This window comes from Vipera ursinii (genome assembly GCF_947247035.1).
Source record: "Vipera ursinii genome assembly, chromosome: 1".
Lineage (NCBI taxonomy): Eukaryota > Metazoa > Chordata > Lepidosauria > Squamata > Viperidae > Vipera > Vipera ursinii.
The window spans coordinates 305,487,133-305,611,895 of record NC_139512.1 but is presented as its reverse complement, the minus strand read 5'-3'; the positions used below and the strand labels follow the sequence as shown (position 1 = coordinate 305,611,895).

At 40.1% G+C, this 124,763-nt stretch overlaps 2 protein-coding genes across 4 annotated transcripts in view; one reads left to right on the top strand and one right to left on the bottom strand.

Moving 5' to 3' along the window:
* Positions 1-3,540: 3,540 nt before the first annotated feature.
* On the top strand, positions 3,541-74,237 carry DISP1 (dispatched RND transporter family member 1; the record flags this gene model as incomplete). Of its 3 annotated transcripts, none has more annotated exons than XM_083350717.1 (8): positions 3,541-3,940; positions 42,977-43,507; positions 59,858-59,887; positions 61,601-61,724; positions 63,642-63,769; positions 64,526-64,623; positions 65,338-65,435; positions 70,638-74,237. In XM_083350717.1, exons 2-8 carry the CDS (start codon positions 42,996-42,998, stop codon positions 74,235-74,237), a joined length of 4,590 nt encoding a protein of 1,529 aa, XP_083206843.1. In that variant the 5' UTR covers positions 3,541-3,940; positions 42,977-42,995. The 3 variants fall into 3 exon arrangements, with proteins under 3 accessions (XP_083206843.1, XP_083206844.1, XP_083206845.1); XM_083350718.1 differs by having other exon boundaries at positions 3,568-3,586; XM_083350719.1 differs by lacking the exons at positions 3,541-3,940; positions 42,977-43,507 and adding an exon at positions 46,297-46,343.
* Positions 74,238-114,193: 39,956 nt separating this feature from the next.
* The window catches only part of TLR5 (toll like receptor 5), a 24,603-nt gene continuing 14,033 nt past the window's right edge, over positions 114,194-124,763 (bottom strand). Inside the window, exon 2 of the mRNA XM_083355959.1 lies at positions 114,194-118,885. Within this exon, the coding sequence (XP_083212085.1) occupies positions 116,285-118,885 (2,601 nt within the window). The 3' untranslated portion in view covers positions 114,194-116,284. The remainder of the gene's footprint in view (positions 118,886-124,763) is intronic.

Genomic DNA, 124,763 nt, shown 5'->3' with positions numbered 1-124,763 from the left:
TAACATTCTAAAATATTTTCCAAAGAGCAAGCTCTCTTTTTGTGAGTTATTGCCCTTTACATGTATCAGAAAACATCCCTGCTAGGTTGAATAGGAGAAGCCAATGTGTTTTACAGATTCATTGCAAGTTCCAAGATAGACAGTCACATCAGACTGCCTTGGTCAAAAGTCAGTTCTATGTGCATAAAGAGGTAGGGACCAGGTGTGGCTTAGAAAGCTGCCTTATATTCAGGCACATAACCTGTCAATCTAGCCTTGTCTTTAATCTGCTTCAATTTAGTATCTTGTAAATGTAGTACACATCAGTAATGATCTTCTCTACTCAGGTTATTGTCAGCCTTTCGAGGTAGTCTAGACAAGAAGTATCAACCATGAGTATTAACACTACCTTTACTGTAAGGTTACAGTAAGAGAATTTTGTGAGTCTGAAAATACTGTCTCTTGCCTCCCTTAGTTTCACTTTCCTGAAAAGTATGGAAGGTCCCTTCTGAGATGCTTTTTCCACCCCAATCCCTCCTTTGGACTCAGATTTCATTTATCAGACTATTATCTAATCTGGGGCTCTTCATCTGTCCCCCCAAAGTCATTCCCACATACCATTGCAGATACCAACATGCACACTTGAATGTTAGTTTACAGGCTAATAATAGCATCACTGAAGTTTCATTCCACATTCCACAAAAATACAAAAGCCATACAGGCAATTATTAGGAAAGGATCTACCACTATTGCAATATCTTTAACTGAATTATTGCTGGTCATATTTAGAATACTGCATCAAGATTGGGTCATTGCATTTTAAAATAAATACAAGAGCTGGATAAGGTGCAGAAAAAAAGCTTTACAAAAAGGCAAATGAGCAACAGTTCCATGAAGGAAGCTTATGAAATTTGGGGCTGAAATATAAACAAGAAAAGACTTGCTAGCTATGTAAAATTATACCTGGCATTCAATAAGCAGCTACAAAGAATATTTTCCTGCAAAATACTGGAATGTAGGGTCAACTTAATAAAATCAGAGAGCTACAATATAACTATCATATAACCTTAACCAAAAATTTGTACACTTCTTTTAATTATTATGAACTTTTTTCATAAAACAAAAGACAAAGCAAAAGAAAGGAAACAAAAAGGAAATTAAAAGTGCAAGAAAAGGGGGGGGAATCCAAAACTATACTTAAGAAGTATATAAATGACTTCCAACTTTCTTTTCCACAGATAATTCAATTTTGTCCCTCCTCCCTCTTAAATGTAAAAGAACAATACACTTCTCTTTGCAGTGGTCATCATTTTTCACTGACAGGCAGCTTCTGGAGGAATGCACATGGAACAATGAGGGAGGAAGTCCCCCCATCTAGACAGACAGATGTCAGTCCTCCAAGGTAGAGGACTTTGGAAACCAAAGACACACAAGTCAATATTACTTTTATTAAATATTACTTTAGCCTCCACCCACTCCTTTCTACTGTCTTCATGAGAATTAAGGAGGGCTATGTTTGAAATGTTTCTCAAATTACATGTTCTGCTCTGAGCTCAGATTTCTTTTATCTTTTATCTGGCCATTGTCTTGGTCTTCCTCCTGTTATTTAAGGTAAGTCTTTTTGTCCATTACAAATATTTTATAATACAAATATTGTGAGAAACTCACTTTCCCCTACTGTATTTGCCATATTTATTGCTGAGGTGCTATTTGCACAAACTTACTCCTGTAACTCCCTCTGCTCCTAAATACTTCACTTGTGCTGATTTTACATGTTGAAATTCTACAAAGTTATTTCACACAGGGTTTGCAGTAATTCTGATGAATCTGTTAGAAATTGTTACTTAATTTGTGTCCTAGATTTTTGAGCAATACCGAAACCAAAATATAAGATGTAAGCTTATCCATAATTTATTTTACCTTTAAATGGCTAACACCTGCCCAGTAAGGCTTTTCCCCTCAAACATGGTTCCCCCCCCAGTTATTTTTATCTGATGAAGTCTTAACTCAAATTCTGCACTGTAGGTTTACAATACACATGGAAAACTCATGGTCTACCAGATGTTAGACAATAATCCCTATCACACCTGAACACAAACCATTTCAATTGATAGAAGAAATCTTAACTACAAAGAGTGAACAATTATTTTCTTGCTCCTGGAGAACACAATCCTTTACATCCATATTATTAACTTAGAATAATAAGCTGTTATTTAAAAATGAATATAAAGGCAAATAATTTTCAGGGTTATGTAGTTTTTGAATATGGTTAGGAAGAGATTGTTCTGACCTTGTGCGGGCAGATAACTTTGCTACTCTGCTACTCTTTGAAACTTCTTTTTTCAGGCTTCCATGCAAACCTGAAAAAATGCTACTGCATTTAGGAATCAACTAAAGTAGAATCACTGACTACTAAATAAGGGACATCTGAAAAAAATGTTTACATAGAAAGTAAGTTACTGTAGTGTAGTAGTTAGATAGTGTAACATAATTTGGTAAATACACACTTTCTTTTTCTAGCAAAAGAAATCTGAGAGCTCAGAGCAGAACATGTAATTTTCCCCACAGAAATGGTTGGATTGTAAATGTCATCATCCTTAGTATTGGTGGGATGGAGGCTAATGAGAGCTGGAATTCATTACTGTAACATCTGGAGAACAATATACTGTGTGCTATATTGCCCAGATTGTTATAATCTAGCATATAATATATTCTCAGAATTAACCACTGTGTTTGCTACAGTCCTTGAAGCATTTAACATACATGATCTGTGATTCCCATCTGAACCACAAATTACCATAAATTTAGTCTAGCATAGTTTAGTCTAGCAAAACCTGTGGGTCATCTTTGGTTCAGGGTGTTATGAAGACCTAGAAAGCCGGAATCATTGAGTGAAATCAATTGGTTAAATTCCGGTTAAATCAAGTATGAGACGTAGCTTTTTGATAACGCAGCCCATACTGTCTGCTTAACACTCAGTCCACAATACAGCCCGTTTTTAAAAGTTCTGTATGCCAAAGGAAGGATTATCTTGATCTGGGATGCAATCACCCGACGATCACTAAATGGTAACAGAAAAGTTCTCTGTATTTCTTTGCTACGGTCTTGGCAATCTTCCAGATGTCTGTAGCCCTACCTAAACTTGTCCCTTTCCTCAGTGCCTGGTAAACCACAGGCTTCCCCGTCCAGCCTCCCTCCGGCGCAACTACAGCTTCAATACTGCACACGATCGCCACCCAGAGGAATCCGACTGAAAGTGAAGCCCTTCCGCAAACATAAAACAGCATTCTAGGAGATGCCATTATCTCTGGAAGGGCGGGGGGGGGGAAGGAAAGAAAGACAATGAAGAGATCGGGAAAACAAAATGCATCTTCTTCAATGAACGGTAGGAAAACAGGGATAAAGATAACACTATGTTTCTTGGACGTGACTGGTTTATTTTTAAGAGACCTAGAAATAGCTGTGGAATACTGACCAGTCCGTGTCCCCCCTCTTATTTTCGGTTGGGCTAGTCGCTCAGTTTTGGAACGTTGATCCTTTACCCCGGAACGAGTCCCGAACCCGAGGCGCAAAGAGCTGCTTCGGAGGGCTTTATTTACCTAAAACGGTGGGCAGACTTTTTAGCTGTGGATGAGGCTTGCCTTTGGCACGTATTTTCCATTTCCAGGACATCGCCACCAATCGTTCCTTGGGACATAGCCCAGATACGGCGCTAACGGTGCCTTGAAAGCAGCTTCATCGCAGCCGTAGTTTTGTCCCACCACGCTATGCACAAGCCACAGCCTTACATCTGTGTCAGTATACAGCCCCCCTTGTTAAACTTTTAATATCGTCTTTTAAATACTTGCTGCCGCCTAGAAGCTGGTTAGCAACTTGGGACACGTTTTCGAGTTTTTAGCTTTATGATTTCGAAGAAGTACAGATTTCGACAGGGATAGAGTTGGAACTCTTAGCAGACAAGGTAAGTGGTGCAGGGGTTCAGAAAAATGCACTTTTAACTCTACTTTTAAATATTAAAATGCTCGCAAGTATTAGAGAGTGTGTTGATTTCGAAGCGTGTTGTTGCATCATGTGTGAGTCTTTGAATATTGAGATTTTCCTTGTGCCCAAATGTGGGATCCCATTTTCTTTTTAATGACATCATCTATCAATTGACTTTCTAAGTACCAGTAGTTGCTGGGATATTATTAATAACTTGTCATGTCTATTTGTCTTCTGATCTTACTGGCTAGATTTTCACAATGGATTAAGCCATGTAGTTTATTGAATGAATTACATTTTGATGTGTTTGCATAACATGCAAAATCAAAAGGCCTGCTTTGCAAACAACATAGCCCACAGTGACAAACCACATTGTGAATTAGTCTCCATAGTTTGCTTCTTTATACCAGTGTATATATAAACACAAATTATTTATTTAATAAATCTAGTTTAATCATAGTTTTCAATTATCCCTCTGTATCCATAATCCAGGATAGTATTTTGTGGTTCCAGTGAAACAGACATTAGTCTGTTGAAGCTTTTCTTATGAGAAATATTGCAACCCTTGTTTTTACTGAGTTTCCCCTTAATACATTTAGCATTTAAATATATCCATCCCTTCTTTTATTTCATGGACCCTATTATAGAATAGAATAAGGCCAGCCTTTATATTGGTCCATTGGAAATGGAGAAAAATAGGTAGCTCAAAATGAGGTCCAATTATAATTGTTACCTTTTAATCTATTAATAACATTCATATCCTTACTATCCTGTATAGAATTTTGCAAGTCTCTTGTTTAAAGTGCAGAAGTTGTGCAATCAGACAGGGAATGGAGACAAGCCTTGCTGTTAAGCTGTAGCTTGTATTTTGGTAGTTCATGTCACTTGGTAGTGGTCTGTTAATACTATATAGATGTGAGTAGAGGAAAAGGATTGATTGACTTTTGTATAATGTGAAAATGGCATTTGAATCTGAGCACTGTTTTCTAAAGCTCCATGCTGCAGTTGCTAAAGTAACTTCCCCACTTTTTGCACATTTTGGATTGTAATATCTATAAGAACATGAATGTTAGGGATGAAAAGAAGTGCAGTTCAACGACTGGAATTCTGGAAGGGGCTAGATTAGATAAGGCTGTCTGCAGGAAATTGACATCTGCTTGTTTTTTTCCCTATGGTTTCTTGATTTTCTGGCTTCCTCTGTTCTCTGGTTGTTTGGAGACTTAAAATATTTTAGTCTTGCTTTGATTTTAAGAAAAAAGTAGAATGTACATATTTTTTTTCTTTTAATGAACAATAAATGGGGTCATGATAAAGTTGAACACGAATTCCCATGTCAGGTGTGCTTACCTTGTCAACTACCAGAACAGCTCTGGAAATAATTGTGTGCATGTATGGGGGGTATATATATATATAAAGCATTGCTCAAAAAAGTTTGCAGTCAGTAATTTGATTATGAAATCACTATGTGAAGAAGAGAGCCAGTTTGGTATAGTACTTAAGGCATCAAGCTAGAATCTTGGAGAATGTGAATTCTGGTCACACCTTGGTTACAAAGCCAGCTGGGTGACCTTGGGCCAGTCCCTCTCTTTTGGCCCTAGGAAATTGTTGTTGTTGTTAGTTGCAAAGTCGTGTCCGACCCATCGCGACCCTATGGACAATGTTCCTCCAGGCCTTCCTGTCCTCTACCATCTTCTGGAGTCCATCTAAGCTCACGCCTACTGCTTCAGTGACTCCATCCAGCCACCTCATTCTCTGTCGTCCCCTTCTTCTATTGCCCTCCACCTTTCCCAGCATTAGGCTCTTCTCCAGTGAGTCCTTCCTTCTCATTAGGTGGCCAAAGTATTTGAGTTTCACCTTCAGGATCTGGCCTTCTAAAGAGCAGTCAGGGTTGATCTCCTCTAGGACTGACCAGTTTGATCGCCTTGCAGTCCAAGGAACTCGCAGGAGTCTTCTCCAGCACCATAGTTCAAAGGCCTCAATTCTTTGCCGCTCAGCCTTTCTTATGGTCCAACTTTCACTGCCATACATTGCAACTGGGAAGACCATAGCCTTGACTATACGCACTTTTGTTGACAGGGTGATGTCTCTGCTTTTTAGTGTGCTGTCTAGATTTGCCATGGCTAGGAAATAGGCAATTGTAAACTGTTTCTAATAAACCGTGCCAAGAAGAGACTTGTCCAGGCAGTTGCCTGGTGTCAAGACTGATTCAAAGGGAAAGAGAGAGAGAGAAGAAAGAATACTAGAGAAAAAAAGTTCTACAAAAAAATATACACAGCCTTTGAGTTAAGAGCACAATTGAACTTTAATTTCTGTTGCCAAGTGAAACAATTGTCCCATTTTATGACCTTTATTGCCACAATTCTTAAGTGAATCACTGAATTTGTTAAGTTAGTAACATGGTTGTAAAGTGAATCTGGTTTCCCCATTGACTTTGCTTGCCAGAAGGTTACAAAAGGTAATAACATGACCCCGGGATACTGCAATCCTCAATACAAATCTGTTGCCAAGCATCTGAATTTTGATCATGTGACCATGGGGATGCTGCAACACTGTGAAGTGAAAAACGTCCATGTCACTTTTTTCAGTGCCATGGTAACCGGATGGTCACTAAACGAACTGTTATTGTAAGTTGAGGACTACTATTACTTTAATACAAAGGCTTTCCACTGCATTGAAAATAACTGTAGACCTCTGTGCTCCCTTCCATAAAAGAACTGAGTTGATTTTTTGCTGCCTCAAATCCCTTAAACCCCCCCCCCCCCATTTCTTATATATTTTAATAGTTGCATCTTTGTAGGTCTTGTGATTAGTGTGCCTATGGAGATTCTCAGTCATCCAGGTCACAGTTATCCCAAAGATGCTTTTTCACAAGGCAGAGAGGTCTCCAAAGAAAAACAAGGAAGTCCAGTTGCCTCGTGAAAAAGCATCTTTGGGATTGTGATTAGTGTATTGCTCTTTTTGCAGGAACTCTTGTCCTCTCTCACTTTCCTGCTCCTGGGCTTCAGATTCCACTGAATTCCAGTTCCACTTCAAAATTACTGCTGGGATGGAGACACACACACACACACACACACACACACACACACACACACACATTGGTGCTTGTTTCCTACTAAATAATTTTTAAAATGTAACCTTTGCAGTTCTTGAAATGAGGCATTCATGAAGCAGACTGCTGCCTTCCCAAAACTTGTTCCTGCTTGCTTTCTAATGTGTTGTATTGGCTTCAGGCATGCCTGTGCATAATGAGTGCTTCTTCATCCAAAAGTGTTCTTAAAATATAGGTTTTCACATTGGCACACATTCATATCTGAATACTGTTTTGCCCCTAGAGCATTTATGGCTCCAAAGTTATCCCCCTCCGCCCCTTCCTTCAAGCACTACATAAAAATGTCTGTGATTTAGTACTGATACCCTTCTTGAGTATATGTTCTCAGAGTGGCTATCAAAGTGCAAAGAAAGCTGTTTCAGATCAGTTGGTTCTCTTTAAAGAAAGCTATTAAAAGGGGAACCTTAAGCAGAACTTGCTTTACTGGCAGATTTCTTTTTCATCATTTTTTTTTTGGGATAGTACAGTAATCATGTTTCCTAAAGCTAAATTGCCTACAGAAGAGCTTGTTTCTCTCCTCTCCCTCTGTGTACTCCCAAATCTCCTCAAGATCAGATTTGACGGAGCTAGGTGAAATTCACCTAATGTTGGATGCTGCCCTTAATCTTTTGGTTCAGATGACAGTTTCTCTATTTTTTTTGCACAATATTATTTCTCAGATATAATTTCCTGTGTCAAGGCTTTTAGCAGATTTCTAGAAGGCTGTTGGATAATTCAGTAAGTTTCATAGAATCTCCTTTTTTCATTTGTGATTCCATTGCTAGCTGTCCCAAAGATGCTTTTTCATGAGGCAACTTGGACTTTCTTGTTTTTCTTTGAAGACGTTTTCACATCTCATCCAAGAAGCTTCTTCTGAGCTGAGAGTCCAGTTGCCTCTTGAAAAAGCATCTTTGGGGCAATTATGACTTGGATGACTAAGAATCTCCGTAGAGATCCATTGCTAGCTATTCTTAAAGCTTTGAAAATGTTAATGTAGAGCAAAGATTAAAAATGGATGGTTTTCCAGTTTGTTGAATTCCCATAATTCTGAGACAGTGTAACCAGTGGTCGCAGTTAAAGAGTGATGTAATCTAATGGCGTGTAGTTCTGATGTTATTAAATCTGCAAGGATAATAATTGACTTAGAAACTGAATTAAATAAAGAAGAAGCCATTTTTTGGCCAACCGTTTGAAACAATTTGAGTTGATACCAATAGAGGAAAATATTTGTATTCAAGATTGAAATGGTTGTTTTCTTGCAGGTGTTTCATTACCCAAACATCATCAACACTGATGAGTACCAAGAACCCCTAATTTAAATTGAATCTGTTACCGTCCCTCGTTAATGGGGATTTTTTTCCCTTCAGGCCAAAGAATGGAGAAAGAGGTAATTTTCAATAATTTAGCTTCTCTCTGTATCTCCCATGTTCCCCAAATCAATTCCAAAAGACAAGAGTGATACACAGGGAGGAGATTTGGTACTTAGGCTTGAGTTTAGATGCCCAAAATTGAACATTTGAAATTGAATGATAGGTGGGTCACAAAGAGTCGAACACGACTTAGCGACTGAACAACAACAGCAGCAAAAACAACAACAGCAAAAAATTAGGAACCATATGCCAATCTTCCCCTAGGGCACAGGTCTGCAACCCGCAGCTCTGGAGCCGCATGTGGCACTTTCAGCCGTCTCCTGCGGCTCCCAGTCCTCTGCCATGTGCAGTCCAAAAAAAAAAGTGGGACTAAAAAAGTTCAACCAATCAATTCAAATACGCAGGGTAGGTGCATATCTCGCCTTGGCTCCACTCTTCAGTCAAACTCTGTTCTGCGCATGCGCGCATGTACGCGCATGTGCACACATTTTTTGCGGCTCCCAGTTTTTCCTTTTGTGAGGGAACCGGTTCCGAGTGGCTCTTTCACTGTTTCAGGTTGCTGACCTAGGGGGATATTGTTGCTACTGCTCTTCTGATTCCAGGGAAATTGATACAGTTCAACATGCCTTTTTTATTGTGGCCTTTCTAAAGAACTCTGAAAGGACATCGAATTCTTCTTTTACCCCATTTTTTTTATACAAGTAGTCCTCACTTAGCAACCATAATTGGTGTCTTGGTAACTAAGCATTGTGGTTGCTAACTGGAAAATTTTATGACCAGAGCAGGCTTATGACTAGTACAGAGTTACAAAACAGATGAATACTGATATAGGTATACAAATAGCTTTAAAGAAAAAAAAGGTTAGGAACAATGAGGTAAGTGTGTAGAATAAGAGTAAGTGATCAAGCATAGGAATTATAGAAACAAATATTTATAAGGATAAGCACAAGCTCAGTGGCATTTAGTTTTTTAAGAAAATGCCCATATCCACTCAATTGCTAATACTCATTGTGCATACATTGGGTCATCCCCAAAAGAATCTGTGTGTCTGAAAGATCATCTTCCATATGAATGTGCACTGATTTTAAATTATGGAAGAGGGGCACCTGCTTTCTAAGAAATGTCAAGAGGCAGCCAAGGAAAAGGGCTTTTCAGTCAGTTAGGACGCTGAGCTTGTCGATCAGAAGGTTGGCAGTTTGGCGGGTCGAATCCCGAGTGCCGCATAGCAGAGTGAGCGCCTGTTACTCATCCCAGCTTCTGCCAACCTAGCAGTTCGAAAGGGCGTAAAAATGCAAGTAGAAAAATAGGGACCACTATGGTGGGAAGGTAACAGCGTTCCATGCGCCTTTGGCATCTAGTCATGCTGGCCACATGACCATGGAGACGTCCTTGGACAAGCACTGGCTCTTCGGCTTTGAAACAGAGATGAGCACCGGCCCCTAGAGTCGGAAACGACTAGCACGCATGTGCGGGGGATCCTTTACCTTTACCTTTATTCAACAGAAAGGCAGGCTTTATTTTTTTTCTGTGCCACTTACCTATAGAATGAGATGCATTTGCTAATCTAAATTAAAATTTAGATTGAGAAATTACAGTAATGTTAAAGGATAAGGAACACTCAGAATATGATCTGTTTGAAAAAAAAATCATTACAGCATTTTTCTTTTTGCAATGCTCTTGGATTCTTCTATGCTCAATTGAAGCAAATCAAGTTCCCTGCAGATCAGATGACACTGTGATTTTGGACGCTTGCCATTTTTTGAAGTTCCCACCGTCCCCCATTGCAATCTTGGATTTTCCTTCAAATAGAAAAAAATCCAGTTCAGGCTTCTGCAGGTGGCAATGTTTCACTGCTTTATGGGAAGCCTGTGTGATTGGAGGGCTTCCTAACTTGTCCTACCTTTTAGCCCCATGGGATCCTGCTTTGATAGACTAATTAACAGTGCAAACACAGAAGTGCAGCCATGCCAGCATAAGGAAAATACATGGCTCCATAGCAATTCTAAAAACGCCAACAAATTTCTCTATTTTTTTAATGAAAGTTGATAAATGTTTTAGCAGAATGAGGATTTTTATTTTATTGGCTACTGGTAACCGAGTATAAATTCTGCCCAACTTGGCCTAAATCCTGACTGGCTATTGTTTTTCTGCAAGTTCTGTAGATTTGCAAACATCCAGATTTGTTTATTCTAATTGTCAGAATAGACAGCTCATCCCTGCTGAATGTTAATAGTGGAACCAGAGACTTGGGTGATGGAAACACTGATTGCCGGGAAGGACTTGACCACTCACATTAGGTGCTTATATTGGGTTATGGACCAAATTAAAGCTCTTTGGTTAACTGAGACATTCCATGGTACTTACGTTTTGCACTTCATTACTTTACTGCAAGATTGCTTTTCAGACTAAATGCATTTGATCACACTTCATCCAGCTTAAAGGATGGATTTAAGATGTCAGCAAAGGGACAGACAGAAAAAAATATAAACACTAAAAGACAAAAGGCATGTGTAATACTCATTTCAAGGCTCCCCATTTGGTCAGCCTCTAGTCTAGTTGCTAACTCCAGCTGAACACAGTTCTGTAGATTTTACTGTCCAATAAATTTCTCTCAGTATGGCATATTTGTTTGTATATCTGCCAGAACCCATGCTCCAAAAAAGAGAAGGGCCAGGTCAAAAAAAATGTCTTAGTGCAAGCCAAACTCCTCTCCTCAAAGCATTAAAGCCACTATGTGCTTGACAAAGCTCAGATGGCTGTTTCAGAGGCTGTACTCAGCCACTTTAGCTCAGCAGCAGCCCCTAATAACTGGGAATGGCCTTTGGGGTGGCTGAACAAGGCTTCCAAAAATGTATCTGCTTTAACACTTCCAAGGATTACCTTCCCTCTCTCAATTCACGAGGCTAACTATTTAGTTAGAAGGAGCAACTTCATTTTCCTCCATGCATGGTTTTTCCCCCCTTTATTCTAAAGGGGAGGCTTGTTCTTGTTATTTCTTCTTTTTTGTACTTAATAGAGTTTTCTGATGGTCCTTGCGATGGGTTGCTTGTATTTCTTGGGAACTGTTTAAAATTATTTAATTATTCAATTCATGTTTTAAATTTTCTTTTAAACATGAATTTCCCGTACTCAGATTTAATTGTTTATAGCAGCTGTCACTGTCTGTACAATTGAAACATTTTTAACACTGGTCAGAAACAGGTGGACCCATTCTGAAAGTTTTAAGCTATGGCGACAGAAATGGTAAAAGATACCACACATATCGTTGAGAATGTGGTTTTGCTATAGAACCAGTTCAGCTTGTATTTCTTTTTTTCCACCAGAAGAAATACAAGCTTTATGCAAACTTATTGGTGGTTAAATAATGATAAATTAAATTGAATTTATTTCTGAGCAGACCTATGTAAGATTTTAAATTGTTGTTTGGAAATGTTTTATTAATTTTACTTTGTTATTTAAATGACCCTCAGTTATAGGTAATAAACAACTGTGCTGAAAATAAAGAGCTGTCCTAATTTTTATATTATGCGGCTGAAGCAATTTCAATTAGGGTCTTAAATATTTCTCCCTGCAATAAATTTCAGCTGCAGTTAGTCATAACTCTAGATAGCGTAGTGCTGGCTATATATTCATCTGAGTAAATGGAAGTTTATTCAGACTTTTCTCTTTTAAGTGAAATCCCTTAAGCATTACACAAGCTAAAACAAATTCCACCATTTGGTTTTCATTAGCCCTGTAACTGAAACGAAAACATATTTAATCCTGGAGCATTTTGAAGTTAATACGCAACTTTGCAGGGGAGGTATTTAACAGTGATATCAGTTGCAAGCCAGTTACATGCCAGTGCCTCAAAACTGTCACTAAGCAAGATGTTTAATTACCTTTAATGTGCACAAGATTACATAGCATGGTAGAAGCAATGAAGAGATTTCAGTGAGGTGAGAGAGAGTTTTGATCACTGAAGTAAACACTTAAAAAAGCACTGTCAATGAAATGCAAGCTGATTTACTAAACTAGCCATCTCCGACCTGGTGGCCTTTGGAAATGTTGAGGTTCAGCTTCTAGAAGTTCTTACCAGCCTAACTAGTGAGAACATTTTTTTGCATTGTATTTTGATTTTTGATCAGTTCGCCAGCCTGATCTGTTTATCTTTTGTGGGAGGCTGTTGGAAACAGAAAATTTAAGTTCAAAAGCATGGTTTTGCGTCATTCCTTCACTCATTAGATTTATGTCCCATCTTTTACTTACATTATTAGACAATTTTCTTCTGTCTTTATCAACAGGCCATTCTCCAATTGACAGCAACAAGCATGCTTTCAAACTTCCAGCATTCTTACCAGCCCCAGTTGGTCATGTGATAATGAAGGAAAGGTCAAAAGACCCCCCCCCTTCCTCCAAAACTCTGGTCTATGTTGGGCGTTATTATTTGCAGTCATTTTTCAATCAGTCTGATGCATAAAGGGTCATGAAAACAGCTTAGTTAGTAAAACCGTCAGAAAATGCTTCCTCTAATGAAACCCAAATGTAGTCATGGGACAAGGCGACTGTGTGAAAAGGGAACCTGGGGCTCATAAGTGTTGGGAATAGATGTGTGTTGAAATATATATACGTATAAGATTTACAGGCATGTCAAAAGACAACAGCTTGGGAAAAGACGAACTTGGGGCAATGTACTAATTATGGTACAATGTACTAATTGTTACTGGAAATTAGGGGCACACTGTGCGCAACTAACTTTCTGGGACAACAACCCAAGCTAATTCAGAACATTTTAATCAGGCAAATAACAAATTTAAATTTGCACACTAAAGCTATGTTTTAAAAGTTGTTTATTTGTTTTAAAATGGGGATGACATCTTTGCACAGATAGCTTGTGTGAGAAATTTAAGAGGAGAGGCATGTCGGTCGATGGTTGTCAAAAATCAGAAGAACTCTGGTGGTACCTTTTCCAACTAGAAATTTTATTAAAAAGCATAAGTTATCATGATCTGCACTTGGCTTAACTAGATATATCAGTTGTTAGTTGGAAAAGGTGCTACCATACTCATGATTTCTTGTATAAGAAAATTAGAGAGTTTGGATCGGGGAGAATTTTCTAAAATAATACATGCAGATATCTATTTTTCACAAATAATGAAGAAATAAATTTCCTAAAGAGTTTAAAACTCTGCTGCCTGCTGAAGGGTATTACTTCAATTCCATTATTTGTAATGAATTGAACATTTCGACAAATCTGTGCGATAGTGCAGGCTTACAAATATTCATTTGCAGAAAGACCTATTGAAACATATGAGATGGATCAGAAATGAGATGAAAGGTTCTCAATATGAAAAGTGCAAGATCAATACCAGGAATTGGCAACTTATTGCTTCTGCTATGTTTGGATTATAGTTTTCCAAATCCCTCACTGTTGGCATGCTGTTTACAGCTTATGACTGTTTCAGGGCAGAGGTTCCCAACTGTTCTAGGTTGGCGGCTTGGAGGGAAAGGAAGGGGGAGGCATGGGGCCGTGTGCACGATAAAAATGGGGGCAGCTCGAGCGCGCCCGTGATGGTTGGGGCAGACCTAGTGCCTGCGCGACACTCAGGGCAGCGCTAGTGTGATTGGGGGAGGGGGAGTGCCCACACGTGTGTACTCTGGCCAGCCGTTCATGCGGCCCAGTGGCCAAGAGGCCACGGCCCGGTAGTGGGCAGTGGCCCACAGGCTGGGGACCCCTGTTTTAGGGCACTATCTGGCTTTTTGCTGATCTGGAAAATGAGGTTTTGATATGAGAACATAGGATTTTAGATTGGGACAAAGGGTTAAAAACAAACAGAGAGAAGGAGTAAAGAAAGTGTAAGGTAAATTGGACGAGTCTTATAAAATAAGCTGTTGTATTCTGGGCTTTGCTAGGAAGTCATTGTTATCTTACCTGTCACTGAAGTGACAAATACTATATTTAACTTCTGAGAGGGATTTCTTCTTTAACAAACATATGATTTTATAAATATATAAAGTGTATACTATTATGGGGAAAAATATTGGGTGGGTGGCCAGCTCTATTGTAGATACACCTTCTGAATAATTAATACTTGATACACTTGCTAAATTGAACTTTCTATCTTTTTTTGCTTTACTGCTGAGAAGCAAACATCTTCACTTATTTATCTTTAAGTCGCATTATAAGCTATTATAGAAGCTGAATGCAATTGGAGCTTAAACACTTCATGTAAGTTCTAAAAGCCAAATCTAAAGTATTTAATATTTCAATTATGTCTTTTTATTAGAGGCACATACGGTAAGTTATTTTGTGTTAAAAATGGAATTAGGGTAGTTTTTGCAGGATAAAATGAAGAAAAAAAGGAAGAATCATACAGAATTGCCTATAGATTTTGGGTCCAAATTATACCAAACATATTTGTTTACATTTCTAGTACAATTGGATTTTAAAAGTACAGATATTAATGTTCCAGTTTTGACACTAATTGGTAGGCTGAATAATTTGTTCTGTATGTTTTTTCATTATTTTCATACATGCTTGAACCATTTTTTTTTATTTTTATTTGCTTACTCTTGTTTCCTTTGTAACTATAATGTGCTTCATAATGTCTAGAAATGTGAGAGCTCTTAGAATCTAAATTTCAAGAGATGTACTCTTTAGGCAATAAATCAGAACTGACAGACTCCAAAAAATGTATTATTAATTTGAAGCTTTTAATTTTTTCCCCTTAAAGAAATCAAATTAAAGATTTCAAAGCCTGAAATAATCCAGTTTTCCTTTGAATGCAAGTTTGCCAACTAAAATAGGAAAATTCCAACTGTGCTTTCAAAGGCCACGGTAGGTGTGAGTAAAATTCCTAAGCCTTAGAGGCTGTGTAAAAATCTTCAACCTCACAAAGCCCCCAGGATAGGGCATTTTTTTCTCTTGAAGATTTGAGAGGGGTGGAGGAGGAGAGCTATTAAATTTTCTCTCACCCCACATACTTTTCTTATTCTTCTCGCCTTCCTAGCAATTTTGAAATTGAATACAGTTGCACAGGGCTTTCAGTGAGATGCAAATGGAAACGTGATTGTTAAAAGTAACATTAGTAATTTTCACTCCTCTCCACTCTCTTTTTTCCTAGCTTTCTTAAAATTTATTTGTTCTTATTGTAGTTCACTGCAATAATTTTTTGTTGCCCAGGCCCAGAATGGACTTCCGGAAGCGACATCTACAGAGAACCGGTTGTTCACATATTTGAATCCCGCCACTCTTTGTCCCATTTCTGCTTTCTGATAATTAGCTCAATGGGTGAGGCTGGCTACTGTAGTAATGTTTGACTAAATGCAATTAGTATTCTGCCACATTGGCAAACCTATGCAATGAGAGTTTGAATTTTATAAGGAGAACAGTATATTCATATTCAGCTGCTTGAGTTGGTTAATATGAGGAATGAAAACTGAGTTTGGTTTTTCTAGATGTGTCTGGTCAGATGGTGGCTTAATCTTTCTTTATGGAATACAAAAATAGTTGGGTCCATGCCACAGGCTAAGACTTAAACAAAGATTTATAAAACTACAATAATTTGGTGTATGTCACATGTTAAGCAAAGCAAGGCATGTGTATGTGTGCTCACAAATGCCCTTTCTACTTTGCCCTTTCTTCTTTTTTGATCTCTTTTCAGCTGCATTTTAAATCCAAAGTCAGACTGATGCGCAAGGAATTTTTTTTTTAATCCCATTTATATCCCGCCCTTCTCCGAAGACTCAGGGCGGCTTACAATCTAAAGCACAATGTGCTTAGCAATAGCCTTCATTCTATGTATATACCTGCTTATTGACTGTAAGCAGATTCTGGTATCTCAAGGCTTCCAGCAATTCTAGAATAAAAACATAATCTGTGAGATCTCTGTAATATGGATTGATTCCTCCCCAAACTAGCTATTACCATTAGATATGAGCTGGCTTTTTAAGGTGACTCGTTCCCTTTTGGAAAAAGAAAGAATAACAGAATTACAGAGTTGGAAGAGACCTTGGAGATCTTCTAATCCAGTGGTCCCCAACCTTTTGGGCACCAGGGACTGGTTCCGTGGAGTGAAGTTTTTCTGCAGGCTGGAGGGTGCGTGATGTTGTGTGCTGCCTGCATCTCGCGGATGGGGCTTTGCTTGTTTGTGCAGACCGCTGGCTGGGATGCCGCGGCCCAGTACTGGTCCACGGACTGGGGGTTGAGGACCCCTGTTCTAATCTAGTCCAAGCAGGAGATCCTATACCAGGGGTAGGCAACCTTGGCTCTTTTATGACTTGTGGACTTCAACTCCCAGAATTCCTGAGCCAGCACAACTCAGCATAGGGTTAGCATAGCTGACTCAGTAATTCTGGGAGTTGAAGTCCACAAGTTATAAAAGAGCCAAGGTTGCCTATCCCTGTCCTATACCATTCCAGACAAATAGTTGTCCAATCTCTTCTTAAGAACCTCCAGTCATGGAACACCCACAACTTCTGGAAGCAAGCTATTCCACTGATTAATTGTTCTCACTGTCAGGGAATTTTTCTTTAGTTCCAGGTTGCTTCTCTCCTTGATAGATTTCCAGTCTGTTATTTCTTGTCCTGCTTTCAGATACTTTGAAGAATAATCAGAAGGGCCACATTGTGCAAAATTTCAGACCATTTTGGCAGATAAAACTATTCAGATTTCAGAATGGGCTTCTTCCTGGAAACATGAAATGTGAACTGTAGAACCTCCAAAGTTTGCTTCTAAATGATGTTAAATAGGACCCCAAATTGTAGACATTTTTATATGCTGCAAATATATACAATCTGCTAATGTTTGTGTATTATTTGAATGCACTCCTGATAAAACATGTCAATATAAAAATAGTTTACATGTAGCAATTTTGTCTGAATGTAGCTGTAAAAATATACAAGGAAACAAATAGGTTGTGGGTGAGATGAATATCCTAGAAAAAGAATATATTATATACTTTTTAAGATTTGACTGGCATGCTGGATATCATACTCCAACAATGTGGTCACAGCCAGGAAAATAAAATTTATTTAAATCATTTAGGTTTAAAACTAAAACATAATTTTATTTAATAGTGCATTTAATTATTTCTCCCTTATGTCATTTTAAAAAGTGTATACCGGTAAATATATTTTATTGCTACTAATAATTTGTCCACAGCATTTTAATATTGTTTGCGGTTCTCCCACTTAAAATGTCTTTCTGTTAAAAGCTTAGGCAATTACTAAGTGTGTATTCAGCAGTTTTAGCCTGACAGTTATTAAAGTGGGTAGTCTGAAACTTGTTTTTCACAGGATTGATGTCACTGGTTAGGTTTCTAAAATGCTTTTAAAAGTTCTTTTGATATTCAATCCACTAAATATTTTAGAATTATATGTACATTGTATAATACTGTGTTTTGTAATATTGAAAGTAGGGATGCAGTTACCTAATTTCTCATTAACTCTGCTTTTGTATTTTTGAGTCTCCTTGTGTGGAGTTTTGATGAGCCCATACCTTTTTAAATCTGTAACCTTTCTACTCTACTCCCATTGAGCTGTACATATCCTAACCCTTGACTTGTATAACATCCCTGTCCTCGAATTTACTAAATAGTGAGGCTCACTGGACCAGTGGTGGGATTCAGATATGTGAACAACCAGTTCTCTGTGGATGCTGCTTCCAGAAGTCCATTCTGGGCCTGGGCAACAAAAAATTAGCTACCAGTTCTGCCGAAGTGGTGTGAACTGGCTGAATCCCACCACTTCACTGGACTCATATGCATGCAAGGTACATAACGTTTGTATATGTTCCGGGAGGGAGTGACGGAAGGAGGGAAAGAGGGTGAGAACGCTTTCAGTATCTCTGGGTATCCATTTTTAAACTGACCATTTTTCAAAATGAAGGTTAAATGGAGAATCCAAGTTATCTATAAACTAAAATGCTACAATTTTTTTAAGAGATTCTGTGTTCTCTAAAATTTATGCATTATCATTCCCTTGCTGAGGACCTGCAGAATTTGCAAGAGCATTTCACCATACAGGTGGTATCATTTCCCCAAGAATAGGAAGAAAAATTTTTTCAGTGGCATCTTTTGATATGGAGACTCCTCTCCACTGTTTTGGGAAAGCTTGGTGGATTCATTCATGGTAGGGTTACCAATTGACTGAAAATATCCAGATGACTGACCTAGCCCTTTGTGGCCATCTAAAGGTTGCCCAGTCTGGTAGTCTGAATTCATGGGCTTCCTAGGAGAGGTTGGAAGGAGGATTTTTACTATCCTGAATAGAATTTAAAGTGAGAGGTGCAGACAATGGGTCAGCAAGTCTATATAATCCTGAAAAGAGAAACAAAATCAAGAAAGTACAGGTGGTCCTTGACTTACAACAGTTCATTTAGTGACTGTTCAAAGTTACTGTCAACGCTGCTAACATCGAATGTTATTGCTTGACAAGAGATGAAGAAGTAGCCATTTCATATGTTAAACTTGTGTATTGCTTTAAAAGATTTAGTTTAAGGTTGGGAGGGGGAATGAGTAGGATTGCACCTTCAAGGCCATCTCTCTAACTAAAGAAGATAAGGCCTTGGCGGGTTTTCTAATGGAAGGGAAACTGATTCTTTAAATTAATTGGAGAATATGATTAATGACAAAATTAGCAAGGTGGAGAATTTTGTTTTAATATATTGTGCAAGGGGCGGAGATTTCAGATTCCAGCTTCCTTCGAGAAAAGCATTTGCCGGTGTATTAGGCTAATAAAGGACTTTTAAGGTAAACAATGCCTCAGAGTCACTTTAAAAGCCCATACCTCGGAAACTTGACAGTTACAACGGCATTGAAAAAAGGGACTTATGACCATTTTTCACACTTATAACCGTTGCAGATCCCCATAGTCAGGTGATCAAAATTTAGATGCTTTGGCAACTGATTCGTATTTCGGACGATTGCATCGTACCAGAGTCGTGATCCCCTTTTGCGACCTTCTGACCAGCAAAGTCAATGGGGAAGCCAGATTCACTTAGCAACGTTGTTACTAATTTAACAACTGCAGTGATTCACTGAACAAATGTGACAAGAAAAGTTGTGAAATGGGACAAAACTCAGTTAGCAACATACATTTTGGGTTCCAATGGGATTGTAAGTGAAGGACTACTTGTGGTCTTGTTGGGAAGGATAACTTTCCCTTTGAAAGGCACAGCAGAAGTGAGAAGGAAGAAAATATTCTATATTTCTTAACTGAAAAGTAAAAGTTCAGAATGAAATATAAGTGCTGTTTTAGCAATATTAGAGTATTTTCATAACCTATCTAAATGATTGGATTTTTATTCATTTAATATTTTTAAAGAAAACAGCTGAGCCAGCCAGTTTAAATCTAATACATTCAAGCATGATGATTTTAAGAGCGGAACAAGTTTAACATAATGTATTCTCTGTTCCTAAAATAATAGAGTACTGTAACTTGAGATAAGCAAATGTTGCTAAAATCAGTTTTTCCAAATCACTGTTCCACTTGACAGCCTCAAAGGTAACAGATTTTCCAGGTTTCACATTGTTTGAAAATTGCCTACTTCTGAGTTAAAAATAAATAAATAAAGATTTTTGTGAGCTAAGTTGAGGTTAGCATTTATCAGTCACAAAATAGCCAGAAAACAAGCCCCCTGTACAAAATAATGCAGCAAATGTGGGGATAAAGGAGAGTCGGTGTGTTTTGATATTTAGAAATTTCAATAATGGAAAAAATGCTGCTACCGGGATCAGAAATTTGCAGCATTGTCTGGCAATTTGCTTTTTCAACCAGGCTATAGTGGAGAACAGGTTGACAGGCAGATGCCTGTATGATATCCTGACTGGTACTAATCATAATTTGACATGGTCATCTTATTGTTTTTACAACAAATTCTCATTTCCATGCAATTGTATTAGAGAATTCTGTCATAAACTTGCTTTAATTTAAATACAGCTTGATTCTGATTGCAAGTATTATAAAATCACTACGTTCGGAGCAGTGTTAGCAATATTACTATCCCTGTTTTGTTTTGTTTTTTCCAGCAAAGGATTTAGAATTTCTAGAATTGTGGTGAAAGAAAGAGCTCTTTTTAACCCTCATGATTACTTTACCCTGGCATGTGAGCAAAGCGTCCCCTAAATCCAGTTTGTTCCTTGAAGGCGTGAGAATTTCTCTGCTGCATAAGGTCTGTGCAAATCATCTGCACTACAAAGGAATGCATCTCAGCCCATTTTAGTAATCTGGGAATCGCAAATATTTAGAAACAGCATGCAACAATGGCAAAAGGAGAAGTAATTTAAAGTTTGCTGGGTTCTTATCCTAAATTGTATTTGGCCTGAAGTTCAGGAAGGAAAAAAGATCAATTCTTTAAATTGAGGGGTAACGGAATAGCAACATTGCACATTTCAGAGAAAAGGAGAAAATAATTGGCTTTATTTTAAAATTTAAATTGAGTCTCTTACATAATCTGTTTGGCTAAGGTAAGAAATTCTTTATTCCTTTTAGGCATTGTGTTATCTAACTTTAATATTATTGTATATGTCTAAGAAATAATACAGCTGAATTTTTAAACAATAAATCTTGACCAAACAGAATTGTATTATCCATTCTTTCCATTGCACAGATAAAGACCCAGTTCCAGGTTGAGATGATACACATTTTGATAACTCAGTTTTTGGTATATGCTGTAAAAGTGTCTTTCCAAAAACATAATAATCTATGCTTTCCAATAATAGCAATCCAGGCAAAATGAGTTCAGAGTTTCTTGTAAATAGCTAAATTCTTTGTCATCTTGTATGCCAGTGAGTAAGTGGTATCTTATAACCTTGTTTTGGCTTAGAATAAAAAATAAATCTATTTTAGTTCTAATTTGAGCAATTTGTTACCTGATAATGTCTGTGCATTAGAGGGCAATAGAAGAAGGGGACGACAGAGAATGAGGTGGCTGGATGGAGTTACTGAAGCAGTAGGCGTGAGCTTAAATGGACTCCAGAAGATGGTAGAGGACAGGAAGGCCTGGAGGAACGTTGTCCATAGGGTCGCGATGGGTCGGACACGACTTCGCAACTAACAACAACAACAATGTGCATATTTGTTGTCCACTTAGTGCTTTTTTTCTGTCCTTGCAAAAGTTTGACAGTAAGGAGAGAGAACAAAGAGGCTATTCTATTCATTGCAGAAAATTCCTTGTATTGTGAGTTGTAGTATGCAGTAACCTGTTTCTGGAAAAGTCTAGGTTCAAAAGGATGGGACAATTTGGCAATCCGCGTTCACTGGTATGGGCAATATATGTCAGACCTTTGTGTTGTTTGTTCATGGGAAAATTACTGGTAGCAAATATACAAAAATGCTTTATAGGACTCAACTCTGAGATCAGACTGGATAATACATTTAGTAAGTATGTATTGTGTTGTAGAGAAAATTGATGGATCTTGCTATAGGAAAATTTAATGTTCATTGACACTTTTTGTACTTTTTAATAAAACACTATTGCTCTCCTGATTTACTTGGTATACACTTATAATGCTGGACTAGAAATTGGGAGATTATGAGTTCTAGACCTCCTTAGGCATAAAAGCCTGGTCTAGACGTTGGTTCAGTCATTCTTTCTCAGCTCAACTGATCTAACAGAATAATAATGCTGATAGTGCTATTATGGTTGCTTACACAGTCAGCCAGATGTTGAGATTGGATTTGACATTTTTATCCATCTACTGAGTCCTTCCCAGGTTGGGAATCTTATCAATGTTTTCCTGACCATTTCAAAACAGATATATTTCATGCAGAAGTATTTGGTCCAGGCTGATAAAGAAATGAAATTGATTGCTACACTTAGTTCATTATTTGTATTTCGTTCAGGAATCTTGGCCAGACTAGATTTAATTCTGGCAATTCCATGAACTTCAGCATGAATCTTCCAGTCATTTATTACAGAAAGAGGGAAGGTCAGATTTATAAGTGAAAAATAAAGTAGAACTAAGTCTCTTCCTTCTACTTTTTTACAACTGAAGTTGAGAAGGAACCTGGAGAAGAACTATAAAACAGGGTATTTTAATTCTCAGCTGAGTAACTTCTTTGTCTTTATATGTGGGCTATTTCCTGTCTCTTAATCTATTATCAAATTTAGTTTGTTCTTTAATACAGTAAACTATATTTAAGTCTGTTTGCTGATTAAATGGCACCCACCTGTAAAACCAATTCCCATTACCCACAGCTCTTCATATTTTGTTCTGGAGGTTGAGGGAATCTGTCAAGATGATAGGTTTGTGGAAAAGGGGCTTAGAGAAGACAATATAATAGGAAAATACCTTACATGAGAAGGTTGAGTAAAGCCTTCTCTTTCTCATTTTTAGTTCCCAAAATGACAGTTATTCTTTGTCAGCGATAGAGCACATGCATGGGGAATATTGATGAATCTTTAGTTTTGAGGTGACTGACGCTGAATCAGAGGAGAAAAAAGTAGCAATATGATGTCATGTATTTGAAATAGACCCATGTATAAATCAGATCAATCAATCAATAAAATTTGGAGCAGTTCTTTTCCTATTTACATCTGTTTCATCATTTGTCATTAGGCAAATTTATAATGACAGTTTCATATTTTAAGGAAGCTCTGGTGACCTCTAAAAAATAAGTCAGTGAACCTGTCACTAATAATTACATTATTTAGCTGATAGTGCAGTCTTTAATCCAGAAATTATGTGTTAGGCCCCCTTTCCCCAAGGGAATACGTTTTCTAAACACATTTATCCACAGTAAGGATGCTGTGCAGTATATTTAAACAGGGTTTAATAGATTTTCTACTCTGAATATAATTTAAGAACTAAGCTGTCAACAAGTTCTATCACTTGATTTAAATCAGGATTTATAATGATAATTTTTGTTTCTCAATATTGAAATCATAACCATGAATTTACAAATACCATGTGTGAAAGTGCTAACTGTTACTGTCACATTTTTAGCAATTTTTGCAAATATTCCTATGTCAGCAGGCTTTATTTTATGGCAGGGTGTATTTTTTTTTAAAATCCCATTTATATCCCGCCCTTCTCTGAAGACTCAGGGCGGCTTACAATTTTAAGCACAAACCAATGTGCTTAGCAATAGCCTTCATTCTATGTATATGCCTGCTTATTAGGGCTTTCGCCCCCCCCCCCCAGCGGCATTATTACAAAGTCAGCTTATTGCCCCCAACAATCTGGGTCCTCATTTTACCTACCTCGGAAGGATGGAAGGCTGAGTCAACCTTTAATATCTTTATGGGTGATTTAGAAATATTAGGGACTTAGGAGAAAGTAAAAAGATAACATTAGGTTAACCCAGTGTTCTTCAACCATATATTGTGGAATGTAACCTCCATTAGCTCTAACCATATCCTGGGTAGTTGATGTTGTTGTAACTCTACATATCTGACATTCTCAGAATAGAAAAGGTTGGATGGGGAATATAGAGGAGGATAGTTTGCATTTTATGTTATAAACTGGATGGGTCTACACATCATGTTAACTATGATTTGGCCTAATCACTTATTCACCAATAAGAACAAATGGTTCATGTAGAACTAAGCAAAAGTGTATCCATTGTTTGCATTAATCTGGTATGCAATGTAGATGTTAAAAATAGGGATGCTCATTTGTCTTCCATAGATAATAGACAACCTTTGCTTCAGGTCCATATCGACCTAGATATTTGTTCTTCATAAGTCTTTAATTCCCATATGTTGTTATTACAGTCCCAACCAATACTGTATGGCTAATGATCATGTGTATCAAAAAAGTCTGGAGATCTAAGTATGGGAAAATTTTAAAGGACTTTAAAAAAACACCTCCACACATCTGGACCAAGTATCTGAATTGCAGCAAATATAATTCCCAAACTGTTGCTTAGTTTGAATGAGATTTGTGAGAGATGTACTCAGTACTTCAGTAGTAGCTCTAAATGGGCTGTTATCTCAGAATTCAACAAACCTGATCTGTTTGTGATATCTGGTTAAAAACTAATTGAGAAAGTGAATGTGCAAATGTCAATTTTATGGGTGAAACCTTTTTAAAATGTTAGTTTGAGGGGAAATAGTTACATTTATATGCATTGAAGACCTGGCTATTTTCCCAGGTATATGAGTGAGGGTGGAGATGAGTCGTGCTAGTGTCGGGTTCACAGCTGAAGGTTCAGTTAAGCTGATTTATTGCTAAAAGCCTGTGCACCGGAGTCTTCTCAACTAATGGTTGGCATCTGGTTAGAGTTTGATAAGGGTCAACAGCCCTCAAGGGGTGTTAGACTTAGTTTGCTTGTGGCTGCTTAGGGATTCTAAGCTGATCCCTCTTTTCACTCCGTACCCATGTTCTGTCTTTCCTTCTCCTACAGCTACTATACGTGGTTAATAGTTAATTATTTATTCTTGGCACCAGAGGGCTAAGGTTTGGGGTGGGTGGGGTGCTGGTTGATCTGCTTTTAAATCTTGTAAGATGCCCAGAGCCACTTGATATGAGTGGCTATATAAATTATATAAATATGTTATTTTGAAAAATTAATGAAAGATTATTGCAAAAACATGCTTGCTAGGTAATAATTAAAATTAGCCATTTTCATTTCACATATGCAGGGGAAAATCAAAGTATCTTGGAGAAATTTAACACATACTTCTTAAAGTGTTGGAAGTTGAGTTCTGGCCCTTGATTTATCTCTAGCAATTGAAATTCCCAGGCTTGCTTCTCTTTGCCAAGAGACAGCCAGGCAAAGATTGTCTCTGCATTGGGTGAGTTGTATTTGGCCAGCTCAAAAAAAAAAGTCACACTTTGTCTTGTGTTGTCTGCTTAAATCTCAGATTATATGCATGTATGCATGTGTTTGTATGCACTTGTGTTTACAGTTTCAGAAAAAGATACTGTTTTTACTTTGTAGGATATAGAATAGTTTCTTCTGGAGAGTACTGGTTGTAAATAGGTACACAGTGACTTCTTTAAGTGACTGGCTAGCAGTGGAATCATTTTATGATGTCAAGATGATAGCATTTTTAATATATCGATCTCAGTCAATTTACAGTGTCCCACATGTGGCCATTATGAATGAAGCATTCATCATCTCCTTCCCTGGCTACTTGTAAAAACTGTCACAAAGTGCTTTGACAGCCCTGATTCTACTGGTATCAAAAACAGATATGAATATGCAAATGACTCAGTGGGTAAGCAAATTTGTCTCAGCAGGTAACTAATTGATGTATTCCAGTCTCCCGTAGACTTTTCTAAATAGATCTGGATCTAAATGAAAAGAATATAGATCTTTCTATCAATATTTTTTTCTATTTCAAGGTAACAAACTCAAACTGAAATCTCAGTAGAATTTCCAGAGCATTTCTTGAATCCTTCACATTTCTGGAAATGGACCATCTTAATTAGTTCAACGTATTAAAGGGGACCTGCTGCTATCACAAGCTGAGATTGCACAAAGATCATTAACGCTGTTAAATAGCATCCAGTTGAACTTTCTATCTTCTATGTGAAGGGGAAGCTAAAAATGTGAATTGGGGAATCCCTTTGAAGGCATGTTCATGTTCAAGAAGAAATAATGTAACTTTTGCACGCTACTGGTGTTAGTGTGTGTGGATAGTCATTAGATATACCACAGATATATTTCTTTCCATGAGCTGGAATATATTGGATATGCCTGTTTCTAGAATGTGTGTATTGAATACTCTTATTGGGTATGTCAGTCATCTTCTCAGCACTGCACATAATTGGCTAGGATGGGTGGTGTTTGCAAATTGCCTCTCAATGCTTCCCGCAGCTCAAGGGAATCTAGTACCAGTACTAGATAAGCCGCTAATTGGATCATGTTTCATCAAGCTGTAGATCAGAAGTAGAAAAAGAAGCAGATTGCTTCTTGATTTATTTATTTATTTCGAGACCAGAATTGTTGGACCTTCCATATCTATCTCAAGCTTGCAGTCCTGAACTATTTCTGTCTTGATTATCTTGATTGGAAGAGGATTGTAATTTTGAGAATTTATTTCATTCATTCTTTCATATTTTTTTCTTCCTCTCTATTCCATTTTTTGGTGCATGTGTCGCAATTTTAGGCTGTAGGTCAGAGAGAGGGACTGTTTTATTACTGATATTAATAAAGCAATGAAAGGCTTTTTTGTCTAAAGTGTCAGAATGAAAAAAAAGCTTTGAGTAATTAATAACCCTTACTGTAGAGAGATGTCTCAGTCAGGGGATGCAGCCTTATATGGAGATCTGATTTACCTGAAAGTCTCGGAATTGCAGTACCAAGATGCCAAACTGGAAATAGACTCTTCCAGACTCTTCCATAACTTCACAAAAGTTACTGAGGTGATGTGGGAGGGAGGAAAGATTTTAATTAGAATTACAATTAAGAGTGGATAATATTTACTGCCTTCATTTTCTACTTCTATCCAGTTTGTTGGAATTAATGAAACCTTTTGGTCTGTCCCAGCTATATAAATCAGACTTATTTCAGCACTGTATAAATTTGAAGCTGACAATATCTCTCCCAATATGTCCCAAAGGTGCTTTTATTCTAAAATCAACTGGACTTTGATTTTGCTTTAAGCCATTTCGCTTTTCATTCAAGGAGCGTCTCCAAGATCTCCTGATAGTTTTGGATTACAGTTCCCGTAATCCCCATCAGCTGCACCTCTGCTAGTTGGTACTGGAGAGAATTGTAGTCTCCAAACACCAGGAAGGTACCAGATCCCCCACTCTCTGTCTTTAACTGGTTCAAATACTAATTAAAATGTCTGAGAAATTTTAATAAAGCTGTCCGAAAGAATATAGCCAGTGATAAATTTAGATTAGTGTTTTCCAAACTTTGTACCTTTGAGAAGTCTGGACTTCCACTCCGAGCATTCTCCAACCAGAATTTTGAAAGTTGAAATCCACATATCTTAAAGTTGTCAAGTTTGAAAAACAGTGTTTTTATGTTCTATATTCTCTTCAAACAGTGCAGCTATAAGTTACAGCGAAACCTGACACTTTCCCCTTATAAATCGAGCAAAGCCACATTACAATCAAAACCTGCCTTCCCAAAGTCTCATGGAGATCCAATCTTCACCCCCAGCTGTTACCATTGAGTCTTTGCCCCTTGGAGTTAGGCAAGGAAGCAGTGGAAATTCCTGCCCCCAGAAAGTTTGATTTGAGGCAATTTGCATCTGTGTGTCATTCCAGCTCGTCTCTGCAGCATTGCAGGGCACCCCAACTTGCCTTTTGCCTGTTGTTTCTGCTGATGGGAGCTGTTAACCAATCGCATTTGCTCAACTGAAGCTGTTAATGGAGCTTCACATCAAGGCAAAGCTTTACAATTCATCAAGGAGGGGTTTGCTGAGCCTGAAAGATTTGTTTCCAGGCTTTCCAAAAAGGAAAATCTTCATCTTTCATTTCTGTTCATTTGAGAGCAAGGATTTCAGAATTAGGTGAGTTATTTGTAAGTTTACAGTTGGGTGTTGTGTGGTGTTTTTTTTCCTTTTTGTTTTGGCATTGATGAGTTAGATATAAAATTGTTGGCTAGAAAAGAAATTGCAATTGCAGATGAAGAACTTTATATGCCTAGATGGGTTGTAAAACTTGATTAAATTTAGTATGACAGGAACAGCTAAATCCCAATTTAAGGATTATGACTTTTTGTTCTGACCAATGTGAAACAAGGTGTTTATACAATTATTGCAAATTGGGATTAGTTTCTTAATTTGGGGCTTATTTAAGAAAAGCAGACTCTGCCTGTAATATTGAGGTGACAACCTTGATAATTAAGTGTATTCAATTAAGTGTATTAAATGTAACTTCTCTTGAGAGAACACAAGTTAGGCAGACTTGCATTGAACGAAATGTACTTGCTGGTCATCGGTGTAACATTTTGGAAGTTTTTCATTGCAAAATCTGCTATGGAAGCAGCTATCTGAAGATATTCCAAATAAAATACATCTCAGAGCTGTGTTAGAATTATTTTTTAAAAGTATATGTATGAATTGTAAGTCAAATACCTGTTAAGGTTATTGTGTGTCAGAAGCCACTTTCACTTGTATCAGCTATGCAGTGTTTGTTAGAACTTTTCATTACTGAATAGCTGTGTTCAAGCTATTCTATGCAACTCTTGCATTATATAATTTTTCAAACATGTGGAATAGTTTGTATGAATTTATTTATGTATAGTGTGTTCTCTTTATAAAACCTCTGAGAGCTGTGTTTAAATATTGACATTCCCTGGTTACATAATTATTTACAAGCCTCGGTGTCTTTTCAACATAAGTACTCTCGCTTGCAGTTTGGGCAAATTGCATTTCATGCTAAGCTTCTGGTAAAAGTGGATTTTTTTTCCTTTAGAATGTTTAACCTGAAAGTAATTAAAAATAATGGCAAAGCGGGTTAGTTTAAGTGCATGAATATGATTTATAATAATGGCCAAATATATTTAAATGCCAAAATCAAGGTTTGAAACAAAATTTCTATAAAGATGGAACTGATACTGTAAAAGGAATATTTCTGGCAAAAGAATGTTTTTTAAAACCCAGTTGAGGATAAAGTATGTACAAATTATAGCCAAAATACATTATAAAACATTTGCTTCTTTAATTAAACTTAGCCTATATCTCAAGCTTACAGTATTTTAAATTATTTTATTCCCTTTTATCTTAAATTAGACAAAAGTTTTGTATTAGTCTCTTAGGTATGATATTGTTAGGAAAGATAAAACATTAAGTGGAGTTTTGTGTCTATGTAACAGTTCTGTGCTGCTTTTCATTAAAGTCAGAATAACCATTGTTGTACAAAAAGGAAACGAGATTATGTGTTGTAACACCAAAAATTGGAATTCCAGATTTTAAGTATAAAAGCTTGTATGTTCTGATGACTCTTTGTAGCAGAAAATCTTGGGAGGTGGGGTGTGTATGTTGTAAGTTGTGTAGCATTTTCTTTTGGCCATTCCTTCTTGTCAGCTATGTTGAGATGCAGTGGCATCTTGGATGGATGGATGAAGTATGAAAACCAATTGCCTTGACTTGCCCAAGCCAAGCTGCTTTTTGTTAAGGACATGTCATTTATATCTACTGTAGAGTCATGTTTTTTCTTTAGCTTAAGCATCAAGATACTATTACGCTTTTAATTTCATCTCTCCATTTTTTATTCCTGTTCCCATGAGTAATTGATCTCTCTAGTGTATTCCATTACTGGAAATTTTGAAAATGTGCATTGTCTGCACTTTACTTTTTTACAATCTTGGTGTGCTGATCTCTGAAAACATGTTAGAGAAAAAATGTGATTCCTAATCCATTCACTGCATGACATGAACCTCTTTGTTCAAGGTCAGAAGTATGTAAAATTACTGAAGACCCATGGATTGCTGACAAGCTTCATGATGGCTGAGAGGAGAAAGCATTCAATTAAAATATTTGGGTTTGGTCTCTGCTGAATAATCCCAGCAAATCAATTTTTGCTGATAGATTTATAAAGAAGATTCCAATAAATGAATGAATCAATAACCGATTCAAAATTTATGTCCAGTAAACTAAGTGCAAAAGAGCAATAATTGACTCAGATGTAAGAAGGGTGTAAAATTAATACAGCTGACACTCAAAACCAATACTGAGTGTAAAGTCACCTTCAAAGGGGAAAATTGCCCTTAGGTTGAGCTAAGTTCCGGCTACCTACATGGATTCAACAATGCCGCTTTGGGGAAGAGTACAGAAGAATTTTGCCACTCCAGCTTTTGTGAGTATTAACTTGCCCACAGCACTTGTATTGGTCTCTGATCCAGATATTAACCAGGTCCACCTCTGCCTCCAAGCTCAGCAAAGTGCTGCCATCCACCAATACCTTTGATTAAACCAATTTTTGGGACCTGGAAGCACACCTTTTCTGTAGTAGCACTTATTCTTTTGTGTTTGAATGGCCCTGAAGATCTGGCTCTTTGTCCAGGCCTTTGGCATGAGTGATTGAGATAAGATAACCTTTATTGTCATTTTTTTTTACTGTGGGCACAACTGCACACATCAAAAATGAAATTTAGTTGCCCGCTCTCAAAGTGGAACACATACATGACACACACTTAACCATACTATATAGACATATGTATAGACCCACACCCCTACATATACATAACAAATGTTAAATATTAAATACTGCCCATCTTGAATATATAACGGAAGGAGAAAGCTTGCAAGTTCAGAAGGTTAATGCTGTATGGAATGAAACTATGGCTGAATCTGGATCTTCTGCTGTGGATACCATGAAGCCTCTTCCCAGAAGGTAACAAGGAAAACAGGTCATGAAGAGGATGTGTAGTGTCCCAGATAATCTTACGGACCCTTCTCAAGCAATGCTTCAGTGCTATGTCCTGGATGGAAGGGAGGGAACTGCCAATGATGTCTTCAGCCATCCTCACCACTCTCTGCACTGCCTTCCGGTCTAAAGGAATGATGCTTCCAAACCAAGACTGTATTGCTGTATGACAGGATGCTCTTGATCGTTCCCCTGTAGAAAGTGGTCAGGACAGGGGAAGGAATATGTGCTTTTGAAGCCTCCTGTCGAAGCAAGAACATCCGATGCCTCAGAGTTCTTTGAAGAGCTCATCCGTCAGAAATTTGACACCTCCTTTAGATTGCATTGGTGGTTTTTCTTTGTTCCCATTCATGTTTGTCATTTTGGGGGGACATCTTTACTCTTTTTGTTTCATTAATATTTTAAAATAATTTGGAAACTGCCCAAGATCAAATGTAATACATTTATTAAATTTATATAATATATATATATATGTGTGTGTGTGTGTGTGTACGTACACACACATCCATGTCATTAAAATGTGAGTGCCACATTGTTGTGATTAAAAAAGAAAAAAAACCCAGCAAACCAAAGCAGTCAAATACCTGGGGAAATCAAGTAGCATTAAATAGGCCCATGCCACTTTTGGCGCTTATCAGCTTTAATCTGTGGACTTCGATTCCCAGTATACTGACTGAGGAATTCTGGGAGTTGAAGTCCACACAACCTAAAGTTGCTGAGGTTGAGAAACAGTGGCCTAAGTCACACTTCTATGGGATGGGTGTTGCAATTTGAATTTTGCAGCAGAAAAAACACTGGTGTGCCCCAAATTGTGCAATAGAGCATCTTATAAATAAAGTCACAAGGCAGTTGGTATAGGGAGAAGCAATCCTAAACACTTTCAAGTCTTAAGCCACATTGAATTTTAAAGGAAAGTGCATCAGATGGGCTCAGGAACAATTGGGTAGCACCTGCAGCTCTCTTTAAGGAACAGTCATAACTGATGAATTCACCCAATTGCCCTAAGTTCTGTAAGTTAAATTTGAGCAACTAACTATGCAATTTTTTTCTCTCCAGAATAAACTCTTAAGACCTGGTCCAAATTGATAATATGCATGGAGAAATAAAGAGGATTTATCAATTTGAATTTAAAATTTATGTCGTCGTAAAGATGGCAATCAATGCACAATACTAAAGCTGATGTCATAGTAAAAGTTTCCTTGCTGTTCTGATTTCATATTATTGGCCTTCATCCAGCCCATTACTGACTGCAAACACTTTCAGCACCTGCATAGATATATCATTTGACTCTGATGAAATTGACTTAAGCATTGTCAAAATATTGACTAATGTGTCCTACTTGATTTCAGTGGGGCTAAAACATAATTGAGTTTAGAGCCAACTCGTTGATAATAACACTGAATTTTCACTTAAAGATGAATTAAAGTGTAGTTAAACAGCTGTGGATTTCTTGCACTTCATTCCTCCCTTGCTGCAATAAAGGTACATATCTATCCCTTTGGAAAGAGATGTCCAGGTGTTCTATTGAAGAGAAGGCAATTTTGCATTAAAGCTATCAGCATTTTCAGATTGGATCCTAAAGCTTGCTGGAGGCACATTCACTTCCAAATGAAGAAGCTAGTTAAATTTGTATGTTCTTTAACAACTAAAGCAAGTCCAAACCTTTTTCCGTGAAACTACAGATCTCCATGAGTACAGAAGTTTTGTAGGTTTCAGTTCTGCACAATTTCAGGAGCAGTGACAAGAAAGAGGGTTAAAAATAATTCATTTTTCAACAAGGTGAACTTTAATACACCACTAATTAGAGTAAATTTTCTAAATTGTCAATGCACAAATTTTCTTGATACATCTTGAGGTAGACTCAAACTTAGGGGAGCAATATTAGATGACCCAGTGCTTCTTTGATGAGAAAAGAATGGCATATTTTAATAAGTCAGAGGTTTCAAGAAATAGCTAGAGGCCTATAAACAAAATAAGCTAGTGCCAGGAAAGTCAGGAAAACTCCCACATATTATGAATAGCAAAGAGGTTAGGGAATTCCAAAAATGTCTAGTTAAGAGCCAGAAGCTAAGATCAATGACTTTATGCATTTTTAAAACTCTGTAACTGCCCAAGGAATAGTGGCTTGAGAGGTAAATAGATGTTACTGATAAAAAGATCAGGCACCACCTGTTATGTCTGTTTTAATTTTTTTCTTTCAATCCACAATTTTATGGCAGAGGCAAGCTTAACTTTTGCAACTTTCTCTTTGTTGGCTTGGATTTGAATTGTTGTGACTGAAAAGCTGGATGCTTTCTTAGAAGAATCCTGTTGAGTGACACTAATGAAATGAAACAGGTTATTGCATTTTGCTCAGTTTAATTTTCTGGCAATATTTTTTGTGAAGTGAAAAAAGCTTGAGAAGATATTTTTACCTTCTCTTTATAAGGGCCTCTCTTTATTTAACAGAACTATAGGTTCAAATAATATATTTCTAACTAGTATTGCTTATTTGAATTTATAACCAGGATTCATTCTCATTCTCTCCCTCTCCCTCCCTTCCCCTCACACACACACACACACACACACACACACACACACACACACTTGCATTATCTAGGTATTTTTAAATGTAAAAGTTGTGATATTTGTTTTTTTGAAATACAATTTATTTTAAGTAAATAATTATTGGAATCAAATGTATCTAAAAGTTTTCAGTGATTTAAAGACTTATAAATTGGGGTTTATAAATGCTTTGTTTGAAGGAATGGGAGATGTTTACCCATATCTAAAAATCATCTTTATTTGAATGAATGCAAAATGTAATACTGTGTTTAAGTGTAGACATGATTACAGGTTTTTTTAAACTTACAGAGTATTTCTGTGCTTTTAAAAAAGAGTTTTCAGTATTGCAAAAAAAAGGATTTTATGGAAATTGGAGAAAGAGGGAGAGGGAGAGAGAAGAAAAGAGAGAGGTTGATTACCATTATATTGCTGTCAAAGCTCGTCCTGCAACAAGCAGGGTAGATGCCGAACACAGGAACGAGAGACTTCTGCTGCAGTCTAGAAGCACTTTATTCTCCAGAGCAATAGCCGCAACGAGATTCAAAGCCAGCGTTGGCTGCTATCTGCATCCAACGCTGCTATATACACATCCAAAAACCCCACCCAAACTCCACCCAAACAAGCCTCCGCCCTCCCATTCCCTATAACTTCTCCACCCCTCCCCTACAAGGCCTTTCGCCCGTCGCTCAGGCAGGTAAGACCCCCCCAACGTGTCGCCACCACCGTGCCCTTCTCCCTCACCCACTCCCTGCTGCACCCACCCCCGAAGGCCCCTGTCACCCAGCCACCCGGACATCATAGGGGTGAGGGACCCATCCCCCATCAGCGTCGCCACACAGTCCCGCGCAGGCATGGCGTCGGAATCCCCCCAAGCCGCAGAGTCGTTGAGTCGGCTCAGGCCTCCCCCGGGCAGGCTGCAGGCCGGGGTCCATCGCTCACACGTGTCGCCGGCCGAGCACAGCAGCCGCGGCGCAGTCCGAGGGAGCAGAAGCCGCGGCGCAGGTTCCAGAGTCATCCGAGCTGGAGAACCGCGCGCAGACGCGCCGCCGAGCGGGGCCAGCAGCCCCGGCGCGTCTGGAGGCACCGGAAGAGGCGATGCGGGCCCCGGAGCCGTCCGAGCCGGGGAGCCGCGTGTCGACGTGCCGCCGGGCGTAGGAAGCGGGCCTCCGGACTCTCCGGGCCATGCTGATTCCAGGTGGGGTCGGCGGGAGGGAAGCCGGGTGTGCCGGAGAGGTGGAGGGGCCCCCCCTCGTGTGTCGGGCTGCCGAGGCCCGACATGCCGCCCCCTCTACCAAGGACCCACCTGGAATGCAAGGAGAGAGAGGTGAGCAATCCGTAACATGATCAACAGTCCCCCCCGGGGTCTCCCCCGGCTTCCCCGGGTGTTTCTGGTGGAATGCACGGAGAAGGCGTGGTGCACACACATCCTCATCCCGTACCCAGGTGGCCCCCTCCAAGGGGTACCCCTTCCAGAGCACCAAGTATTGCACCCGCCCCCTTCGTTTCCGGGAGTCCAGGATCTCCTGTACTTCATAGTGACTACCTTGTACAGGTCCCGGGCCGCCGTCCCCTGCCGCCGCAGAGGCGGTCGTAGCAGGCTTCAGCAGGCTGCTGTGGAAAACGGGGTGTATCTTTCCAAGTAGGGGAGGTAGCCGGAGTCTGACGGTGACGGGATTGACTACCTGTATAACTCGGAAGGGTCCGAGGTATTTGGGTCCTAGCTTTCTACATGGCACCTGCAGCCGCAGGTATTTCGTAGAGAGGTAGACGAGATCACCCACTTTGGGAGGTGCAAACGGCCGTCTTTTCCTGTCCGCCTGCTCTTTGTATGACTCTGCTGCTCGCTCTAACGCTTTCTTAGCTACCCCCCACACCTCCTCTAACCGGTGCATCCACGCCCCAGGTGTGCAGGATGCCGGGGGCCCCTGATCGCACCCTGCGATAGGAACAAACTCGTAACCGGATACCACTTTAAAGGGGGAGAACCCAGTGCTGCTATGCACTGCGTTGTTGTAGGCAACTTCCGCGAAGGACAACAAGTCCACCCATTCGGACTGTTGGTATGACACATAACAGCGCAGGTATCGCTCCACCGCCGCGTTCGCACGTTCCGCGGCTCCGTTCGTGCTTGGGTGGTACGCCGAGCTCAGACCCTGTGTTGCTCCAATATAACGCACGAACTCCCTCCAGAACCGGGCCGTGAACTGTACCCCACGGTCGGAGATGATGCGTCGCGGCACCCCGTGGAGACGATAGATATGTTGGACAAACAGCCAGGCCAACCGACGGGCCGAGGGCAATCCCTTACAGGGGATGAAGTGGGCTTGTTTCGAGAACAAGTCTATCACTGTCCACAACACATTATATCCCCTGCTTTCCGGTAACTCAACCACAAAGTCCATTGCAATGTCCTGCCAAGGTCGTACGGGGTCTGCCACCTGTTGCAGGAGGCCTGCCGGTTTCTTGGTAGAGGGCTTAGTGGTTGCGCAAATGTGGCACTTCTGTACATAGCGTTCAATGTCCCGTCTCATGGTTGGCCACCAGAACTGGCGGCGGGCCAGATGCAGGGTTTTCACGAACCCGTAATGACCTGCCTGCCTGGCGTCATGGCATTGGTAGAGTGCCTGATCTCGTGCCGCTGCAGGCACATACAATCTGGCCCCGTGCCAAGCTAAACCATCCCGCAACGAGAGGGTGTCGGGGTGCGCCCGCATCCAGTCGTCAGTCGCCAACGCCCCCTTACATGTCCGCAGGAAATCGTCTGTCACGGTGTTGGCTCTGTGCTCCGTCTCCTCCACCGGGCGGGGCGGTGGTACCAGTGCCTGCACTACCTCCTCCTTCCGGCAATCGTACTGCGGTAGCCGGGACAAGGCGTCCGCCAGGAAATTCCTACCCCCAGGCACATACTTGAGGCGAAACCGGAAGCGTTGGAAGTACTGGGCCCACCGTACGTGTTTCGGGGATAGTCGGCGGGGTGTTTGCAGGGCTTCCAGGTTTTTATGGTCCGTCCAAACCTCGAACTCCTGGCTAGCCCCCTCCAGAAGGTGTCTCCAAGTCCCCAGAGCCCAGCGGACCGCAAAGGCCTCTTTCTCCCAGATAGCCCAAGCCCTCTCCGCGGTCGTTAGCTTCTTGGAGGCGTACGCGCAGGGCCGCAACCCCCCCGTTGCATGCCGTTGCAGAAGAACAGCTCCAACAGCCACGTCACTTGCATCAGCCTGTACTACGTAGGGCAGGTCAGGGTTCGGGTGTTGCAGAACGGGCTCCCTGGCGAACTGCGCCTTGAGCGCCTCAAAGGCCCGCTGGCATGTAGTGGTCCACGCAAGCTTCTGCCCTGGCCGCGGCGACGTTGCCATCTGTTTAGTCCGTAGTAGGTCCGTGAGCGGCAGGGCGATGGCAGCGAAATGTGGAATGAATTGCCGATAAAAATTAGCGAAGCCTAGAAAACTCTGCAACTGTTTCCGGGTCCGTGGGGCTTGCCACTGTTGGATAGCCTCCACTTTTCCCGGGTCCATCTCCACCCCGCTGGAGGACACCCGATAGCCCAAGTAGTCCAGCCGGGGCTTGTGAAACTCACATTTGGAGAGCTTCACATATAACCGGGCGTCCCTCAACTTGGTCAGCACACTCCGCACCAAAGCGACATGCTCCTCCAGCGTAGACGTATATATGAGGATGTCATCAAGATAGACAAGGACCCCCCGGTACAGATGGTCATGCAGGACTTGGTTAATCAACTGCATGAATACCGCGGGGGCTCCTTGCAGGCCAAACGGCATTACCCTAAACTGGAAGCTCCCCAACGGGCAGTTGAAAGCCGTCTTCCATTCATCACCGGCCTTTATCCGGACACGGTAGTACGCCTCCCTTAGGTCTAACTTGGTGAATATCCGGCCCGTGGCCAAGTGAGCTAAAAGGTCCTTCACCAAAGGGAGGGGGTACAAGTGCTCCACACATACCGCGTTGACCCCCCGATAATCAACGCACAGTCTTAGGGTCCCGTCTTTCTTCTCTCTGAACAAGACAGGGGCCGCCATCCTAGACCGAGCGGGCTGAATGAACCCCCTCCGCAGGTTCTTGTCTATGTATTGACGGAGCTCCTGCATCTCCCGGGGTGCCATTGCGTACATGCGGGGTTTCGGCAATTTCGCCCCTGGCTCCAGTTCAATAGCGCAGTCCGTGGGGCGGTGGGGTGGCAAGGCGTCGCACTCCTTCTCATCAAAAACGTCTGCAAGATCGCTGTACTCCCAAGGTACCTGTGTCTCAAACCCGGTACCCACCCCTGCGGCCCCCTCTGGCCTACCAATCCCCTCCGGACCCAGGAAGGAATGCTTTTCGGGAGGCTGGGGCCCTGTCCCGAGGCGGAGGTGTCGGCATCCCCCCTCCCACCAAACCGTGGGGCCCCACCTGTCCAACCATGTAAGCCCCAGGATGACTGCCTCCGTCATAGACGGCACCACGACAAACCGGAGAGTCTCCCAGTGTGTACCCATTTCCATCCTCACCGGTGCCGTTACATGCGTAATGGGTGCTCCACCCAGAAGAGACCCGTCTACCTGCTGAAAACGGATAGGCTTGGGGAGCCGCTGAAGGGGAATACCGGCCTCCCTTGCCATCGTGAGGCTAATAAGGCAACGTGTGCTACCTGTATCAATCAGGGCCTTACACTCCCTCCTCTCACCCGTTCGTGGGCTAATCAACACCACGGGCAGCACAAAAGGACACACCGGTGCGCTTACCATCGGGTCTTCCTCGTACTCGTGATCCTCAGAGCCGTCGGACGTGTCCGTTCGTCCATCCGCCGGGCCCACTGGACGTATCGGTGTCGATGTTCGGGGTGTTTTGTCGGCCACCTGGTACGCTGTTCTGGAGCGGTCTGCAGCTCTTCTGGGGGTCAAGACCCGCGCCTCCGGAGGGTTGGGCCCCGGTCGCGGCGGAGGTAACGGGCAGTCCACCGCCCGATGGCCCGGTTGATCACAGCGGAAGCAGCGGATTGTTGGACGGGGCGGCGGTGGGGGCCCGGGTTGTGTCGCCACCGCCACGGGCTTCCGACTCTCTGTCTTCGGCCCCTCCGGGGTCCTCCAAGCTCCAGGGGCCACTACTGGTCTGCCCCGGGTATCCTGCAACCCAATGTCTAGCTCCACCGCCACCCGGAACCAGTCCTGGAGCCGTGCAGGAACCCCCCGCACCACACACGCCCGCCGGAGGGCTCCGTCAAGACCGGCCCGGAAGTGGTGCACCAGCAAGCGCTCGGGCCACGAGCGTAACCTGCCCGCAACCCTGCGGAACTCAAGCACGTACTCCTCTGCCGGCCGTCCTCGCTGCCTGATGGCTAACACTTCGGCTTCCGCGCGATGTAAGCGGGACACATCCTCGAAGCGGACGCGTAGGGCTTCCAGAAACATCCCCACGTCCCCGAGCTCGCGGGCGTGGTCACTGTAGAGGTCCGCTGCCCAGGTTGCAGCCTCGCCCTGAAGGCACGCGGTGACCGCTACCACCATCGCCCACTGTGATTGATAGGTATGGGCGTACCCGTCCAGATGGTTAATCACCTGCCCTAGGAACATGGCCAGGCGGTCGGGATGCCCATCATAGGTTGTAGTGAGTGGTGGGGGTCCCCACACCACGCCCGGTCCCCAATGCCCAACAGGCGGACGGGGTTGAGCCTGGGGCACCCCCACCGACCTGGGTGCGGGACGTCCAGGGCCCCGGTCAGGCGTTGGCCATGCCTCACGGCCCCCTTGTGCTCGTGTAGATGGGCCCCGAACGCCTCCCTCCCCAGGCACCTTGAACTTTGGACTAGCCAGTCGGAAACGGGACGTTGCTGACTGACTGGGTGCCCCCCCAAGGGACCACTGTCCCGTGTCTTCTTCAGGGGCCATGGCTCCCCAGGAACCGCCGTCACGTGCCCCGACCTCTCCGAACCTTTCGCGCAGCACATCCATGGTTTGGCTCCCGGGTGCAGTTGAATAGCTGTATTCCTCGCCATCATCATCAGTAAGCCGACGCTCCCTCCAACCCAGTGGAGCCCCACCAGGCCGGGCCGTTCGTCCTTGCTCGAGCCCCGTGCGCCCCAGGATCGAGCTCAGCCACCACTCCCCTCCCTGGGTTTGGCTACTAACACCCTGGGACTCCACCGCAGGGTCTGTTGGTTGCACGTCCCGCACTTTGGGCCTCACAACAGGTTGGACGTCCTCCTCGTCCCTCTCCACAGGGGTTGTCACCTCCGCCCCAGCCACACCAGCCTCCTCCGAAGCAGTCTCCAACGCGGCCCCTTGCACACCCTCTGCCATGGCGCACAAACGGAACACAGCTGAAAGGCAGTAGGGCCGCAATGCTGGTGAAACGCTGGCTTTCTGTCAAAGCTCGTCCTGCAACAAGCAGGGTAGATGCCGAACACAGGAACGAGAGACTTCTGCTGCAGTCTAGAAGCACTTTATTCTCCAGAGCAATAGCCGCAACGAGATTCAAAGCCAGCGTTGGCTGCTATCTGCATCCAACGCTGCTATATACACATCCAAAAACCCCACCCAAACTCCACCCAAACAAGCCTCCGCCCTCCCATTCCCTATAACTTCTCCACCCCTCCCCTACAAGGCCTTTCGCCCGTCGCTCAGGCAGGTAAGACCCCCCCAACGTGTCGCCACCACCGTGCCCTTCTCCCTCACCCACTCCCTGCTGCACCCACCCCCGAAGGCCCCTGTCACCCAGCCACCCGGACATCATAGGGGTGAGGGACCCATCCCCCATCAGCGTCGCCACACAGTCCCGCGCAGGCATGGCGTCGGAATCCCCCCAAGCCGCAGAGTCGTTGAGTCGGCTCAGGCCTCCCCCGGGCAGGCTGCAGGCCGGGGTCCATCGCTCACACGTGTCGCCGGCCGAGCACAGCAGCCGCGGCGCAGTCCGAGGGAGCAGAAGCCGCGGCGCAGGTTCCAGAGTCATCCGAGCTGGAGAACCGCGCGCAGACGCGCCGCCGAGCGGGGCCAGCAGCCCCGGCGCGTCTGGAGGCACCGGAAGAGGCGATGCGGGCCCCGGAGCCGTCCGAGCCGGGGAGCCGCGTGTCGACGTGCCGCCGGGCGTAGGAAGCGGGCCTCCGGACTCTCCGGGCCATGCTGATTCCAGGTGGGGTCGGCGGGAGGGAAGCCGGGTGTGCCGGAGAGGTGGAGGGGCCCCCCCTCGTGTGTCGGGCTGCCGAGGCCCGACAATTGCTAGGTTTTGAATAAAGTTTGAGCATACTATTGGTATATTCTTAGAAGACATTAGCTGGACCAGTTTATTAACCTTCCTTTAAACAAACGTTGCTAGCCATGTTGATTCAGGAAAAGGTGGGGGAAAGACCAGGCTATCATTTACCCAATTATTCAATTGGAATCAAACAATCTTTGTCTTCCACGTTCTACCAAGAATGTACATAAAATAGCCCAAAATCTGATACTGAAATGAGGTTGCTGGGTATGATTTACATTATTATCTTAGTAATAGTTTATAATTCATTCATACTGTATACTTATTAAGTTAATGTTATTGTACTACAAGTCTTTCTCCCCAGATTGCTAGCAATATATCAACATATCAAAACAGCAGTAAAAACAATTCGGAAATAGAAATTAGCTGTCTTTTCTTTGATTAAGCCCTTTTTGGAACTTGGTGCCAAAATGAATGAATTCTTGTAGATACTCTTTTGTGTAAATATGGTCTTCCTACGTCAGATGATTTAATGTGGATGCTTTGTTTAGAAAACTCAGCCAATGGAAACACTTAACAGAGAACTGGTGGGCACCTCTTCCTTGGCCACAGCCATACTGAAGGTACATAGCCCTTTCTCTGGGCAAGTTTAATTTGGATCTGTGCTTTAAAAAAAGGGTTGGATTTGATGGCCTATATGGCACCTCTAAACTCTATAATTCTGTGATCTTGCAGCTTACCAATATTAATGTATTATCAACATTCCCTTAAGTTTAATATGTAACAAAGTCTGTGAGTGTATGTTTCTTAAAGGGGAACCTTATTTATGAAATGTAGCCCTGCTTAACATCTGTTTTATTAGCTGCTCTGAAGCTTGCTCAGTCCATCAGAAACTTGCGGTAAAGTATTTTAAAGAAATACTTTGTTCAGAAAATCACCACTTTCATGCTTAGTTGTATTTTTGGGTCTGCTTATTTAGTAAAATGTTCTGTGTTGATATTGTGGTGGTGTGAGAAGGCAAACAGAATGCATGGAACTGTTTCTACTTTTGAGGTTATGACTTGTTGCCGTTTGGTATTAAGTTTACAAGCTAGGTATAAGGTAAACCTTAGTGTTGTTTAACTCACATTTTCCCCCATTAGCTTTAGGCTCTGAGGACTCCAAAATACACCAGCTTTGTGAAGCTGCATTGATGTTTCTAGGGCAGCTTTCCATTGTACAAAACACCTCGTACTCAGTATTCATGACTGGCCAATTCATGTTCTCAAACTGTTCCTTAGCAAAAAACCTGAAAAGCTCTTGAAAGGCCCATGTTTAGGTAGCAGAGTTTCACCTCCAGAGCCTGCTCCATTTTGATTCCAGCTCTGTTCTGCCAAATAGCAATTGTGTCTCCAGCTCCAGAGTGTATCTGAACAAAATGACCAGATCCATCCCAGCTCTAAATTCTGGAACCAAGGCCCGACTATTCCTAGCAACAAAATCCACCTCAGTTTCTCCCCCCCACATCATCACTCTGGTAAACAACTAATTCCCACAACATTGTCAAATATCTAGTAGGGCTTCTCATCTTTCCTATTACCTATTTCTTTATCTTCTTATGACTATAACTTTGTTGCTTGTATCTTACGATTTATATTGTTTTATTTGGTATCCTAGTATGATTTATGTTGGTTGCTTATTTACTATCCTATGACTGTCACTGAGTTTTGTATCTTATGACTTATATGAATGCATTTTATGATGATGATCATGATTTATCACTTGTTGCTTGTGTGTACACTGAGAGCTTATGGACCAGAAACAAGTTCCTTAAGTGTCCAATCACACTTAGCCAATAAAGAATTCTAATCTAATCTAATCTAATCTAATCTAATCTAATCTAATCTAATCTAATCTGAGATTCAAGGTGCTGGTGATGACCTATAAAGCCCTAAATGGCATGGGTCCGGATTATTTACGGGAGTACCTTTTGCCGGCGTTAACTTCCCATCGTCCTGTGCGCTCCACAGAGAGGGCCTCCTCAGGGTGCCGTCAGTCAGGGAATGTCAACTGGCGGTCCCCAGGGGGAGAGCATTCTCTGTGGGCGCACCTGCCCTCTGGAATCAGCTCCCTGTTGAGCTCCGGATGGCTCCCGACCTTCGCTCTTTCCGCCGCAACCTGAAGACTTGGCTATTCGAACTTGCCGGCCTGGACTGAGGGACTGGGATTTTAGATTTAAAATTTAAAATTTAATATTTTAGAATGTGTTTTATTGTTTAGGGCTACTTGTTTAATTTATTTTAATTTTTGTATATTATGCATTGTATATAGTGTTTTAATTGCCCTGTACACTGCCCCGAGTCCTTTGGGAGAGGGGCGGTATACAAATCCAAATAATAATAATAATAATCACCATCACCATAATCTAATCTAATCTAATCTAATCTAATCTAATCTAATCTAATCTAATCTAATCTAATCTAATCTTATTATCCCCCTTTCTTTTATTCATCAGCACTTGAGCAAACATGTTGTTATGTTAATACTATGCCTTTTTTAAAAAAATTCAGTTTTTTTTTCTTCTCTAAACTTTACAGGCCACCCGAATTTTAAAATATGGCTGCAAGCAGCAGAAGCAATGAGTTAGTAGTTCTGGGCAATGGCAACATTCCATTTGGAGCAGCAAGTCCAGATCTTCTTGCGACCAAGGATGGCGCTATCCTAGTTTACAACCTCCCGTCATCAAAAGAAACTGCAAGAAGAAAAATGAGTGCAAATGGGTGCTTTCATGTTAATGGCACACTCAAAGCACCCTTCCTTGCAATGGATGAGCAAAGGACACCGCAGGTATTGCTACAGTGTTGCCATCCTTGCCCATATCCTCAGACACTAAGTAACCAAAGCAGTCAGCAAGAATGTCTTTCAGTGGCTGGTAATGCAGCATCACCTCCATTGCCTTCTGGTTCCCCAGACCCACATACTGAATATTCAATAACTGATTGCCAGACGCATACACCTTTGTATCAGACTGCTTGTTGCCTTCAGTCCTTGCCCTCCTTCTGCCTACATCACCAGTGGCCTGAACATTTTCAGCACCAGCCTGTACAACAGCATATAGCCAATATGCAGTAAGTAGATTTCATTTCGTCTAGTGTCTAATGCAATCCTGTGTACTACTGTGTTTCCCCAAAAATAAGACCCGGTCTTTTCTATATCTATCTATCTATCTATATCTATCTATATCTCTATCACTATATCTCTATCTCTATCTCTATATCTATCTATCTATCCTATCTATCCTATCTATCTATCTATCTATCTATCTATCTATCTATCTATCTATCTATCTATCTATCTATCTATCTATATCTATCTATGCCTCTGAAAGAGGCATTAGGTCTTATTTTGGGGGGATGTCTTATTCTTTCCACTGTTTCACCTCACAGTGGCAGCACCCACAGCCCCATCCAGCAGGAGTCTGTGTGGCTACAGCTGGCCCACCTCTTCTGTAGCTGCTCGTTGCCACTCATCCACGTTGCCCCCCAGACTCCATTTCGCCAGCAGAAGCCTTCAGGAAAGGCCTCTGCAGCCCAGAATGAAGGCCCAGGTTGACACGCATGCATCAACCCTGGGGCTCTTTCTCGGTTGCAGAGGCCTTTCCTGAAGACCTCTGCCGACAAAACGGAGGCCGGGGGGCAATGCACACATCAACCCAGAGCTCCATTCTTAGCTGCAGAGGCCTTTCCTCTTTCATCATGCATGCACATACACCCCACAAGCACAGATGCTATTCTGTGAATACTTTTTTTATCAGATTTGTACAGTTTCAGGGACTGTGGGTTTACTGCATGATAAGTAGTATGTAAATTTTTTAAATACACTGAAAATTACATTCAACTATACTTTTGAATAATTCCTTGTTAGAAGGACATTTACCACACCATTCAGAATATTTTACATGTGATCATTTTGTTTGACATTCTCTACAGTTTGTACATAATATTTTAAAATGTTCATTTCATCATGTGTTAGAGTATGGAAAGCTGTTAAAAATAGTGTATAAAACAACCCTTGTTGGAAGTCTTACAGCATGCAGATTTTGACAGAGTAATATTAAATGCAGGTGTTTTCCATTCTGCTGTGACCTGTTAATTATATTTAATGTATAAATGAATCCATCTTTCATAACTGTGTGTGTCCATATTGTTAAATTGACATGAAAAACTGAACAAGAAAAAAAAAACAGTACTATGAAAGGTGAAGGATCTCTTCCCAACTAAAAACTGAGGTTTGGCATGTAACCAGAACAAAATAACAGGTTACTGCATGGTTCTCAAGCCTGCAGAGTGTAAAGTGACTTCACATTAAAAGAATGAAATGTTGATACTTGGTGTTATAAATTAGTTCTTAAAAAGCAAAGCCACATTTTGCCTTTTGTTTCAAATGTTGCAGTGTTTAGGTTTGAATTATGTAAATTAAGTTGAATTTGAAATAAAAATATATACACTTCAAATCAATTTCACATTTTGCAGGAATGTAGTTCAGATACATTTAGTTAATACTTTGGAGTTGTGAGAAAAATAAATCCTGGGAACTATTTTTTTTACCTTTTTCAAAAGCTGAACTTTATTGCTTTTCATTTTTAAAATATAACTATATCCTTCAAAGGATGCTAAATCAGAAACGGGGTATCGGTGGTCCATGTGTGGTTCAAACTGCCATCAGCCCCAACCAGTATGAGCAGTAGGCAAGAAAGATTGGGATAACATCTAAGAGACAACAAATTTATTTTTAAAAGGTAAATGTAAGCTGTACAGCTAACCTAGAAAAATCACAGGTTTTGTTACGATTTCTCAGTACAAGTTTATATTGGTTTTTTTCTTGATCTGTTTTGGAAAATTACTAATTAATATTTGTGGTTTGGGATTTTGGCTATGTAACCATATGGCTATAATGAAAACAAGGTGGAAATATCAGGCTAACAGCTAAATCTATAAGAATGCCCCATCCATAGTAGTTTTCAGAACAGGAAGCCATGTTAACTGCATTTGGGATGTAGGAAGTAATAAAAGGATCAGTTTGTTCACAATTGGCCCAATCCAGAAGAACTGAGGAGGAGCAACACAGATTGTCATTTACTGGCCAGCTTGCAAACTACAGTGATTATTGATGGTCACCTATTCACCCATTCCACTATCACATTGCCTCACAGAAGGTACCATGAGAAGAAATGCATAGATATAGAAACCCACATTTATAAAGGTTGATAACCACTATACCCAAAACTGTTTCTTGAGAACTGAGTGTGCTCAGTAGCTACCAAATCCTACGAGTAGCTCAGATTTGACAGTAAGAAGTACTTTGGAATGGGAATGAGTGCACATTTTAAATAAGACTTTTCCAAAGTGTAGAAGGCAGCCATGGAAGATGGCAGCAATATTCTGAAAGAAGACATAACTGGCATTCACCTCTCCCCTATAGTTCCCTTCCAGTTGGCATTTGAAGACATGCTGCCACCAACCCAGAAATAATACTGAGTCTTGAAAACCAGTAGTCCTGGAGTCTATGTAGTTATCCTTTTAAAGAGTTCCAAGTTCATGGTCTTCACCACACCTGACAATGAATTCCATGAGTGTGCTGTGCAAAGAAGTGTTTCCTATTGTCTTTTTGAAAAGTTCTTCCAATTAATTCCAGGGATTGGCTTCAGATCTAAATAAATATCCCTATTTATTTTCTCCATGCTGTGCATTATTTCACCCATTTCAGTCATATCTCTTCTCGCTTGTCTTTCTCCCAAGCTAAAGGGTCTAAAACATTTTATTTTTTTTATTTAGACCCCAATCATTTTGATCCACCAAGAGATCCTATTGGCTACAACCTTGTTAATCTTTCACAAAGCATTGAAGGTGTTGCTGTTTCCCAGACATTTGTCTCAAGGATAGATGAGTTGTTCTATTATTGATTGTGAGTGGGTTAACTATTGATTCTTTGTGCCAATGGGTTGTTTGATGGATTTGTTTGTTTTAATCTTGTAAACCCTCTGAGTGAGATGGGCATCTATATAAATCACATAAATAAATGTAGTATTAAAAATGTGGTTTCTGCTCCACATTCTGGAACATTGATCTTTCTTGACTTTTATAATTAGGCATTTTCAGATGTTGGCAATGAACGTTTGAAAGTTATTTCCCATTCTCTGTGACTCTCAATTTGAAAGTAATATTCACTGGTATCCTGAATAAGCAATGAACTTCATAATTTGAGACCAAATATGGTGTCTTTTGCTGATATAAATTAATGTGTTCCTTTTTTCAAATGCTCTATCAAGATTAACAAAATGAAATTCAATGGTGAAAAAAGTAAGGTTCTACATTTAGGCAAGAAAAACGAAATGTACAGGTATAGTAGGCAGTACCTTGCTCAATAGTAGTGACTGTGAGAGGGATCTTGGAGTTCTAGTGGACAATCACTTAAATATGAGCCAGCAGTGTGCTGCAGCTGCCAAAAAAGCCAACACACTGCTAGGCTGCATTAACAGAGGGATAGAATCAAAATCACATGAAGTGTTAATACCACTTTACAGTGCCTTGGTAAGGCCACACCTGGAATACTGTACCCAGTTTTGGTCACCACGATGTAAAAAAGATGTTAAGACTGTAGAAAGAGTGCAGAGAAGAGCAGCAAAGATGATTAGGGGACTGGAGGCTAAAACATATAAGGAACGGTTGCTGGAATGGGGTGGGTCTAGATTAATGAAGAGAAGGACAGGGAGTGCCATTTGTCTGAAATGGTATAGGGTTTCCTGCCTGAGCAGGGGGTTGGACTAGATGACCTCCAAGGTCCCTTCCAACTTTATTATTAAGAAAATATTAGACAATAAATAAAAGACCGTCCTGTCCAACAAGTCCCTACTTTTGTGAATGCATATACATTCCATGCTTTCCCGGAAATTTATGAAAATTGAACTGAAATATTTGTTCTCAGATGTATATTAAACAATTAGACTTGAAAGATTGTTTATAAATCTGGACCATTTAGTTTATCTTAATAAAGTTGTTACTATGATAAATAGTTTATATATTTTCCTAATCGACCAACATGACCAAATGCAACATTTACTAGCGTTGTTACTTGTTTTTGTTACTTCTGTTTATAGGATTATGACATGAAAGCAAGTAATTTTTGAAAATTGACATATTTGTTTTTCAATTAAACATGCAGTCAGAGGAGATTGTTCAAAATCAATAATTGAGGAAATGATGTTGATCTGGAAATAAACTGTAGATCCATCTTCCTCAACTTAGCACTTACTAGAGAGAGATACTGAGACTACAATTGCAGTTCCAGTATATCTGGAAGAGATTAGGCTGTAGAAGATTGCTGAATCTACCTGATTAATATCTGTGACTGAAGCAATACTTTTTTCTCTCAAAGGCTGTCTCCCCTCAAGGCTACTTGTGGTAGGTAAATGAATTTCCTCAAGGGCTACAAGGGAGATGAGCTGAAACAAATGATGAGTTGTTGTTTTTTTTACTTTCTTTCATCTCTTGATTTCCTTCTAAAATCAAATTCACAATCAGTAGGATGTAGGGAAAGGATGGATAGTTTTACATAGAACTCTTGGAAAACCTTCTTCCCTCCCTTTTTTTATTAAAAAGCTATTAATTTTTTTAAAAAAATATAAAATACAAAAAAAGCAAAGACGAGGAGTTGGGGGAAAAAAGGGGAACGGGATAAACAAAAAATTAGGGAATGCAATTTTTGAAACATGTCAACAACTTCTAGCCTAAAGTTTTTGCTGTGGGAATGCAGACACTGCTAATTTATTAGTTAGTAAATCACTCCTGGTTCAATTCAGAATTGACTTGTGTTTATGAACTTTTCCACTGGGGATGTGGGGGAGGCTTGTCATGGCTTCACTGTACATAATTGTAATCAATAGTTGGTAACTGTTGGACAAAAAAATAAACTTAAAACCACTCCTTGTCTGTGTGCAGGACCCCATTTTGCATTATGAGTTACAGAACATTTTTAAAAGCAAATTCCATTTGGAATATATGCTATATATTTGAATATTATACACCAGGTAAAATTCTGTTCCAGGTCAGATAATGACAGTCTTTGACAACATTGTAGGGTAAGACATTTGGTTTTTTTTCCTTGCAGAAGCATCTGTCTGGCATATTGCACAGACCTCTTATCTATACTCAATGAAACAGTTTTACTTAATGCTGCCTTGATTTTAATGTACATAGAAATTCAGAATCCAGGTGAAGATTAAATTAGTATCATTCTCCCTGACCGTGAGAAGGTTTTTGAAAACTACCTCTAGCTTGAAATGGTTTCATCTGTCCTGCTATAGAGAGCAACTGAAAGGATAAAATATATCTATGGAACACTGTACCAACCTTCTGTAGATTTTTTTTAAAAAGCTGGACAGTCATCTATTGAAGATGTTTTAATTGATTTAGCTGCTTACTGAGGAAGACTGTGATAGATCCATATGCTTGATTCCAGCTTCACAGTCCTGTGATTCTGTGTTGCTATAAATGGAAGGTATATTCTCAGTATCTTAACTGATTCTCCTATACAAAGGAGTGAATAGCTTATAAACAGGGCAACTATAAATCAGTTTGAATTCTTGACAGGATAGCAGAGAAATGTAAATAAAACTTGTTTTTAGCTGATGACTCTATTGGATTAAAATTCTTCGATATTTCTTTCTTTCTTTTGCTTAAAGAAAAGGTAAAAATCTCAGTGGGTTAGGATGCTGAGCTTGTCGATCAGAAGGTCAGCAGTTTGGCGGGTCGAATCCTGAGTGCCGCGTAGCAGAGTGAGCGCCTGTTACTCGTCCCAGCTTCTGCCAACCTAGCAGTTGGAAAGCATGTAAAATGCAAGTAGAAAAATAGGGACCACTACGGTGGGAAGGTAACAGCCCTCCGTGCTCCTTTGGCGTCTAGTCATGCTGGCCACATGACCACGGAGACGTCCTTGGACAAGCGCTGGCTCTTCGGCTTTGAAACGGAGATGAGCACCAGCCCCTAGAGTCGGAAACAACTAGCACGCATGTGCGGGGGAACCTTTACCTTTACCTTTTTATATTCTCAGTATCTTAACTGATTCTCCTATACAAAGGAGTGAATAGCTTATAAACAGGGCAACTATAAATCAGTTTGAATTCTTGACAGGATAGCAGAGAAATTTAAATAAAACATGTTTTTAGCTGATGACCCTATTGGATTAAACTTCTTCGATATTTCTTTCTTTTACTTAAAGAAAAGGTAAAAATCAAATCTGTCTTTGCTAATAATTCTGTATGCTATTTATTTTAGCTTAATCCTTCTAATTTTTTATTCTATTTTAATTATTTTAGTTTAGTTTAGTTTTAGTTTTAGTTTTATTGGATTTCTATACCGCCCTTCTCCCTAGGGACTCAGGGCGGTTCACAGGGCATATATAAATAAGTATACAAAAATTAAAAGAGAATTAAACCATGCCCAATTAAAATACAACAATAAAAATAATAAAACCAATTAAAAAACCCATATTCCCCTTCAGGCCAGACCAGCTGACTCGAACAAGTGGGTCTTCAACCCGCGACGGAAGGATCGGAGGTCCGATGCCATCCGGAGCTCAACCGGCAGTTGGTTCCATAGTGCCGGGGCAGCCACAGAGAAGGCCCTCCCCCTGGGGGCCACCAGTCGACATTCCCTGACTGGAGGCACCCTGAGGAGGCCCTCTCTGTGGGCACGCACAGGGCGGAGGGGAGTTGACGCCGGCAGCAGGTGGTCCTCGAGGTATCTCGGACCCATGCCATGTAAGGACTTAAAGATCATAACCAAGACCTTGAACCTCACCCGGAAGACAACTGGTAACCAATGCAGCTCGCAGAGCAAAGGTGTAACATGGGAGTACCGGGAAACTCCCAAGACAACTCTCGCGGCCGCATTCTGTACCAGTTGGAGCCTCCGAGTGGTCTTCAAGGGAAGCCCCATTTAGAGAGCATTACAGTAGTCTAGGCGAGAGGTCACGAGCGCATGAGTGACCGTACACAGGGCATCCCGGTCCAGATAGGGCCGCAACTGGCGGACCAGGCGAACCTGGGCGAAAGCCCCCCTAGTCACGGCTACTATATGATCTTCCAGGGTAAGTCGTGAATTTAGGAGGACTCCCAAGTTGCGAGCCCTATCCACGGGGGGTAAGAGCTCACCCCCCATAGAAAGCGATGGAACATTTTGAATGTCCCGGGATGCCGGAATGTACAGCCACTCAGTCTTGTCAGGGTTGAGTTGAAGTCTGTTCCTCCCCATCCAGACCCGTACCGCCTCCAGGCAACGGGACATCACAGCGAGGGCATCACTGGGGTGGTTTGGGGTCGAAATGAAAAGTTGGGTATCATCAGCATATTGATGATACCCAACTCCAAAACCACGAATGATCTCACCCAGCGGTTTCATGTAGATGTTGAACAGGAGAGGCGAGAGAACCGACCCCTGAGGAACTCCACAAACAAGAGACCTAGGGGCCGATCTCTGCCCCCCTGCCAACACCGACTGCGAGCGTCCCAGGAGATAGGAGGAGAACCACTGAAGAACTGTGCCTCCCACTCCCAATCCCCTGAGACGCCGCAGCAAGATACCATGGTCGATGGTATAGAAAGCCGCCGAGAGGTCTAATAGGACTAGGACAGAGGAATATCCCCTATCCCGAGCCCTCCAGAGATCATTCACCAGAGCGACCAATGCCGTCTCCGTGCTGTAACCGGGCCTGAAACCTGATTGGTAGGGGTCCAAATAATCCGCTTCATCCAGGACCAGAGGGAGCTGATGCGCCACCACACTCTCAACAACCTTCGCAAGAAAGCGAAGGTTGGAGACTGGACGAAAGTTGTTCAATACAGCTGGGTCCAAGGCAGGCTTCTTGAGGAGAGGTCTCACCACCGCCTCCTTCAAGATGGTGGGGAAATAACCCTCACTCAAAGAAGCAGATATAACCGCCTGGAGCCAGCCTCGTGTCCTCTCCCTAGCTGCATAAACCAGCCAGGAATGGCACGGGTCCAATAAACATGTGGAGCTCAGCCTCCCCATAATCCTGTCCACTTCATCAGGGGTCACAGAATCAAACTCCTCCCAGATAACATTGACAAGACCGCCCGTGTCCTGATCGCCAGACTCTGCCCAGCTGGAGTCCAAACCGGTCCGAATCCGAGCGATTTTATCCGACAGATGTTGACTAAATTCCTCGGCACGACCCTGCAAGGGGTCCTCCCTCACCTCGTGATTAAGAAGTGAGCGAGTCACCCTAAACAGGGCGGCCGGGCGATTATCTGCGGACGCGATGAGGGTGGAGAAGTAATTACACCTCGCCACCCTCATCGCTGCGAGATAAGACCTAATATGGGTTCTTAACCGCAACCGGTCGGATTCGGATCGGCTAGACCTCCAGCAGCTCTCTAGGCCCCGTTTCCGACACTTCATCTCCCGGAGCTCCGCGGAGAACCATGGAGCTCGCTGGGATCTGCACCGGGTCAGGGGCCGCAAGGGTACAACCCGGTCAAGTGCCTCAGTGGCTGCCCTTTCCCAGGCTTCCACTAAGGCATCCGCGGAGTTGTGAGCAATGGAGGCAGGTGGGGACCCCAGCGCCGCTTGGAATCTATCAGGATCCATTAAGCGTCTGGGGCGGTACCATCTAATTGGCTCCGTACCCCCATGGCCGGGGGTGGCAAAATGGAAGACCAGCCGCAGGAGGTGATGATCGGTCCATGACAGGGGCATAATAAATGGAGAGCCCCCACCAAGATCATCCAACCACCGTCCAGATAAAAAAATCAGGTCAAGGGTGTGGCCTCCCTCATGAGTTGGTTCAGAAATTACTTGCGTCAGGTCCATGGCCGTCATGGAAGCCATGAACTCCCGAGCTAGCTCAGATGAACCTCCCAGGGATGGTAGATTGAAGTCTCCCAAAACAATAAGTTTGGGAAACTCAACCACCAACCCCGAGAGGATATCGAGCAGCTCGGGCAGGGCTGCCGCTGCGCGACTAGGCAAAATGTACACCAGCAGCAAGCCCAACTGCGCCTCAGAACCAAATCTCACAAAGAGAGACTCACACCCGACTATCTGAGGAAATAAACAGAAATCTGGCATTTTCTTTGGAGGCAAGCTCAATTTATTCATTTAATTTATTTCTAATAAAGATGTTGGATAGAATTAAAGAGAATTTCCCCCTCATCTCGAAGGAAAGAAGATGTTTAAGCAAGCTAAAGATATTTTAATAACTAGGTGTGTCAGCAATGAGTCAAACCTATTACTGGGTTTATAAGAAAAACTCACTTTTGAGTACTGCCTTCTAATGAAGTGCATGTTTTATGCTTGGCAATAATCTTTATTGTCAGCATAGGTCTTCTGTTTAGAGGGAGAGAGAAAAAACTAACAAAAACAGGAAAAAAGGAGAGGAAAGCATATAATTTTATGAGCAATATTACACAAACCTCACTTTCCAAATGACCTATGTAAAATTTTTAAACTACATTTGAACAAAGAAGAATTGTGTTTACTGTTTATTGACTTAGACCAAAAGAATAACACACTTGTAATTACCACTGTAAACTGTTTTTTAAGTAAAATTCTAATGGACAGTGGATGTCAGTTACATTTTGCATACTTATTATTTGTGGTGCATTGAATTTCTTCTTAAATGGACCATATGTAGCCCAGAGACTCCTTTTAAATGTTATGTCTTAAATCTTTATATGCCAAAGGAGAACAAAGTCACAGAGCAGACCTGTTTGGATAACTGGGATTCCTTTTGGTTCTTGCCTTGACAAGTTAGAGTTGGAAGCCACAGTGTGTTCTTGATAAGAAGCCAAGGGTCCTGATTTAGACATCAACAAAGCAAACTTTTGAAATTCCATAGTTTATTTAATAACCCTGTCTAGAGGGTTATTAAGGGGGACAAACATGGACTGATTGATTAGCAATACACCACTGTGGCCTTGTTTGTGCTATGCTAGATATCTAGATCTGGTTTAGCTGAGGTCAGATGTAGGTAGCTAAGGTAGTGCTTGATTGATTTTAAGCATGTGGCTGTTTGTAATCTTAGATACTATGCTGCACATTGATAAAGTTTAGTATATTTTCACCCATGTTCTCTTCATTTTTTTTTTTAAAAATAAAATTTTAAATTCTGCCATAGGGCTTGAGTGTTCACTTTAAACAAAGTTACCTTGTAACTTGAGAATTGACGGGTATATTTTAACTCCCAGATAATCAATTTCCACGGCTGGTTTTCCCTCCCCCCCCCAAAATAAAATGTTAGAGTTCAAAAGCAAGAAGTATTGTTAGACAAAACAATATAAGTGCCCTATGGGCAGGGGGAACCCATAAATAGAAATAGTGTCAATAATCAATATTATTATCTAAATGATCTTTTCATAATTAATCATTGAAAGGTAAGATTATAGCTCTATCTTCTGAGAGATTTCTAATAAACTCTGTTTGGTACAAAATCTAAGCATTCAATGAATGCTTTCAATCTCAGCAAGGTTTCATTCATTTATTACTAATCCCTTATGCCAGAGGTTAATGGTCCTACTATTTCAAGGCTGCCAGAGGAATGCAATTTTATACCTTTCAATTGTGTATAGAGAAATTTAAGAATAGCACTTCTAAGGTTAAGTTCAGTAATAGGAATGAAACAAAATTATTTAATCATCAGTCTGTAGGCACTTGCATAAGGAATTCAGACTTTTAGCAAGATACCATTTGGGGAAGAAGAAGTAATAAAACCTTGGATAAGAATGGAAGCAGTACCAGCTGGTGCAAGATACAGATTCCAACAGAGTAGGAGTACTACATTTTTGAGAATCTAAACAGCTCTGAACTTGCGATTAACTTAATTTAGCATGCCATGTTTTATTTAGGTACTCAATGAATTTCTAGTGGCTGATCTAGGACAACAGAAGCATGTGAGAAAAATGTTTTTGGAAAGGACATAAGAAGAGGTGCTAAATGGGGAAAGCACAAAAGGTTCTATTCTGTTGATCTGCTAACGTACTAGATGTTGGTGTGGTATCTAGCTTAGCATAAACAGTGAAAGCTATTTGTAGCAAATTAAATTGTAATGAATAAGAATGTATAGGCACATTCATTGCAGAATAAATTATATGGACTTCAGATCTGGCATTTTCACAATCAATACGGTGAAAAGTTTGTGTTAGTAGGACCTTCTTAGGTACATTTTGAATTTTTTTCTATAAGGACGCTTATGGTACAATAATTAGGGGTGGCCTTTGTTTTTGAAATACTTTTACGAAAGGAAATTGAAAATAATATTGAGATGTTTATAGGTTTTCATTGATGAATTTTTATTATTCACCATTGAAACATCACTCATGTATCACTGGCACTTGCTATAACCTCCTCTTTTATGTTTTATTCTTGCCCTTTACACCGCCCTGAGTCCTTCGGGAGAAGGGCGGTATAGAAATATTAATAAATTAAAATTAAAATTTTTTATCCTAGAGCAGGTTTTAATTGCTGTTATTAGTGGGCAAAGGTCACTTGCCCAATAGTGGCTGGAGTGATGAAAAAAGTGGGCAGGACCATGCCATGAAGTGTCTGGGTTGACTTTGGTGATTCTTTTTGATTTTTTTTTCAAGGGAGGAAGGAAGCTTGTTTTTCTTACAGCAAACAGTAGTCTGTGTTTTTTAAGTGTTGACAGTACCTTGTCAAACTTTGCTGATCTCCAAAGAATCAGACCACCCTAGTACTTGAATTAGTACTTAATACTTGGAAGACCATCAAGAAATCTCAAGACACCAAAGTAATCTGCAAGATCCATAAAACCTCCCAGAAGGCAATAGCCAACCACTTCCATATTGTTGCCAAAACATTCCCATTAAGTTATCCCACTTTAGGGATGGCACCATATTTCACGATTGCCATTGTAATACTGATTTCTACAACTATAGAGCTGAAATTTGGCAGCACAGCTGAATGCGGACCAGTAGGCCACAAAATGGATGGGGATAAGGGTTCTAGTCAGTTCCCCCCTTATTCTCACATGGTTTTGGGGGGCTCTTTTTGGAGCTTTCTCATGGTGCCTCATTGCATATAACTTTCCATCCCCAAATAGCTTTTTGTGTAAGAATATCTCCTGTATGGCAGAAGATGCTGGTCTTGAAAGCCAATATTAAAATACAAAACCTAACCTCCCATTAAGAAAGTACAGCAGTATCCAGGTTAATAAAACTTAAATCTTTACTATTTCCTTATACAAATAGTTATGCTGGTAGCCTTCTCCCTCCAGAATAAAGGTTAGGTTGGCAATTTGCACTTCATTTTTCTCCATTGTATGCATGGGGTCTGATAGGACAAACGTGAATTTATTAAGAAGAAAGAAAATTCTGTTAATAAATTGAAGTAGTGCTTCTAAGACAAAACTAGCAGCAAACTTTGATTTCATTCCATAGTAAAGTGTGAACTTGTTTGAGGGAGAGAGAACGACAGAGTTCAGAGTAATCCCTCTAACAAGGAAATTGCAGAATTCAGAGAAGATGAATGCTATTTATTTTTTCTCTGAAAACAACCTTAATACAAAACAAATATTAAATACAACAAAAATAACATTTCTAAGGAATGGCTTGGAAATAAACGATGGCTTGTTTATATTTGATGTGACCTGTTAAGATATAAAATTGTGGTGTGCCTATGTTTATTGAGGTGTGCTTATATGTTTAAAGGTCCTGGGTGCATGTCAGCCTTTGGCTGGGCTCTAAAATAGTCTTAGGATTCCAGGCCATATTTGTTCTATGTTCTGTTTTAGTCTTTTTAAGTAAATTTTATCCTGCCCACAAGAATGATAAAATCCTCCATATTTGAAATGTTAAAGGACACACCTGCTATCACACCTGTTTCATTTCCAAATGCATACTTAAAAAAAAACAAAAAAACAACAACCCTGCATCAAAATGAGTCCCAGCACTGTAATTAGTTCATTGCAGCTGATTATGACATTTTTGTTATGCTGTAGGTTTAGAATTAAAAAAATCTTAATTTCAACAACAGCAAAAATTAGTTATATTCTAGGACAGGGATCTACAAACTTGGCCCTTTTATGACTTGTGGACCCTAACCTCCTAATACACTCAAGATGATAAGTTGAATTTAAAGGAAGTTGAAACTCATATATGAAGGGAAAAATATATTTGTGTGATATGCAAAAATAAGAAAAGTGGCCATGTCCAAGTTGATTATTCTCAATTATCCTTAGTTGAAGCAAAATAATTTCAAATTATAATTTCTCAAGCATTATTGCTTTAACAAATGATATGAAACAATTGCTCTATTTTGTATTTTGATTTCAATCTGAAATCAGAAGGAAAATGTTTGATCTCTTAACACTTTAAAAAGAGGTAGATCAATATTGCAACAAATAATAGATTACCACTTTGTTCCAACTAGTACAATGAACTAGTTATAATATTTCTAAGTTAGAAATAAAGACTATTTAGATGATCTTTTTCTCTTTTGGTATACATTTTATTTATTTCCAAGGTTAAAATACAGGATGAAGAAAAAAGGAAAAAAATACAATACAAAAGAGAAAAAAGTGCATAAAACAAAAATTCAAACATACACACAAAAGTTTCCCCTGGTTGAACACTGATAAATATAGTTTCAGCGACAAGAATTGTTCCCGTCCCCCCCCCCAAACAGGTCCACAATCTATAAATTTCTACATCTATATTTGCAAAATTGCTATATAACATTAAAATATCACAATTGTAGAAATCTATTATCAATTAACCAATTTGACCTACCATCTATCTACTAAAAAAAAATCCAGCTTTCAGGCAGTTCCAACCACAAAGCTAAACCTCAGAGCCCTCTGTTAACAATCTGTTGTCACATTTAACTCACAGAAGGTCTACAGGCAGCTTCTGTTCTCTCATAAATTCACTACAACCATTTTTTCTGATCCATTCAGGATCAAATACCATCGATTAAATCTTGATCATAAAAATAGCTCCCAGTTTATCAGCATTGCTTTATGATTATGAGTGGCATTGTTCCAAGCAACTGCTTCTCACTCTCCAAAAAAGGTCTTCATTGAGAACACCTCCATAATACTTATTCAATAAATCTTCCCACAAATTGGGACCCAATATACAGTATCTTGACAGCCATCCTCTAATTGCATATAATGTCTCCATTCCACAAAGTCCATCAATCTTTTCTGAGAAAGTCAAGTTCATTAATACCCCTTCCAACCTCCTCTAACAAATATCAGTTTTCAAACAAAGCTTCTTTTCTTTTAAATCTCTTAGCAGCAAATTAACTTTCAGTCCATCCAACTGCACAGCTGATTTAGCTACTGTTTCCTTTGTCTTGAAGTCTTCTTTAGGTTGATTTACGATTATTACAAATTCATCAAACTTTTATTCAGTTTTTCATTTAAAACTTATAAGTTGGCAAACATTGTTTTTTCAAAAGTTTCCACCAAGAAGGCTTTAATGTTAAAATATCTGAGTCCCATCTCATTAATATCTCTTTTTTGGGGACATAAAGGATATATAATTTTCAAAGTCTTTAATATATTGTTGCTTTGCTCTCTTAGTCAAGTTTTCACAGCAAAGTGTAAGCAATTTCCTTTCGAGGACAAAGAAAATGCGTACTCTATAACAAAGGAGGCACAAAGAAGTTGAGACTGAAAATTCCAACAGAGTGGATGGAGAGAAAAAAATAATAAAACGAAGCAACAGAGTTCTTTTAGGAAAACTAGTAAAATACAAAATCCTTAAGCTAAAAATCCAGCATAGATCTGATTGAATCACATTTACTACAAAGGGAAAAAACCCTCACGCCCACTGCAGTGAAAGAGAAAGTATTTTGAAGCACCGAAATAAAACAAAGTTTATGATTGTGTGCAAGCAAAAGGATATAAGGCAAGTTAATATCCAACCAGACTAGCCATCAAAAATGGTGTTAAACAGAAAGTGCGCTTAAAAATACAAGCAGCTGCAGGAAGAGATGGACACCCGACTATTCCGGCTGCTCTTGCCTAGAACTGAAATTTTTCAGATTTCTCTCTCCAGGCAAGTATGTGGTTGTCTGAGAGTCATTAAAGCAAAGGTGCTTTTTCAAGAGGCAACTGGACTTTCTTTCAGAAACAATGGTTGTAGTGAGTTTATGAAGAGCTGAAGAAACTTCAGGTCCCCACCATCCAGTCAGCTGAAGAAGCTTCTCTGATGAGAAACGAAAATCTTCAAAGAAAAAGAAAAAGTCCAGTTGCCTTTTGAAAAAATACCTTTGGGACAGCCATGACCTGGACGACTGAGAATCTCCATAGTTTCATTAACTTTACTCCCATTCAAATCTGGGGAGCACGCTGCCAAAGAACCAGCCTTGGCAGCAAAATCAGGTTATGGGCAGGGAGGAAAAAAAAATATATGCCCCACCATTTAGCATACCACTTTCTGGGAACTCTCTAGAACAGGGGTGTCAAGCTCAATTTCATTGAGGGCCGCATCAGCATTGCGGTTGCCCTCAGGGGGCTGGTTGGGTGTGGCCAGGGTGGGCGTGGCCTACTGGGTGGGCGTGGCTAGAGTGTGTATGGCCTACTGGGTGGGCGTGGCCAGCTCTACATCGTTCGCATCAAGGGTGCCTATGGGGGCCTGGGCAGGAGTGGGACAGATCTGAGGGTCTCTGGCAGGAGGAGGGTCTCTGGGCCAGGGCCAAGGCAGTGGGGGCCGTTTCCTCACTGTTTCCAGGATGGCTTTGCGGGCCACATGAAACCACTTCGCGGGCCGGATCCGGCCCCCGGGCCTTGTGTTTGACATGTCTGCTCTAGAAGATCTTTTTCTTGAAAAAATTAGGACTGTAGAGAAACGATGTTAAAAGCCAGTCATCTCTTAAAGATTGTGTTCTTTCCGAAGAAGTGACTTAATTTATTATATTCATTGTTTCCATTTAATTAATAATGTTAAAAGGCTTGCAGCTTTTCTTTAGAGGTTCTGCCGTCTAAGCAGATTTTGGAAAGCAAGACCATCTTTTAAAAAAAAAAAAAAGAGTGGGATCTCTCCCCTGCCTCCTTTATTTGGAGCAAATTGGTCAGAACACACTCAGGTTTTTTTTACAAAAAAAAATGCACTTAACCACTGAATTAAACGTGCCTACGTGTGTGCAAAATATGTTAATGAATAGAATGAAAGGAAGGCACAGCAATTAGAAACAGTATTTCAAGGCATAATTAAGAGTTGGATAGATGTGCCTCAAAGAGCAAATGATCAAGAATTCCATGTAATTTTCTTCCCTCGGAAAAGAAGGAAAAACGTGAGTGTTCTGGCTGGAGATGATGAAAGTTATCCCAAACATTTGAAAATTGGAAAATGCTGATCTAAATAAGTAGGCAGGAAGAGAAAACTTGAGTGCTGGCAGAACTTCTCCCTCTAAAATAGGTTTGTGTTTAATTTTCAGGCCAGCCAGAGCGGTAACGTTGCCAAAAAGGTAAGAGCCCTTTTCCAGTTAATGTATTCCCTTTGTGTTTTTTTCATGCACTTATCAGCATTAAAAATTATTGGTGATGTCATCTTAACGGAAGGGATAAAGAAAGTTTCATTTTATTTAGAACAGGTGGCCCCTGTGAATTAGCTGTATGCTTTCTTTGTGCTGCCAGACTGCTGGAAATCCAGAGGCAGCTGGGATACCCTTTTGCTGCCAGGCAGCTGGTGTGCGTTGGAGCCAATTCCCATGTTAAGGTTCACGTATGAAACCTCAGAAGCATCCCCTTCCTACTTGAGTTGACATCCTGCCCCTCCTTTTTTTCACAAAGTCCTCTCACAATTGGAAAAGATTTTGATTAGCAGCGCAAATATTCTTGGATTCAGTTCAGATAAATAGATGTCCTTTTTTGTAAAATAGAGCTTAACCATCTGGCCTGCTGGATCTCTTCAGGCTTCCCCCCCCCTTAAAGTGATCCAGAATCGTCCAGATTCAGGTGGTGTATAAATTTGTAAAATAGATAGATAGATAGATAGATAGATAGATAGATAGATAGATAGATAGATAGATAGATAGATAGATATAGATATAGATAGATGATAGATAGATAGATGATAGATAGATAGATAGATAGATAGATAGATAGATAGATAGATAGATAGATAGATAGTGTCCCTTCACCTTTGTCTTGATTTCATATCCCAAGAGAAACAGGAATAGTCCTCTAGAGCAAAGGACCATGAAGCCTAGAATGATCCGAGATGGTCCTTCTTCAGGGGCTCTACTTTTCTTCCAAAAGGATTTTTATACTTTTCTGGAAAAAACTAACTGGATATAATCATTTTTAACTCTCTAGTTTCCAGTAGATATTTAACAAGCTTTTGGAATAACAAACACATTGTCACTTAAGCTACTGATAAGTTTCAGTTTGCTGGTGTTCTTCAATTTCTTGATTGAAAGCTGAACAAAACACAACCAATGCAGAAGGGTGACATGCTGTTTTGTTTTAGAATGTAACCATAGTTTTCATTGAATTCTAAATTAACATTGTGTAATTTAATTTACACAATTTTGTAAAATTCATTGTAACTTTTGCAGAAATGATGACCTCTTGCTTTAATATTGCATAGTGTTTAAGGAGATGAATTTGGAAACATTCTAACCAGACCAAATATATGGACTAGTCACTAGTGGGTAAAAATGAAAAAAATCAGTAACGTGTCTTTAATCTAATAGAGTGCTTGCATTTGAAAAGGTATGGCTTTTCTGAATCACAGGTGCCAAATGATTCAAGTTAAATATATAGCAATTACCATTAGTATCCTTCAAGCCAAATAAATAGTGAATAAATCTGAAATAGAAAAGAAAGGAGAGAAAAATTAATATATTCCTTTTCATTATACCTGAAGGACAAATCTGTATCAATTGTTCTAAACATTCTTGCATGAAGAAATGCTGAAGTGGAAAGAAATGGGTGGCAGATCTGTTTTTTATTGATTGGAAAGTAATATTGGAAATACCACTCGCCACAAAGTTGTGTACTTTCCAGTTTGAAGAGTAGCACAATTCAGTCCTCTTTAAATAAAGATGATGGTGACATTCTTAAAACTATCTTAGTCATTAAAAGAAAGAAAAAGAAAAAAATAACCCTGTCTCCTGACTTCTTTTTCTCTGCTGGTACCTTTCTCCTATTCACATTTGTTTTCCATTTTGTTCTAGCTATGCAGCTCTGATAGCAGACTGGCCTGTGGTGGTTTTAGGCATGTGCACTGTGTTAATTGTGGTGTGTGCATTGGTTGGAATTCTAGTCCCAGACCTTCCAGACTTCTCTGATCCTTTATTGGTGAGTAAACTTTACTATCTTCTGCTGTCAAAGCATTGTGTTGGCACATCCTCCAATTCCCACCCCCCAAAATAATAATAAACAGAGAGCTGTAGTAAATTATTGGTTAACATACTGTACTGCTTTCAAATGCAGATGTGTCCAAATCCAGACCCCACATCTGAATATTTATAAAGTACTTAAAGCCAGATGTGTTCAGCTATATGGGTGTAGCTGTTGAATCTTTTCTTAAAGAACAAACCTGAGAAGAATCCTTTTTCAGCAAGGCCTCTAAGAGTGATTTCAGCTTATTTACAATAGAAATACTGTACATCAGCACAATACAGTACAGTAACTTCAGATAGCTTAAATAGTAACTTAATAAATAGAAAATTAATTTAGATAGTAGTTGTTCTATTTATGAATTATGTGAATTGTGAACAGTTCTGCCTACAATATTGCATGTCTGATTTGGCTTTTCACCCAAACGTTAATGGATGCTATCATAAGAGTTTACCAAGGAAGAGTTTTGCTTATTCAGCAGAGGTTTTCACCTAGCTGGAACCCATCTGAAGCAAACTCTTAGCACATGGAGTAGGCTTCATGCATATTTATTTATTTTATTTATTTTAATTCCATTTATATCCCGCCCTTCTCCGAAGACTCAGGGCGGCTTACAAGCTTAGCAGTAGCCTTCATTCTATGTATATGCCTGCTTATTAGGGCTTTCACACACACACCCAAGCGGCATTATTACAAAGTCAGCTTAATTGCCCCCAACAGTCTGGGTCCTCATTTTACCTACCTCGGAAGGATGGAAGGCTGAGTCAACCTTGAGCCTGGTGGGATGCGAACCTGCAGGCAGCTGGTGTTACTTAAGTAGGCATTAGCCCACTGCTCCACCATATACTCTATGCATGATAGCTCCCCCTGCAAATCAGAGGGCTGAGATATTTCAGTATAAGAAAAGAGTTATACTTTATTTTCATGTTTAAGGATATTTAAGAGTAGCAGGCAACGTGGTAGATGTGAACATGGCTATATACAATATGGAGGGGGGTGGGAAAGGAAAGAGAGTCTTCTCTCCTGTTATAATAGTTCATTGTTATGTAATAAAATTGAATGATAGGAAATGCAGAGCAAATAAAAGAACTTGTTTTATATGAGATATAAACTACAGGTTTTAGTGCAGCAAGATGTGCTAACAGTCAACTGATTAGTCATAATGAATACATGCAAACTTTAGAATCCGTTTCTTTCCTGAATAGCAGTTGCTGAACAACAGCAGAAGGAGGCTGTTATGTTCAGGTCCTGCTAATTAAAATTTGGGTGTCACTGTGGGAAACAAGATACTCAACTAAATAGGCCTTTGGTATGATCCATTTGAGCTTCCCAGATACATCAAACTGGATGATTTCTGTCTAGAAAGCAATTCCTATGGATTGTTTTGGTGACACGGTTGGTCAGAAATCTTCTATACATTGTGTTGGGTGACTCAGTAAACTAGAAACAAGTCGCTTCTTATTCACAAGCCATGTTATTTGGAAGATGTAGTTAGCCATATATTTTCCACTTTCTAAGAAGACAGCTTCTCATGTTTATCTGAAAACAGTTAATATATAGCATAAATTGCTCTGTCCTGATATTACTGTCTTAATGTTTTTTTACTTGTGTTCAGTTGTGTCTCCTCTCTCCATTTGGCACCAGAGGCTCTTGGGAATTGCGATTGCATGGTGACACTGGGATGCTGGCTATGTCAAGCAGTGGAAGGCTGTGTTTCAATTCGTGTCACTCTGTCATCAGAATATGAACCAATTTAAATGTTTAAGTGTTATCGATAGAAAAGTATTTTTTAATAAAATTCTTCCATTTTAATTTATCTCTGCCTGTTCAGTAAAAGAATAGCATGCATTAAAAATCATAATTGTTCTGCTGCAGGGTTTTGAACCAAGAGGAACTGCTATTGGGCAGAGACTGGTCACTTGGAATAACATGGTGAAAAACACAGGCTACAAAGCGACTTTAGGAAACTATCCATTTAAATATGCAGATGAGCGGGTTAAGAGGTAAAGACTTTCAATCAAATTATCGGCTTTTGGTGCTAGGTGCCACTTATTCAAATAACCACTTCTCCCAAGTGTTTGAATAACAAATATTTAATAAATATTATTTCCTGTCTGCCCCCAAATAAATAGAATTTGCATTTTACATCTGGCTTTTTTATTTGTAAGTTAGTAATAGGATGTTGCAGAAGAAATGCTTTGGAAGGTGCAGAAGCAAAAGTGCAGCATCTGTTTCTGATTAATTAAAGCAACTGTGTGATCCTGAAAACAGGCAAGGTTATATTGCAGGGGATTCTGTGTTAGTGTTCAAATCTGAAGCATTGCACAACCCTAGTAAAAAATTAGGTCGCACAAGCCTACAGACTTTGTGACTTTTTTCTGTGATTGGATGATTATGTGTTATCATAATTTTTAAGTGTGGCTGTCATTAGAAATGCCATTAATCCTTCTGTGCTGTCTTTTTGCCATTTTGTAATGCTTCTGCATTTCTCATGTAATTGCCAATTTTTTCTTTGAAATTTTATAATAGTCAAGTAACTACTCACTCCGTTTTATTGTCAGTTTGAATGCAACCTGCATCAGTGTTTTATCTTTTGGCTTTAGGATAACCTTCTCCAGTGTGTCAGCTTTCCAAAACTCCTCAGTCTGCATTTTGTTTGGTTGCTTTTCTCTAATTTAGTACTTTTAAAATCTAGGTAGTGTTGGAACAAAAATGACTACTTGTAATTTATCATCAGTTTTAAAAATTGTTCTCGACAGTCATCGAGATGGCCGACGGTCTGACGATCACTATGAAAGAGAGAAGAGGGAGGCTGACTGGAATTTCCAGAAGGACAGCTTTTTCTGTGCGATTCCAAGTGAGTTGATTAATATTTCAGCTGTAAAATAAATTGGGCTATGTATTTGCAAGCATGATGAATTTGACTGAATAAATCTCTTTATTTGCAATTTTTCATTTCCCAGGAATTGGTCTTTTCTGTCTGAGAAAAAGAATGCTGGCCTCCATGGACTAAGCCAAATGCATTTCAGTATTAAGACTGTCAATACCGTTAGTATACTGGCAACTGTGTACTGAGGATACTTTAATTTGGGTCTCTGCACCAAGCAGGGGATTGATCTAAATGACCTCTGCCACCCCTAAGATCTTTTACCATTCCTTTTTTAAAATCATAAGTGGACAAAAATAATAAATTTCCACTTTCTTTTATAACATTTGGACTACTGGAAGAAACAACATTGCTCATGGTTGTTAGAAATAAACAGGAGACTTACTCATTTTTTTTCTAAAAATAGCCCTAATAAAAATGATATATTTAAATTTAGCTATTCATTCTCTTGTCAAAGTACAGAGAATGTTTTAGAAAGATATTTTTATGTGTGGGGGAGGAAATCATGATGCTCCCTTTCCATTTTAGCTTCATACAATCCTACAAGCTACATTAGGCTAAAAATTGGTTATTACCTGGAGGTCCTGGGGCACCCTCTTCTATCTGCCCTGTTGTATTGAGTTCCGTTAATTCCAGAGTCCTGTGATACCTGTGATCTTCACAATAGATTAACCTCAATTTCAGGTGATCATTACTCCCGAGTGGTATTTACATCAGCAAGTGGAGATGACTTGTGGAATTTACCAGCCATAAAGTCCATGTGCAGTGTGGAAAATATGCAGGTAGGTAAAAGTGTTAACTTTAATGTAGTGGAATGTACATTTGAAATGTTGGTCTCTGGTCTTAATCATTACTCAGCTGCTGACATGTTGCAGAGTAAGCTGTTGGCAAGCATGTAATGCTACTGCCTGATATTTCTTTGCACACCCCTTTCAGCCCCAGCAATGCCATCCGTTTCTTTTGGGATAGGTTCTTCAGAGTTTCTTTGGGACAGTGCTGATATAGGAACGAGAATTAGTTCAGATTTTCAAAGCAGCACATCATCTCTTCTCCAAAACTCAGCACTTCTTTGCCTTTTAAAATAGTTCATCTGCATAATTCAGCGTGATTCTCTTGCTGATTGGCTACATTTAAATGGTTGGTAATAGGAACTCAAACACATGTATTGTAATTGATGTGCATACACAAATATGCATCCATGCTCTGAGAAAGGAAAGTTTTCTTTGCACCCAGAGATGAAAAAAGACAGTCTGGTCTTGATTAATTAGTTCTGAGCAGGAGAAAATGTTTTCCATCATCCAAATAGTTGCAACTTTTTAAAAATTTCCCTAAGAAACCAGAACATAAAAAGTAACAGGCTGCTTCAGGGCCTTCATGAGTTCTTCTACCATGTGGTAGATGTTAACTTTGCCCATAGCTGAGACTGAGGTCTGGTTTTAACTAATGGCCTTAACTGATGCAGGATCTATGTCAAAATGAAAGACCGGTGTTCATGTGTATGTATTTGGAATGATATCTGAATCTGTCAGTCCTTGGGAGCACAGTGACTAGTATTCTTTGACAAGGAGCCCCTGTCTGCTAATTCTCAGCAAGCAGTTTAGAATTCAGTGATGTTGGCAGAATTTGTGGGGAAGAGAAAAAAGATGATTATGTATCATTGTACCCAGTGTTGACAGCACAAGAAGTGAAACCAGTTAAGATGTTGGAGAGGTGGTTAATATTTACCTAGATGCAGGAATCAGCGGGTGAGAGATGTAATTTTTATTTGTCCCAGATTTTGCACAACCATCCATGAGTTCACAGATGGGTTGGCTACGTTCAGTCAATTCTTTATCACAGATTGATTACAGTGTAACTTAATTAAAATGTTATTAAAATGTTCTCAGCTCCTTTTTAACTTTCTACTTTTGAAACAAGATATTTCATATTACATTTTTTATTATAGTAATATCAATTATACCATAGGTAATCATTTTAGGAAAATTAAAAAAACATTGGTTGTTATTGTGATTTTTAATAAAGTTTCCAGAAAGGTCTGGAAATTGAATCACTCTTAAAATAAATGGAATATTTTTATGCCAGGTGACAGCTGTTAAGATTATTCATCTCTGTGCATTGCCCAAATATGAAGATACATGACTTCCTTTTTTTAAAAAAATGGTTCCATGAGGCTCACTTCATTTTGTTTATAACCTTTTCTGTAGTGTTTAAATCATATCAAGGTGTTATGGTCTCTCTTGACTGGATGTTATGTTTAGAAAATTGCTGGGCTAAGCTGCAAACCTCTAATTTTTTTTTAACTGCTGCCATTTGTATAATAATGAGAAATGTACATCTTCGTTAATCTTTATTAGAAGAGAGAGTCTTGGCTGGAGTCCATATCTCCTTCCATCGCACACTCCACACTCCACGGAGGCTTGAGTTCTTTTGTACTGAAGTCACTGCTGTCTGTTCCAGTCAAAGCAAGTTGAACTGCTGTAATGGTTTGACGGGTTTCAACTTTAAGTCTACTTTAAGGGTTTTGCTCTTTCCTCTATTAAAGGGAATTTTGATTATGCATTCCCAACATGACCATAAGAGAGAGAGAAGCTCAATTCTTAAGCAATGTATTAACTAATAAATAAGGTAAAGGTAAAGGTTCCCCCGCACATGCGTGCTAGTTGTTTCCGACTCTAGGGGCCGGTGCTCATCTCCGTTTCAAAGCTGAAGAGCCAGCGCTTGTCCGAGGACGTCTCCATGGTTATGTGGCCGGCATGACTAGACGCCAAAGGCGCATGGAACGCTGTTACCTTCCCACCGTAGTGGTCCCTATTTTTCTACTTGCATTTTTACGTGCTTTCGAACTGCTAGGTTGGCAGAAGCTGGGACGAGTAACAGGCGCTCACTCTGTTTACACGGCACTCGGGATTCGACCCGCCAAACTGCCGACCTTCCGATCGACAAGCTCAGCGTCCTAACCCACTGAGCCACCGCGTCCCTTTTAACTAATAAATACTTAAGCACAAATTGTCTTGGGCTTGCTGTATCAACTCGAGCCATCTGGTTTTCTTGTTCTGAGGCTTGTAGCCTGTAACTGATTCACATATGGCACCCACATAGGCTTAACAGTAGTACCATATATGGTATGGCTAATTAGGAATGGAATATTACCTAATACTTAAAACACCCTACCCAGTTTGAATTTTCTTTCAGGTTAGGGATAACAGGAGCCTAGTCCAGGAGTAGGCAACCTCGGCTCTTTTATGACTCATGGACTGCAGCCAGCTCAGGAATTCTGGGAGTTGAAGTCCATGAGTCATAAAAGAGCCGAGGTTGCCTACCCCTGGCCTAGTCCAAAGGGCAGCAGAATAAGTGGTAGACAAAAGTCTTCTAGAAAGACAGGTGATCTGCCATTATGAATCTTCTCTTCTGATTCCCTTATAGGAAAATATTGAGAGGATTTTTGGAGACATCGGTGCATAATTTACATATGAGAGGAATATGTGCTGTAGATTTACTGTACCCTCAAAGCTCTCTGCAGTACACAAGTTTTCTTTGCTAAGCAAATCCATGTGGTATGAATAAGAAATCTGAAAAACATTTCCAAATAATACAACTGCTGTGTTTTCTTTAGAAGTTCCCAGACAAGTGGAAAACATCCTGCTGATACTTTTAACCCAGCTTGTACAAATGCCTTTTTGATCAAGCAATAAAATAGACCCTGGCCATCTTTTCTAAAGACTGTTTTTAGAAGGCATTTGATAAGTTCCAGGCTAAGCCTGATCTTCCAAGTATGAGCAGCTAATCCATTTTTATCTTCAGTGAAGGTGACTTTAGCAGCAAAGATGGACAGCCTCTAATGTGCTGAAGAATAGTAGATAAAGCATCATCTCAACCTGAACTTGAATAATTGAAGCACATAATCTTCTTTTCCTCCTTTGTCTAGGTGACCCTACAGGGTTTACATGCTGCATTTTCCTTATAAATCTGAACTCTGCCGTGAAAAATAAGAATATAGTATTCCAGTACTTTGTTTTTATTAGGTAGCTCATTTTTTCTCGCTAAGCTTAATTGATATTTTTATCGGGAAACAATCAAAAGTAACTTATCCTTTTCTTCTTGGAATGTGAGGTGATTTCTTGTTCTAAATTTGTTTTAACAATAATAAGGCCGTATTAATTCTGTTATAATATCCAGGCAGTGTTAGTCTAAATCCTGTTTATGTATGTATGCACGTGCTATAAAAGAGCTGCACTTGAGAAGCCAGTTTTGCAGTGAACTTATCGAAATACACTTGGCTTAGAAATGCTTAAGCAGATGTATAATTCAATCAATATAAATAAAACTGCTAGTGGTTTTGGGAAGTACACAGACTATATCAATATTGGCTTTTTGTTACGCATTCCAATCAAGAAGGGAAATTTGGTTAATAAACACCATGAAAGAAATATATTAAAAGTTATATAACACATTATATAATATATTAATGTCAGCCCAATTAATGGAATGCTGCAGCCTTCTAAATGATTTGTGTAAGAAGATTTATGTAGGAATACTCTTCTTATGTCTATTCAAGTTGTTTCTCCCATTGTTGTGCACATTTCATTACTTATGAGTTGGCCCCAGGAATGTCCTATGACGTCTGTCTTAGTAAAGAACAAGTGGGAAATGGTGTATAGTCTACTTCTTGCCAGGTTTGAAGATCAACAGTTTAGTAGAAGAGTCCCATTTGATCAAGTTGACCTTCAGCCTGTTGACCTGGGTACAAACCATACTGACTGTACTGACACTTGAAACAAGTGGAGGAGTTACTTAACTAGGCAGAGGAACTTCTCTAGAGCTTTTCTCTGCAAGTTTGAGAATAGAAAACAGCATGAATGCCCATTTCAAAGGCTTGAGAGATTATTCACTATAATTTGAACAAATTTATCAGAATTGTCTCTGGAGTTTGACAGTTACAAATTTTGCATAAGCTGTGAGCCTAGCCTTCAGGCATCCTGAAAGCATTATAGCCTGTTCTTGATTTTGTGCATTAGAAATTATAATCAGTTTTGTCTCCTAAAGTTCAGCTGTTCATATCAAATTTTTCCTCTTAAGATAAAATGAATTTGCTTTTGAGAGTTGATTCAACTCCCAAATGAAGTTGACTGATAGATAAGCATAATTAGTGTACTTCTTTATGATATGTGAAGGACAAATCTGTATCAACTGATCTAAACATGTTGTCTTCTTGTCTCTGGAGGTTAACTGAAAAATGTCCATCCTGAAATCCAAGCAGGATTTTGGCATGGAGAATTTGGAGCCAGGGAGAGAGGACTTGTCCTGGTTACTAGAGGCTTGTTGGAAACACCTCTTGCTGCACATGTTCTGTGCTAACATCCTGCTTGGATTTCGGGACTGACTTTTTTCAGCCAGCCACCAGCAACCAGAGAGGATCTTTTTGGCAACCAGCAGCAGCTCACAGCCTTTCCCTGATGGCTTCCCCTTTGACTTTCTGGAAAAACTGGCAGGGAAGATTGCAAATGGCAATCACACGATTGCAAGGTCCATCAAGGATCTCTCCCAGTGTGTGGAGATTGTAGGAGTGAACAAGTGGCTTAGGTGTTTAGATCCGGCAACTTCCACCCTTCCACAGTGGGTAGGGTTTCAGTCCCCCAGACAAAACTGGTATGCAGCTTTTCCTTGAGGATGGAGGAGTCATGGCCAAGAGGGCCTTTGCACAACTTTATTTTGTGTGCCAATTGCACCCATTCCTGGATGGTGATGCCTTGCTGATGATCGCTCCTAACTTGATTATTTCCTGCTTGGAATATTGCAACATACTCTACATGGGGCTACCTTAAAGACTATTCAGAAACTACAGTTTGTCTAAGGAATAATTAGTCTAGGGAACAAGCAGCAACTACACAGGTAGTGATAAGCACGATGATATCTCCATGTAACACCACTACTGGTCATTTATCATTGGTATTCAGTTATAACTCTCTGTTTTCTTCTTCCCACAGATACGATCCCATGCTCAGTTTGGGGATCTCTGCCAGAAGGTCACTAATGCTTCATGCTGTCCCAGCTGGACATTAGGCAATTATATTGCCATTTTAAATAACAGATCATCATGTCAAAAAATAGTGGAGAGAGATGTTTCTCATACTCTGAAGCTGCTCCGCACATGTGCAAAATATTATTATAATGGGACCCTGGGGCCAGATTGTTGGGATACGGCAGCAAGAAGAAAAGACCAGCTCAAGTGTACAAATGTGCCACGCAAATGTACCAAGTACAATGCTGTTTACCAGATACTTCACTACATAGTGGACAAAGATTTTCTAAGCCCAAAGACCTTGGATCATGGCTTACCAGCTTTAAAATATAGTATGCTTTTTCTACCTACCGAAAAGGGAGACAGTATGATGAATATCTATTTAGATAATTTTGAGAACTGGAACTCGTCTGATGGAATCACCATCATCACGGGGATTGAGTTTGGAATAAAGCACAGCTTATTCCAGGACTATCTATTAATGGATACTGTGTATCCTGCTATAGCCATAGTGATTGTTCTGTTAGTGATGTGCTTCTATACCAAGTCCTTGTTTATCACACTGATGACCATGTTTGCAATCATCAGTTCCTTAATTGTTTCTTACTTCCTTTATCGGGTTGTATTTAATTTTGAGTTTTTCCCCTTTATGAACCTCACTGCACTGATTATTCTTGTGGGTATTGGAGCTGATGATGCTTTTGTCTTGTGTGATGTGTGGAGCTACACAAAATTTGACAAGTCTCATGCTGCCACTTCGGAAACCATGAGCATCACTTTGCAACATGCGGCTCTTTCGATGTTTGTTACTAGTTTTACTACTGCTGCTGCCTTCTATGCTAATTATGTCAGCAATATTACAGCAATCAGGTGTTTTGGTGTTTACGCTGGCACTGCCATTTTAGTGAATTATATCCTAATGGTGACATGGTTGCCCGCAGTTGTGGTCTTACACGAGCGGTATCTCCTCAATATTTTTAGTTGCTTTGTAAAGCCACAAGCAAGAGTTTACAGTAACAAAAGCTGCTGGACAGTGCTGGGCCAAGTGGTCCGTAAAGTATTTTTTGCCATCTCAGAAGCATCTAGGATATTTTTTGAAAAAGTGTTGCCATGCATTGTGATAAAATTTAGATATATTTGGTTGGTCTGGTTCCTAGCCTTAACAGTTGGGGGAGCATATATTGTGTGTGTAAATCCAAAGATGAAGCTACCCTCCTTGGAACTAGCTGAGTTTCAAGTATTCCGGTCTTCCCATCCTTTTGAGCGTTATGATGCTGAATTCAAGAAACTTTTCATGTTTGAACAGGTCCATCATGGAGAGGAGCTTCACATGCCCATCACTATTATCTGGGGGGTCTCTCCTGAGGATAACGGGGATCCCTTAAATCCTAAAAGCAAAGGCAAGCTGAAGCTAGACAGCACTTTCAATATTGCAAGCCCAGATTCACAGCTCTGGATTTTAAAGTTTTGTCAGAAGCTGAGGAATCAGACATTTTATTACCAAACAGAAGAGCAAGATTTCACGAGCTGCTTTATTGAGACATTTAAGCAGTGGATGGAAAATCAAGACTGTGATGAGCCCGCTCTTTATCCCTGCTGTAGCCACTGGAGCTTCCCCTACAAGCAGGAGGTCTTTGAGTTATGCATCAAGAGGGCCATCATGGAACTTGAAAGCACAGGCTATCATTTAGATAGCAAAACTCCTGGCCCTCGCTTTGATATAAATGATACCATCAGAGCAGTGGTACTAGAGTTCCAAAGCACCTACCTTTTCACCTTGGCATATGAGAAGATGCATAAGTTCTATCAGGAAGTGGACACTTGGATTTCAGAGGAGCTCATTTCTGCTCCAGAAGGTTTAGGTGGTGGCTGGTTTGTGAGTAATCTAGAGTTTTATGATCTCCAAGATAGTCTCTCTGACGGTACTTTAATTGCCATGGGTCTTTCTGTCACTGTTGCATTCAGTGTAATGCTGCTTACCACATGGAATATAATAATAAGTCTCTATGCAATAGTCTCAATAGCAGGAACTATTTTTGTCACAGTTGGATCCCTGGTTCTGCTGGGTTGGGAGCTAAACGTCTTGGAGTCTGTTACCATTTCTGTGGCAGTTGGCTTATCTGTGGACTTTGCTGTCCACTATGGCATTGCTTACCGCTTGGCTCCAGATCCTGATCGAGAAGGGAAAGTTATATTTTCTCTAAGCCGCATGGGCTCAGCAATTGCTATGGCTGCATTGACTACATTTGTAGCTGGAGCAATGATGATGCCTTCTACAGTTTTAGCCTATACACAGCTTGGCACCTTTATGATGCTCATAATGTGCATTAGTTGGGCATTTGCAACTTTCTTTTTCCAGTGTATGTGCCGTTGCCTGGGACCCCAAGGAACATTTGGCCAGATTCCTCTGCCCAAAAGACTACGGTGTGGTGCTTTCTCCCAGGCATTGTCAGGTGGCCAAAGAGATGGAGAACAAACTAAAGCTCAGTCTGTCAATAAATACCAGTTTGATTCAAGACCTCAGAAAGCAGATGTAGAAGGCGAACATGAGCACTATGAGTTACAGCCATTAGCATCCCACACCAGCAGCGATACTGCAGTGGAGAAGAGAACCTGTGAAGAAATGCACATCTGCCCTGAGTTCTTCAGTGGCAGGCTGTCAAACCCACATACTCTTCACTCAACATATAACACAGAACTGAATGTGAACATTAACAGTGAATCAGGTTCAGCAATGTCATCCTTGGGTGAGCAGGATCCCACTTGCTATTTGTTGAGTCAAAACGAACAGTGTCATTCTTTAGAGCCACAGCAGCATACAGACATGAAATGCTCCCGTCTGCATCAACATAGAAATGAAACATTATGCTATCGCTGCTCTCTTTCATCTGGGAACATACAAGTCCAGAATTCCCTAGTTCCCATCAGTGCCTTGCTTCATTCTTCTGGTGGTTATGTGAATGCTGTCCAGCATGTTCTCCACTGTAGTTGTCTACAAGGCAGGTTCCAAAGACCCTTGCTTCAAAATTCTCTTCCCCCAAATGTTTTTCTCCACTCAGTCCCTCGTTTTCAGTCCCACAGTCCTCCAGACACTGAAGAGAACTCAGCAGTTCTTCCAAATGAAGTAGGTTCATCCTCCTCCCTCTGCAAAAGAGTGCTTATGAAACCTCTGTCTGAAGTAGAACAAAGATTGTCTGACAATCAAATAGGGCTGTGTAGTAACTACAGATCCAAAGGAGATAAAACTGTCACTGAAGTGAACAGGAATGAAAATAAAAGTTCTTCATCTAAGCCAAACAAGCAAGCTCAAATGGAGGGTGTCCAGGGTTTGCCCCAAACTGCTCCAGGGATAGAAGCAAAGAATCAAACTGAGAAATGTTTGGAAAATGTTACGGTAGAGGCTGGTCCTGAGTTTTGCTCTGAAAATTTAGAGTATTGTAGCCGAATCATAACAAAAAAGTGCAATTCTGTTGAATGTCCTGTGCCAAACACTGAAGCCCATGTGCCTCCTCTATTAGCACACCCTGAACTTTCCAGTGAAAACTTGCTAATAAAAACTCTTTAATAAATCTTAGCCTTGAAAGTTTTTTTTTGTTCCTGTTTAAAAATATTAAAACATTATTCCAAAGTTTGAAGTCGATTAGACTTATCCTTTTGGAAAGTCAGCTCATGTTTAATTCAGATTGGGCTGTGTAGATACCCAAAGCATGTAAGCGTGGGATAGCCTTTCAAATACCCTTTTTCTGCAACTCCTGGCAATAGAAGATGGAGATGGCGAATACTAGATTCATCAGCATGCTCCTCTGATTGTTCTTGCTCATAAGGGAGACAAAAAAGGCAGGAAATACCTGGGAGGTTCTCCAGCCAGGGCACTTCATGAGGGGAATGAGAAAGGGGAAGCAGTGCCATTCCATATCTTACCAATTCCCCTTCAGTTATTCACTGTATGGAATGACAGTTTGATCAACAGTGTAAGACAAAATGTCTGTCACCAAATGTATAAAAATGTCTTTATGTGGCAAATGACTTAGATGTTACACTCAGAATCAATCAGTTGGGGGCTGGGGTAAGGAGGGAAAGAAAACCCTTTAAATAAGGAAAAGGACTAATAGCCAAATTGTGAATCCACCAGGCTTTTCCAGATAACAGATTTTCCACAACTACTCAGGAATGCCTGCAAGAATAGGCCTAAATGAATCTGATCCATCCCCCATGGACTTGGTGTTAACAACCATTGTCAGCAGATGTGTTCTCTGAGACTAGTAGCTTTGCCACATGCAGAGGTGGTGAAGAAGCCATTATTGGTTAGTTATAAGGCCTTGTGAATCATCACTGTAGAAATCCTAGCTCCAGTCTCCCAGGTGCTTGAGGGTATCTTCCCAATATACCTATCTCACAGGAAATTTCTGAGGCCAGGCCTCCACCAAGAACTTAGTACTACCTTCAGAAACATTTAATTACCTCCAGAATTCCATGCTCATTGGAGAATGTTGGATGATGGGAAACCTGTGATGGAGATGCTGGTCACTGAGTATATCTAGAACATAAAAGCAGTTCCATAGTCCAAGCATCCATTATTTGCTAAAGTGATCAGCCTTCATCCAAAACACATGCACACACAGAGTGTTCCTATCGGTGAGTCTATATAAGGATAAAATTTTATGCATGCAGGGTTCTTAGCTCTGCTTGGACCTAACACTGAGGAGCAACAAAAGTGTCTTGACCTACTTTACTATGAGAGTCCTAAGAAAAGATGCTCTACTATGTCTATCTACTCTTTACTGGTACCCATTATGGGATCCCCAGCTAGTGCAGTACACATATCCCTTTCTAGACTTTGAATTAATCATCCATTTAGCCCAGAACATCATCATTCTACACCTAGACTTGATCTTTATGCCCAAGGTGAATTCAATAGGTCCAGAAGATGATCCTCCTCCTGCCTCTGTGGCAAAACCAAGTAGAGAAAGATCAGTCACCCAGCAACATCTACCTAAGAACAGAGGAGCTCTGGGTTTCAGATGCTTTCCTAATTTCATTTCCAATAACTCCACTTAAGCTGCAAAGTTTCACCAGTTCGACCTATAGGCCTATCAAGGCCTGTATCAAAATAGTCCACAACATAAACAGTAATGACCCATTCCATTGGAAGCTCAGCCAGCTTGGCTCATCTACATCTTCCCAGGAGAAATTGTAGAACTGTAACATAGTTCTCTTTTTTATCTATTATTAAAAATTACAAGCTTAATTCCTATCTTCAATTGGCCCATCTTTTAGCAAGAAGGTTGTCCAAAATTAGTGCCCAGCAATGACAAGGGCCCTCTGAAGGTAAGAACCTATTCTCAAAGACAACATTCATTTTTCTCACTGGTTCCACATGGAAGATGTTATGTTGGACTTGGAAGATCCATTCTGTATAGCAGAGAGAAGACATCCAATCCACCCAAATATTGGCAGAAAAGCAGAAAATAGGTACTGGAGAATACATCCATATCTGTGGCCAATTTTGGGGAGATTCTCATATTTCTTTATTTCTACTTTTATTGAAAATTCTTTTTCTAGCTTGTGATTCTGGATATGGGAAAGGAACCAACCCCTTTCATTGGTCTTAGATACAAAATTGTGGTGTAATGTATATAAAATTAAATTACCCTGGTCCTTGGCTACATGTTCCTTTCTCTCAAACTTTGGAATTAATATTGCAGTTGAAATCCTAGGAATCTTTGCCAAAATGTTTCTTGAATCTCTCCTGAAATGTATTGCAAAACTAAAATATATTTAGTCCCATAAATCAACACACCGGAAACACAAACTCTTTTATTCTGAAGATAATGTACAGCTTATTTTCTTTTTTTAGGAGAAGCTTTTTTATTCCGTTTTATTCTGTTCTTCCATTCTAAAATACAGTAAGCAGGTAATAGCACCTACCAATCTTATTTGGGATGGAAGGTTATTCATAAGTTATTCATAAACATGGTCAGTTTTCATCTAGTATTTGAAGTTGTGCTTCCTCTTGCTCTAGTGCAGGGGTAGGCAACCTTGACTCTTTTATGACTTGTGGAGTTCAAGTCCCAGAATTCCTGAGTCAGCCTTGCTGACTCAGGAATTCTGAGAGTTGAAGTCCACGAGCCATAAAAGAGCCAAGGTTGCCTACCCCTGCGTCTAGTGCAGACGTGTCAAACACAAGGCCCGGGGGCCGGATCCAGCCCGCGAAGTGGTTTCATGTGGCCTGTGAAGCCATCCTGGAAACAGTGAGGGAACGGCCCCCGCTGCCTTGGCCCTGGCCCAGAGACCCTCCTCCTGCCAGAGACCCTCAGATCTGTCCCACTCCTGCCCAGGCCCCCATAGGCACCCTTGATGCGAACGATGTAGAGCTGGCCACACCCACCCAGTATGCTATACGCACTCTAGCCACGCCCACCCAGTAGGCCACGCCCACCCTGGCCATACCCACCTGGCCCCCTGAGGGCAACCGCAATGCTGATGCGGCCCTCAATGAAATTGAGTTTGATACCCCTGGTCTAGTGCATGGTTATCCAACCTTTTGGCTTGCCTGGGCCACACTGAGTGAAGAAGGATTGCATTGGGCTGCATATAAAATATATAATTCATGTATATAAATAAACCTTTTTTAACCTATTTTAACCTATTTTTAAATAGTTTTTACGAACTTGTGGGACTGCATTACTAGCTGTGAGTTGGACACACTTGCTCTAGTGCTTTGTACTTTCTTTTATAACCTTTGAAATAAGAAATGTTATACAACCAGGGCTAGCATAAATAAATAAGATTTTAATAGTCTGTCAGCAATTTAATATCCTAAAAATGTATTCTGACTAAACACATGAACAAAATAATAGAGCAGAGAAAGTACTAGACACCTTTCCTTTGACTACTCTGTTTATATAATTAATATCTCTCATTTCAAAATGTCCTGCAAGCAAAAGAAAAGAATGTAGATATTAAAACAAACTGGTTGCAAATTCATCATGACTAATGAAATGTACATTTGGCCGTTTTCATAATGTCTGTTCTAAGAAAGAGCTTATCTCGAGGGGATGGGAGATTGGGAAGATAACATTAAGAGAAATGTCCATGTAACTTGCCTTGAGATCATGATCAAACTGCTGCATGCTTTGTTTTATAGCATGCCAGATTCTAATTTATTAATATGTAATTATATGAATCTAAATATATTAAGGTCATATAGAGTAAGGAGAAAGATAAATACAGAGAAGATGTACAAAGACACATTGGCTCCCATAAGGCTCTGTTCCTCACTTCCAGTCTAAATCCTTGGAAAAGAACAGAGAGAGACTTTGTATGACTGCTTTTTCTTAGTTTTTTTTTCTGCTCTTGCTCAGCAGATAAGCCATAGCATGGCAACAGCATCTGTATTGGGAGCAGTTTTTCTAAGAAGAGGAAGAATGTGGCATTGGCTCCAAATGATTGGTTATTTAATGAATTATATGACAATCTTGTCAAACGTAGTATGTCCTGATCTGTTGGCTAGCTAAGAATCCTGGAAAATGCAGATGCTGGGAAAGGCTGGATAATATGAAAAGATGAATTTCTGTCATACTCATGACTGGACTTGTGGCTGGCGACTGTGCAAACTAATTGGTGGGTTTTTGGTCTGACTGATTGAACTCTTCTTATTTTTGTATGTATTTTATGCAAGAGATATAACATTCTTTTCTAATCTGGTTGAACTCCTGATAGTTGGATGTCAGTTCCATAATTCCAAGAAAGCAAGGCCATCAACCATACCAGATTGAGAAGACACCAGGTCAAAAATAAGACTAACCTGGAAAATTTGGAGATCAAGTCTCCATCTCACAGAAGTCTCTTTATCATTCTGATGAGCCACAAATAAACTCATTCTAAAATTAGCTGTTATTCAGTTTAAGATAATTGAAGTTAAAATGAAGGGGGACACAGCCAAATATTTGCTTACTTTCTTGTCTATCCAGTGTTTTCCATCCTTAAGAGAGAGATTAACTCATGATTGAACATCTGGCATGAACTCCAGTTTGCACTTGATTAAATTAGAATGAGGATGTTCCCTTGAAGAAGAATTTGGAGTACAGCATATTCTGCCAGATAGAAATGGGGCAGCCTGTCCAAGAAAAATCTCTGTGTAATTTCATATATAGTACAATCAGGTAGATATTTCCTTTAAGATTTATTTTAAAAATATCTAAAATGTTTTACTGTAGGAAACATTTAGTTACGAATTTGCTTGCTAATTGTAAGAAAAATATATTACAGGCTTGCATGGGCTGTTTCTACGTTCCTTGCTTTTGAACCTTAAATGTGATTCTCATAAATAATAAAATCAGAGGTAGATTTTGGAATTACTGTATCTCTGCAAAAGAAGGCTGGCACAAATCTAGCTAGCATACTACCATAGGAAGGCTCAGTTAAAATGCTATTATCTTTAGGAGATTCACTGATAGGAGTTCCCAATGTTTGTTGAATAGTCCCCAAACAGTCTGATTTCTCCTTTTTCATCAGCTATTTTAAGAAGGGTGTGTTTGTTTAAAACTGAAAGGAGGACACATTCATATGTTACTTTTCTTAATCCATCATTATATGAAAAACAAACATAATTAAATTTGCAATATACATTTTTAAAAACAAGAACCTTTGAAATTATGAAATGAATAGCTTCCATCTCTACTGCAGATTGGATAGGGGGGGGGAGAGAGATTGAACAGCCAGTCTTGACAAATGCTATTTGAAACAGCCTAATGCTTCAACGTATACAAATATCCTGTAGGTTAAGGGTCAAGAGTCATAACTGCTAATTCTTTGAGGAATAGAACAGAACAGAACAGAACAGAACAGAACAGAACAGAACAGAACAGAACAGAACAGAACAGAACAGAACAGAACAGAACAGAATAGAATAGAATAGAATAGAATAGAATAGAATAGAATAGAATAGAATAGAATAGAATAGAATAGATGGAAGGGACCTTGGAGGTCTTCTAATCCAACCCCTGTTCAGGCAGGAAACCCATACCATTTCAGACAAATGGCTGTCCAGTCTCTTCTTAAAAACTTCCAGTGTTGGAGCATTCACAACTTCTGGAGGCAAGTCATTCCACTGATTAGTTGTTCTAACTGTCAGGAAATTTCTCCTGAGTTCTAGATTGCTTCTCACTTTGGTTAGTTTCCATCCATTGCTTCTTGTCCTGCCTTCAAGTGCTTTGGAGAATAGCTTGACTCCCTCTTCTTTGTGGCAGCCCCTGAGATATTGGAATACTGGTATCATGTCACCCCTAGTCCTTCTCTTCATTAAACTAGACATACTCAATTCCGGCAACCGTTCCTTATATGTTTTAGCCTCCAGTCCCCTGATCAGATGAAACAGGCATTTTCCCACCTGCTCAGAACAGAAATCCAAACTAAAGCATCTCATATAGATAAATGGCTGTTTAGCCTCCACTTGTATATATCTAGCGAAGGGCAGCCCATCACCTCTCTGGGCAATTAATTCCACTGAACAACTGCTCTTCCTACTAGTGAAGGGGGAAATTCCAACGGCAGTGATTCACTTAACAACTGTGGCAAGAAAGGCAGTAAAATGTAGCAAAATTCACTTAATGAATGTTTCACTTAGTAACAGAAATTTTGGGTTCAATTGTCATAAATCGAGGATTACCTGCAGTGTAATTTGGGATTAAAGAGCGATTGACCCAAAGTCACCCTGTGAAGCTGAGTGGAACTTGAGTCTCTCCAATTTCAACTCCCAGTCTCTCATTTCTGGCCTCCTTAAAAGAAATTTGAATTCACATTTACAGTAATATATGTAGGATGAAAACCCTACTAAAGAGATTTACATAAGTCATAAAGTACTTAAGTGAGTAATTTGCAGTAGCCCCAGGTGCATATCTAGTTTCCCCCCCCCCTCAATATCCTCTTGTATAGTTTTGTGTCTGCTTGAGTCCTTTCAGTTCCTTTCCCACGTGGACTGTTCATACTATTGCAATCACTTAGTATTTATTGAATGTGGTAAAATAAGCAGATTTCTTCTCCACTAAATTGTTTGTTGTTGTTTTCTTTCTTTCTCTCCTCTGAATGAAAAGAAAGAATTTTGCATTAAAAAATTCATGGGGGAGGGAAAAATAATTACGTATATATAATTAAAAAAAGGTAAAGGTTCCCCCACACATGTGTGCTAGTCTTTTCTGACTCTAGGGGCCGGTGCTCATCTCCGTTTCAAAGCCGAAGAACCAGCGCTTGTCCGAGGACGACTCCGTGGTCATGTGGCCGGCATGACTAGACGCCAAAGGAGCACGGAACGCTGTTACCTTCCCACCGTAGTGGTCCCTATTTTTCTACTTGTATTTTTACGTGCTTTCGAACTGCTAGGTTGGCAGAAGCTGGGATGAGTGCTCACTCTGCTACGTGGCACTCGGGATCCGACCCGCCAAACTGCCGACCTTCTGATCAACAAGCTTACTTATACTGTAAACAACTATACCCCAGAAATAGCTATGTAAGCACACAGAATCTGCTATGAAAGCTTGGGGAAACAAACTGAATACTGGAACTTCTGAAAATTAGCAACCAAGTATTGAGAAAGTTCAGTCAATCAAACTATATACAAGTGTATCTTCCCAGGAGGTAAAGTATCGTAATTAAGATAACTCTCTAGTTTCCCTCTGCTGCTCTCATTATTTGCCAAGGAAAAGTGAAATATGGGTGGGTTAGGCCCTTAAGCAAGAATCAGAGACAGCTTTGTGGGTGACCCAAACAGCTAGTTTTTACAGTTTTTCATTCTTAGGTAATCATAAGCTAAAAGAGCTTTGTCTCAGAGTCAAGCACTAGTCAAAAATGCTAATAAAGTGTAATACATATTAAAAAGCTAAATTCTCTCTTTCCAGTTGATTAAGTGCATCCAAAGCAGCTTTTCTCAACCTGATGTCCTCCAGGTGCATTGACACTGGATCTTGCCCCATATTTTGAAGGCTGTTGAAAGAGTACAAATTCCAGACAGCCTAGATAAGGGGATTTATCTTAGTTTCAGACCATTCTTTGCAAGCGCTGGGATGAAGGAGCTGCAGGGCCAACTCTTACATATAATGGAAATAAAAATACAACATGCTAAATCAGGGTAGGTAATCTGTTTTCAGCTGGGGCACACTGGAATTTGATGGGCATGTGAGTGAATGGCTTCCATTGTGAGCATGATCAATCACAAGCTATCCTCAGGCAAAAGCAATCCAGAAGACTCCTCACCATTCCATTAGGATGTTTGGGGGGGGGTCCCAATATATCATCACAAATAAACAGATTAGTAGAAACTGATGTCAGATTTATTGATTGATTGAAAGGGTACAGAGAAGAGCAACAAAAATGATTGGGGGACTGGAGGCTAAAACATATAGGGAACGGTTGCTGGAATTGGGTATGTGTAGTTTAACGAAGAGAAGAGTGAGGGGTGACATGATAGCAGTGTTCCAGTATCTCAGGGGCTACCACAAAGAAGAGGGAGTCAAGCTATTCTCCACAGCACCTGAAAGCAGGACAAGAAGCATAGGATGGAAACTAGTCAAGGAGAGAAGCAACCTAGAACTAAGGAGAAATTTCCTGACAGAACAATGAACCAGTGGAACAACCTGCCTCCAGAGGTGGTGAATGCTCCAACACTGGAAGTTTTTAAGAAGAGACTGGACAGCCATTTGCCTGAAATGGTATAGGGTTTCCTGCCTGAGCAGGGGGTTGGACTAGATGACCTCCAAGGTCCCTTCCAACTTCTTCTTCTTCTTCTTCTTCTTCTTCTTCTTCTTCTTCTTCTTCTTCTTCTTCTTCTTCTTCTTCTTCTTCTTCTTCTTCTTCTTCTTCTTCTTCTTCTCCTCATTATCATTATCATTAAATTAAATGTGGCAGATGGCTGGTGGAGGTCTGTGGGAGCAGATTGTTGCCTATAAACACAACAACAGACCTGCAACAGATATTCCATCCGCCCCCCAAAAAGTTGAAAAATACAATTTAAAACTTTGAAATAATATATCATACTCCCTAAGAGGTATGATCTTGATAAGCCTCTCCAAGAAAATCATCCATAGAAGATCTGTTTAACTTCTTAATATATAGTGGGTACACTGCAGATGGATCTTTCAAGTTCTGATGTAGAACCTGCACTCCATCTAGTCAGAGTGAATAGAGTAGAGCAGATTGTGAAAGTAATGACTATCACAGAAAGTACACCTTGTTGTAAAAATCAGTTTCATAAACAAAACTTGAAACCTTCCTTTTATCCTTTTCCCCCCACTTTGAAGCTAGTCTTGTTTTTATAAATTTGCCCCTGAATTTATGTACTGTACTTAGCTACCCTGTATTCTTACAATCCCACCTTCAGCATTTCAGTCAAAACCCTCTTCCTTTGGTTATCTTTAGAAAAAAAAGGGCAAATTCACTGGAGACTTAAATTCATAGAAGTCTTCTGCACACGATGGTGGATGCTAAGTGAGGTCCATAAAACCAGGATTAGTAACAGCTAAGGGGCAGGATATCTTGAACTTTCAGTCACTTTTGAATCACTTGAAGGTGAAAGGTCATTCAGAGGCTAGTAAGGAAGTCAGTATTATTTTTATCAACCTAGAGCAGGAATACAGTGACCTATATTTGAGCTGACTTCCGTCCCTTTGTGTATATTGCTAAGTCAGGCTAATAAAAATATCTGTAGAAATCATGTGAGTTCTTATGTCGCTTTTCTCCCAGTCCATGCATTTTCTAAGTGAGTTTGTTCCACAAGTCACGCCTCTTAGCACTTGGTACTAGCATTTGCAAAGTCTCCTATTTGCCTACGTGTCCCCGATTATTAATTCTTTGCTTTGGGTTGTGCAACAATGGTTTTGATTTCGCATTTAATTCAGCTCCCGTGCCATCTCTCATGCAGTTCTGCAGCATTCGTACTTCCTTGAGTGAGAAATAGTTTATAGAAGAGCTCCATTCCTCTGTATCAAAAGACTTCTGCTGTTCAGATAAAGTATTTTAAACTATAATCCTATCATACTCAGGAATGAGTGGAGAGGCAAAACATTTGAAGGGCCCAATCTAGAGCTCTGGAAGTTGCCTGACTGACTCCAGTTCATTTCAAAAATAGTTGGATCTGATCTAAAGCCTGCATCTGAAGAGTGATTGCCAAAGATGAAACTGTTTCTCATAAGGTACAATGAGAAAATGTACTCCACCCCTTCTCCATCAGAATGGGCTTTTGACAATTTCAGTATTCTTTTCCTAGACTATTGAAGTACTTGTTCTATTCTGATTAAGATTTTGATTAACAGACTAGTTGCCACTTCCTATACTTTTAAATAGGAAGGTATATTATTTCGTTAACCCAAAAGAATCAATCAATCCATCAGAATAGAGCTGGAAGGGACCTTGGAAGTATTCTAGTCCAGGGGTCCCCAACCTATGGGCTGTGGCCCACTACCAGGCCGCAGCCTCTTGGCCAGTGGGCCACAGCAATGGCTGGCTGGTGCACACACGTGTACACATGTACTCCCTCCCACTCATGCTAGCACCCAGGCCCTTTGTGCATGCACACAGGCGCAAATGGGGCCACTTGCACCTGGTGGGTGTACGCGGTCCATTTGCGCATGTGTGAATGGAGCTGCTAGTGCCGCACCAGTGCCTGCGGCCGGCGTCAACTTCCCTCCGTCCAGTGCGCTCCCACAGAGAGGGCCTCCTCAGGGTGCCTCCGATCAAAGAATGCTGATTGGTGGCCCCCAGGGGAAGGGCGTTCTCTGTGGGTGCGCCAGACCTGTGGAACCGCTTACTGGTTGAGCTCCGGATGGCCCCCGACCTTCGCTCCTTCCGGTGCGATCTCAAAACCTTCTTTTTTGAACAAGCTGGCCTGGTCTGACGGGATGGGGTTGGGTTTTTTTTATAATTAGTTTTAACTTTTAATATGTATTAATTACTACGGGCATAGTTGTTTAATCACTTTTTAATTTTTGTATCCTGTTTTTTATTATGTATTGCCCTGTTCACCGCCCTGAGTCCTTCGGGAGAAGGGCGGTATACAAATTAAATTATTAAATTATTAAATTAAATTTGCATGCACGCAGACGCTTATTTAGAAGCTGCTCTCCTTCCCTCCGGGCCGTGAGCCTGAAAAGATTGGAGATCTCTGTTCTAGTCCAGCCCCCTGCTCAAGCAGGAGACCCTATGCCATCTCAGACGGGTGGCTGTCCAGTTTCTTCTTGAAGACCTCCAGTGATAAAGCCCCCACAGATGGCAAGCTGTCCCAACTCTTAAATAGCTTTTAGTTATATGTAGGTAGAAGATACTCTTGCTTTTACTAAATTATTTTTATAGGCAAGTGGGACTACATTATATCACCAGAGAGTCCATCTGATAATTGCCTGCCTGATTATCTAATTACAATCACAGCACCAGAATTCTCTGTGCCCCTTACGGTTTGTTCTCTTAAATGAGACCAATTAACTTTTCTCATAAAGGAGAGGCAGTGATTCACACATCCCAGGCTAGCATTTTGCAAACAGAGTGATATATTTTTCTTTCCCCATAGGCATTTGCAATTAAATTCTTTCAGGTCTATGCAATATTAATTACCTGTGAAATATCAGGGGTGGGTTTTTTTGAGACATGCATAAAGATTCATTTTGATATTCTCTTTCAGGGCAGCAGATCATGTGCATCAAGCTACATGTTAGAAAATGACAAAGAATATAGCTCTAATCACAAAGCAATGTTGTTTTCCCCTCCTCTTTTTCTTCAGGGGAATTTCAAGCTTCAATCTAAGGCAGTGATGGCGAACCTTTTACAGACTGAGTGCCCAAACTGCAACTCAAAACCCACTTATGTATCATCGGGTGCCGGGTGGGAGTGGCTGCGGTGTAATGGCAGACTGGGTGGGACTAAAAAGTTCAATCAATCAATGCCAACCTTGCAAGATCTTTTTTTTCTCCACGAGAAGTTAAAATTGATTGATTAATGGGACGTGTGCCCACAGAGAAGGCTCTGCGTGCCACCTGTGGCACGCATGCCACAGGTTCGCCATCACGGATCTAAGGGAACTTGCAGGAGTTTTAGTTCCTGACATTGCTCTAATTCTTTTTCCTCAGGATTGCTAGTTCCATCAGAGCAGCAAGTGGTGTCTTCACTCCAAATCTCTTAAGGGTGCTTTTTTCATCACTGAACACCATTGCCCGTGAGGCAGCTTTTGGCACCTTCTTTTCCACTCACTTGCTGGCAGTTGTTCTTGTCCATCATAGCACCTTCCTGGTTTGCATTCCAAAATGCTCACGTACTGCATTGGCCCTAAAGTGCTTGTCAAAAGGGGGGAGGGCTTGCAAAGGCTGCACTTCTGACAGCTTTCCTGTTGAATGCAGTTCTTTGTTCTCTGCTGCAAACTTTACTGAGCTTGAACCCATCTTTGTGGACATCAGTTGGCTCGCACAATACCTCTGGGGAGCCTGTGCCATCTCAGAGAAATATGTAGCTTTCATTAGTCATTGCTTCTAATGAACAAGATTCTTTTTTTCCCAAGGTTAACAAAGAGAGCTGATGTGTGTACCAGCTGGATCCTGCAGTTCTCACACTACTTCTGATTTCATAATTATAATTTAGGATTAAGAGATCTACTCCAGACTCATATTACCCTTGCTCTTCTCAGCTCCTTTGTGCAATTTGCAATTGCTGTTTATGAACTACTCTTTTTGAAAATTCAAGGAAGTTAGAGTATTCTGGTCTAAGAAAAGGGACTGGCCTTGTTATTGACCTATAGTTATTTGGTAGAAACCTTCAATTGATCCACAATGCTTGATTGGAGATTACTGGAGGGAGTAGCAAGCGTCTTCATTCCTTCACTGGCACAGCTCAGGAACAATACTATTTGAAAGTCCATATTTTCCCCTCCCTCATGAAACAATCACTGAATTCTTTGGGACAGTGCAATGCTTAGTCCTGTCACCATCACATCTAGGTTCAATATGAAGGAAAGGACTGCTTATATGGTACTGCTTATGAAGAACATCTGAAAGTTGCAATTTATAGGTATATCTTGGTTCACCCATGTTACATTTCTGCCTTGGGAGCTGTACTGGAACCCAGTTTGCTTCTGAGTGTGGTTCAAGAAGCGATTACCTATAAAACCGTTCACAGTATGGGGCTAGGTTATTTGAGGGAATGCATTTCTCCAATAGTTTGTACTTATCCTACTAAGTCTGTTAGGATGGACGTGCTCGGGGTTCAGTTTATTAAATCTGGCAAGATCGATGAAGCAGGCCTATTCTGTTGCAGCATTTATTCTCTGGAACACAGTCTTCTTGAATTAGAAGACCACAGGTGATACCTGGACTGTAGACTAGACTGGGAAGATAAAAAAAAGCATAAAAGTAGTCAATGGAAGGCTATTTTCATTTTGTAACCAGGAAAGTTCTAGGAATGCATCCACCAGGAGCCCAGATTGACAAGACTTTACTTGCCATAGCAGAAAGCAGTGTTTGATTTATTTGGCTGATCTTAAAATAAACGAAGCAGGGTTTCACTTGGCTAGTAATTAGCTGGGAGGTTGCCAGGGTATTTATGCCTTGGCCAGTTGAGGATAATTAAGGGTGGTAACCTTTTTAAGGAAGGATCACAAACTCAGAGAGAAGCAGTGAATTCTACACCAGAGAATCTGGCAGTCACAGGACTGCTGAAGTGTATGGACTACGTTTATTGTGGGGGGAGGGCTTGATATGCTTGCCTCTTCATTTTGGCTTTTAGAACATTTGGGGGAAAGGAGAGGGGGATGCACCATCTCATTATGGTTTTCCTGTCAGTAACTGATGTTGCTTCTTCTCAAAAGCAAGATAGTGCTGTTTGAGGCCTCGGCATTTGTTGAATACCTTTCCCATCAAGATGTGTGGTAAATGGAGCTCTCTCCTCTCCCTTTTTAAGGTTTGAAAAGCTCTTTTGAAGTCCTACTACTTCAACTCAATTTGGCCATCCTTGTCTTAACATGGCAATCCGTTCTCTTGTCAATTAAAAGAACAGCTTCCTCACCTGCTCATACCTACTACTAATAATAGATTGGGGAAAAATCTCCATCTTTAACAAGAGTTTTGAAAAAGGTTGCAAAAAAAAAATCCCAGGTGGCTGGTGATTCTTTTTTTGGGTAAAGTCTTGAGGACTTGGGTCCTGGTATAGTAATAGGTTAAAAATGGCTGTAATAGTTTGTTAACTCAAAGAAGGATTGTTTCCTTTTTTTATTTTGAGCCTAGCTTTGGGTGGATAGCTGTTTTTCCTTTCCAGCTTTACTTCCCCATTTCTAATCATAAATACAAGATATTTAGTATCTTTAGCCTCAGATGGCATTATTAGCGTTTATTGTGATTCTTGCTTCCTAAAGTTTTGATACTACTTTTCCTAATGCTTAGATGATCTTTGCCATTGATTCTATATAGGGTAATATAATTAAACTATGCCTCACACCATTTACCTCTTGTGCAACAATTTGTATAGTTACAGTACATTAATATTTAAAAGTGGCTGTAGCTCCATGTAATACAAAAAGTCTTTTAATTAACTGGAAAGGTCCTTGAGGGAATGCAGTATTTTCTTTGGACTCTCTTTCCAATGCAATTTGTCAATAGCCTTTAACCAAATCTAAGGTCAATAGGTATTGTGCCTTAAACAGGTGACCATTTTGGGGTGTTGTAACCTGTCAAAAATAGTTTCGCTGTGTTGCCTAAGGTCAATGTAAAATTGAACTTCCTATTGAGCTTTGATGCCAAAATTGTGGTATGTATTGTGCTTCATTCTTTAAGGCTTCCTGACATGACCTTGTGTAATAGCTTCAGCATTCCCAGTGTCAATCTTATCCTAGATTCATAGTTCCTAACAGATTTGTAAATCTTTCCTGGAAAATTTGCAGAAATTCTTTCAGGTCTTCTTTTGAGGTTGACTTCTTTAGTTTTATTGACTACTTTCTGTGGAATTCCAAGCTCTCCTACACTTGGTTCATTGCTTTAAATTTATAATCTCATATGCCAAGGATTTTTAGGATATTATTTTGTTAGCAAATCAATGCACTTTTGACTATAGTCTCTCTGCCTTCCAGAATAAAGTTAATCAAGAGAAATAGATGTGATTAGAGCAATGTGTGAGCTTTCCCTCCCTCTGGTCTTTCTCATACGCTATCTAACTTGACATTCCTTAGGCAAATTTGAGCTGTAGCTCTTGTAGCATCTGCCTTGGACTTTGGCCCCAGCAGAAGTGACCAGACCACTGTGAGTAGATCATTTTTCAGTGCTTTGCTTTGCACTGTCTCACTACCTTCATAGTTGCAATGTTAATTTTTTTAAAAAATCATTTTTTTAATAAGATGCTCCTGCCAGCCCTACCGAGCCTCTCCAGCATACACCTTGAAGGATCACTAGCCTCCTTAAATTTGAAAGTAATTGCATACATTCTTAAACAGTAAGGTTTGGTGCTGACCTTAAATGTTGTGGCCTGAAATGTTTGGCCTTTTGGCTCATTATTTAAGTGGACTTCAGAGAGCTGGTTTAAAAGTAAAGCAAGATTTTTCCCCTCAAGTCTTCTGGAATTTCCCCCCATTATTACAATGCTAGCTAATTCAAAAACACAAAACACCCTTTTACCCCAGAGATATTTTATCTGTCCTGTGCAAAAGAGCCTTTCTCCAACTGGACTGAGCAGTCTGTTGTCCATGGTATTAGGAGGGAGACACAATAAGATTGCCTTACAAGATCATCTTTGCCCCTGTTCAAAGCAGGCATTTGAATCGGTCTCCCACATCTGACCATAATGCGAAGTGGGCATGGCTGGCACCTTGACCTACTAATGCTTTGCTACTTAATCACTTACTAGTTTGGACAAGGTGAATGCAGTCTTTCTACTAGCAGATCAGGTGACTGAAATTTCAGAGGGAGTTTGCCAAATTCTGTCTGATTGCAGTTACTGGAAGGAGGCTTGTAATCTAGCTTTGAAACAATCAGTTAGAACATTGGCTGCTGGATTTTGGAGCACTTTTTAAGATCTTATTGCCTAATTTTAATTTAATTATATTTTCTCCTCTTTTTTTGGATTACTTTGCCTTTTTTATTTGGTGCATCTGTGAGGGTTTTTTTTATTCCATGACTAAAAATATAAAATATAAATAAATTGCCAAGCTAATCAAATAACATTATGTCTCTGCAGGGTGCCGCTCTCGCTCTCTGCCTAGAGATTAATTGTGCATGTTTAACGAAGCTTGTTTCTAGCATTTTAGACATCAGTTGAAGGAATGACTTATAAATCAAGCAGAATCTTGTTTGGTTCATTATCTGTCCCTTGGAATCCTCTAAACTGATACAGGACAAGGACCTAGAAAAGAGGCAGGGCTTCTGGTGTGACAATGTGCCTGCCATCTAGCAGTTTTTGACCACCCCCACCCCCCAACATCCTTCCTTTCCTTTCTGTATCCTGGAATATACATTCATGAGGGTTATGCCTATTCTTACAACTTGTATATCTAATTACTTTATAATGGTTTGTTATTATTATAGCACTAGTAAACAGAGCTGCTTCATCAAGGACTGTGGCACCTGGCATTTTAAAATTGCACTTCCCAGGGTTTAAGAAATAACGTATCTGGTGTGCCAACTAAAACTCAGTTCAGATGAAGCTTACACAAGATCTTATATGATGTTAAATGTATTTCATTTATATTCTGCTTGTAAACACGTTTACAAGAAACTGTATCTGGAAATTTGGGTAAGGACTAGTGTGTTTTTATTAAAGTGCAGATTGTTTTGGCTCTACCATCACCCAAGTGGCTTTAAATATAAAGATAGCCATTTGGTTATGGGAAATTTAGAAACTATTTTATGATCCTGAGCCTATAGCAGAAGCTACTTCTGTCCTGCTTCACTTGTGACAATGAGGAGAAATGGGTCAAAATTTAAGGAATGTTTCTGAGAAAGGTCCTTTCTGGGTCATGTAGTTCTAAGTATAAAAACAAAACTTTGACTTGAGCTTAAGAATAAATTGATGGTGTGATCAGCATTACTTATTCAGGGACAATCCTCCATCATGGTGAACAAGCAGAAGATTGATGGTATAATTTATGAGGCTTCCCCCATTATCTACCATGCATTCCTTAAACCTTTAGAATGCAGATTTAAAGTAATTTAGACTGAGGTGGCTGGATGGAGTCACTGAAGCAGTAGGCGTGAGCTTAAATGGTAGAGGACAGGAACAGAAGATGGTAGAGGACAGGAAGGCCTGGAGGAACATTGTCTATGGGGTTGCGATGGGTTGGACACGACTTCGCAACTAACAACAACAAGACTACTTCTAAGTTGTCTTTTCAGTTTCCAGAATCATACTGATATTCAAAACACTATAATCATGGGCATGATTTTTTTTAGAGAATCCAAGCTTGCAGTGAACATCAGCTAGTGTTTGCCTATTTAGGGGTATTTTGCCTATTTGCCTATTTAGGGGTATTTTAACATTTTATATTAATCTATTTAATTGGGCTCCCCTTCATGGATTACTGCCTTGTCGTGGCGAAGGGGCTTGCGTAATTCAATGAAGCTATGAGCTATGCCATGCAGGGCCACCCAAGATGGACAGGTCATAGCAGAGAGTTCTGACAAAACGTGATCCACTGGAGAAGGAAATGGCAACCCACTCCAGTATCTTTGCCATGAAAACCCTATGGACAGTTCCAAAAGGCAAAACGATATGATGCTGGAAGATGAGCCCCTCAGGTCGGAAGGCATCCAATATGCTACTGGGGAAGAGCAGAGGGCTAGTACTAGTAGCGCCAGAAAGAATGAAGCGACTGGGCCAAAGCCGAAAGGACGCTCAGCTGTGGATGTGTCTGGTGGTGAAAGGAAAGTCCGATGCTGTAAAGATTTTTTCTCCATAGGAACCTGGAATGTAAGATCCATGAATCAAGGAAAGCTGGACGTGGTCAAACAAGAGATGATAAGACTAAACATTGACATCTTAGGTATCAGCAAACTAAAATGGACAGGAATGGGTGAATTTAATTCAGATGACCATCAGCTATACTACTGCGGGCAAGAATCCCTCAGAAGAAATGGAGTAGCCTTCATAGTCAATAAAAAAATAGGAAAAGCAATACTGGGTGTTGTGTATGTAAATAGTTGCAAACAAGGAAAATAGTAGATTGCAATAAAGCAGGGTTTAGAGCGGGAGATTCAGGTGCAATCATTGGTTGCAATAAACAAGAAGCGGGAAAATAGACTCCGATGATTGGTTACAGTTCAAACAGTTCCACTATAAAAGGTTGCAACATTTGACAGTTGACAGTTGACCTTGTGTATTCAATAAACCCGTTCATTGTTAAACCACTCTGAGTCCTCGTCTATCAGAACCAAACAATTGGCGACGAGGGTGGGATAGACAGAAGACCAGAGAATTGGCGGAATTGTCGTGCAAAGGCGGCAAATTCGAAAACGTGTCACAGTCAACCGAGCGGCCGCGGCGGAATACGAAAAATTCGCCGAATGGCGCAAATTGGGTCATTGAAGGAATTCGACCCAAACTTCCCCGAGGATTGGGAAGAATACATCGGACAAGTCGAAGGGTTCCTGCTAGTGAACGGAATCACAGACGACCGGAAAAAGGCGGCAGCATTATTGACGATTTGCGGCACACCGGTCTATCGAATCGCTGTCGGATTGTGTCAACCGCAACCGGTCTCAAGCGTGCCTTATGCCGACCTCCTAGCCAAACTAAAGGTCCACTTTACACCTAGGAGATCCGAACTCTTCTGGCGGCGCATCTTTGAGAAAAGGAACCAGAGACCGGGAGAATCCATACAAAAATTTGTCGCTGCCGTCAGGGAAGCCGCAGTACGATGTAAATACGACAATTTAGAAATAAGAATTCGGGACCGAGTAGTACTGGGCTTGCGTGACGAGCAGTTACAAAACAGAATAATCGCCAAACCCACCGGCGATCTGCAGGAAGTGATTGATGAACTTTTAACGTACGAATCCACCGGGTATCGCGACCCCCCCCCGCAGTAGCATGGCAGCGTCGTCCGAGATCAACCAAGAGGGCTATGTGGACTGCGGGGAGGTGGACCAGCAGTGGGAAGAAGATATTGCTGAAGTCTCCAGGCGATTCGGGAAATTGGCGCCAAGACCACCCAGAAGCGAGGGGCCTGAACCTAACCGCCGTCAACAACCCGCAACTCCGCAAAGACAAGCGACAGGGGCACAACGACCATGGAGGGACACCGCAACCAGACCGCGCGACAACGACAACCAGAACCGGTGTGGCAGCTGCGGAGGCAACCATCCCCGCGCCTCTTGCCGATTCCGTACCGCAAAGTGCAGGGCGTGTGGAAAGACCGGCCACATCCAGGCCATCTGTGCTCGCGACAACCGCCTTCACAAAGTCAATGTGTGGCCCGAAGGTAAGGTAACCCCTTACTTTAGTGGCAAAGAGACCCCTAGACCCTGGGTTAAAATTCCAAATCTAGGGGAGGTGGCGTGTGTCAACCGCAGGAGAAACGGGAAAAATAGCAATTTTCCAGAAGGAAAATTAAAAATCATAGTCCATCTGCAAGGGGTTCCTTGCAGAATGGAAATAGACTCAGGGGCTTCAGTGTCAATAATTTCCAGTGAAACCCTTGAGAGGATTGAACAAATAAGTGGAAGAAAAATTCCACTTAGTTCAACAAAAATTCAATTAACTGACTTTCAAAAAAGCCCAATAAAAATAAAAGGGAAGATTAGCCTTAGTGTTAAATTTAAGGGATTTAAGGGGTTTTTAGATTTAATAGTTACTGAGGGACATAGGACTAGTCTAATTGGCCTTAACTGGTTCCCTGCCCTGGGCATTTGGATCGGGGGAATAAATTCAGTAATTAAAAAGAAGACCCTCGAATCAGTCTGCAATGAATTTGCAGACGTATTCGATGGATCTCTCGGTAAATACAAAGGGCCCCCAATTAAATTTAATCTAGACCCCTCAGTAAAACCTATCAGGCTTAAGGCCCGAAGGGTACCTTTCGCCCTGAAGGAAAAAATCGAGGCCGAGCTCGACAGGCTTGTAGGCCAAGGAGTATTAGAACCTGTTGAGGGTGGTTTGTGGGAAACGCCGATTGTCACACCCCTCAAACCCAATGGGGATGTGAGAATCTGCGCTGACTACAAAGCCACCCTGAACATTGGAATGAAAAAACATGCTTACCCGGTCCCGACGGTGAAGCAGGTCCTCGCCACGATCCAGGACGGCACCATGTTTGCCAAGCTAGACTTGGCGCATGCGTACTTACAATTGACTGTTTCTGAAGAGGCTGCAGAAGCACAGACGATTGTTACCCACAAGGGGGCGTTCCGAGTCCACAGACTGCAATTTGGTATTGCAGCAGCTCCAGGCATCTTTCAAGAAGTGATGGAGAGGACCTTAAAGGGCATACCTGGTGTATGCCCTTACTTTGATGATGTCTTGATAGCTGGAAAAAATGAGGAAATGTTAGTAGAGCGGCTGGAACAGGTATTGGGCAGATTTAGGAGGGCTGGATTGAAACTAAAAAAGGAAAAATGTTGCATTGGGGTTAAGTCCACTGATTTTTTGGGGTTCAGGATAGACAAAAATGGAATCCATCCTACCCCTGACAAAATTAAAGCAATTAAATGGGCTCCTGAACCAAGGAACAAGGCTGAACTACAAGCCTTCCTTGGCTTAGTAAACTTCTACCATACGTTTGTGCCACACAAGGCTGCCATTGCAGAACCCCTCCACAGACTCTTAGATAAAAAGGCTCCTTGGCAGTGGCTGAACAAACATAGAGTTAGTTTCCAAACTTTAAAGGACATTCTTTCCAGCCAATCAACTGTAACCCACTTTATAGAAAATAAACCAATTTACCTAGCGTGCGATGCTTCACCTTATGGTGTAGGGGCTGTGATCAGCCACTTAGACAACCAAGGGATACAAAGACCAATCGCATATTATTCCCGGACACTAACCAAAGCAGAGCGGAATTATGCTCAGATAGACAGGGAAGCATTAGCAATTGTGGCAGGAGTAAAAAAGTTCCATGACTACCTTTATGGTAGGAACTTTACCATACTGACTGACCACAAACCCCTGTTGGGACTGTTTACCATGGATAAACAGACTCCCCAAATCATGTCACCCAGAATGCTGAGGTGGTCCATTTTCCTCTCAGCATACTCATTTTCTCTCCAATACAGACCGGGCAAGGACATGGGACATGCTGACGCCCTTAGCAGACTGCCATTAAACATCACTGAGGAAGACCCTGCCCCTGTGGGACAAATAATGTCCCTACAGGACATTCCTGACTGGCCTTTAACTGCTAAAGATATAGCTGTGGCAACAAATAATGACCATACTTTAAAGAGAGTAATGGCCTGGGTCCTGAGTGGGTGGCCAAATGCCAACCTGGATGCCAAGTACATTCCCTATTTTAGAAGGAAAGATGAACTGTCAGTTCATTTGGGATGCTTACTGTGGGGAAACCGTGTGGTTATTCCTGGAATCCACAGACCAGCTATTTTATCAGTATTACATGAAGGACACCCAGGAATAGTACGTATGAAGGCGTTGGCTAGGAGCCACTTGTGGTGGCCAGGACTGGACAACGACATTGAGGAATGTGTTGCCAATTGCCATTTGTGCCAACGTTCTAGGCCAGAACACCAACACATTCGTACGCATAAGTGGGAGTTAGCTAGAAATCCGTGGTCCAGGATTCATATTGACTTTGCTGGACCTTTCCAAGGGTTAACATTTCTGGTAGTGGTAGACAGCTTCTCTAGATGGCTAGAGGTAGTTCCAGTCAGTTCATTGACTTCAGGTAGAACAATACAGGTATTAAGGGGCCTCTTTGCCACTCATGGGTTACCGGATGTAATTGTGTCAGATAATGGGCCACAATTCACCTCTGTTGAATTCCAGGATTTCCTCAAGGCCAACTCGATTAAACACAAGACATCAGCACCCTTCCACCCATCCACCAACGGCTTGGCTGAATGAAATGTGAGGACCACGAAAGACGCCTTAAAAAGAATCATTCGGGGTGACTGGCATCAAAGACTGGCCGAATTCTTGCTGACCCAACATACGACCCCATGTACTGCTACCGGCAAAAGTCCAGCTGAAATGAGGTGGGGAAGGAGACTAACCACCAAATTGGACAGATTACACCCTGACAGACTTCTACCAAGTGCTGAACTGGACATTCCAAATAGAACATTTAAAGTGGGGGATTTAATCTGGGCCAGGAACTATGCACAAGGGGACAAATGGATCCCAGGGGTGGTTACTGAAATATTAGGTCCCCTGTCGTACACTATTGAGGGGGAAGGGAATAGGATCAGCAAAAGACACATAGATCAGCTGAGAAAGAGAACTAGTGGATGTTTGCCAGTAGAAGGGGATCAAAGTATATTTGGGGGGAACAGTACATCCAGGTTCAGTGATAACAACATGCCAGATAGTGAGGTAGAAGAAAGGCAAAATAACCCATCCCCTGGTAACCAACAACAACAATTTAGTCAACAACAACAATTTAGTCAAATTGACTGGGACGTACCCCTGCGGAGTAGGCCAGTGACCGCTGATCTTCAAACACAAACAAATACACAAAACAGCAACAGGGAAACATCAGAGTCTGGTAGCCAAGAGCCCAGGTCCAACAGAGACAATCAGCCAAGCAGACAATCAGAAAGAGGGGTCCCTAGCAGCCAGAGCAATAGATACCCTTCTAGAATCCATAGACCACCAAAATATTTAAAGGATTTTGTACATAAATAACAACAACTGGGGGGTAAGGGGTGTTGTGTATGTAAATAGTTGCAAACAAGGAAAATAGTAGATTGCAATAAAGCAGGGTTTAGAGCGGGAGATTCAGGTGCAATCATTGGTTGCAATAAACAAGAAGCGGGAAAATAGACTCCGATGATTGGTTACAGTTCAAACAGTTCCACTATAAAAGGTTGCAACATTTGACAGTTGACAGTTGACCTTGTGTATTCAATAAACTCGTTCATTGTTAAACCACTCTGAGTCCTCGTCTATCAGAACCAAACACTGGGATACAATCCTCAAAATGACAGAATGATCTCAGTTCGAATCCAAGGCAAACCATTCAATATAAACAGTAGTCCAAGTCTATGCCCCAACCACCGGTGCTGAAGAGGATGAAATTGACCGGTTCTATGAAGCCCTACAGCACCTTATAGAACTAACACCCAGAAATGATGTCCTTATCATCATGGGGGATTGGAATGCTAAAGTAGGAAGCCAAAAGATAACTGGAATAACAGGCAAGTTTGGCCTTGGAGTACAAAATGAAGCAGGGCACAGGCTGATAGAATTTTGTTAAGAGAATACGATGGTCATAGCAAACACTCTTTTCCAACAACCCAAGAGACGGCTTTACACATGGACATCACCAGATGGTCAACACAGAAATCAGATTGACTATATGCTCTGCAGCCAAAGATGGAGAAGCTCTATACAGTCAGTAAAAACAAGACCAGGAGCTGACTGTGGCTCAGACCATGAGCTTCTTGTTGCAAAGTTTAGGCTTAAATTAAAGAAAGTAGGGAAAAGTGCTAGGCCAGTCAGGTATGAATTAAATCATATCCCTGTTGAATATACAGTAGAGGTGACAAATAGATTTAAGGAATTAGATCTGATAGACAGAGTGCCTGAAGAACTATGGACAGAGGTTCGCAACATTGTACAACAGGTAGCAACCAAAACCATCCCAAAGAAAAAGAAATGCAAGAAAGCAAAATGGCTGTCTGAGGAAGCTTTGCAAATAGCTGAGGAAAGGAGGGAAGCGAAAGGCAAGGGAGAAAAAGAAAGATATGCCCAATTAAATGCAGAATTCCAAAGAATAGCTAGAAGAGATAAGAATGCCTTCTTAAATGAACAATGCAAAGAAATAGAAGAAAACAATAGAATAGGGAGGACCAGAGATCTTTTCAAGAAAATTGGAGAGATGAAAGGAACGTTTCATCCAAAAATGGGCATGATAAAGGACCAAAATGGCAGGGACCTAACAGAGGCAGAAGAGATTAAGAATAGGTGGCAAAATTACACAGAAGAACTATACAAGAATGAGCTTAACGTCCCTGATAATCACAATGAGGTGGTCACTGACCTCGAGCCAGACATCCTAGAATGTGAAGTGAAGTGGGCCTTAGAAAAGCTGAACAACAACAAAGCTAGTGGAGGTGACAGTATTCCAGCTGAGCTATTCAAAATCTTAAAAGACGATGCAGTAAAAGTGCTACACTCAATTTGCCAGCAAATTTGGAAAACTCAACAGTGGCCACAGGATTGGAAAAGATCAGTTTACATTCCAATTCCAAAGAAAGGCAGTGCCAAAGAATGTTCAAACTATCGCACCATTGCACTCATTTCTCATGCTAGTAAAGTTATGCTTAAAATTCTACAAGCTAGACTCCAGTAGTATGTGGATCGAGAACTACCAGAATTACAGGCAGGATTTCGAAGAGGCAGAGGAACTAGAGATCAAATTGCTAACATACGCTGGATCATGGAGAAAGCTAGAGAGTTCCAGAAAAACATCTACTTCTGCTTCATTGACTATGCTAAAGCATTGTGTGGATCATAACAAACTCTGGCAAGTCCTTAAAGAAATGGGCATACCAGACCATCTTATTTGTCTCTTGAGAAATCTATATGCAGGCCAAGAAGCAACAGTGAGAACTGGACACGGAACCACACTTCAAAATTGGGAAAGGAGTACGGAAAGGCTGTATACTGTTGCCTTGCCTATTTAACTTATATGCAGAGCACATCATGAGAAAGGCAGGGCTAGATGAATCAAAAGTTGGAATTAAGATTGCCGGAAGAAACATCAACAACCTAAGATATGCAGATGATACCACTCTAATGGCAGAAAGTGAAGAAGAACTAAAGAGCCTCTTGTTGCGGGTGAAGAAGGAGAGTGCAAAACTTGGGTTGAAACTAAACATTAAGAAAACCAAGATCATGGCATCTGGCCCTCTCAATTCCTGGCAAATAGATGGGGAAGAAATGGAGGTAGTGACAGATTTTATTTTCCTGGGCTCCAAGATCACTGCAGATGGGGACTGTAGCCAAGAAATTAAAAGACGCTTGCTCCTCGGGAGGAAAGCCATGACAAATCTAGACAGCACACTAAAAAGCAGAGACATCACCCTGTCAACAAAAGTGCGTATAGTCAAGGCTATGGTCTTCCCAGTTGCAATATATGGCAGTGAAAGCTGGACCATAAGAAAGGCTGAGCGCCAAAGAATTGAGGCCTTTGAACTATGGTGCTGGAGAAGACTCCTGCGAGTTCCTTGGACTGCAAGGCGATCAAACCGGTCAGTCCTAGAGGAGATCAACTCTGACTGCTCTTTAGAAGGCCAGATCCTGAAACTAAAACTCAAATACTTTGGCCACCTAATAAGAAGGAAGGACTCACTGGAGAAGAGCCTAATGCTGGGAAAGATTGAGGGCAATAGAAGAAGGGGAAGACAGAGAATGAGGTGGCTGGATGGAGTCATTGAAGCAGTAGGCGTGAGCTTAGATGGACTCCAGAAGATGGTAGAGGACAGGAAGGCCTGGAGGAACATTGTCCATGGGGTCGCGATGGGTCGGACACGACTTCGCAACTAACAACAATTTAATTGGGCTACTGTATTTAATATTTCTTTTAATTTTTATATATTGTATTTTATTGTATTGCCCTGTACACCGCCCTGAGTCCTTCGGGAGAAGGGCGGTATAAAAATTATTATTATTATTATTATTATTATTATTATTATTATTATTATTATTATTATTATTATTATTATTATTATTATTATTATTATTATTTCCAAGCTGAATGACTTTTCAGTCTCATACGATCCCTGTATCAGGAATGAATGAAATTTATTTTGTCTATTCCACCAAAAGAAACTTAACATAACTGGTTTATATTCCGCCTCCCTCCCCAAAGCTACATTTGTCTCCATTTATGTAGAAATTTGTGATGATGATGATGACAATGGTTACAACAACAAAATAACAACAACAACAACAACAATAGTAATAATAACCATCTACCAATAGTAATAGGGGCCTTGGGTGCAATCCCAAAACAACTGGAGCACCACTTGGACACCATTGGCAATGACAAATTCACCATCAGTCAATTGCAAAAGGCAGCCTTATTGGGAACAGCTTCCATCCTACAACAATATCTGTAATACCATCAATTCAAACATCCACATCTGCCTATCCCAGGTCCTTGGTAAGGATAGATAGACAAAAATGCCAAATCCAGTCTGAACATCTGGCTGACTGTGCGATGATGATGATGATGATGATTACTTCAGAGAAGATGGGAAGTGGTAGTAGAGAAAAAAACATTTGATGAAATTAAATATTATTTGACATTAACATTTTCATGGTAATATAGTAAGAAATCTCTATCCCAATACTTTTCCAAGTGTCTTTACCAAGGTGGAATGGCTATAAACCTTCATTCAAAGCCTTGTGGTGAGATGGGTGGCAAAAGAAGGTAATTATAAAAAGTAAACATAAATACATATACAATATTTGGAACATTGGAAGCTCCATGAAAAAAATTACTAAATCTTAGGAACAATAGTGGTAGAGTTGGATTACAGATGCCACTCTATTTCAGTTGGAAATAAAATACTGAAACGGAGTACAAAAATCAGGCAGAAAGTATAGTGTAATATTACCTCAAAAATGTCTATGGAGATTCTCAGTCATCCAAGTCATGGTTGTCATGGTTTTCAAGAGGCAACTGGACTTTCTTGTTTTTCTTTGAAGAAATTTCGCTTCTCATCACTATTCTGACTGAATAGTGGAGAATGGAAGGATTTATATTCCTTGCAGACAGCTGGTCATTTGCATTCTTTTAGAGCAGGGGTGTCAAACTCACATTTCACTGAGGGCCGCATCAGCACTGCGGTTGCCCTCAAGGGGCCAGGTGGGTATGGCCAGGGTGGGCGTGGCCTACTGGGTGGGTGTGGCTAGAGTGCATATGGCCTACTGGGTGGGTGTGGCCAGCTCTACATCATTCACATCAAGGGTGCCTATGGGGGCCTGGGCAGGAGTGCGACAGATCTGAGGGTCTCTGGCAGAAGGAGGGTCTCTGGGCCAGGGCCAAGGCAGTGGGGGCCGTTCCCTCACTGTTTCCAGGATGGCTTCGCGGGCCACATGAAACCACTTCACGGGCCGGATCCGGCCCCCGGGCCTTGTGTTTGACATGTCTGTTTTAGAGAATCGTTGAGGTCCCTTGGAGGTTTGACTGTGTCCTCAGAGTCACCTGAGTAGTGCAAATAGGTGTAGAGCCTTCTTGGGACTGGTGAAAGGGCTGTGTTGTAGTGAAGGGACGCTGGGCAGAGGGTATCCTGCAGAGAACACAGCTCCACAATACAGTTCCTTCAGCACTTCCTAGAAGGCTCCATACCCAATTGCACTACTCAAATGACCCCAAGGACACAGACAAACCTCAAAGTAGCCTCAAAGTCTGTCTAAGAAAGTCCAGTTGCCTCTTGAAAATGCAAAACAAACAAATCAGACAACTTCTTTTGACCCCAGAAGCATTACAAAGATTCCTTGCATGTCAACAACACAGTCCAATTGAAAGGATTTTTTTTAATTTGGATAAGGTATATGGTAAGAGAAAGTTGAAGAATTATGAGGAATGAGTTAGTTATCATACTATTAAAACAGCCATTTTATAGTGCATTTTGCTTTCAATATTCTGAAAGTGCACTTGTAGTAGACAAATTTAAGGAAAAACATTGTAAATTAATTCATCAATATCTAAACTACAGCAATTATATGGGAGGGAGCAAAAATTACTTGGGGGCCCTTAAGGAAAGGACAAGAAGAAACAGGTTCACCCAGTACAACAGATTTATGTATGTTATCAGACAACTCTTCCTGGAGTAAAAATGGATAGGCAGATGAATATATGCTCTGGAATTTCATTTCCTGGAGGGCTTTGAAAAGAATAGATGAGCACATGCTGAATACTTTCACTGAAGAAAATCCAGCTGTTAACATCCAGGTGATTGAAGGAGATTGTCCATAATATCTTCAAACTCTACCATTCCCTAATTGCTGTCACTGCAATCATTCCAGAGGCTTTATATTAAACTTCTAGAAGCCCTTTGGGTTATTTATCTTTTATCTCTTGTACAAAAAAATATGTCTGCATATCTTTGCTACAGCTGCCATGATTTTTAACCATCTGATAGGCAGTAGCAGTCTCAGTTTCTTATTTACTTAATTCAATTTATATAGCTGCCCATATCATGGAGGCAATTCTGGGTGGCAAACATGTTTAAAAACATCAGCATAATAATTTTAACAAATGGAAATATGAACATAATAAGAAAACATAACAAGATTCTAGAAAGAGCCAGCATAATCCTACTCCACTCAGTATCAAGGATGCAGCTGTAGAGGTGGTCAACAGTATTATTTGGGGGTGCAGATAATTAATCAGAATTGGTCTCTCCACACCTCATTCTTGGTGAAGCGTGCAAACCAGCATCTGCATTTCTCGCATCGGAAACTGTCAGATTTGGTGGCAGTATGCCACAGATAGAAAGTCCATACAGAGACTGGTAAGGACAGCTGAGAAGATCATAGGAAGCTCAATCCCTGGTATTCAGAATGCTACTTATAAGCGCTATGTGCTTAGAACTCAAAGGATTGTTAGAGACCCCACACACCCAATTTATGGTCTGTTTCTGTTGCTCCCCTCTGGGAGGAGGTTTTGAAGTATTTCTAGCTGGACTACATGTTTCTGTAATAGCTTTGTTCCCTATGCTATCCGTCTGGTAAACTCGCAAGATTCATGTTCTCACCATGCATATGTATACATAACTCGAACTAGACTGTTGTTTCTCTGTGTCATTTAATATATGTGGGTATATGCATAATTATGTATGTATGTATGTATGTATGTATGTATGTGTGTATGTATGTCATATTTATGTAGTGTATATTGGAGGTTGTGACTCTTTGAGAGCTGCATGCAATAAAATTTCATTTTAATGTATGCCAATTAGCATACTTTCAAAGTGACAATATTCTATTCTATTCTATTCAATAAAATAAAATAATAAAATAAATAATAAAATAAAATAAACAAAACAAAACAAAATAATAAATAATAAATAATAGAATGGCAGTCAAGGAGAAACTTCCCATAATATCTCACTAAGCTTCCAATGCTTGGAAGAAAAACCAGATTTTAAGTGCTTTCTGAAAGATATGCAGAATCAGAATGGATATCTTCAATGGTCCTAAAACCTTCTCAGTTATTATTCTTTCACTATTTCTTCACTGATGCTGTTGTCATGTCTTCTTCCTCCAGGATCTCTATTATTGGCTGCTGATGGCATTTTTTTGCATACTTACTCTTGACCTGAGTCATAGGTGCATATGTAAGCAGCCTATTGTATGTTTGTCCCATAAGCAGTGTGGTGGCCTATTAGTATAGATCAGTGTTGGCAAAACTTTTAGAGACCGAGTGCCCAAACTGCAACCCAAAACCCACTTATGTATTGTCGTGTGCCAGGTGGGCATGGCCCATTGGGTGGCGTGGCTGCGGTGGTAACAGCAGCCTGGGTGGGACTAAAAAGTTCAATCAATCAATTCCAACTTTGCGGCATCTTTTTTTTCCCCGCAAGAAGTTGAAATTGATTGATCGAACCTTTTTTTTTTTGCACACAGTGGCGGAGGCCTAAAGCGGAAAGGTTTTATAAAACCCAGCTGAAGGCCTAAGACTGGGGTGACGCCGCACCTGGCCACATAAAGGGCTTTGCGTGCCACAGGTTCCCCACCACGGGTATAGATGCTTGCCTCTCATTTAAAAGGTTGAGAGCTCAATCCTAGAAAGCAGCAGATGTTTTGTTTTATCTGCTGCATCTCCAGGTAAATGTCAAGAAAGGCACATGGCCAGTAAATGCTCAGCTTCATCCAGTTGCCCCAACTCTACCCGAAATTGTAAAATGGGAGTTTGCTGTATGTTTGCTCCTTTTTTCCCCCCTAGTCGATGACAGTATATTAGCAAAGGAAAGCAGAATGTTGGAGATGAACAACTGGTTGCAAAAACATTGAGTCCATGAGGGATTTGGTTTCTGGAACCAAAGTCTGTGTTTTCTGGAGGGAGGGTTGTTAGAATAAAGTACATAGATTGGGGGGAAAAACACTGAAAACTTGGTCAGTAGAGTTTTAAATTAAATCCCAGTATTACTGGAAACAAAAACCTACAAGTGAGAACTGATCAGGAAGATTTATATACTTCCCCAAAAAAGGGGGGAAAGTCCCTGCTTTCAGAAATTCAGGGATTTTAAAGGGTAAATTAGGTGATTTAAGTCTCTGCAGAGCTTAAGGTATTTATTTATTTTTATTTTTATTTTAATTCCATTTATATCCTGCCCTTCTCCGAAGACTCAGGGCGGCTTACAAGCTTAGCAGTAGCCTTCATTCTATGTATATGCCTGCTTATTAGGGCTTTCACACACACACACCCAAGCGGCATTATTACAAAGTCAGCTTGATTGCCCCCAACAATCTGGGTCCTCATTTTACCCACCTCGGAAGGATGGAAGGCTGAGTCAACCTTGAGCCTGGTGGGACTCGAACCTGCACTAATTGCAGGTAGCTGGTGTTACTTAAGGAGGCATTAGCCCACTGCTCCACCAAGGTACCCATCTAACCCTTAACCTCCCTCAAAAAACCTCTCCAAATACGCAAAATACATGTTGAAACATTTGACCATCTATGTCAAATTCACAACATCACGTGACGTGTGGTGACATATTGCAATTTTTTTTGCCATTGCCAGCAATGGGATGGGCGCAGTTTCGCTATGATGCATCTGGCTCACTGGCCAGCAGTTTAACACCCCTGATCTATTTGTAGGCATAACAAAGAGGATGTTGCCAGCCTGCACTGTTGCTATCCCTTTGTAATGATAGAGCTTTTGTTTTTGTCTTTGTTAAAAAGAATTATTACAAATTGCATACTTTTATGGAAAAAATAAAGGATCATTTCTTTCTTTCCTATCTTACTGCAATCTTATAAGAACTGTTTTGGATGCATTTGCATCATTTGGGGTACAAGTTCAGATTTGGATGCTACATTTTTAAACCATCCAGAACAGTTGGAATGAGATTCAGGTTTATCTTTGCCACTTAGCAAGGAAATCAGGGAGCTCAGATGTCTGGAAACCAATTATATTTATTTATTTATTTATTTTTTTATTTATTTATTTATTTATTTATTTATTTATTTATTTTAATTCCATTTATATCCCGCCCTTCTCCGAAGACTCAGGGCGGCTTACAAGCTTAGCAGTAGCCTTCATTCTATGTATATGCCTGCTTATTAGGGCTTTCACACACACCCCAAGCGGCATTATTACAAAGTCAGTTTAATTGCCCCCAACAATCTGGGTCCTCATTTTACCTACCTCGGAAGGATGGAAGGCTGAGTCAACCTTGAGCCTGGTGGGATGCGAACCTGCACTAATTGCAGGCAGCTGGTGTTACTTAAGGAGGCATTAGCCCACTGCTCCACCAAGGCAGAACTACATGCTTTTACTTTCAGCAAAGTCTAAGAGAGGAAAATGTATCATTTGTTACATATCTGAAGGAGTGTCCAAAAAAGAAGTCTGTGAGCAATTATGTGTCATTCAAGGTTTTAATTCCCTTTAGAAATGCTAGAACTGCAACTCTTTTGTTAATATATGTTGCCATTTTAGAATATTAGCAACTTTTAAGAAAGATGATAGACAGATGAGACAGAAATCTGATTACATCACCAGATATTCATCACTGTTAAAACTCTGATCTACTCAAGTCTTTATGCCACACTGTGTTCATCAAGAAAGGACCTAGGGGCACTGTGTCCATCAAGCAAACATTCATTTTTCTATCAGATAACTTAGCCAATACTGTCTCTGGACAGTAGGTATCAAGAATAGGCATCGGATCTTGGATCCCTAGCTCCTAAAACTTTCTAGTTAACACAGTTATTACTTTTCTTCAGAAATCACACTGCCAATAATTAGGCCTGCTAGTAAAGATGTAGCATATTTAATTTCACACTTAGAAAGTGTTTGCTTAAGTCCTACCTGAGATCATTCCGATTTTGCTGAATTTCAGCCACATTAACTTTATTTGCATGGGAGTGGAAACTGTGATTCAAAAGCCACAGCCAAACCAAACACAGTCTACGCGACCTAAACTGAGCACTAATGGTTGTTAATGATCCCAATTCAACAGATTTATAGGCATGTTTTTATCTCAAAAACTGAAATTACATGTAAAAATGATCTATTAAGAAGAAATAGAATATTTGGGGTTTGGGTTCTAAAAGTAGGGGGGGGATGCATACTCGGAATCCCAAATAAATAAAATCGTGTCACTTTTTCTTCTTTCAAATCTGAAGTTCTAATAAATCTGAACAAGTTTTAGAAGAGACCTCCAATCTGATTCTGTAATGCAATAGTTTCAGGGGATAATACTTCACTGAATGACAGGTAGTGTTTTGTTTTTTTTAAAGAGCCCTGAAGGCCATCTTTTTGGCTCAGTAATCTGCATTAGTTGCAGTTTTATTTTTATTTTTAGAATTCTGATACAATCAGAACAAATATTCTAAAGAAGCACATAGTTCATTCTGGTTGTGCTTGACATACCTCTCTGCAATCCAAGTAGAAAGTTACTATGGTTTGAAACTGGACCAAATCACAGATTTAATGGCCTCAGACCATCAAAAGAGTCTGCAAACACAAATGATCTGAATCATTATGGAAGACACATTTAAACGTGTTATTTAGCAATTGTTATTAAAGCTATTGTTCAGTAATTGAGCTACTTGTTCTTAATATACCAGGTCTCAGGTTCAAACTTTGGCATCTCTAAATAGGGTTGGGAAAACTCACCTGGAATATGAAAAGTTACTGTCTGCCACAGTTAGCATTACAAGTGGAATGAGTGGTTAAATATATATAACAATTTCTTAAAGTATTCGTATGTTTTTTTATATCTCAACTACCAAACTACGAATTTACGTATGTGAAAGGATGGCCCGAAATATTTTCATATCTTAACTTCATCAAATACAAGTGCTAAAATGATCAATTTATTTGACTTCCTAGAATAGCAAATCCCATGGAATAATAACACTAATTTATATATTTAAAGAATTTGTGCAGCCACACCACTCCAACAATGCAAATCTAAGTAGCTTACAAGAAGTAACCAGGATAAAAACAATAAATAATCAAATAACACCAGAGCTGGTTCACATTCATACCCCTGTTTTTGATCTTTTCATAGCACCCGAAAACCGTTTCCTCCTTCCATCTAATGATAAAACCAGCCCTGTTTTTGAAGATGCAGTCATTTCCTCCTCTTCCAATTATTTTGAATATATACGAAAAGGACGTTGATGGATCTGAAGTAAGTCTTCAAGTAGCAGCATGGACTGAGTGGTCTTCAGATTCCTTCCAGACACCATTCTGTGAACAAACTGAGCATCTAATTCTGTAACTCCACATATTCTATTTCAGAAGAAAGAAAAGATTTCAGTTCTGTGTCTGTTTGGATAGTGGAAAAGGTCTATTTACAAGGAATTTCCTTAGTACATTAAGAAAAACACACAACTCTGTTTGCATGGCTTCCCCACAGCCTGTTTGGATAATATTTTAAGGCTCTGACCAATATGACTGTAAAATGTTTTTCAGACACTATGTTCTTCAAAGCATATTTTGAAGATATTTCTTTCAGTGAGTGTGATCTTGTTCATTCATCAGCCTGGAATTTTATTTAGTTTTTTTTAAAGGTTCTATTCTAATACTGGTGACTAGTATGTAGAATGCCTGTTCCATGACTTTCCCCACTATCCATAAAAATAGTAACTATCCATAGAAAAAACATACTTTAAAAAGGCTTAACTTTAGCAATATTTTATCAATGTTCTGCTTCAGAAATTTCTGGTTTCTGGAAAGCATTTGCCTGGGAAAAGATGAGCCAAACTCAGTCCTGACTATTTTTCGCTATTATTTAAATCTCTTGCAGCGCAATTTGTTGCAAACTTAGAAAATTTGGATTTTAATGGGATTTAATTCAAAGAATTGTGTATAGAGTTGTAGTCTTTGAGTTTTAAACAGCTACAAGCTAATCTCTTATAATTTGTTTATAAAATATTTTAATAGATTAATTTCCAAAAATTGGACTTTAGTTGGTACAGGCTCTTGGTAGCACGTGTACAATAGGACAATGATACTGCACCTATTTATCAGTCTGATTTTTTTTCTTTGTTCCATTCCTTTTCTCTCTCGTTGCCATCTGTACCAATGAGTGAATCACATTTCCTGTAAAATCAGCGTCTCACCAATTAGGAGAAATTACTGCTTCATTATAGTTAAGAAGAGTATTAAAATGCCATGCGTGTCTCATGCTGACAAAGTAATGTTTGCACTTGCCCATTTTTCAGATAGTTTCATCTAATTTCAAAATGTTGGTGGAGGAACTAATTTAATTAGCAGCACTGCAAAGATATGGAGCCTAACCATTTTTAGCTGAATTTATTTCTGGAGACAAGTCTTTAGAATGACAGAGGACCATGTAGAAAGCTTTGTCAACTTGCAAAATCTGATGAACATTGGTACAGAGCTGTAAAGACCATCTGTTTCAGCAGTCAGATGCAAATTTTTCTAATTATCACGGACTGGTGCAGGTTACTGTGGAAATAAGTCAATAAACTCAATTTCTACTGTACATCCAGAGCAGGATTCATAAAAATAGAGATCTTTTCTCTAGCACAGGACTCATACGGTCAGATTGTATTTTTAAAAAGAATGAGCTGAAACCTGCAGGCAAGCTAGCTCTTTAGAAGTCGATCCATAATAAATTAATAAAATGAGATTTAGGAATATGTTCTTTTATGCTCCTTTAAAATCCTTCATGCTCTTTTTGTGGTCTTTCTGTTTTTTGTCAAAGCAGGAGGGATAATAGCAGGAGGGGCTGGACTGAAGCTTGAGATTGTTAGTAATATGGTCGGGGGTATCTTTATTTTGAATGAATTTAAATTTCTAGGACCAGATAAATCACATTCCAAATTACTGAAATAGTGATCTGGTTGAAATCTTATGGAATGATTATCTTTGAGAAATCCTGAAGAATCAGTGAAATGCCAGGTGACTACAAGAGAGCAATTGTTTCTATCTGTAAAAAAGGAGGAAAACAATCAGCAATCAGCAAATTAATCAGGCTGACATTAACCCTTAGGGAAATTGCAAAGTAGATAATAAAAAGATTTATAAATGCGTTGAAAACTATGTGGAATTTACCATAAGTAGCATTCCACGCCATTAGGGTGAATTTGTTAGGAATAAGTTTTGCTAGATTAGTTTTACCTCATTTGCTGACTAGGTAATTTTTTTATAGATTGCTGGAAGGCTATGGATTTAATATATCTTGATTTCAATAGAGCATTTGACAAAGTACTTTATGTCATGTAGGTTAGTGAGCTTGTTAAGTATGAGGAAGATGGCGAAGTTACTGCTATCTTTTATCAACTCTTAATTTTTATATTTTCTGTCTCTATTTTCAGAGATTAGATGATCATCTGTCAGAAATGCCCTAGTGAATCCTGCACTGGACAAGAGTTTGGATTGTACCTCTGAGGTACATTTCAGTTCAAATTCTGTGATTTTACCTCAAGAATAGCCCTCTAATACTAATACTAATAACAAATGTTTTCCATCTTCTGCTGCATGATTACTTCAACCAGAGATGGCTGGGACTGACCTTAGAGCTATCTACCTGCCACTCCACAAATTCAGAATGATAATTATGTGTCTTGGAATGTTCCCAAGCAGCGTTCCAGTCTATTCAGACAAATTAGGTCAGCTTCAGCAAAATCACCAATGATGGCCTCCTTTAATCCAATTCCTCCCACCTTGTAGTTATATGGTGAAAACATAAACAAGAGACTGTAGTTGACATTCTCCAAGGCAACATACCTTGTGATCCATCAAGCTTAAACAGCTTATCAGAATGCCAAACACTTCTAATTTTTGCTGCCTGATCTATTCCCCCAGGCATCTAATAGGGCCAGCTGAAGAAAGATTTTCAAATTCTCTTTTTGTCTGCTATGGTGACTCCAATTTTGCTGGAGTAAAAATTCCTAAGTTTCCATCTTACAGAAAGGCAGGGCTCTTGGTTTTTCTATCTCTGCACTTATCTGTGAGGACATGAAGTTGCTGGGGTATGTATGAGGTTTTACACCTGGATTATTTGCAAGGGCTGTATCTAAAGATTCTTGGATCTCTAGCATCACTACAGTGTTGGTAGGAAAGGAGTAAGATATACTAAGAGAAGCCACGTTGCTTTAGCATGTTCCAGCGTATCTAGTTTTGCATATTTTTTTCTATTATAAATGGCAGCTTATTCTCAGTGAGTCTGACTTTCCTTTATCTATAGTGGATTCTCTCTTACTTGTACAGTAACACTATGCATCATCCAATTAGTAGCATTTTTAAAAAGTGAGATAATTTATCTGAGCTGTTAAGATGCTGCCTTAAGTTACTTTGCTAGCTCAATACAGAAGGGAATGAAAGAGTTAATACACCAAATGATCTATGAATCAGAGTCTGGTAGTTAAGGTTCTAGATTTCTGGAATCTAAATCTTCCTTCCTACTTCTGGGAGTGAGATTAGGACTCCTCCAAAAGATCTACAGCACACCATCTCTTCCCCTTGGCTGTGTTGGCTGGGGCTACCAAGGGCCTAAATAAGGGCTTGAAAAAGAGGCAACCAAGGCAGGACCAACAATAGAAGCAGCAAGTTTCAGAGTGTTTTCTCCAAGCTCAAGTATGGTGAATTACACATGGATTTAGCAGCCAGGAAAGCTCTATCTAAACAGGAAAAAGTTATCCCTTCCTTTCCATCATAATTCATATTATGAGAATAACATCATTTCCTCTTGCTTCTGGTTTTCAAAGTGTATTGTTAATAGATGTAGTAAACCAAAGAACTGCTTACCTGGAAGGAAAAATGCATAGCCTCTGCCATGAATAGATAGCTGACCTTTTCTCTGTGAAATAAGTATGCACGACATCGCTAGAGCCCTCTGTCCATTTAAAAAAGTTAAAAATATTTTTATTTATTATTAAGTTAGCCTTAATCAACAAAAGTCAAAATGTATTCTACTGTTCACAGTGCTACTGATTCCAAGGTAGCTGAAAGGCAATTTGGAGGTATGGTGATTTGGGAAATATTTAATCTTTTTTCCCCAGTTAAATATTCTGAGTACCAGGCATGCATTGCTATGTTGAAGAATTCCCCATTCCTGGAGCTGGCAGAAAACTGTACAGGTAATCACAACCATTATTGGGACTGGAATTTCCATTGCTCAGTGATACAGCTGTAAACTGTGACATCATGTGACCAAATTGCTTAGTGATGGCAATCCCAGCATTCCTCTTGCCATCTTTAACTGAATCCCATTATTCATTAACCAAGGACCTATCCTAATCCAAGCTGTTCTGGGATTGGTCCCTCTCACCTCCAAACCTTGATTCTTCCAAGGTATTGTTTTTCCTTGTGGGCACATCAGTGCATCACAAAGCCAAAGTTGCAGCCACCCCAGTCTGGTCCCAGTCCCCTTCACCATTCTGCATGCAACCAATCAGTTGATCACTGCCATCTTCTTGTTCTTGATGTTAATGAGGTGTCCTGCCTGGCTCTATGCAAGGCAGCTGCTGGCCCTGTGAGGCCATCTTTTCCAAATCTCGTAAGGAATTCACCATGTGCAACCTGGGAAGAAAGTCTCGTATGGCTAGCAGTTGCCTCTCAAAGAGCCAGAATGAGCACACCTTGTCAGCAGTGGGAACAAGAATATGACAAAGGTCAACAAGGGCAGCAGGACCCATGGAGTGGAGGGGGCCAAAAGTTCATAGATGGGGGAGAGAGAGACAAGTCAGGGAAACTGAAGTGCCCCTTTGGTTGTAAGTGTGGGCGGGCTACCAGACACTCAAATTTTGAACACATGACCATGGAGGTGCTGTAACTTCAGGAGCCATTCTGTGCCACCATAACTTTTAACAGATGCTGAATGAATGATTGTAAGTTGAGTACTACTTGTGCAGTACCAACATGGAACTTACCTGTTGCCTGTTTCAGGTTATTTATTTATTTATTTATTTATTTATTTATTTATTTATTTATTTATTTATTTATTTATATTTATATACCGCCCTTTCCCGAAGGACTCAGGGCGGTTTACAGGGTGTTTAAAAGAAAAATCAATACAAAAGTTAAAACAATTAAAAAGATTAAATCAGTCCCTGAGAGAAAAATTAAAAAAACCCAGTTAAAATTAAAATTCTCAGCCTGGGCCAGAGAGCTCAAAGAGCCAGGTCTTCAGGTCCCGGTGGAATGAACGGAGGGTGGGGGCAGTCCTAAGCTCCGCGGGCAGCTGGTTCCAGAGGGCAGGCGCGCCCACTGAGAAGGCCCTACCCCTGGGTGTTACCCGCCGGCAATCTTTAACCGGCGGCACCCTGAGAAGACCCTCCCTGTGGGAGCACACTGGACGAAGGGAGCTTGATGCTGGCAGCAGGTGTTCCCTCAGATATCCCGGACCCAAGCCATTTAGGGCTTTATAGGTCATCACCAGCACCTTGAATCTCACCCGGAGGGCAACCGGGAGCCAATGCAGCTCGCGGAGTAGAGGTGTTACATGGGAGTATCGGGAAACCCCCATCACAACTCGCGTGGCCACATTCTGCACCAGCTGAAGCCTCCGGGTGGTCCTCAAGGGCAGCCCCATGTAGAGAGCGTTGCAGTAGTCTAATTGAAGTAATCTGACTTCTTTTCAAAGTAGCCTATCCAACTTTATATTCCTTGTGCCTGCTCTTTGAACCAAATTTGAGTAAGGGGAGGTAGGAGTGAATATACAGCTTTGAGACTTGTGCAGCTTAGAATAACTTAGACTTGTCTCACTCATGAGCTGGGTAAATGTTTCAAGGACGTGGAGCAGAAAAATGTTGCCAGGGCAACTTTGTGTCTGGGTGCTAGTAAAGAAAGCTCCATTTGAATGTGTTTGGTTCAGTGCAATGTCCTACTGAGATCTTGCATATATTTTACAGTCCTTTCCTGTGTCATTTTTCTGATTATAATTCTGGACTCATTTACAACTGACGATACCACATTAGTATTTGAGTACACTGAATAATTTGCTGCCCTTCATACAGATCCCCAGATGGGTGTATAAAAAATGAGTTCTAGTTTATGAAAGCTGTGGTCACCATACATTTTGGTGCAATCTTTCTATGTTCTTTGACTAATTTGGAGAATGAAAAAAAAAGCATGAAAAAAATATAAATTGCTTACTGAAGTACTCTGAATGGATATAATTATTGGTAAAAGAATTAAGAGTTGTCAAAATCCATAGCGCCATCTAGAGGATAGGGAGCATAAAATCATGTTCCAGTTTCCATATTCAATAAAATTAATATAACTCATTTAAAACACAAAATACTTATTTTCCAAACAGGCTCCACATTGACATAATGCAATTTGACAATTTGACATGATGCAAGTATAAACATGTGTCTTCCATTTCAATGAAGATATTTATCATCACTAAATACTATTAGCAGTCGTTTAAAAAGAAAGAATAAGAAATTTTCAATTTTCAGTTAAACTTTAGGAGATACTGTACATATAGCATAAAATTCACTGAAATGCAGCATAAAGTTTCCTCTTGTAAAGTTTATCTTTACATTAGCATTTAGAAATAACATTCTTGCTTGTTTTAATTGTTCAATTATACAAAACAAATATACATCTCATTATATAATATATAGCAAAATACCAGTTAAAGTCATGACAAAAGTGAGAATGCAAAATATTCCATAAATAGGTATAATGAAAAACAATATTTTAACCAAAACACTTTACACTTTGAGAAAGTTATTGAAGAGAGAAGTTGACATTTCATTCATTTGGTTTTTTGAGATATCCCAATTTGCACACTTATTTTTTAAAAAAAAACAGGAACAGCAAGAGAATGCCAACTTAGAAATTGCCAGTACCATAGTAGATATTTCAGTAGTCCAGTTACACTCCTGTTGCTTTAAGATCATAACTCACCCTCCCCAATGAGGCATTTGGGAAGAGGCAATCTACTTTTGGACATTTCTCTTGGTGCCCACCAGATGCCCTGCCTTCCAGATTGTTTCTCTTAAAGAAAACTAGTTTTACAAAGGAAAGTTAGCATACTAGAAAGCAAAGGGCCAGCTCCCCTCATTCTACGCTACATACAGTTTGTTCTTCTCCAACTTAAAAATCCAGCAAGGCGAGAAGAAAGGCATTGACCTCTCTATCCTATCACTACATGGATGTTCTCTTACCCTGGATAAGACAGAAAGCTCTGTTCTACATGTCTGGCAAGGATGATGAGTAAACTGGCATTTCCATGCAGGTTGCTTGGAAATCACTTCTAATGTGAGAAAAGGGAGCAGATTGCTTCTTGATGGAACGAATATTATTTCCCCCTCAACTCCAGCTCTCTCAGCTGGACTGTTCTGTACTTCTTTCAGCAGCCAATTGAACTTCTGCATTTCAGAGAGAAAAAAGAGGCACATTACCATATTTCAGCTATTCTTTTGGCAGTCCACTAACTGAACTTGTGCCTTCTAATCGCCCATATCAAGTAGACCAAAAAGCAAGTCTAACAGAAATTTTTAAGAGTTTCTTTGAGATGAAAATGCACATCAGTCAATCACATATCAATTATAATCCATAACGTATGTTGGAAATGCACAATGCCTCCTGATATCAGTTGACTAGTCATGCACTTTGTATTAACAGGAGACGAGAATGCTGTTTTGTGTAAAACATTCCATATTTAAATTAATTCAGCCACATGTAAAATAACCTGGTCTCTTCACAGCAAATTAGTTTGAATATTGTTTGAATGTTAGATGAATCTGTCATTATTATGTTCTCCTGTGTTAAGGTTTTAAATTTAACCTCTTTAATGTTTTCTTTCTCAATTTTGGAAAAAATATTTGGGTAAGTTTTTATAAAAAAAACCAAACTGAATGGAATTCTCATGCACATCTTTTCTGAGGTAGATACTATGAAACAAATTCAAGAGGTTCAAAAATAGTTTTTTAAATATTGTTTAAAATATTTATTAACACTTTAATATTATGTATAAAATGAAAATAGGAATAAGAATAATATGTAAAAGGTGAAGTACTGGGTTTCACTTTAAGGACTAAATTGCTTAGCCACTGAGATAGTTGTTCTTAAACTTTTATTATATACATTCTTTCTATTCCATTCAAAATAAATACTGTTGGAAGGTCTTGCCTCATAGTAGTGAAATTCTCTGAACAAGATTTCTCAAATTTGGATGGAATTATGGCAGTTGCAATCCAACAAATCTGGACAGCTAAAGGAAGTCTGCATCAGAACATCTGTAGATCGTCATACTGGGATATCTTGGGCACATGACAAAAAAACACAGAAGAAAAGGGAAGAACTTGCAATGATGCAATCCTCCCTGGTAAGTGTTTAATTTACAGGAAATGAATAACTGAGCCAAAAAAACAACAACATCTTGATGGAAAGTGACCTGCTCAGATTTCAAAACATTGCTTTTGAGAAGAAATATGTATGCAAAAACAAAACACGGATTTATTTGAAAAAACGTACATTGAAAAAGTTTAGCCATTCCATATTTCAGTTATCACTCTCTGCAATCTTTCAGGATAAGAATGCAAGTTAAACTGCACCTCACCTTGTATACCAAGCACTCCTGCAACCCTGTTGTTTAACTTTTTTTTTAGTTGAATATAAACAAACTACTCCATAAAAAGGAAATCTAAAAAGGATGGCCCCTCAAAACACGAAGGCATGCTAATATCTTGAACAGAATTTGGCACAAATCTGCAGAGGCTGATTGCTCAATGCACAAAGAAATACATACAAAACACTGGAGTGGGGGGGGAGTCTGAACCCTAGCTCCTAATAAAACTAAGTCTCCATTAGAGTGTTTCTCAACTTTAGCAAATTTAAGATGTGTGGAGTTTCCAGAATTCTGGGAGTTGGACTTCCACACTTCTTAAAGTTGTTAAGGTTGAAAAACACTGCTCTTCTGAATGTTTGCACAGATCTATTATAACCCACCAAAGCAGAGACTGTAATGTCCCCCACTGACCCACCTTTTGGGCTGAGCACCATCAGCAACACTTATAGTTGCATTAAACTGCACAATTCCTTCATTTCAGCAGATATGCATGTGCAAGAGCCTTCCAAAATAGTATACCAATCATTCATAACTGTACTTTCACAACTTAATGCTATAAGTAATCAGACATTTTACAGTGAAAAAAATGAAAGTCAAGTTCACCAGAGATGTAACAGAGAAGTATCAACATCAGATTCACTTAGCTCATTGGACAGAAAGAATGGCTCCCTATGATATCAGAATGAACTGACAAATTCTCTGGAAAGTCAGCCTTCTTATGACATTGCATGATGGCCAGGAACCACACCTGTTAGGAAACAGTTATAACTTTCAATTCTAGTGCTGGGGACTTCTTAATTTTCTTTTCCTTCATTATTTGGTGAGACAGTGTGTTTAAAAACCACTCCAAATCTTGATGGTCTTCTGGCCATCTTAAGTACTGCCCTCTTTGCAAGAAGACCCTGATTGGTTGATATTTCATAAGCTGATATTGAGAAAGAGATCCAGCTACCACCATTATAAGTATATCCTCCAGATCGGAGAAATACCTGCTCTGGGCAAAATTAAAGGCTTCCACACACCAGCCATCCTTGAGAAACTGTCTTGTGACCACACAAATTGTCTTCTTGCAGTTCCAGATAGCATCACGAATATTACTGATATGAGCCTCCCCAGGCAGGAAGTCTCTGTCTTCAAAGTAGAGAGCAAATCTGTTCTTCTTAGAATATTGAGTATCTAGATGCTTTATCAAAGAATTTTGGACCCACTCAAAGTCTTTGCTGCTATAGCAAAGGTAAGCATCATACTTGTATCCTTGTTGATCCAGATCTGGTGGGAGCTCCTTCATGAGGAATTGTATGAGTGTTTTATACGAGAGGAAACAAACTCCCCTAAAACGAGTAAAAACAACTACTGCTACTAGAAACACAGTTATACTAACACAAGTAAAAATGAAGAGCGACAGCTGTAGAGGCTCCATGACCTTGTCTTCATTGCAATTCTCTGTATTTAAGTCATGGAGAGGAATATTAGCAAATTCTGGTGGTCCAGAACAAAATATGTCATAGTGTGAGCCATCTAAAGTAACATTGGTTTGGTTTAGCCACATAATAAAGTCGCTTAATAGACAGTTACAGTAAAATGTGTTATGGGTGATATCCAGCTGGTCTAATGTTGCAAAGATCTGAGGATCAGGGTAAAATAGCTGATTTGATGACAAATTAAGAGCTTTCAAGTTTGTAGGAAAGGCATCTTGAGAAATGGAAGTCAATAGGTTGTTAGATAAGTTAAGTGTCTTGAGTGACATTAGCTCACTAAATATACCCTCTGGGATGAAAGCAAGGTAGTTGTTATTGAGATGGAGAACTTCCAAGTGGGAAAGGGCTTTGAACACATCCAAACATAAACCTCTCTCCCATATAAGCTTTAGCATGTTGTCTCCAAGGTCCAAGTAAAGCAACTGATTGTCTTTTGCTATGTCTTTGTTTTTGAAGCAATAGGATAAACGATTGTTTTTTAAAACAAGATACTTCAGTGCTGGAAATTGGAGAAGTTCATAGAGATCACCCAGATTCCCCAATTTGTTTCCTTCTAAGTTAAGGAGTGTGGCATTTATAAATTGTATTTTCCAATATGGGGTGGTCTCTATCCGGTTGCCACCTAACATAACATTGAGGAGATTGGGGAGAGAATTGATCACTTTTAAAGCGTTATCCCGGAGATCCAGGTGTTGAAGCCGTGGTAAGGATCTGAATGGATCTCTATCGATCACTCCAATGTGATTATGTTTTAGATCTATATGAATCACATTAGGAAGCCCTTCAAAAGTGTTCTGAAAGAGCTCACCAAGCAGATTGTTTGATAGGTATAGATGTTGCAGATTCTGAAGACCAAGAAATGCTCCTGTCCCAATTTTATTTATGTTATTATTGCTAAGATTCAGCAGCTTCAAATCATGGAGATGTTGAAATACTTGTGGTTTAAGAGAAAAAATCCAGCCTTTTGATATATCAAGCAAGATGAGGCCACTGTCATTAAGACTTGCAAATGTATTAATATCAGGATCAGGAAGATTATAAAATCCAAATGATGCACCCATAGTATGAGAGGAAATCTTCAAAGCTAAAAGTGGGGATCCTCTAATAGCTGCACAGAATTGCCGCGTTAGAGTTGTATCCCAGCCATTACTCCCAACGTCCAGTGTTTCTATGTTAACATTTTTTAAAGGATTCCCACAAGTATCCCAATTCACAGAATTTTTATACAAATTAGTATCAGAAAGAATAAACAATTTGAACCTTGCTCCTCGAAAATTATTAAGATCCCCTTCACAGATAGATCCAATAGGGTTTAATCCCAAATCTAGAATATCCAAGGATTTCATCTTATAAAATATATTGTGAGGGCGAACACGAGTGATTGTATTATATTTGAGGTCCAGATATTCCAATGAAATCAAATCTCTGAGGTAATCCTCTTCCAGAATGGATTTATCAAGCCCATTTTGATATAGAATAAGATTTTGTACTCTAAACAAGCCCACAAAAGCATCAGGGTCTAACACCATCATTCTGTTAGCAGCCAAATCCAGTTGTTGGAGGTTTGGCAAATTCCTAAAAGCATCTTTTCCTATAGTGAAAGGTAAGTAGTTTTGGTTCCCAAGGAATAAAATCTTTAGTTTCTCCCTCAGAGGGAATGAGGTTGCATTAACTTCTTGGATGAAATTAAAGTTTAGGAATAGAATAACAACATGTTCAGGCACAGGTGGCACCCAAGTGAGATTGCAGCCATTATACAAGGCTATCACGTTTTCCACTGAACAGCTAGGAATTGCGAATGTTTTTCTGCTCACAAGCATTGTTCCAAGCACAAACATTATGCAGGGACAAAACATCATGCTCTCAATCTGTGCCTGGAGGACAAAGATGGAGAAAAGAAAAGCATTATCATTTGCATTTGGACCACAGAATCTGAATTAAACATAACAACACAGGTTATATAGAGAGATCAAAACTCATCTAATATCTTTTAGAACATTGTTATTGTGAATTCATGAAAAAGGTTGCCATGTTAGTGGTGTTCCTGCTTGTCTTCCCTTGCATCTTGTTTATATCCCTTGTTATACAAAGTATGCTGCTTTGGAAAATGGGAAAATTCTGTATTTTCATTACAGCCTAAGAACATTACTCAAAATGAAACTTGTCAACATAGAGTTTTCCTATTTTCCACAGAAATAAAGTACATTGCAGCTAACAGTCACACTTTTCCTATCACTTTTAGAAAAGAAGGCAGAGAAAAGAGAAAAGGCCTCAAACTGTGAATGTGCCACTTTTTTGAGCTCAGGATTTCATTTCAGAATTAGATGCAGCAGTTATTCTCCCTACAAGTCTGATAATTTTTCTGTTTCTGATGGACACAAAATTGCATAAAATTGTTTTCAAAGAGCCTGGAGATCTATATTCAGGACTTCCAGGAGTAACATTTCACTCTGAAAACAGAGTTGTGGACCTGTAGTTCAAGGTACAGTTGTTATTTGTTATCTCCCGACTTTGTGAGCAAGTAATGCCTAGGAGAAAATGTAACTCTTGTAACTACAAACCACTCTGGTTAATTTTCTAAGTTGGCAAAAAAGCTACTCATCCAAGATATATTAAACTGTATTTAGTTTTGGACGATTCACAAATACTTGAACCTATCAACACCTTATTTAATTATTAGGTGGAAATCTGAGGGCTGAAGAGTAATTTAGGAAGTTATAAAAACATCCTAAAAGAAGGCAACAACAACCCATTTCTATGTTTTGTTGCCACTTCTATGTTATGTATGGAGCCACTGGGAGTCAGATTTTACTTGAAGGAAATGTGGCATTTTTTTAACTTTTGAGGGCACCTTTTTTTTAAAAAAAATTGAATAACAGAATACCAGAGTTGGAAGGGATGAGGTCTTCTACTCCAACCCCTTGCTCAACCCTATACTGCTTCAAACAAATGGATATCCAGTCCCTTCTTAAGAACCTCCAGTGTTGGAGCACCCACAACTTCTGGAGGCAAGTCATACCACTGATTAATTTGGTTCTTTCCTATCAAAACATAATTCTAAGACTCCAGGGAAATCTCTGAATTTTCCATGCCTTCGTGGCTACCACCAACCCTTTCCCGATTTGGAAATCGTTTTTCCCCCCTCTGTTTCTTTCTCTTTATGAGAAGTCATTTGTTGAAATGTGGGAAAGGCACAATTAGAATCACTTTTTATGTACAACATTTGACAGTGAATCAGATGAACTGCTAGATAATTTGAAAACAGAAGTATTAATATGAACACTTAAAAGTACAGTTTAGGATACCTTCAGTACTCTTCCCTCTGGAATTAACTGGGAGTGGGTTCCCAGTGACAGTTCTGATAACCAAGTCATCACAGAGCCTTTATCATATGTAATAATCACATATGATTATACCCTGCACTATCTCAGTCTCTGACTTTGGCTCTTTCTGCGTGCCCTCTTACCCATCTCTATTACCTTATGCAAGTCAGACAAAGACTGGAAATTCATGATAAATTCTTATTGATATTCAGAAAATATTGGAAAAGACCTCCACAGTCTTCAGTTTCCTTTACAGACAGCTATATTTGTCTGATTTTGGCTTTTACTAAGAACTATAGATGTGCATTAAGATCAGGTCAAGAAGAAGAGCAATTTGGGCAGATACTAAACTTCTACATTTCATTTTACCAAGGATAGGATTTAGTTTTGTCAAACAAAAATAGAAATGGGAGAGAAGGAAGGGAGGGAGGGAGGGAAGGAAGGGAGGGAGGGAGGGAGGGAGAAAGGAAGATTAGTATCTGAGAAGGCAAAAAGCTAGATATCTGCTGTATAATAAACACAAATTATTCATAGAAATCTGGCTACTCTACAAACCGTACTAAATTTAGGACCACAATGCAATTTAAGAAATCTTAAATTATGTCACATATGTATATTTGTACGATATTGAACTAATTTTTGCGTACGATAAAACTATAGTTTTTCTGAAGTAAAAGGCAGCGTTTATTTTTAAATGTAGACTGGTAGCTTTATAAAATAGTCACTTCTTATAGATGAAGTAAGATGCCCTTTCTAAGATACTGTCTGTCTACTGCAGCCTTGTAAGAAAGAAAACTATTTTTTTAAAGTGCTCCACACAATGAATCAGAATACATTTAAATCTTCTGAAATATTTATCATAGCTCTTCTACAAAGACATGCAAAAATAAGGATTTCGCAATAAAACCACTGCTTTAGCAAGAACGTTAAGCTCACTGTATTTGTGACAACCCGAGCCGGTTATTGTGCGGGGCGGGGGGGGGGGGTAGGCAGCAATTCTGTAACAAGCACCACCACCACCACCCCAAACAAATTCTGAGAATTTCATGCTTTATTTTTATGATTAGTTTTCAAAGTTGAGATGAAACGCTTGAAAATGTGTTAAAAATCCTTTGGATGACATTTTTAAAGCTCTCCGTGTCTCCGTAACTGGAAGATACAGAAATAACTCTGAAAAAGGAAAAATTGTGCAAGCCTGCATATACTTGTAAAAATTAGAAAATGGGGTTTTTTTGGGTACAGAATTTAGTCCAGGGTACAGACAATGCAAATAACATGCCACACTATACAGAGATCAGGAGGCAAAGTCTAATGTTATGCAAACAGAAACTACCAAATAAAGTGCAAAATAATTTGTATCTAGTTCAAATAAAAACTGCATTTTGCACATTGATAAGCTATTACATGTCTATCTCAGGCTCTCAAAGTAGAAATCCTTCTGAATCCAGAACTAGTTAAAATGGAAAATATGATTAATAAGAGTCCAAATGATAATTGATTTCCCATTTTTGAAGAAAGTTTTCTTTTCTTTTTCCCCCCTGGGAAAAAAATACTGATAATGGGAGACTGGGGTCTTCTTGTTTCAGTGTTCCCAGTTCTAAGTAACAGCCATTTCTGAACATTTCCTTTTTATAAACAAGTTGAATAATTGATTATATACAATCAAGTCAATATTGGCAATTTCTGACAACTGTAGTCCCAACATACATGGAAGTTGTTATGCAGGCATTCTAATACCTAACCAGAGGAAATTGACTGATAAGGTTGCAAGTATATTACTATATGAAAGCATCAGCCCTGACATTCACAGCCATTGGAACTAAGAGGCTGACATGTATGATGCTCTTTCCTTGAGGGCAAAACCTATACAGCCCAGAAGCAAGAGGCTCAAAACTAGATTGGGGTTTAAAACTGCTAAAATAGCAATAGCATTATCGCTTAGACTTATATACCACTTCATAGTGCTTGATAGCCCTGTCTGAGTGATTTACTAATGTCAAATATTGCTCCTAACAATCTGGGTCCTCATTTTACCAACCTCGGAAGGATCAAAAGCTGAGTCAACTCAACCTTAACCCGGTCAGGATTGAACTCCTGACTATGGGCAGTTTGCCTGCAATACTGCATTCTAACCACTGCGCCACCACAACTCTTATGGATATGCATGTAAGGATGTCTGTTTCCAGTTTCTACCAGGCAGAAATGTCTACAGTATATATGTGTCAGTATATTTAACCAAGTAAAGATGGAAACTGCATTCAAAGCCCCACACTCATTGTTCCTCTCTACCTCATAAAAAGGACTTGGCCATATGGTCATGATCACCATCTTGAGGTTTTTTACACGCTCCTTGCCCCCTGGATGGGATGCTCCTGTTACCAGGATGTTATTACTTTCTTATGCATGGGAAACAGCAGCTTGAAGATAAAACAGAAAAAAAATGTGAAAGATTGAAGAGAAACCAGATGGCAGGTGCGTCTTAGCAAGGTCAGATGAAATGGCTCCCTTGAAGATAGGAGAGCACAAGGGTTTCACTCAGAGGAAGCAAGTGGACACTTTTCAACTCTCTGTAACTTTGGGGCTCACTCAGACTCAACTGTCCCACAAGATATCAGAACAGGGGTTGAACTAGATGGCCTCCAAGGTCCCTTCCAACATCATCATCATCATCATCATCATCATCATCATTAGATACATATCACTATCTCATAGATAAGCTCTAACCTTTTGTAGAATACCTGATCAGAAGGGGATGGCATTCTAAGAGTTGGTTTGACAAATCTTGCATCACTGCCAAAGCAGCATTATTGGAATTCTATGTTACTTCACTGAAGGCAAAGTCGTTAGATTCCACCCAAATTTTAAAGCAGCAGAAAAGACAATATAAGGCTCTGCTCAAAATGGGGGGGAACCTAAGACCAGAAGAAACAATAGTCACAGCTAATCAAGCTATAAGTTCAAAAATCCTTCTTTGTTCTGACATACTATAACAAATTGATCCCATAGCAGCATTGAACAATTGTATTTTAGCATCCGGTCCAATATATCAAAGGGTACATCACTTACAAGCTTTTTATTGTGATCTGTATGCTAACACCTACCTATATGATGGATGCATCTTCATCCTTTATCAATGAAAAAGATTCACCTTGCATTTTGGAAAACTCACCCCTGATTTGATCTGCAATATGGACAACACTGAACCAAATTGATATTCGTCATGGTAGAAGTGCAGACACTCTCTATAAATCACAACCGAATTGTGACTCTGGGACCGAAAAACAAACTATCCAACATACAGGTAAGCTTTGACTTACAACAGTTCATTTGATGACTGTTCAAAGTTACAACAGCACTGAAAAAAAGTGACTTATGACCATTTTTCACATGGCCGTTGCAGCATCCCCATGGTCATGTGGTCAGAATTCAGATGCTTGGCAACTAACTAATATTTATGACATGTCCCAGGGTCATATAATAACCTTTTGCAACCTTCTGACAAGTAAAGTCAATGGGGAAGCCAGACTCACTTACCAATCGGGTTACTAACTTATCATCTGCAGTGATTCACTTAACAACTGCAGCAAAAAAGGTCGTAAAATGGGGCAAAATTCACTTAACAACTATCTCAATAACAGAAATTTTGGGCTCAACTGTGTCATAAGTTGTGACTATCTGATAGTGTCAGAATGCCAAAATAATCTATAATGGAGACTTTGCTGATTTCCTGACTGTGAAAAATTAAGCTAAAATTATATCTGTAATCTGGACATAAGTTTGTAATATTTTATATTTCATATTTTGTATTTTTATCTCTTGTATTTTTATTGAAATGTGAATGTGCCATACTATAAATAATAATATTCTTTATCCTTACACCACAGTGGCCTCCAGTCATATGTAAAGAAGTTAAAAATCTCATTAACCAAATTAAGCATGGTAAAGACCTCAGGAATAACAGTATCCCCCCTGAGCTAATTAAATCCAATTCAAATTGGTAGATCCCTTTATTGGCTTCCTTCTTTTCACACATTAACCACACAGCTAAGATTACAGGTCTCGGGGGAAGCTGTAATTGTTCCCTTATGTAAAAAAGGTGATAGGAATGCCCTGGATAATTATGGACCAATTAGTTTATTGAACATGATTACCAAACTGTATGCCAGGTAACTATTCACCAAACATCAAACTTGGATAAGATGAGGGAATAATTGATCCTGAGCAAGCAGGGGTTCAACCGGGATGATCCACTGTAGACCACTGCCCAGTATTTTAATATCAAGTAGACAAATATACAAATCACTTTTACTGGAATCCATATGCAGCTTTCACTGATTTCAAGGCAGCTTTTCATAATATCTCAAGGGTTAGACTGCAACATTCTGACCAAATCTTCTATAGACAAAAGACTCCTGCTCCTAATTAATGA